Here is a 144179-nt window from a genome sequence, read left to right as displayed (position 1 = left end):
GGAGTAATACACCATGCAAAAAGGCTCCTGAGGTTACAAGCAGTAGTTGAAATAATGGCAAATGAAACCGGAGAAAGTTTAAAAACTCTGGCCAAAGAAACAGGGGCGGTCCGACAGGTGGCCCTTCAAAACCGTCAGGCATTGGACATAGTGCTGGCGGCCAAAGGAGGGACCTGTGCACTCATTGGAAAAGAATGTTGTGTGTATATACCTGACAATACCAATGAGGTAATAGATCGCGCTAGCCACTTAGAACAAATCGCATATCTTCCCCATGAAGAGCCGAGTTCTTTATGGAAGTGGCTAAGCAACCTGTTCAATTTCTCTGGCCTAGGAAACTGGTTGTTTCAGGGAGCCCTGACTATCCTGTTTGGAATCTTAGTGATTTTTGTATGTTTTCAGTTAATCTCCTGTTGTATCCAAAATTGTGTAAAATATGCCACCCAGGTGACTGCCCCAAAACAGAGTGCTAATATGATGATTTTAAATATTGCTGATGAACAAAAAGATAAAGAACGGTTAATATGTGGAACCCAGTCCATCGTTGGTCATGGCGAAGCGTGACCAAAAGGAGGGATTGTGAAAGTAGAATGAATTATGTTACAAAATAGATAGGATTAAAGAAATGCTGTCTGTACCTTTAAGGAAAGTCGCTGGAATGCTGGAGTCCAGGTGTCAGGAAAACAGACATTAACATAAAACAATTGCACCGTTTAAGGGCAATTGGTGAAGCATTAGCCTTAGATCGATAGGAGTTAGTAAGGAAGTAGGATATGCATGCTATGCCCCAGGTGAATTTTGCTGTTTTACTCTTTTGTCCCTTTGTTTGATTTCCGCTCTTTTATCTGTATAAATAAGACTGTTTGGGCCTTGCATGGCCACTCACATTATCTGAATGTTATTGGCGAAGCGCTTTGCTAATAAAAACAGAGTGGTCTGACAAATTGTGAGTCTTGATTTTAACTTTGACACTTTAAAAAGTAATAGCACTTCAGCTCATTCTCTCATAGCTTTACTTCCTCTCTCTCTCACACACCCACCCACCTACCCATGTTTTCCACCTGTCTTGTCTCCTGGCAGCTGCTTCCTTACTGCCTGATCCTGTTTGGATATCCTGGTGACGTTGCCCAGTTAGTTCATGGCTCCTGGACGTTCCTTTTCACCCGTCAGTTCTAGTCATGTTGACAAGGAGTGGCAATGGCTGCAGGTGGCTGGCGAACTCCTGGTGGTGGGAGGGCGGACTACACTATCCCAACCTCCAGTAGGGCAGGGAGTGACTCCCTCTGTGTTGGCAGGGGCATCCTTCTCACAGCACACTCCCCTACTGCTGGAGGGAAGAGAGTGAACACTGCAAATCTTTCTATATTTTTAATCTCAGGGCTCCCTGAAATGGGGGGAAGGGGTATCTTTTAAGAGTGCAGGGGAGGGCACAGAAGCTGATCCTGGCAAGGTAGAGGAAGTCTTGCTGTCACTCTCCCTGGAGAAGAGGTTAGAAATATTGTCATGGATCTGCCTCAATGTGTAAGGTGAATATGTTGGATTTTTTTATTAAAGGGAGGGGGAGCACAAGGGAAACAAGATAAATCATAGATATGGAGGGGGTTGGATTATTTGATCAAAATTTGCCATGACTAAGTTCTGAATTTTGCTACCCTATTAATTATTCCTTGTTCCTTGCACAACCCTAGAGCAGACTTCCCATCACTCTTCTGTGTAGGCTGATTGATAATTAGGGCTGGTTAAAATCATTTATATTTTTAAACAAAAAAATACCTTTTTGAATTATACCAAAAAAAATTGTAAACTTTCCTGATATTTTCATATTTTTTTATTAAACGGCTCTAAAATTTTTCATTTAAATCAGTTGGAATCATTTTGAATAGCTTAGTCAATTCACTGATTTTTGTTTTGTTTTTGTTTGGCATAAAAGATTTCCCCTCTTCTTTATAAGAACATAAAAATGGCCCTACTGAGTCAGACCAAAGGGCCATCTAGCCCAGTATCCTGTCTTCCAAGAGGTATCCAGTGCCAGGTGCCCCAGAGGGAATGATGATTACCTGTTCTGTTCAAGTGATCCATCCTGTCGCTCATTCCCAGCTTCTGGCAAATAGAGACTAGGAACACCATCCCTGCCCATCCTGGCTAATAGCTACTGATTGACCTATCCTCCATGAATTTATCTAGTTCTTTTTTGAACCCTGCTATGGGCTTGGCCTTCACACCTTCCTCTGGCAAGAAGTTCCACAGGTTGACTGTGCATTATGTGAAAAAATATTTCCTTTTGTTTTAAATCCCTCCCCTGCACTTGGTGACCCCTTGTTCTTGTTTTATGAGAAGTAGTAAACACTTCCTTATCTACTTTCTCGACACCAATCATGATTTTATAGACCTCAATCATATCTCCCCCTAGCCGTCTCTTTTCCAAGCTGAAAAGTCCCAGTTTTATTAATCTCTCCTCTCCGCATATGGAAGCCGTTCCATACCCCTAATCATTTTTGTTGCCCTTTTCTGAACTTTTTCCAATTCCAATATATCTTTTTTGGGAGGGGGCAACCACATCTGCACACAGTATTCAAGCTGTGGGCGTATCATGGTTTTATACAGAGGTAACATATTTTCTGTCCTATTATCTATCCCTTTCTTAATTATTCCTAGCATTCTGATTGCTTTTTTGACTGCCACTGCATATTGAGTGGATGTTTTCAGAGTACTAACCACAATGAGTCCAAGATCTCTTTCTTGAGTGGTAACAGCTAATTTAAACCTCATCATTTTATGTGTATAGTTGGGATTATGCTTTCCAGTATGCATTACTTTGCATTTATCAACATTAAATTTCATCTGCCGTTTTGTTGTCCAGTCACCCAGTTTTGAGAGATCTTTTTGTAGCTCTTTGCAGTCTGCCTGGGTCTTAACTATCTTTAGTAATTTTGTATCATCTGCAAATTTTGCCACCTCACTGTTTACCCCTTTTTCCAAATAATTTATGAATACGCTGAATAGGATTGGTCCCAGAACAGACCCCTTGGGGACACCACTATTTACCTTTCTCCATTCTGAAAACTGACCATTTATACCTTTGTTTCCTATCTTTTCACCAGTTACCAATCCATGAGAGCACCTTCTCTCTTATCCCATGACAGCTTACTTTGCAGAAGAGCCTTTGGTGAGGGACCTTGTCAAAGACTTTCTGAAAATCTAAGTGCACTATATCCCCTTGGTCCACGTGCTTGTTGGACCCCCCCACCCCAAAGAATTCTAGTAGATTGGTGAGGCATGATTTCCCATTACTAAAACAATATTGACTCTTCCTCAACAAATTATGTTCATCTATACGTCTGACAATATTGTTCTTTATTATAGTTTCAACCAGTTTGCCCGGTACTGAAGTCAGGGTTACTGACCTGTAATTGCTGGGATCACCTCTGGAGCCCTTTTTAAAAATTGGCGTCACATTAGCTATCCTCTAGTCATCTGGTACAGAAGCCGATTTAAACGATTTTACTACTACAGCTAGTAGTTCTACAATTTCACATTTGTATTCCTTCGAACTCTTGGGTGAATACCATCTGGTCCTGGTGACTTATTGCTGTTTAATTTATCAATTTGTTCCAAAACCACCTCTGATACCTCAGTCTGAGGCAGTTCCTCAGATCTGTCACCTAAAAAGAATGGCTCAGGTTTGGGAATCTCCCTCACATCCTCAGCCACGAAGACCAATGCAAAGAATTCATTTAGTTTCTCCACAGTGGCCTTATGATCCTTGAGTGCTCCTTTAGCACATCGATCTTCCAGTGGCCCCACTGGTTGTTTAGCAGGCTTCCTGCTTCTGATGTACTTTAAAAAAAAATATTGCTATTATTTTGAGTCTTTGGCTAGCTGTTCCTCAAATACTATCACCCCTCTTGTTTTTTCTTCTCTGGATTGATTTATTTAAATATTTATTGTCAAGCCCTTCCAGAAGCATTATGGGTATAGACCTTCACATTTGTGAAAATTAGGTATAAAGCCTCTTTTAAATAGGGGGGACAACAGATGCTGGTGTGTTCTGTCCTGGGGTTTTTGGTTGGTTGGTTGGTTTTGGTTTTTTTGCACATCCCGTTTCTGTTTTTCACTTGAGCGGTCTAGTCAGGATTCAATATGTTATGTAATCTATGCCATGCAATGAGGTGAAACAAGAGCAGGAAACAAAATCAAGGAGATGTTTTACTACCTGAACTCTATAGAGAGGCGATCTGGGTACTTCAACTTCTTGTGAAGGGCACCTTAAAGACTAACAGATTTATTTGGGCATAAGCTTTCGTGGGTAAAAAAACCCACTTCTTCAGATGCATGGAGTGAAAATTACAAATACAGGCATAAATATATATTGGCACATGAAGAGAAGGGAGTTACCTTACAAGTGGAGGAACAATGTTGAAAGCCAATTCAGTCAGGGTGGATGTGGTCCACTCCCAATAACTGATGAGGAGGTGCCATCAAGAGAGGGGAAAATTGCGTTTGTAGTGAGCCAGCCACTCCAGTCCCTATTCAAGCCCAAATTGATGGTGTTAAGTTTGCAAATGAATTGTAGCTCAGCAGTTTCTCTTCCAAGTCTGTTTTTGAAGTTTTTTGTTGTTGAAGAATGGCTACTTTTAAATCTGTAATTGAGTGTCCAGGGAGACTGAAGTGTTCTCCTACTGGCTTTTGTATGTTACCATTCCTGATGTCTGATTTGTGTCCATTTATCCTTTTATGTAGAGACTGTCCAGTTTGGCCAATGTACATGGCAGAGGGGCATTGCTGGCACATGATGGCATATATCACCTTAGTAGATGTGCAGGTGAATGAGCCCCTGATGGTGTGGCTGGTGTGGTTGGGTCCTATGATGGTGTTTCTAGAGTAGATATGGGGACAGAGACGGCAATGGGGTTTGTTACAGGGATTGGTTCCTGGGTTGGTGTAGTGGGTAGTTGCTGGTGAGTATTTGCTTCAGTTTGAGGGGCTGTCTGTAAGCGATGATTGGCCTGCCTTCCAAGGCCTGGGTGTGTGTGTGTCATTTTCCAGGATAGGTTGTAGACTGTTGATGATGTGCTGGAGAGGTTTTAGCTGGGGGCTGTACGTAGTGCCCAGTGGTGGTCTGTTGTTTTCCTTGTTGGGCCTGTCGTTGAGTAGGTGACTTCTGGGTATCCATCTTGCTCTATCAATCTGTTTCCTCATTTCCCCAGGTGGGTATTGTAGTTTTAAGAATGTTTGATAGAGATCTTGTAGGTTGTATCTTAGGGCTTGCTGTAGACAACGGATCATGTGATGTATCCTGGATGAAAGCTGGAGGCATGTAGGTAAGTAAGTATAGCCATCAGTAGATTTCCCATATAGGGTGGTGTTTGTGACCATCATTTATTTGCACTATAGTGTCCAGGAAGTGGCTCTATTGTGTGGACTGGTCCAGGATGAAGTTGATGGTAGGGTGGAAATTGTTGAAATCCAGGTGAAATTCTTCAAGAACCTCCTTCCTGTGGGTCCATATGATGAAGATGTCATCAGTGTAGCGGAAATAGAGGAGGGGCACTAGGGGACGAGAGCTGAGGAAGCGTTGTTCTAAGTCAGCCATAAAAATGTTGGCATGCTGTGGGACCATGCGGGTATCCATAGCAGTGCCACTGACTTGAAGGTATAAATTGTCCCCAAATCTGAAATGATTGTGGGTGAGGACTAAGTCACAGAGCTCAGCCGTGGCTTCATCAGGGATACTCTTCCTGACAACTTGTAGTTCATCCTGATGTGGAATATTGGTGTAAAGAGCCAATGGGGGCCAGGATGGTGTTTTCAGGAAGATCACCAATGCATTGTAGTTGCCTCAGGAAGTCAGTGGTGTCTCGCAGATAACTAGGAGTGCTGGTAGTGTAGAGTCTGAGGAGAGAGTCCAAATAGCCAGATAATCCTGCTGTAAGAGTGCCAATGCCTGAGATGATGGGGCATCCAGGGTTTCCAGGTTTATGGATCTTAAGGAGCAGATAGAATACACCTGGTCAGGGCTCTAGGGGTGTGTCTGTGTAGATTTGTTCCTATGCTGTAGCAGGGAGTTTCTTGAACAGATGGTGTAGTTTCTTTTGGTGGTACTCAGTAGGATTGGAGGATAGGGGCCTGTAGAATGTGGTGTTGGATGTTGTCTTGCACCCACCTGTTCTGTCCTCCAGATGGTCGAAATGACAGACTGGACTTTTACATAGAGTGCTTCTGCAGGCGTGCACAGGCTGAAGTTGTGAACAAACAGCATTACTTTCCCATAACCTCAGCTGTACAGAATGCCATGCCATTCACAGCCCCAGAAACAACTCCGACATTATAATCAAAAGAGCTGACAACAGAGGTGCTGTAGTCATGAACAGGTCGGCTTATGAACAGGAGGCTGCCAGACAACGCTCCTCCACCACATTCCACAGGCCACTCCCCTCCGATCCCACTGAGGGGTACCAAAAGAAACTGCACCATCTGCTCAAGAGACAAGGTGGGTGAGGTAATAGCTTTCATTGGACCAGCTTGTGCGCATGGGCGGCAGGTTATATACTTGTGTGGGGCTCGGGCCCCACCAATATTCAGGGCTGGGCGCCCTGCTCCAGCAATAGTTGGAGCTGGGTCTCTTCCCGCCCACCCCGTCCTGCCTGGATCGGCCCCAGCCACCGCAAGTCTCCCCCCGCCGCCGCGACCCTGCCTGGAGCAGGTCCCAGCCCCCGCCTGCCACCCCCCCTCCGCGTGTTCCCCCCCCCTCCTCCGCCGCGTTGTGTTGCGTCCCTGCCTGACAGAACGCAGCGCGCTGCTGCCGGGAGGGCTCCCAGCAGATTTGCTGTCTGCTGCCGCAGGGTCCTAGTGCCTGCCCTCCGCCAGTACTGGCAAGGCAGGCTGCCCTTACCCTGAGCCTCTCCAACCCCAAACCCTCAGCCCCAGCCAGAGCCCTCATTCCCCCCGCACCCTAATCCTCAGCCCCAGCCCTGAGCGCCCCCACATCATGAACCCCTCATCCCTCCGCATCCTAATCCTCTGCCCCAGCCCAGAGCGCCCCTACATCAGGAACCCCTCCTCCCCACCCCTCACCCACAGCCCAACCCTCTTCCCTAGCCCTGAGCCCCCTCCTGCATCATGTACCCCTCATCCTCAGCCCCACAGTCCTCACCCTGCACTCCCTCCTATCCCCAAACTCCCTCCCCCTTCCCACACACCCCTTCCCAACCCCAAACTCCATCCCAAAGCCTGCACCCTTCACCTCCTCCTGCACACCCACCCCCTGCCCCAGACCAGAGCCTGCACCCAGCACCCTTCCTGCACCCTAATCCCCAGCCCAGGATCTGCACCCCAGACCTCCCCCGCCGAGCCCCCTCCCAGAGCCTTAGGCAGGTGGGGGCGGAGTTGGGGGGGCGGAGTTGGGGGCGGGTTCTGGGCCCCACCAAAATTTTTACAAACTTGCCACCCATGCTTGTGCGGGTGAGTGAGGCAACCTTTTGAACGCTGGTTGAGCCCACGAGGGCAGCCCACAGAGCATTTCCTGCGGGCAAGGGTTGCGTATGTTGTCCAAGTGCAGCAGTTCCTCAGCCTGAAACCGAAAGCGCTGGCAGTGGAGACAAGTGCCGGCAGCGCTGCCAGGGCGGATGCACACGGCCGGGGGGCGGGGAGCGCTGCTATCGCTGCTGCTTCGCCCTACAGCCCAGCCCCCAGGGTGCGCGGCGGCCGAGCGGCCTTTGGCACCGCGATTGCCCAGCGGCCGCTCCCCCCGGGGCAGCGCCGCCTCCTGGCGGCAAACCGGTCCCTGGCCGGGCAGCAAGCCCCGCTCCCAGCCATTACCACGTGTGACTCATCCCGCCCCCGGGGCGTGCCCGCCCGGGCGCCCAGGTGCGGCGAGTTTGCGCTCTCCCTGTTGCCCCCCCCACCCCACCCCAGCCCGGAGCGCGGCTGGGCTCTCGGCGGTGCAGGTGGTGGGGGCCGGCGGGAGCGCTGCGGAGGAGCCCCGCTGCCCGGGAAGATGCGACTGGGCTGGAGCAGTGAGTAGGCGCCGCGCACAGGAGGGAGCGGGAGCTAGCGGGCTGCCCCCCTGCCCTGGGGCCGGGCTGCGGGGAAGGGGGGCCGGGAGCTAGCGGGCTGCCCCCCTGCCCTGGGGCCGGGCTGCGGGGAAGGGGGGGCGGGCGCTGCTCGCTTCTCCCGGGGCTTGGGGGGAGCGGAGCAGTGGGGCGGGCAGCAGCTGGCGGGCAGATCCCCTTTCCCCGCGCGCCCTTGCAAGGGTGTTGGGCGGCCGCCGGAGCTCAGCTTCCTGCTTCGCTCGGGCCGGGCGGGTGTGCTTGGCCGCCCAGCGCTGGACCCGGAGCAGAAGCCTGTTGCTGCTTCCTGATGTTTGTCCCCCGATCGCTTCCGGGAGGCGCTTGGGACGTTAGACGTGTTGGGGCTTCTCGTCCCCTCTCCCATCGGTGCCTCTCTTTGCACTTCTCCTGGGCGGCTCCCCTCTCCCCAGCCACACTGGCGCCGCCTGGGACTCGCTCTCTGCCCCGTCTGGCCACCTCTACACTCCCAAGATTGATTGGCTAGTACAGCCACCCTTTGGCCCATGCCCGGTGTGTCAGCGCTGGTGCGTGTACTCCCAGCGAATGCTTGCACTGGTGTAAAATGTAGTGCCCCACAGATAGGTAACTGCCCCAGTGGGCCCTGCACCCTCTGGCTCACGGCCTTGTGGATCATTTGCACCGGGTTCTGTGGGATACCAGCCATTTGCCAGGGGATTTTGGGGAGCTGGGGATCATGTTCTGGAACCCCACTGAGCTCGGGTGGGGTGATAACACACACACACCTCTCTTCTGGCTCTAATCCACTTTGCCACCCAGTACACCTCTACCTCGATATAACACTGTCTTTGGGAGCCAAAAAATCTTAAATCTTACTGCGTTACAGGTGAAACTGTGTTATATTGAACTTGCTTTGATCCACCGGAGTGCACAGCCTCCTCCCCCCGAGCACTGCTTTACCGTGTTATATCTGAATTCGTTATATCGGGTGGTGTTATATCGAGGTACTGGTGTATATCAAAGGAGAGGGATATTTCTTCACGGTTATATAACTGCTAGTGAATCACTGGTGACCTAAGTCATTGATATCAAGGTAGACTGGTTAGGGAAGGTGCATGATGTTTGCATGTTTAAGAACATGTGATTTTAAAAAAAAAAACTGCAAGAAGGGACATTGTCCCCAACAGGCAGATTACCACAGGTGATATTGAAATGCCAATATTGATCCTGGGGGGATACAGCCTATCCCTTGGTCCTCTGGCTCATGAAGCTGTACACTGGTCACCTTGGCAGCATCAAGGAAAAATTCAACTACTATCTCAACAGGTGCAGAATGACTTTAGCATATGCTTTTGGTACCGATTGAATGGACACTAGCACAGCTTATTCAGTAGGTTGGATCTCAGAGAGGAAAAATAGCCTCCTAGTTCTAGCTACATGTTGTGTAATGCGTAATATCTGTGAGGCAAAGGGGTAAAAGCTGCCATCAGGATGAAGGGGTGAGATGGACAGACTGTCTGCTGAATTTGAACAGCAAGGGCTATTGGAACAGCCAACTGTGGAGCTATGCAGCTGAGGGAGATCTTAAAAGGCCAGTTTAACAGTCAGCCATAGTGGTATTATCTAATGTTGTTGTTGTTGTTACATAAAGTCTCTTGGGTGTTCTTATTATGGGTGGGGCTTTGCTTCCTGCTAGTCACTGTAATTCCTGGTATAAACTAATAAAGATACTGAGTCTCCAAAAAATAGAACTTCATTATGTGCAATGAAGCAGAGAGCAGAGTCAAAGCGCAAACAAACAAATACAAAGTTAAAAATCTTTTACCCACATTGTGACTTTGAAATCCCAAGTGAAAACAGTGGTAGGGCAGGGGAACATTTACGTCCATGTATCTGAAACCTGCAACAATTTGGCAGCATATACACTGCCAGGTGGTTTTCACAGGTACTGATTTATGTGTAGCTATTGTTCTCCTTGTTGTTCAGTGTGGAGTGATACGCATACAGATGTACACCATGATGCCAGGTGGCATAGTGGTGGGGGTGTAGTGAGCAGCGACTAGTCTTAAATGAGGAGGAAGGATTGGGGAAGGGGAGAGAGATGAGCACATATTGGAAAAATTAACAAACGTGCAGTTATTTAAGTAAACAACAAGGATGCGATAACTGAGTCCTTCCTCTATTAACTAATTAGGCCTTCTGCTCTTTTGTATCTTTCTTAGGCATCAATACACTTTTGACTAATTTATTTGCTCTTTCAACACCAAGTCCATTACAGAATTTGACCAAACCAGTCATTAAAAACTAATAATAATAATACCCCCAACTGAACAATAAGGAACACTTGACTGATGCTCAACTGGGTGGACAGGGCTGCAGAGCCTTTGCTATTTTTTTTAAAGTTCTAAAATCAATTCTTTTTTCTATGATATTTAGTTCTAAAAATTTCAACCATTTTGATGCAAAATGCTGTGACTCAACCTCCTTCACAAATATGGACTTGTGGTAGAAACCTGGATCTTTAACTTTTACATTCCATCAGAAACTTTTCACCTTCTTCTTTCTGGCTTGACTTCTGACCTTTTTGTTTTGGCTCAGTAACAGGCTCCCTGAATCATTTTCAATTTGATCCTTGTGTTGTTCCATTTCTTAGTTAATTAGATCAGGCCACGTTTCTACTGAGACTGCAGTGATTTATAATATATTGTGTTTGTCTGGGTAGGTCTGACTTCCATCAGCTCTGTAGACTCCCCCAGCCCAACAGCTTCGGGGTTGCAAGGCTCATGTTAGCACTCTACAAATAGCTGTGTAGACAGTGCTTTGAAGTTGCGACTTTGGCTTTGAAGCCTATGGAGGGCTCCTTTCTGAGGCACAACTTTAAAGCACTGTCTACACAGCTCTTTTAGTTCACTAGCCCAAGTCTGTCGACCTGGACTGGGAGGCTCGCTTCTGCAGCTGTGTAGACATACCCTCTGAAGCCTCTAAGTTTGCTTTTGTAATTCTAGTGCCATGTGAAAAATGTGCTTTTTATATATATATGCAAATTTCAACATTATTTATGGTAGCTGGGTGTGGTTATGGAGAGAGAAACTTTTTGAGATTTTCTCAAATGTCTTGGGGAAACTGGGACATTAAGTTCCCTTTTTTTTCCAAACAAAATGAATTTGACGGTGGTTACAGAAGAAAATTTGAATGCATTTTAGAACGGTTTAGGTATTCCTTTTTACTCAGTGAGGTTCAAATACTGTGGTGAACACTCAGATATCGGAAGCTAAGGATGAATCCACCTGAGACATTCACTCATCTTTTTTTCATTTTATTTTTATTGCCAGAGCCAGTGGCAAAGACTTCCTCTGGATATTTCTCTTTGTATTCTTGGATGGTATCTTCAGCAGCTTGGACACAATGTTCTCCTTTTTTCTATTTAGAAATAAACTCAGTAGCATTAATTAAGGGTGCAGTTTTCCAAGGATGGCTGCTTATAGCTCTTGTAGGGTCATTTTTCATGTTTCATCATCTTTCCTTAATGTCAACGCTGATCCTTTTAGTTCTTCCTTTACTATTTCCTCTATTTCCATTGGACTACTTAACTCTGTTGTGAAGACATAGCCTTAACTAGAGTTATTTAAAATTGCATCTCTTGAGCTAGGCTAACTTGAGAGAATGTGGACACACTTTGGACTTGTCTTCACTGCAAAGTTAACTCAACGTAGAATTTGAGTGTTGTGCCTAACTTGAGTCCCACATCCACACAGACAAACTCTGAACTTGAATGTGGTGGTGCTTTTGTCAGGGACTCTAACCCCGACAGCGAAGTTTGTTGTCTGACCACAGAGAAACAGGCAACACCAGCAAGGTCCGATCAGAAGCTCTTTATTGACAAGTGCACGCGTCAGTAAAGAGCAGCTCGTCTCCAGCGAGAACCAGCCACTCTTTACAACTTAGTATTAGCCTTTATAGACAGTTTTATTACGTCATACATCACTCACTTGAGCAACCCACCCCCTTTGTCTAACAACTTGAAACTAGACACTTTTAATAAACACACATGCCTAGACTTTGTCTACAACTTTAGATTATTAATTATATCTTAACAAACACCAAAAGTTAGAAATACAGGGGAGTTTTAAACAAGCCTATAACTCAACCAGGGAGTTAGAATCTGAACTGTGAGATACTAGAGTTTCTTATCAGTTCTTCTAACACTGTTCTTAACATAACACAGCTGGTACTATGCCAGGAATGCAATCCCTGGTTTTTCTCACTCTTTCCAGTGCTTTGTGAGACAATGCTGCTTTTTCCACTCTGGGTTTACCCAGAAACCTCTGTTAGCCTGACTTCAGTCAGGTTGGTATACCTGTTTTGTCTGCTATATCTTTATTCAGGCCTAACACTTTTAACCCTTGTTGGCTGTCCCATTGGGGGGTATAGGCTAACGCTTGAGTTAGTACAACTCATCAGCTGCTAACTTGTGTCCATGCTACAGAGTGGTCTTGTTATCTCCCTTCAAATGCTGCTAGTCCTCCAGCACTTTCCCACAATTCCTCCCAGGTGCCCAGGAAATATAGAAAAGGCTTCCCACAATTCACTGGGAAAGAATTCATGGGGCAACTCAGCTAACTGCAACACTAAAAACCCTGGGATATGCCCCCAGAAGTCTTAGGCTATATCATTACTGACAAAAATGGTGTGTTTTACCACAGGATAACTAACAAATACGTTAGCTATACTGCTGTAAAATCCTAGTGGAGATAAGGCACTACTTTTATTGAAAAGTCAACTACAGACAGGAATATAGTGCTGGCCTCACCTAGACATCTTGCGATAAACAATATAAGTGCTTTGTCTGTACTTAGGATTTTACAGTGGGATAACTGTTGTCTATTATCTAGCTGTAAACAAACAAAAAAAACCCATCATCCTACACACCTTTGTGTTAGTGAAGACAAAAGTGTAATGCCACATGAGTGAGTGCTGTGCTTGTGTGGACAAATTAGCTCAAGTGTTACGTGTTTGGTGTGTTGCTGCTCCCGCTAGGGCTAGGCTAGCTCAAGAGGAATACTCAAGCATAGAAAACTTGAGTTATTTTTCAATGGAGACAATCACTAAGAGTGGGTCTGTCGGTTGAAATTAGTCTGTCGGAGTATACCCAAAGCTAAGTGCATCAATTATTTCTTTAAAATGCTTATTTTGTACTTCATTGCTGTTAATGTGTAAAGGAAGGTTGCATGTGTTGGGTTTTTTTTAATTTAATTTTTTTTTTAATCAAGTGGAAAATTTTGCTTTTCAGATTTGTTTTAAATGGTATAAACATTGATTGACCTTTGCCTTTCTTTGGATGCTGAAAATGAACAAGACTTCTCTTGAATTAAGCTAATGTTAAAAAGCTAAATAAGCCTGGAACAAGGTTCTTAACAGAACAGAGTGGATATTTTTTATGATCATGAAAATCTCTCACATGATCACCAAACTCATCAAAGTTCTGCTCTTCACTTTTACAGTTATATTCAGTGTCACATTTGATCTACAAAAGGTGAAAGAAACTGAGTTTCTGTACTTTTTTGACGGTGACCATGAATCCTGTCTAGCTTGCTGCTTAGCAACTCTTGACATTGTTCACATTTTACTTTAGAAGAATCCTCTGTTTTCATTACTTAAATCCATTCAATTGTTTGGTTTTTCTACCACTCCCTTCAACTTCAGACATGCTGACTCAGATAAATCATACGCTAGGGTTTAGCAATCAGTGAATGCTAAATCAGAGGTTCTCAGGCTTTTGTACTGGTGACCCCTTTCACACAGCAAGCCTCTGATTGCAGCCCCCCTTATGCATTAAAAACGCTTTTTTATATATTTAACACCATTATAAATGCTGGAGGCAAAGCAGGGTTTAGGGTGGAGGGTGACAGCTCGTGATCTCCCATGTAATAACCTCACGACCCTCTGAGGATCCCCAGTTTGAGAACCCCTGTGCTAAATAGAGCTAGCCAAAATGTACTAAAACTTGACTCAATTTTTCAATACAATTTTTTTATTGGAAAAGTCAAATTTTGACCAAAAAAATGTAATTTTTGACATATTTTGCAAAAATTACGTCCTGTTTTCAACTAGCTCTAATACAAAGCACTCTTTTGCAATAGCTAATTACCTCCATTAGAAATGCCATTTTGTTGCATTCTAAACTCTCAGTAATGTGTCACTGTTGATGAAATTTCATTTTAAAAAAAATCAAAATGAAGCATTCTGTTACGGTCAAAATGTTCTGTTTTGACTTCTGTGGACTGGGACATTTCAATTTTCCATTTTGAAATGATTTTTTCTCCAATTTTTATTTTACGATCTAAATTATAATATAAAAAGTCAAAATGGATACAAAATATTTTGATTTTATTGAAGTATAATGTTTCACCTGACCTGAAATTGATTTTTTTATTTATTTATTTTTTAGCAAATTCCATTTTGCGGGAAATTTAGAAATTTACACTGTGATGGGGCAAGGCTAGATAACTATAGGAAAGTAGAGTGAAACAAGTACGTTAGTCACAGGCTACACCAGGGGTAGGCAACCTATGGCACACGTGCCGAAGGCGGCACGTGAGCTGATTTTCAGTGGCACTCACAGTGCGCGGGTCCTGGCCATCGGTCCGGGGGGGCTCTGCATTTTAATTTAATTTTAAAAGAAGCTTCTTAAACATTTTAAAAACCTTATTTACTTTACATACAGTGGTTTAGTTATATATTATAGACTTATAGAAAGAGACCGTCTAAAAAGGTTAAAATGTGTTACTGGCAGACGAAACCTTAAATTAGAGTGAATATATGAAGACTCCCCACACCACTTCTGAAAGGTTGCTGACCCCTGGACTAAACAAATCCCTGTTACCATGGTAACCAACTGGCAGTTGCTCTAGGGTTAATCAGGATACCTGGGGCCAATTAAGAGCCTTCTAGAAAGCAGTGGAGACAGCTAGGTTGATTGGGACAAATGAAGCCAATTAAGGGCTGGCTGGAACTAGTTAAAAGCCTCCCAGTTAGTGGCATGTGTCAGGAGCTGTAGGAGGAAGCCGCACTGCCTGAGAAACGGGGCAGGAAAAACCCATCAGGCGCAAGGAAGGAGGCCCCAAGGTAAGGGTGAAGTATCATAGACTATCAGGGTTGGAAGGGACCTCAGGAGGTCATCTAGTCCAACCCCCTGCTCAAAGCAGGACCAATCCCAGACAGATTTTTGCCCCAGATCCGTAAATGGCCCCCTCAAGGATTGAACTCTCAACCCTGGGTTTAGCAGGCCAATGCTCAAACCACTGAGCTATCCCCGTTGAAGAAGTGGAGGCTGCTGTGGGGAAGCGGCCCAGGGAATTGTACTCATCCTGTTTCAAAAAGTCAGCTACAGATAGCTGCTACTATTAGGGTCCCTGGGCTGGAGCCCAAAGTAGAGGGCGGGTCTGGGCCTCGCTCCCCCCCCCCTTTCCTTGATTAATTCAGCGAGACTGAGACACAACAGAGACTGTGCGAGGGAGGGTAGCGTCTCCTCACCTCCCTTGCTGGCTTATGATGGAAATGGCTCAGTAGGCTGTGACCCTTGTGCCTAGAGAGAAGAGCTACGTGGAGGTCACAGTGAGCCTCTGAGGCTAGCGTAATCCTCCTGGAAGCGCGGGACCCACTAAGACAAGGTCGGAGCTTTGTCACACCACATAGCAAATCAGAATGAAAAAAATTCAGCATTTCAGAATTTGACGTGAAACAGAAATGATGGTTCCTGTACAGCCCTAGTGTTAGCGTTTTAAAGCAGCATTTAAATAAATCATGTTAGCTTACATCATTTTAAACTCAACGCACCTACCACTCCAGCATAGATGGGACCTAGCTTGCTGGGATTGTGCTAAAGCATAGGGAATTTGTGAACTTCTTGCTCAAGAATTTGATTTGGGAACTACGCATATATCCCATATTTATTCCTGGGACAGGAAACTTAAAAATAAACAGGAGAATCTGTTCAGTCCTGATTTTTCTTGTCTGAACTGCTGAGTATTGTAAAAAAGCTCCCATGTTTTCCCTGGCCCTTCCCCATTTTCCAGCCCCCAAAAAAGACTGCATTTCAGTGATGGTCAAAGTAGTTCCTTAATGAACAGAGTGTACATACTCTCAATGTGAAGCACTTGGGTCATTTTGGGATGAAGATGCAATAGAAATGTGATATTTTATTAACATGGAGGAAGGGGGTCTGACACTTATCTCCAGGTATACATTTTTATTTCTGGGGAAGGGGTAACCAAGTGTCTGGTACAATGTGACTGTATTTATCAGTTTCACTCCCAAAAACATAGCAAATACACACCTGTCTCCTTGCCTATATAGACATTACTATAGCTTCTACAATAGTGGTGGAAATTATAGTATAATTGAGAGTCGCTGGACTTAGTGGCTGCTGTCCACATCTCTCTGCAGGCTTCTGGGCATCCAGATGTGTGCAAATCTAGATATCACATCTCCACCCTCAATCTAAACCCCAGCTCCATTTACATATCTGCCTATTCAGGCCTAGTGTAGTCGTCTCCTGTATTTCAAAGAGGATACGAAGAGCCCACTGTGAGCTATCTGTAGGGTAGGGTTTTAAACTGTCACCTATCACCGTAGCATCTGGGTGCCGCCAATCTAAAATGGATAACAATAGCTAAGTCTCTAGATGATTTCATGGAATCTCTGGCGTGTCTCCTTTTCCAGGATCAAACCTCTGCTTGGGGGTAAAGTGGGGTTTTTTGGGTTAGTTGTGTTTTAAGACTTTTTTTTTTAGGGTGGAAGGGGTTGTCGTTGACTGCTGCGCTCACTCTGTCTGCAGCCCCACCGAAGATGTCCAATAGTGTGGAATGCCTGTGCATCAGGACTGAATTTCACACTCTTACAGTAGTGTATTTGTGTAGCAGAACCATAGAAGATACTAGATTTTTAGTAGCCCTGTGTAGACTTCTTATCACATGCTGCCTTTTTTCGCATTAAATAATGGATTTGTTCTTTCTTATCAGACCTTGTGAAGTTATCAGGACTTATGTTAGCATCGGTGTGTGCTTGGTATTTGGGATACATGTTTGCAGATATCGTACCTGAAGATTCACTATCATCAGCTATCGAAAATCTTCAGAGTATTGGAGAGAAACCAGTACTTAAGGGTATGTGGTCACATGACTTTTTTTCTGCTAATATGCAGTATATTATAAGTGAAGCACAGTGTTTGTAATTTAACCTGCAAATGAGTTGTTAGTTACTGAATAATTGGTTGTGTTGCTCTCCTAAGAGAGCTATCAATTAATCACAGTTAACTCATGTGATTAACTCAAAAAAAAAAAACCAGTTGTGATTAATCACAGTTTTAATTGTGTTCTTAAACAATAGAAATTTATTAAATATTTTTGGATGTTTTCTACATTTTCAAATTTATTTATTTCAGTTGCAACACAGAATACAAAGTGTACAGTGCTGACTTTATTTTTATTACAAATATTTCCACTGGAAAAATGATAAAATAATTTTCATTTCACCTTAAGCAAGTATTGTAGTGCAATCTCTTTATTGTGAAAGTGCAACTTACAAATGTAGATTTGTTTTGTTACATAACTGCACTCAAAAACAAAACCATGTAAAACTTTAGAGTCTACAAGTCTATTCAGTCCTACTTCTTGTTCAGCCAATCACTAAGATAAAAAAGTTTGTTTACATTTATAGGAGGTAATGCTGCCTGCTTCTTATTTACAATGTCACTTGAAAGTGAGAACAGGCGTTCACATGGCACTTTTGTAGCCAGCATTACAAGGTATTTACGTGACAGATATGCTAAACGTTCGTATTCCCCTTCATGCTTTGGCCACCATTCCAGAGGACAAGCTTCCATGCTGAAGACGCTCGTTAAAAATAATGTGTTGATTACATCTGTGACTGAACTTCGGGGGGGGGGAGAATTATATGTCTCCTGGTCTGTTTTACCTGCATTCTGCCATATATTTCATGTTAGAGCAGTCTCAGATGAGGACCCAGCACATGATCATTTTAAGAACATTTTCACTGCAGATTTGACAAAACGCAAAGAAGGTACCAATGTGAGATTGCTAAAGATAGCTATGGCACTCGACTCAAGGTTTAAGAATCCAAAGTGCATTCCAAAATCTGAAAGGGACAAGGTGTGGAGCATGCTTTCCGAAGTCTTAAAAGAGCAACACTTTGATGCAGAAACTGCAGAATGTGAACCACCAAAAAAGAAAATCAACCTTTTGCTGGTGGCATCTGACTCAGATGATGAAAATGAACATGTGTTGGTCTGCACTGCTTTGGATCGTTATCAAGCAGAACCCATCATCAGCATGGTTACATGTCCCCTGGAACAGTGGTTGGGGCACGAAGGGACATATGACTCTTCAGTGCATCTGGCACATAAATACCTTGTGACACTGCCTACGAAAGTGCCATGCGAATGCCTGATTTCCCTTTCAGGCGACGTTGTTGTAAGCAAGAAACGAGCAACATTCTCTCCTGCAAAATTGTAACCAAACTAGTTTGTCTGAGCAATTGTCTATGTTTGTAGTACTCTAGAGCACTGGTCAAAAGATCATCTCAGAGGACTGCTGGGACCCATTCTTCCCAATCAAATTCCTCTTACCTCTTTACCCTCATTTGGCAAGCAGGTGCCAATTTCAAGCTCATATAAATCTGCAGTGTTTTTGATAGGATGTTTGTAGATTGGCAAGGTTTGCCTTTGGAAGTACTTGTGTGACCTTGCTCTTATATACTGAAATTAATTGGTCATTTTGGTATATGAATTATGTTTACACAGTGCTCAAATAAAGCATGTTCTGCTTTCTTATTCACTGCAGCGCCACCCCCCAAAAGACAGAAATGTGACCATTGGTCTCCGTGCTCACCTGGGAGCTATGCTTATCGATTACTCAGTGGTGGTGGCAATGAAAAGTTTGCCAAGATTTGTTTTGAAGATGAGCTGTAAGTACCAGTCTACTTCGAGTTGAAGCAAGGACTACCTGGAGTAGTAGGGACATTTTGGTTTAGCAACAGACTAAACATTTATTATTAAGAGACATTTCTTAGATTAACGCAAACTTCGTGACACAAAACCACCAATCTTGGGGTTTTCCCCTTTCAATACTATTTACCATGCTATGCTCCTTAAGTCCCTCAAGCAAGAAACCACCATCTCGGGTCTCCTCTGTAAAGTATAGCTGCGATTCTAGGACAGTCACACAGCAAATGAGGCACGCTTGGAAATCCAGAGGTGGGATTCATTTAGATGTTGTGGTTTTTAATTTAATGATTCTAAACTTTTTTTTAAATCCTCATCAATTTTTGTTACCTCTGATCCATGTGTTTTCTCCCTTTGGATAGCTCATTGCTTTCTCATCATTGTGTCCAAATGCTGTTTTCATTGAAGTCAGTGCCAAAATTTTCACTGACTTTACTGAGGCAAAAATTTGACTCGGTGTCCTTATTTCTGTTCAGCTGACGCACTCCTGACATTTTAATTTCTCTCTCTTCTGACTACATGATTGGCTTCATTGTGTCAACTCTTGGATCCCTGAATAATTCTGTTCCATCTGTGTAGAGAATAACCCCTCCCTTTTTTTAGCCCATTACCAACACTAAGCCGCACCTAATTTTCTCTGTTCCATTGCATCTTTCCAATCTCCCTCGCTGTATGTATTCTGAAAGTATATTTGTTTCTTTGACACTTAAGATTTTTTCCTGTTAGTCTACTTCATCATTTTGTTTTCTCTGTGCTTGTGTCACTAAAGTAATCTTCCTGTTCTATCTCTAACTTTTTTTTAACCTTGTATCTTGGCTTTTCTCTTTTGTTCATATAAACTGCTTTGGGCCAAGATTTTCAAAAGTGACTAATGGTTGTGGATGTCTCAGGTTTCAGACTGGAAACGGGCCTAATTTTCAGAGATTGGATGCTCAGTGTATTCTGAAAATCAGGACTCTTTACAGTATCTCAAGTTAGGGGCTCAAAAACTGAGGCCCTTAAAATCAATAGTCACTTTGGAAAATCTTGGTGTGGAGCTGCTGTGAAAATACACTGGCCTATACTATAAAGCTGCATGGAATGATGCCACAAAACTAATTATTTTCTCTGGCGTTTTTACTCTGCTTGTGCTGTACTTGTACAGGTTACAGTGTTGAATTAGACTCATTATGGGCTCTCCGGAGGAAACTGTCCAATGCGCCATAGATTTTTTAAGACATGGCTCCATTGCTTTCAGCAGACTCCTCAATTAAACGATTAACCTAAGAACAAGAATACCAGGAATGACTTTGCATAGGTAAATATCACACCCTTCTGGAAGTACAATTCCTGACTGATGGTGTATTTATTTCAATTTCAGGCTCATAAGTGAACAGAAGGGTAATGTTGGAAGAGGTATAAACATTGCCATTGTGAATTGTAAGTAAGAGAAGAATGTTATGGGGACAATGGTAGTACACTAAGAAAAATGATTTTGCATGTCTGAGATGCAATGTAACAGTCTTCCCTCTATATTTTTTAAACTACCATTTCCTCTCTATTGGACACTTACGAAACTAAAGTAACGAAGCACAATAATGGTCTGTCATTCCCAGTCACTTTTAGTGTGGCCTTGCAATGTATGAATGACTGAAAACCACAGCCTTCTCTGTGGCAGTAGTACAGAGAGTGCCGCATTCACATCTTTCACTGCCTTAGAGGAGTTGTGTTTCCTTACACAGCAGCAGCTGGTAACTTTCTAGTTTTATCAGATTCAAATTCATCTTAGCTTTAACAACAATAAAAAGAAGCACTTGAAGAAAAAAAATCTTAGAATAGTGGGTAAACAAAAAAAAAATGTTTTTGTTAAATTTTCAGTGGATGAGAATGGACAACCATGAAAAGTTGTGCAAGTGGCCCTGGATTTTAAATTGGAGAAAGTAGAATTACTTTGCATGTCACATAAAAGAAATTTCTTAGTTCTCTAATAACTAGGATGAGGTGCAATATATTTAATAGTGGCCCCTCCTGTGAGGAATAAGAGCCCCGAGTCTGGAAAACAAGCTCATATGTAGTGTGGTGTTTACTTTGACCTCAAAATGTTGCAATATATATTTAAAAAAAAAATTTTTTTTGTTCTGTTTATGCATCCATTTACCTTCCAAGTGAGTAGGCAAAGAACCAAGTTGTGTACGTTGGTGTGGCTCCAATGAGAAAGGAGATATCCTGTTTATACCAGCTGAGGAGATGGTCCAAAGGTTTCATTTCCTTGTTACCAAACTTATCTTGCATTTTTACTTTCTATTAAAAAAAATCATAAAGGATTTAGTGACCACAGTAGACAACCAACTGAACATGAGTTCTTCGTGTGAGACTGTAGTTAAGAGGATGATCGTGTAGAATGTAAGTAGAGGAATATCAAGTAGAATAGGGAGGTGCTATTACCTCTGTACGTGGTATTAGTGAGACCATTACTGGAATATTGTGTCTAGCTCTGGGGTCTACACTTAAAGAAAATGTTGAAGAATTGGAAAGGGTTCAGCAAAGAGCAACATGAATGATTTGAGAGCAGCAAAACTGTAATAATGAGAAACTACAGAAGCTAAACCTAATTAGTTTATCCAAGAAAAGACTGAGGTGACTTCATTATGGACTTCAAGTACCTACATGGGGAAGAGACAGCTGTTTAATCTAGCAAAAAAAGGCATAACAAGATCCAGTGATTGGAAACTACAAATTCAGACTAGAAATACAGTGCAAATTTTAAACTGTGAAGGTAATTAACCATTGGGGCAACTTACTAATATAGTGAATTCTCTTCAAGTCTTTACATCAAAACTAAATATCTTTCGGAAGGATCTGCTACAACTTAAACAGATATTATGGATTTGATGTTGAAATTATTTGGTGGGGTTCTGTGGCCTATACTATGCAGGAGGTCAGACCAGATAATCACAGTGGTCCTTTGGGCCTTAAAATCTGTGAAAATATTGCAGAATAGAATATCTTCCATCCTTCCACTGAGAGGTAGTTTCTGGCTAAACAAATATTTACATGTACTCCTTAATTATCTTGCTTCTTTTATCCACTGGTTCAGATAGAAAAGTGGACATATCTAACATTGCAATACAGTAAAACATCCTCTGCATATTTTCTAATTAATTAAACCTCTCCACTACAGACTGTATCCAACCCATTGTTTGGTTTTTTTGGTAGCATCACTTTAATATGTTAATTCACATTGCTATCCCCTTTCTGTTCTGAATGAACAGTTTTTGTTGTTAAGGAAGAGAAAATTATAAACCAAGATTAACAACACAGAGAAAAAAGTGATATTCCACATACAAGCACAGTAAAATCCAGGATCCTCAGTTTGGTGTGATCTCTGGTATCTGTGCAGGAGAGGCCCAGGTCTGGAATGTTGTTTCTCTGCTTCAGGAGGAAAATAAACTTTTACAGAGTCCTATGCTTTTAAGATACTTCCCCCTCTGCCATGATCCTGCCAAGGATGAGAGCCAAGATGAGCCAGAAAGAGGGCAGCAATTGCCAGATCTTCTCACTGAGTGGCAGCATGCAGTGCTCCAGAGGAAAGCATCCTCCTCTACCTAGATGTGTGTGTCTTATGTAACTGATCAGTGCCTAACTCAGTGTGGCATTTGAAAGCATAGCATGAAAATTGGTTACTGGTTTTGCAGTTTTCCTACTAGCAAAAAAAGATGTTCCATGAATTTGTCAAAGAATTTTGAAATCTTGAGAATTACCTCCAGTTTTACATCTGTTTCATGAACTAAAAAATAGGCCCATCTGAACAACAATGAAATTAATTATGATTATTGACCAAGATTTTCTAAAATGACTAGTGAGTCTGGGAGCCTAACTTGAGCCACTAGAAAGAGGCCAAATTTTTCAGAAATTTTTCAGAAATTTCACTGAAAATTAGGGCTATTGAAATTGTCTCAATTTGGGCCTCCAAAATCAATAGCCACTTGAAAACCTTAGCCATTGTTAGGAACTAGCATAAAGTATATATGCAAGTACCAAAGTTCATAATACAATTCACTCATTCTTTTAAACATAATGGAATTGGCTTTACTTTTTTACTTTATTTGAAAGAATCTGGGCAGAAATCTTTTCTATCATGCTACAGTTTTGGCGGAGTTCACTTGCACGATAGCTTTAATTGATCACTTCTGTGTGCCATTGGTGGGCAGGAATTAATGCTGTCAAGGACAATCACCATGGTTATAGATTTCCTTCACCAGATTAATTTTCTGAACTTGGAAGGAAATCTGGCACTAATGAAAACTTGAAACTGTAGTAATAACTAAAAATAAGTGCATCTACTATTTTATATTTATCAGAGGGGTAGCTGTGTTAGTCTGTATTCACAAAAACAATGAGGAGTCCGGTGACACCTTTAGATTTTAAATAAATCTGTTAGTCTTTAAGGTGCCACCGGACTCCTCATTGTTTTTATTTTTAGTTGTAACCATTGTTTACTTTCCCCTTACATATCCCTTTCCTTCCCCGTATTTAAAGTGTATCATTCTTTATTGCAGATAAAACAGGAAAAGTTATATCTACAGAGTTTTTTGACATGTGGGAAGGAGGTAAGAGCTAAAGTATCACCAAATAAAAGTGGCAGAGGGTCTCTTGTAGACACTTTTTTTCCCCATACAGAAGAAATTTGGACTAAAAGTATTTTTTTCAATTAAATATTTGACAGTTGCTAAAGAATGATCAGTAATTTAATATAAAACAGATGGCAAAACAAATTTCTCTGCTCATCTGGAGTACTTCACAGTTTAATACTAAAGAAAAAAACTAAAGTGCATCAGGCCTTTGTTTTATTTCTAGATTGCTGTGCTGTAGGCGATCAGACTAGGTGATCACGATGGTCCCTTCTTACCTTAGTCTGAGTCTAATCTGTCTCTTCCTACTTACTCCAGAGCTCCTGAGAGGTGCTGATCATTCTGTACGCTCACTGTCTTCGGGGGGGGGGGCGTTGAACGCACTCAGTATGTTTCAGGATTGGGCCTTCTGCATGGGAATGGGGGAATTACCTGGCTAGAGAAAAATAAGTAACTTACTTCTGTTTTTTGGAGAAGCAAAGTAGCAATAAGATGAGTATAAGGTGTTTTGTGCATCGGCATGGGGGTAATGTGGTAATGAATAATCATTTGTTATATCAACAGACTTCTCGGGACCCATGACTACTTTCATTAAAAATGCACCTAAAGGGTCACTTCTCTTGATGGTGACCCATGATGATGGAAGCACCAGGTAAGCAAGCATTTGTGTACCAGCCCAGTGCTAGAATAATAAATGGCTTACAACTCTTAGAGGAGAGGAAAGTGATCAGGAACAGTCAGCATGGATTCACCAAGGGCAAGTCATGCCTGACTAACCAGATTGCCTTCTATGATTAGAGAACTGGCTCTGTGGATGAGGGGAAAGCAGTGGACGTGTTATTCCTTGACTTTAGCAAAGCTTTTGTTATGGTCTCGCACAGTATTCTTGCCAACAAGTTAAAAGAAGTATGGGCTGGATGAATGGGACTAAGGTGGATAGAAAGCTGGCTAGATCATCAGGCTTAACGGGTGGTGATCAATGACTCCATGTCTAGTTGGCAGCTGGTATCAAGCGGAGTGCCCCAAGGGTCGGTCCTGGGGCCGGTTTTGTTCAATATCTTCATTAATAATCTGAAGGATGGCATGGATTGCACCCTCAGCAGGTTTGCAGATGACATAAACTGGGAGGAGTGGTAGATACGCTGGAGAGTAGGAATAGGATACAGAGAGACCTAGACAAATTAGAGAATTGGGCCAAAAGAAATCTGATGAGGTTCAACAAGGACAAGTGCAGAGTCCTGCACTTAGGACAGAAGAATCCCATGCACTGCTACAGATTAGGGACCGAGTGGCTAGGCAGCAGTTTTGCAGAAAAGGACTTAGGGGTTACAGTGGACGAGAAACTGGTTGACTCGACAGTGTGCCCTTGTTGCCAAGAAGGCTAACGGCATTTTGGGCTGTATAAGTAGGAGCATTGCCAGCAGATTGAGGGATGTGATCGTTCCCCTCTATTCGGCATTGTTGAGGCCTCATCTGGAGTACTGTGTCCAGTTTTGGGGCCCACAGTACAAGAAGGATGTGGAAAAATTGGAGAGAGTCCAGCGGAGGGCAACAAAAATGATTAGGGAGCTGGAGCACATGACTTATGAGGAGAGGCTGAAGGAACTGGGATTATTTAGTCTGCAGAAGAGAAGAATGAAGGGGGATTTGATAGTTGCTTTCAACTACCTGAAAGGGGGTTCCAAAGAGGATGGATCTAGACTGTTCGCAGTGGTACCAGATGACAGAACAAGGAGTAATGGTCTCAAGTTGCAGTGGGGGAGGTCTAGGTTGGATATTAGAAAACACTATTTCACTAGGAGGGTGGTGAAGCACTGGAATGGGTTACCTAGGGAGGTGGTGGAATCTCCTTTCTTAGAGGTTTTTAAGGCCTGGCTTGACTGGGATGATTTAGTTGGGAATTGGTCCTGCTTTGAGCAGGGGGTTGGACTAGATGACCTCCTGAGGTCCCTTCCAACCCTGATATTCTATAAACTCAGGGTGGCAACCTTCTGAGAAGCAAAAGTTGTTACAGCTTGAGCTATGACCAAGTTTAATCACTTACCTCCTCTCAGTCATTTGATGCCGTTCCATTCAACACTTGCCCATATAACATGGCCTGAACCTCTCTCAGACACTGAGATTACATGAAATTTCTTCCAACAATAAAATATACAAAAGAGAGAGAATCCCTCGTAACATAGAATTCTTCTCTCTGCTCCCTTGTGCAAACTCATTGTCTTTTATTAACATTGGTGGAGTTGCACAAGTATAAGTGGGGGTAGAATTTGGTTTCATGAATTTTATGGCACATTACTGGACAGTTCTCCAGTAGAAGATACAGGAAAGTTTTAAAAATTATTCATTAATAGGAAAACAGAAATTACACCATATAATATCAACCGACTATATCCTTTTTTACATAACTTATTTTTAAAGTTCTGAATTTCCAAGTCTCCAATGTTACATTTTTCAACTCTTCTACTAGATTAAACGTTGATGCAAAAAAAGCAATAGCAGAGCTTGGCAGTAAAGAAATATGGAACATGAAGTTCAGGTCAAGCTGGGTCTTTATAGCTGCCAAAGGTTTCAACCTACCAGATAACATTGAAAAAGAAAAGGTAGGGTTTATTTTGTTTTCTGTTTTGTTTTGTTTTTTTAAACTGTAATTTTCACAAAGCCTTCACAACCTTGTGTTTTGTGACTTCTTTCTCGAAACAGGTTTCCAAAAGTGACTAGTCATTTAGGGTGTCTCAATTTTTGAAAGCCCAACTTTTGAGACACCTTTAAGGAGATCTGAATTTCAGAGGGTAGGTGCTCAGCACTTTCTGAAAATCAGGACTCTTTAAGAGTCTCAAGATGGACACCCAGGCAGGGAGATGCCCAAAATCACAAGTCATTTTTTAAAATCTTCGCCTCCTCAGACTTGAGGAAAATGTAACAGGAATCATTTCTGTATCAGAACTTCTCCTCATAGCAGTGTGTTTTAATTTATATACTCAGTGCAGTCATTTTTCTGTGATGCAAGGAGGGGAAAAGAAATCAATATGCTTAGCCCAGCTCAGTTTCCACAGAATTCTCTAACTATTCTATTTTCCGAAGATATACGGAATTATCCCTAGTTTCACGTCTTTTCCAGAATGTTGTTGGGTGTTACTTACTGAAACAAATTACCGTATTTTCCGCACCATAAGGCGCACCGGATTATAAGGCGCAGTCTCAATTACGGAGTCTATTTCTGTACTTAACCCATACATAAGGCGCACCGTATTATAAGGCGCATGCTAAAACATACGGTCTACAAAAAAAGGTAACGGTGTTCATAGTAAAAAAACTTTATTCTACTATTTAACAATACACTCACATTATTTTTTAATCATTCTTCTCCCACAAATCCATCAAAGTCCTCATCTTCTGTGTCTGAATTGAACAGCTGGGCAATTTCGCCATCAAACATGCCGGATTCTCTCTCATCATTGTCGGAGTCAGTCTCGTTGCCAGGTGGCTGTTCAGCAATGATGCCAGCTTTTGCGAAAGCTCGGACAACAGTTAAAGCAGATACCTTAGCCCAGGCATCCACAATCCATTCACATATGGTGGCGTAACTCGCCCGGCGCTGCCTCCCACTGTTAGTAAAGGTGTGTTCGCCGTCTGTCATCCATCGCTCCCACGCCGTTCGTAACTTCACTTTGAACGCCCTGTTTACACCAATGTCCAGCGATTGGAGTTCTTTTGTTAATCCTCCCGGAATGATGGCAAGCTCCGAATTCATTTGCTTCACTTGGTTTTTCACAGTAGTGGTAAGATGGGAACGCATGGAATCGCAGATCAACAGGGACGGTGATGCGTGGAAAAAACCATCCGGTCTCTTTACATACACCTCTCTCAGCCACTCTCTCATTTTCTCCTCGTCCATCCAGCCCTTTTGATTGGCCTTAACGATGATTCCAGCTGGAAACTTTTCTTTTGGCAGCGTCTTCCTCTTAAAAATGACCATAGGTGGTAGTTTCTGTCCATTACCGTGGCAACCAAGAACAACAGTGAAAGCCGACTTCTCATGCCTCGTGGTGCGTATCGATACCGTGCTGGTCCCCTTTTTCTCCACAGTATGGTTCACGGGGATGTCAAAAGCGAGGGGGACCTCGTCCATGTTGGTGATGTGGTTGGGCTGGATCTTTTTGTCGGTAATCTTGTTACTGCAGTAGGTGCGGAAGATGGCCAGCTTTTCTTTGTAATCCGCCGGCAGTTGCTGCGCCACGGTAGTTCTTGCGCGGATGGAGAGATGGTGCTTTCGTTTTATGAAAAGGCGTCAAGACGGACCTCCTTGAAAGTGTTCGATCTTCATGTCTTGTGCTATCGTTGTTGCCTTCAGTCGAATGGTGACTGTAGAGACGCTTCTCCCGGCTGTTCTTTGTTCAATAATCCATTGTTCAAGTTGGTCTTCTAACTGTGGCCACCTCGATTTGTTCCTGTGGAAACTCTGTTTCGTCTTCTTAACTTGGCGCAGTTCATTTTCTTGCTTCCTCCACTTCCGAACCATAGATTCATTGATGTTGAATTCTTTCGCAGCTGCTCTATTCCCATTTACAACCGCGTAACTGATAGCCTGTAGTTTGAATTGTGCCTCGTAAGCATGTCTCTTCACTGGTGCCATTTTCGGGGGTCCTTAGACAAACAAATGTCTAAGGAGGAGTGGAGAAGGTAAACGTACGTACTGTACGCACTGTACGTATTACGTAATGTTCTCTGATTGGTTTATCGCTGCCAGCGTACGTAGTTTACGTATTACATCCCTGTGTCAGCGAAAAATGATCCGACGGTCAATCAAGCAAAGCGCTTACCAAAGATTTTGGAACTCAGTGCACACATAAGGCGCACCAGATTATAAGACGCATGGCCAATTTTTGAGAAAATGTAAGGCTCTTAGGTGCGCCTTATAGTGCGGAAAATACGGTACCTACAGGAAATACTTCAACATCAATGTCCTGTGCTATGAGGTCTTCTGGGCAATAAGGGGTTTGGGTTATAACATTATTATATAATCATTCCTCAAAGATGATGAGATGAGGAGGTGCCAGTTTAAGATAAGCAAAACATGAAGTATATCTGATGATTTCCAAGCCTCTGTCCCCATATCTTTCCCTCTTGCTACACAGGGAGGCATGAAGTTTTCCAGACTAGTGATGACAGCCTATAAATGATAAACTGAAGGGGTTTTTTTGTTTGTGTTTTTTTTTATAACCAGATCAACCATTCTGACAATAGCAAGAACAGATATAACGGCTGGCCAGCTGAAATCCAGATAGAAGGTTGTATCCCAGTAGACCTGATCTGATCTTACATTTTGCTAATAAAGTCATATAAATTATTTTTATATATGGTTGCAGTCATAAAATGGATTAAAATCTAAACAGCTGCTATAAATTAATAAAGTCATATATACAATTTTAACCACTTGTCCTTCAGAGGTGTTATTCTGTAATTGGTCTGAAAGCAAATACCTGTTTCAATGACAGGTGCATATAAAATAATCCATTTTCTGGTCTGTAAGTAGGATGGTATGGTAGATCTGCCAGGATTATCAAAATGGTACTGTATTGTCACTGTAAATGGCAAGCCTAATTTTTTTGTAGGGTGCTTTCTGCTTTTAGGAGGAAACATGATATAAAACCAAATTCTATTTCTTCTATCACAGAATCCCTAGCAGTGAAACAGATTACTCTGATGCAGTGAATTAGTAATTCTTTATCTCCTAAGAAAAGTTTGAATTGCCAATTGTGTACTGATGATTAACCTATTCTAGCAATCACCAGAGTCACTTACAAGAAGTCTGTGCTGATGATCTACACCCTTAAATTTCATGGGTTTGCTCCTCCACCCCCCACCTTTCATTTACTGAAAAAAAAAATTGTGCAAAGTAACTTCATGCAAAAGTCATGGAACCTACAAGATAGATGCCTAGCTTCACTATTCAGTCACTGTTGTGTGTGTTGGTTCTCTTCCATTTCCTTTGTTTGGATGTTGCCTGTTTAGACTGCAAGCTCCTCAGGTCAGATATATTATTGTTATATTTGTCTGTAAACCACCTAGCAGACTGTTGGCACTACAAACCCCCTAGTAAATTCAGATCCAGTGTAGCTCCTGCTGAATGTGGCCTCATTCCTATAATTTGTGTAATGAAGTTTTCATCTAGATATAACGAGGCTGGCTCATACTGTAAGGCAGATGATTTACTGACACTTTTGGGCTGCTTAGGGTATGTCTGCACTGCAATTAAAAACCCATGGCTGGCCCATGTGAGCTGACTCGAGTTCGTGGGGCTCAGGCTAAAGGGCTGTTTAATTGTGGTTGTATCACCTTTGGGGTTTAGAGATCATGGCCCCTTTAAATCTTTGTTCTGAAGAGGAGGAAGTGCTGTTTTGGCAGGAGGGAGCAATGAGAGAGGGAGAGCGACAGGAGGGGGGTGTGTGTGTGTGTGTGGCTCCAAGGGCTACAGCAATTAGGCCTCACAGAGTGAAGCAGCTGAGACCCTGCTCGAAGCCTGGAAGGCACAGAGTGGCGGATCAGGGACAGCCCAGGACAGGAGCCAGGAGGAGCACTGTGCCAGGGAGGAATTACCCGAGAAAGACAAACCGGAGCTGGACCCAGTGTTGCTGCTGCCCAGAGCTGTGTGGGGCCGTGAGCTGTGCTCCCTCTAAGGGCCCATCTAGGGCTGCCCAGCAGGTGTGCACACAGGTGAGTGGGGAGAATGTGGAGGGTGGGGTCAGCGGGGTGAGGTGATGGGGGTTTGGGGGAGCTTAGGGCATGCAGGACTGATTGGGGGGGGGGGGAGGAAGAAGAGAGACACCTCTCTGCCCCAGCCTCAGGGCTGCAGCGGGGACAAGAGATGTGACCCGGGGTGCCTGGGGCAGCCCTCACTGGAAATGCCAAGGTTGGGGCAGGTTGCACAAGGTAGAGCAGATACTCCCAAGACTGGTGGGTAACACTGAAGTTAAACTCCCCAACCAGTCACAAACTGCGCTTCTTATTTTCCTCCCGCCCCCCCCCCCCCACACACACACTGGTTATCAAGAAGCAAAAAAGAAATCACACAGCCCCTTTATTGCATTCCAGTTCTCTGGCTCCCAATCAGCACCTAGGTCCAGTACAGTGAGAAGTTATTTAAAAACTCTGCTCACCTATACAAAGCGTTCTTCTGACCGCAAAGGGTCAGCCACGTCACCAGGTCAGTATAGGTTTGGATGTTACCCAAAATACCACGCTGCCAGCCAATCCTTTAGTGTCTAAAATTAAAGGTTTATTGTAAAGAAAAAAGAACAAGACTAAATGGTAAAACAGTCACATACATACAAAGACTTCAGAGTCCATATATCGGGTTCCTAGCAGTCTTGGTGAATTTGCTGGCTTGAAAGTCCCACTGGAACACATCCACAGCTTGGTTACTCCAGAGGTAAGAAGCAGGACTGAAGACAAAATGGAGAAGATGCAGCTGCCTTTTACAGTCTTTTGCCAGGCGGCTTGTGCTTGTGCTTCCCTTTGTTCCAAACACAAGCTGCCCAGCACATGGCCTGGAAGCCTGAGTTCTGTCCATAAGCCTGTCCCTGCCTGCCTTGCTGAGTCATATGGTGTAGCCCTTGACCTTTTCAATGGGTTCATTGTACAGCCGATGGTCCTTAATGGGCCATCAAGCAGGCTAGGCAGAGCTGATGCCAGATTGTCTGGGGGTGTCACTGTCACCCAGAAGCACAGCACAAGTTTGAAGTACAGACGTATATTATATATCTATAACTCATAATACAAAGGTGATACAAACATATAAACAAGATTATCATACTTGGCAAACTAACATTTTTGCAGATATCTTACACGGCATATCTGGCACAACTCATTGCAATTTTAGAATATTGATATAAGATCCTAAAATGTCCCAGGAGAGACACGCCTCTTCCCCAGCCCCAGCCCCAGTGCCAGCCGGGGCTGTGGCAGCGACGGGAAAGACATCTCTTCCCCAGCCTCTGGTGGGGACAGGAGATGCCTCTCTCCCCTGGCCCCAGCTCCAGCCGGGGCTGCAGCAGCGGGGGAGAAACGTGTGTTTGTCTGTCTCCGTCTCTCTCTCTCACAGTGTGTCCGTGTCTCTGTCTGTGTCTCTCTCACACACACATACTCACCTCCCAACACGTACTTGTAGTGTTGTTACTTGGTACTTCCTGCAATGCATGTATATTCTCTGTAATTTTATTCTTTCAAAGTGCTATTTTAGTTTTTTTACTGGTCTGTGCATTTCATAATTTTTACTTCTCTTATGCTTAAATTTAATTCTTTGAGTAGTGAGTTCTAAAATGCCTAACCTGGAGTAATTATCCCTATAGTAACTTTAAAAAAAAAATCTAGGTTTTTTGTTTCTACTGGTGGTGTACATCCACACATTACCTTGATATAGGTGCACATAACAAAATTCGGTCTGCACATGGGTGGAAAAAATTAGAGGGAACATGGGCCATGAGTACCTGGGCTTGTGACTTTGCATTGGGAATAAGGAGGGAGGCTGTACCTAGCCACGTGGGGAGGTTATCACTCTGTGTGGCTTCTCAGAGAGCGGCAGAAGAGGGCACCAAAGGGGTTTGTTGGGGAAAGTTTTCTATCACTGAAGACAACCAGGAGCCCCCAAGACTCACTGTACTAGAACTTTGCCCAGGACTCCTGAACTCTGAGTGCAGATGCATTGTTCAGTGTCTGCCCTTCCAGACTGTGCTACCACTGGGCCTGTGGGGCCTTGGTTTAAATGTAACCCTGCTTTATCGCTCCCTTTATCTCCCCATCCCCCTGTTTTCTCCTTTCGTCCTTCTGTAAATCAATATTTCTCTTATATTCATTGTACTCTTCTGGGCGGGTGTGAGGGGTGCGTATGCATACACATATGTTCACTCTGGGGGGGTTGGAACAGGTGCCCCTGGGGTGGAAGGGACTTTCCCTGCTGCATTCCTGCGTGTGACTTTTCTTGGCCAGAGCTGCCTGCAGAGCAGACTCCATCTTGGCCATGAGGGCACTAAAGTTACACGGTACAGATATTCAAGCGTGGGATCTGGAGCATTGTGAGGCAGGAATGTCCCAGAGCTCGGGCTGTAGCCTGAGCCCAAATGTCTACACAGCAATGGAATAGCCCATTAGTCTGAGCCCCACGAGCCAGCCATGGGTATTTAATTGCAGTGTAAACAGACCCTTAGCCGTGGACATGTCTTCATGACTGCTCTTTCTTACGCACATTGGATGATGTACCAAGAGAATGGGAAGTTGATCAAACTGTTTTTGTCTTTAATGGGACTTTGTGATGGATGCCGTTTTCTGAAGCTATGAAGATGCACCAGCCGCCAGTGTTCTGGAGGCGATTGTGTAATTTAATGGCTCCAGCAGCTTTGTGCTGTTGTACAAGTGCAAAGCAGCCAGAAAACCAGGGTAGCCAGCTCCCTGCAGCAGCATGGCGGTTCTATGCCACCGGTGAAGGGGGTGTGACCTTTGTGCTCTGGTATTGCCAGTTGCCAGAATGATGCCTTAGAGCAGTGGTCCCCAAACGTTTTACCTCGTGCCCCCCTTGCTCCTGTCCATGCCCCACCCACCCCCACAGCCGGGAGCAGGGCCACAGCTCCAGGAAGGGAGGGACGTGGACACAGGTAAGGGGATGTAATGCAGTAGAGAGCAGGGTGGATTGACCTGGGAATGTCAATAAGTTTTACTAGGACTGTCTGCATGGGGGGGATGAGAGAGCAGGGGTGACTTTAGGTGAGGGACGGTACCTGAGCCAGGAAAGGGGGTGGGGCAAGTTGTCACCTTTGCCTGGGAAACTGGACGAAGGGGGAGAGGGAGAGAAGGAGGGGGAGAGAGCCTGCTGGAGGGGTTTTTGGTTTCAGTTTTGGGCTGGCTGGGAAGAGGCAGGGAACCCCAAGTCTGGGGTCTAAGATCCTTGCCCCCCAGAGGGACCTGGCTGAGAGGGGTCCTGGCTGTACCTACAAGCCCTGCTTGGGACTGTGTTCCTGTCATCTAATAAACCTTCTGTTTTAATGGCTGACAGAGTCACGGTGAATCGCAGGACGTGCGGGGGTGCAGGGCCCTGACTCCCCCATGCTCCGTGATAGGGGACCGAGGCTGGGGCCATAGCTGGGGGCCAGGACCTCAGTCGTGGAGCCAGCAGCCGAGACCCTGGGCCAGGAGTGGAGCTGGATGGCACTCCCGCCCCACCCCCCATGTGGCCCCAGCCATGTCCCCCTGATTGTTCCTCAGCACCACCCTAGGGGCACACCCCACAGATTGGGAACCTCTGCCTTAGAGACATGGGCAGTTAGGTGGGAATTACAACAATCCTCCACCATGTTCATCTTGGATGCAACTCAGAATTGGACCAGTGTTGTTCCTTCAGGCTTGTACCTCATGGAAGTAGGAAAGAACAAATCCCAGAGGACTGGGTTGGTGTAGATATAGAGTTTATGTAACCTTGCTCAAGGACTCTCAGTCTCACTTTACCGAAAGAAAGTGTTAGTGTTTGGAGGAAGAAACTGGCCCACATGACATCATCACTGGACAGGGATGGTGAAGAGAGGGAAAGAATTGGACATTACCAAAAGAAGAATGCACTACAGAACCTTTACTGTTATGTGGCATTGGTGCTCTGTGGTGGTGGAGCCCTCTTTGGTTGGAGGGTGTCCAAGTACAGGGTCTGGAGTGGAGAGGAGTACAAATATCTGCATGTGGACTCCTGGAGGGTAACAAAAAATCCCTAAGCTCATCTAAAGATTGTTTTAATTTACAAGATGGGGCAAACATTTTTGTTTTTGTTTGTTTTTAACTTAAGCACTTATGACTGGAGATGTTCAGTCTAAACACTGCCACATTTTATTTACATTTAACTTTTATGCACAGTAGAACTTGCACAAGTTAGACTAATGATGGCATGTTACTGAATTGGCAGATAAGTGAAAACACTTAAAAGCAAGAGTAAATGCATCATAAAATGTATTTTGTTCATTTAACAAGTGTATTCTAATTTTAAATATTTACCATAACTCATAGTGCACTAGGTAGCTAATCTTATTTCCTTGTTTTCCCATTTGCAGTATTACAGAGCAGATTCAAGTGTCAAGTTGACTGTTCTAAATCATAACTCACTTTTAATTTCATCAGTTTATTTAAAAACTCATTATAGTGCATGTGACTTGGTTTATTATATTTAAAAGCAAAACTGCAAACCAGAAGGCAGCAAAATATTTCCAATTTATGTTGGGTTTTTTTGATAACTATTTTTTTCTCAAAAGTGTTTGTAAATGTACTTGCAGCCCTGATTGGGAGTGTACGTTGATATAAATTGGAAAGTGATACTGTAGTTTTACTTGTAGCTAGTAAACAAGTAGTTTTATCTACAACTTGCTCCATCTCAATTGTTTCTTGCACCTTACTAGTGGCAGACTTTCGTTTTCTCTTTAATTGCCCTGATTAGTTTAGAGGGATAATTATATTTTAGAAAAGATAACATGCTTGATTTAACTGTGGAACTGCTTCCATTTTTTTTAAATTTATGGCTATGTGATGCATGTCTATAAAGTGTCAACCATTTATTCTTTTAGAAATACAGTACATTGTTCTGTAAAACAGGACAATATTTTAAGCAGCAGGACCTATGTTTGGTTTTTGTATAGGTAGCATGCTCATTCTAATTGTCATTGGTGAGCCCCAGCATCCCATCAGTGCAGTAAATGGCAAGGTTTGGCTCTGTATCATCTTAGATTACCTTGTTTACTGGAAGTAATATAGAGCCCGCTCCTAATTCCACTAAGACCAGTGAGAGCAAGGCTGATCCCTCATTAGGACCTTGATTCAGCTAATCATTTAACCACCTGTTTAAGTGCTTTGCTGAGCTTTGGGCCTAACTGGTAGTGTTCGTGTAGTGTATTCTTCTATGAATGTTAATAAAGCTGTAATAAAAATGTATTGTGCAATTTGAGTGGCTTGTCCTTATATGATTTAGCTGGTAAAGAGATTATCAAGCCCACTAGAGCAGTGGTTCTCAGGCTACGCAGAGGTCTTCCAGGGAGTACATCTAGAGATTTGTCTAGTTTTACAACAGGCTATATAAAAAGCACTAGCAAAACCAGTACAAACTAAAATTTCATACAATGACTTGTTTATACTGCTCTATATACTATACACTGAAATGTAAGTACAATATTTATATTCCAATTGGTTTATTTTATGATTAATTTATGAAAAATGAAGTATGCTATTGTCAGTACTAGTGTGCTGTGATACTTGTATTTTTATGTCTGATTTTGTAAGCAAGTAGTACTTTCAGTGAGGTGAAACTTGGAGTTACACAAGACAAATTATAAGCTCAGGAACCAACCCATGCAACAAACCTCGATGCCAACTCTGCCCACATATCTACACCAGCAACACCATCACAGGACCTAACCAGATCAGCCACACCATCACCGGTTCATTCACCTGCACGTCCACCAATGTAATATATGCCAGCAATGCCCCTCTGCTATGTACATCGGCCAAACTGGACAGTCTCTAAGGAAAAGGATAAATGGACACAAATCAGACATTAGGAATGGCAATATACAAAAACCTGTAGGAGAACACTTCAACCTCCCTGGCCACACAATAGCAGATTTTAAGGTGGCCATCCTACAGCAAAAAAACTTTAGGACCAGACTTCAAAGAGAAACTGCTGAGCTCCAGTTCATCTGCAAATTTAACACCATCAGCTCAGGACTAAACAAAGACTGTGAATGGCTTGCCAATTACAGAACCAGTTTCTCCTCCCTTGGTTTTCACACCTCAGTTGCTGGACCAGGGCCTCATCCTCCCTGATTGATCTAACCTCGTTATCTCTAGCTTGCTTCTTGCTTGCTTATATATACACCTGCCCCTGGAAATTTCCACTGCTTGCATCTGAAGAAGTGGGTATTCACCCACGAAAGCTCATGCTGCAAAACGTCTGTTAGTCTATAAGGTGCCACAGGATTCCTTGCTGCTTCTCAAGACAAATTAGACTCCTGAAAGGGGTCCAGTTATTGGGAAAAGGTTGAGAGAACATAAGAACATAAGAGAGGCCGTACCGGGTCAGACCAAAGGTCCATCTAGCCCAGTATCTGTCTACCGACAGTGGCCAATGCCAGGTGCCCCTGAGGGAGTGAATCTAACAGGCAATGATCAAGTGATCTCTCTCCTGCCATCCATCGCCATCCTCTGACGAACAGAGGCTAGGGACACCATTCTTACCCATTCTGGCTAATAGCCATTTATGGACTTAGCCACCATGAATTTATCCAGTCCCCTTTTAAACATTGTTATAGTCCTAGCCTTCACAACCTCCTCAGGTAAGGAGTTCCAAAAGTTGACTGTGCGCTGCGTGAAGAAGAACTTCCTTTTATTTGTTTTAAACCTGCTGCCTATTAATTTCATTTGGTGACCCCTAGTTCTTGTATTATGGGAATAAGTAAATAACTTTTCCTTATCCACTTTCTCAACATCACTCATGATTTTATATACCTCTATCATGTCCCCCCTTAGTCTTCTCTTTTCCAAGCTGAAGAGTCCTAGCCTCTTTAATCTTTCCTCATATGGGACCCTCTCTAAACCCCTAATCATTTTAGTTGCCCTTTTCTGAACCTTTTCTAGTGCTAGAATATCTTTTTTGAGGTGAGGAGACCACATCTGTACACAGTATTCGAGATGTGGGCATACCATGGATTTATATAAGGGCAATAATATATTCTCAGTCTTATTCTCTATCCCCTTTTTAATGATTCCTAACATCCTGTTTGCTTTTTTGACCGCCTCTGCACACTGCGTGGACATCTTCAGAGAACTATCCACGATGACGCCAAGATCTTTTTCCTGACTCGTTGTAGCTAAATTAGCCCCCATCATGTTGTATGTATAGTTGGGGTTATTTTTTCCAATGTGCATTACTTTACATTTATCCACATTAAATTTCATTTGCCATTTTGTTGCCCAATCACTTAGTTTTGTGAGATCTTTTTGAAGTTCTTCACAATCTGCTTTGGTCTTAACTATCTGCTCTAGATCTGTGGCTTGTGTTATATCTACCAGAGTTATACCAGACATGAACTTTTTGCTAGCTACTTAGGACTCATTAGTAGATACAATGAGCCTGATCCTTAGCCGATATAAATCAGCATAGCTCCACTAACTTCAATGAAGCGCTACTGATTTACACTTGGTGAGTATCGGCTCTCTATAGGTGATATCCATACTGCAGAAGTACATAACCTCCCTTCTGCAGGCTACATTGCCCATAAAGCTGTAGAGGCAGCATCCTGACCACATCCTTTTGGGTTCTCACTTGGCTACAAATAAAGGCATTAAGACAACATACAGGTAAATCATGTTATGAGGAACTCCTCTCAACTGGATTTTGATACTTTGCTGGAGCAAGGAATGCTGTTTAGAGAGGTATTTCCACACAAGCCATTATCTACAGGGCCCTGTAGCACATAGGAGTGAAGTGTCTGTTATCCTCATTCTCCACGGTAAAAATCCAAACTTGCTGGTCTTGCTTCACCTTCTGTCACAAGAAGCAGTGGCTTAAGCAGATCATGGCTCACCCTTGACCATTTAAGTAAGTTGCAAGGACAGGAGCTAAATTCTGTCCTATTTCGTGGTAACACAGTGTAGAGAGAGCTGGCACAAATGACTCATTTAAAAATATTGAATCTGCTGCAACTGATTTTCCTCTTTAACTGTGTTGTGTAAGAGAATAAAACGCATTTCAAATCTTGACATGGCTATTAATACTTTTTTATTCTTATGGCTCCTATTGAAGGACCTTCTGATGAAGAGCTATGAGAACAATTAATCAGGTATCGGTGGTGCATAAAACAATATTTACATTGATCAATAACTAATTCTCTGGGTCCTGAATGTAATCTCATGAATTTTATGCTACTAATCTCAAAGTAGGAAGTTTTATTGAGCTATTAGAAGGAACAAAAATACAGGAAAGGAAAAAGATTTAATAACCAAAAGGCACAACCTCATATCCTTACCTAGAACTTACACAGTCTTTGCTCAGGCACAATTGCTCAGGCAAAAATCCCCTTGATTTAAGTCAGATTGAAAGAATAGCAAGTGAAGAAGCACCCTCGGGTATGCATAATGCTTGTTTAGAAATGAACAGGCAGGTTCAAAAGTTCCAGCCATTCTGACTAGCTGCAGCTGAAATGCTGAAAGAGACTAGAAATAAGGGGGTTAAGGTTGGATCTCTTGAATATCATTCCAGTGAGAACAGCTTGTCCATTCCTAGAAACATTGGTTTCATTTCTCCACTTTGATGTAAGACAGCAAAACTGTAGTTATAAGGATACAGTATGAGAAGGCTGTTTTACTGAGGGAGATTCTCAGCAGCAGAAGAAATGGTAGAATCATTTGATTCCCCTGTATTAAATGTTTTCAGTTGTGCTGTCAACAATTCTTTTCACTTAGACAAGTTTTTTTTTAATTATATAAAGAGTAATGGGGTGGACATGGAGGTGCAAGCTCAGGGAATACAGCAGAGTTGAGCTAGTAAAAGTGAAGGTTACAGGTTACTTTATTCTTTGCTATAAAAGTTATCTATGGTATCAGTTCATCCTGTTTGTTCCATCATAGTTTCCACATAGCTCAGTTGCAGTAAGTCTTTCCATTTCTCCTAATGAATTTGTGACAGATTTACCAATCTGCCTGAGCCTTCAGGTGATCAGGCTGAGGCTGCAGGATCTTTAGGGCAGGAGATGAAGGAGCACACCAAGTGACTAAGTTTAAAGCTTTATTAACCAAATAACAGCTGAGGCTGGCCAAGCCTGGGTGTAACAGAAGAAGAAGAAGAGGGGGAAGGGTAGATGGGAGTTCTGCCCTGTGCACAGGTTGTCTAGGGTCCGCTGTAAATCTCTGACTTGCTTCAGCTCTCTGGAGGGTTTTACGCCCTGGGTGTTTTCGTCCAGGGACCCTTGTCCCCCATGCTCTCGGTACCAGTCCAAACCGGCCTTTTGCGGCTCCCTTAGTTTCCCCAAAACACACCGGTCTCAGGGTCGCGAGACGGTTGTTTTTCAACTCACTGACCTTCGCAGTCTTACAAGTTTTGCACCCCTTCAATTCTGTCTGGCTCAGTTCTCCTTTCTCATGGCTAGCTGGGGTGAGCTACAGGCTTCTGGCTGTTTGGCAGCAGAGAGCTTGATTGTGTGCACTGGCCTGGGGCTGCAGTTTCGTTCCTTATCTTTGGGCCTAGCTGGATCGTCGAGTTAACCTGTTCCTTTCTCCTTTCCTCCTCCTCCGGCCTCTTGTAACCTGCAAAGAAATCTTCCATTCCACACTCACACCTTCAGCCCTTCCCAAGATACTTTCTGATGCATACAAAGGCATTAGCAATATACAACGCTGGTGCTTACCCAGGGGAACCCAATGGGGGCGGATATGGTATTGTGACAAATTCATTCTTTTGAGTCACATTTCCATAGAAGGGTATTTGGTTTTGTACCCATAGTATTGAAATACATTTGTCAGCTGTATTTGGGAGATTTCAAATACACCTCTACCCCGATATAACGCTACCCGATATAACACAAATTTGGATATAATGCGGTAAAGCAGTGCTCCAGAGGAGGAGGGGGGGGGCTACACACTCCGGTGGATCAAAGCAAGTTTGATATAACGTGGTTTCACCTATAATGCAGTAAGATATTTTGGCTCCTGAGGACAGCGTTATATCGAGGTAGAGGAGTATATGACCTGTTAGACTGGACTAAGGCAGAAAGATATCTGTGTGGGCCAGTCTGATACTTTTCCATTGGATAGTACCTTACTCTGCAAAAACTCCAAGTCAGATCAATGGAGCTACTTGTGGAGTAAGGTACTACTCAGCATGAGTAAAGGCATCACAATCTGGACCTATACTTGCTATTTTAAAAAAATTAAATTATAAGAACTGTTCCTATGAAGGATAATGATGAAACCACCACTATCCAAACTGATACATTAGCTCCTTATGTTTGACAAAAATTAGCTACTCATTATGTTTCAGCCAGAGCTAATGTGTGTATTTTAAACCATCTGCTTCTGAGTCTGTGGTCACTGCCTTCTCTCCCCGGGTGTTCCTAGCTGACCACTGAGGCAGCACTCTGGAGGGTTTTCCCATCTCAATGATACTGGGAGTGCTGATGCCCTAGGGTATGTGCTACCTGGAAAAGAGAGAACTGGAGCATGAGGATTCAGCAAAATTCCTAAGTGACCTAGAAACCTAAATCCCACTGAAAATCTCATTCCCAATTTTGCTCCCATCCCTTGCTCCTGTAACTTGTTCTGTATTACCTAAGCTGTTCTATTGATGTCACTGGAACTGCTCAACAGCAGCAACAGTGGCATATCTGGGCCCTGAGAAGGCAGGTGTGACGTGGGCAGCTGGAGCAGAATATGCAATACACACTTAAGAGTCTGTCTACACAGTGGCAGGGCGGTGTAATTCCCAGATCACCTTGTGATTGCAGCATCCACATACCTTATCACACACAGGTCGGCTCCTGTGCCCATGAAGAGTCTCATGAACTTGAGTGGAGCTCTGGTAAGTTGCAGGGGACTTCCTATGCATGGTAAATTTGGAGAATTAGGGCCTAGATCAGCCAAATATTAAAAAATAGGCCCACTACTCAGCATCTTCCATCAAAGAGAAATTGACCCTAGTTATTTATCTTTAATATTCTTGGGGGGGGGGGGGGGTTGCCTCATGCTGCCTTAATTGTGTACAGTAAATACAAACTGCAAATCATTTCTGCCCAGTGCAATTTCTGTAGACTTAATAGATTCCAGGGCTGTAAGGGACCTTGAGAGGTCATCAAGTCCAGTTCCCTGCCCTCATTGCAGGACCAAATATTGTCTAGACCATCCTGGATAGACATTTATCTAACCTACTCTTAAATATCTCCAGAGATGGAGATTCCAAAACCTCCCTAGGCAATTTATTCCAGTGTTTAACCACCCTGACAGGAACTTTTTCCTAATGTCCAACCTAAACCTCCCTTGCTGCAGTTTAAGCCCATTGCTTCTTGCTCTATCCTTAGAGGCTAAGAGGAACAAGTTTTCTCCCTCCTCCTTTTAGATAGACACCCTTTTAGATACCTGAAAACTGCTATCGTGTCCCCTCTCAGTCGTCTCTTTTCCAAACTAAACAAACCCAATTCTTTCAGCCTTCCTTCATAGGTCATGTTCTCTAGACCTTTAATCATTCTTGCTGTTCTTCTCTGGACCCTCTCCAATTTCTCCACATTTCTTGAAATGCGGTGCCCAGAACTGGACACAATCCTCCAGTTGAGGCCTAACCAGTGCAGAGTAGAGCGGAAGAATGACTTCTCGTGTCTTGCTCACTACACACCTGTTAATGCATCCCAGAATCATGTTTGCTTTTTTTGCAACAGCATCACACTGTTGACTCATATTTAGCTTGTGGTCCACTATAACCCCTAGATCCCTTTCTGCCGTACTCTTTCCTAGACAGTCTCTTCCCATTCTGTATGTGTGAAACAGATTGTTCCTTCCTAAGTGGAGCACTTTGCATTTGTCTTTATTAAACTTCATCCTGTTTACCTCAGCCCATTTCTCCAATTTGTCCAGATCATTTTGAATTATGACCCTATCCTCCAAAGCAGTTGCAATCCCTCCCAGCTTGGTATCATCTGCAAACTTAATAAATGTACTTTCTATGCCAACATCTAAGTCATTGATGAAGATATTGAACAGAGCCAGTCCCAAAACAGACCCCTATGGAACCCCACTTGTTATACCTTTTCAGCAGGATTGGGATCCATTAATAACTACTCTCTGAGTACGGTTATCCAGCCAGTTATGCACCCACCTTATAGTAGCCTCATCTAAGTTGTATTTGCCTAGTTTATTGATAAGAATATCATTTGAGACTGTATCAAATGCCTTACTAAAGTCTAGGTATACCACAACCACTGCTTCTCCTTTATCCACAAGACTTGTTATCCTATCAAAGAAAGCTATCAGATTGGTTTGACATGATTTGTTCTTTGCAAATCCATGTTGGCTATTCCCTGTCACCTTACCACCTTCCAAGTGTTTGCAGATGATTTCCTTAATTACTTGCTCCATTATCTTCCCTGGCACGGAAGCAAACTAACTGGTCTGTAGTTTCCTGGGTTGTTTTTATTTCCCCTTTTTATAGATGGGCATTATATTTGCCCTTTTCCAGTCTTCTGAAATCTCTCCTGTCTCCCGTGATTTTCCAAAGATAATAGCACTACCTTGTAAGATTCTTTCACAGAGAAGCTCCTGTGGTTTGTTTCATTTCTCCTGAACTGTGTCACAGAAGTTGGGTGGAGCTAATGAGCACTGTATAGCCAAAAGCATCAAGAGTATTAGCAGTTCCCTCTCAGGTTAACATCTGAAACAGGTAAGAACCTTTCTCCTATGTTCCTTCTCAATTAATCACTTACCCCTGCAGTGTGGACATCTGTGCTTTTTCTGTTGCAAGAGAGAGGAATTACTTTTGGTAGCCAGATGTGGGTAACACAAAGAGCCGCTACTAGGGAGCCTGAAACAAAGTGATATAACTGCGAACAAACGTTTTTTCTCTCACTAGACAAAAACAAATGACTCTGTATTGTAAAATCTCTACTACTAGCATAACGTTGCAGGGGGAAATGCCGTTTCTATCTTAAGAGGATGTTTGTGGGAGGAATCGCTAATGATTGTTAATTAGATTTTTAAAACAGGAGATTGTAATGGTATTTGATGGAGTTGATATCCAGTGTTTTACATAGCCTTACAGCATAGGTAACCTCGCGGCTAGCGAGAGAGAGTGTATCACATTGTGAGACAAACGATAGCACTATGTACATTGCCTTAACTTAGTTTCATTTTCAGCTGCAGTCTCTCGGGGATTCAGGGAAACCAGATGAATACCTCTGAAAGCTCAAATAAACAGAGGAGAGAAAACATTACTGTGATTACAAGGAATTGCCCTCTGCTATTGGGAGCATTACAGCATTATGTCACAGGTGTAGGAGACAGTGAGGGCGCTGCACTGTGATGCTGAGATCACGCCTCCTGGTTAGTTTCGTTTCTGCTATTTGCTGTGGAGGAAGCTGCGGAGAGTTAGTGACGTAGAGGCTGCTGTTGCTAACACTAGTGAAAATCAGGAGAAACACAGCTGAGTTCAGTAGAATTACACCCGATTTCCACCAGTGTAACGGATATCAGAATTTGGCCAACCAAGCACACGCCAAAAAAGAGCTTGGATTGGAGCTACCAAATTTCTGACAGTTTCTGAAATAAGTAAGATGTAAGTAGGAGAGTTTTTATTTTCTACCACAGCTCTCTTTGTACCTCTCCTCACTTGTATGATGATCTAAAAGTTTGTATAAATAATTATACTGTTAGGAGAGAGTGTATTTTACATATGTAGCCCTTTGGCAGTGGTACAGGAGCCACTGCCTAGGATTCTGCAGCGAGAGTTTGAATAAATTGTTATGCATAGAGGTTGTTTCACTGGAATAATATAAAAATTTCTGTTTTGCTTTCAATACTACCCGGTCTGCTAGTAGCCTAAAAATACAGGGCAAAAGATAATGACTGGTCCTTAACTATATAGGTAAAATTCTTGGGAGCCAAAGATTTTGGTTATTCTAGCGCTCAGAGGTTACCTTAGTTTCCCTAAGTTCTGTCAAAGAGAAGGATGGAGATGTGTAAGACAGATAGGGTTGCCAACTGTCTAATCGCACAAACTGAACACCCCCTGACCCACCCCTGCTCTGCCCCTTCTGAGGCCCCACCCCCACTCGCACCATCTCCCCTCACTCCATTGCTCGCTCTCCCCCACCCTCCCTCACTCTCACCAGGCTGGGGCAGGGAGTCGGGGTGGGGGTGAGGGCTCTGGGGTGGGGTCAGGGATGAGGAGTTTGGGGTGCAGGAGGGAGGGGTGGGCTCTGGGAGAGAGTTTGGGTGTGGGAGGGGACTCCGTGCTGTGGGAGGGGGTTCAGAGTGCAGGCTCCTGGTGGTGCTTACCACAGCTCCCAGAAAGTGGCCCCTAGGCCAGGGGTTTTCATAACAAAATTTTTCGTGGCCACTCCCAACAAATTTTCCTAAAATTCTTAATTAGCATTAGGAAAAACTTATAAATATGCACATCTACATGTCCAAATCATTGTAATTTATTTATGTTGAGTTTTTTTGTGGACTCAATAATAAAAATAATATACAGTTGTATTTTGGTGCTCCTTGTCCCCGCTGCCTTCCCTGGGCCTCCACTGATCCCCCGGGCCTCCACTGCCTCCCCCAGCCCCCCATCACCCCAACTCCCTTCCATGGCCTCTGACCTCTCTCTTTGCCTCTTGACCACAGCACCAGATAAGGCCTGTACTGCTGAAGCCCCATCAACCTGTGCTGAAGCCCACATCCAGAGCCATATGCAGGGGCGGCTTTAGCCATTTCGCCGCCCCAAGCATGGCGGCAAGCCGCAGGGGGGCACTCTGCCAGTCGCTGGTCCCACGGCTCCGGTGGCCCTCCTGCAGGCACGCCTGCGAATGCTCCACCGAAGCCATGGGACCAGCGGACCCTCCACAGGCACGTCTGTGGGAGGTCCACCGGAGCCGCCTGCCGCCCTCCCGGCGACCGGCAGAGCGCCCCCCATGGCATGCCGCCCCAAGCATGCGCTTGGCGTGCTGGGGCCTGGAGCCGTCCCTGGCCATATGGCTGGAGCAGGGGTGGGGGGCTGAAGCCCAGAAACTGCTGCCAGAGTCCCAGGGCTCTTGAGGGGGATGGGGCTGAAGCCTGCCCCCAGAGCCCCTCAGCACTTCAGGAAGAGGCTGCTGCTTTGTCCCCTCCCACATCTCTGCCGAGGAGGCTGTCGTGGCCACAGAAAAACCCCTTGGTGGCCACAGCCACGGTGACTACATTTGAGAAACACTGCCCTAGGCGCATGAATGGCCAGGGATGCTCTGTCACGGTCCTGGCCAATGGGAGCTGCGGAGCTGGCACTCGGAGCGGGGTGGGAGGGAGGAGTGCACGGAGCTTCCCTGGCCACCAATGTACCTGGCGGCCGCAGGGCCCTGACAGCCACTTCCGGGAGCCATGTGGAGCCAGGGCAGGTAGGGAGCCTGCCTTAGCCCGAGCCCTAGTCCCCCGCTGTGCTGCCGACCGGACTTTTAATGTCCCAATAAGCGATGCCGACCAGAGCTGCCAGGGTCCCTTTTTGACTGGTCATTCTGGTTTAAAAACAAAACAAAACACGGATGCCTGGCAACCGTGGCAATACTCCTAGCATGTGCCAGGTAAAGGTCCTCTTTCTCTTTAAGTAATTACTTGTTAGCAGGTGTTACTGTATGAGAACCCAAATGACTTATCTGACAGAAATCTGGATTATAGGGAAATAGCACAGAATCCACTGCAAACAACTCTGAGAATCTAGATGAAATGAGCAGGCGACACGATGTATATTAAGGATGTTTTGAAAAACACTCTTTACAAAATGTATTTCTATATGGTTAGTAAGCTTCCTTAAAAAAAAGAGCGGGGGGGGGGGGCAGATCCTCAACTGCTATAAATCAGTGTAGCTAAGAATTTTAGATTTATTAGTCCTCATTGGATCAAGTGATGGTTTATGTGTGTGATTATATTTTGTCAAAAGAAACTGAGATTTGTTAATAGGAATGTTATGGTATTTCCAGCTTTTTAAAAAAACCCTGTTTGCAGCTGCAAAGTAAATGTTTTATTTCTTATGATGACCATGATAGCTGGTGCTGTTAACTTTATCTGGGTGGACCATAAATCTTGATATATGGATTCTTACTACAGGTCCTAATTTTGGCCTAGTTTACTGTATCTTATGGGGAGGAAACAATAAAAGTACCCAAGATCTTCCCAAGACACTGCTGATAATGGCTAGAGTTGTTCACTGTTGTTCAGTGGTTACGTATGATAATTCTGGGGGACTCAGATCGTGCAGTAGGCCCAAACAACTTGTTTATAAAATGAAGTATGCTGTGTAACAACAGTTTATGAAGAACTAATTAGAACTTAAATATTTACTCCACTTCTGTTCTTTTAGTCCAGTAAGGTTGGAGATAATGGGCTAGATCCACCACCAGCTGATGTAAATTTAGTGTTTTGATTTCAGTGGAGCTTCCTAATTTACAGTAGCTGAGCATCTGGCCTAATAAGATTTTAGCAGATTGGTATATGAGCTAAATTAACAATGCTCTTTTGATTATGAAATGTGGCCATATTTTTCGTAAGGCCTAATGACTTGATTTTTATCCTAGGAAAACATCCTGAAGACTCCAGTGTAGCATGATGTCTGGGAAGAATGTCAAGGGAGAGAAAAAAAACCCATCTCCCATGGTGAATAACAAAGCACAGGTGAGTGACAAATATGTATTTGGAGGACCATACACTGAAATTTGCAAGGACTATACAGCCATCATTTTGATGAAATACAAGGCCAGATATTTGGCTGGTGTATGGTGGGCATAGCTCCACTGAAATCTGCTGTATTAACTACGCACGTAGTATTGGACATTGGTTTCATCGTCAGTCAACAAGGTTTGTGAGAATGGTGTATATGCGTACATCCTCCTCTCTGGAGAGCTTAGGAGGTGGAAGCAGAGCTGTGCCTCCAAGCAGAGAAGCTCTGGGATGTTCTGTTTGTGCAGAGCTGATGCAAGCCGAATGCCTCAGGTAGCGCTAGGGAAAGGCGTATGCTGAGTAGCATTCCTAGCATGTGCTAGCGTAAGGTGCAATGGACTTGCTACCAGAAGCTCTTGGGCAAATAGTGAAGGTAGAGCCCTGGCCATCTCACCAATTGGTCTGGTCACAATCCCTTGCATTGTGCCAGTTGTGCTAGTGAACCCTCTTCTCTTACTGCTCTTCCCAGGAGCACTAATCTCAGCGTTCTGCCGGGGTCCCAAGTGGATGCTCTGGAAGGGGGAGGGACTGACAAGGCCCTCCGTCCCTGCACATCCCCAGCACACCTGCACTGGGCAAGCCCAGATTTAGCCCTAACTGTTAATAGTCTCAGTGCATGTTATTTAAGAACTTTTGCTAGTTTCCTGCTGTGTAGGAGAAATGCGATTAATTATACATAGAAAATGCTTGAGTCTTCAGGCTCACTTTGGGTATCTGCTTTTAAAAAAAATCTCCGTTTTGGAATGTGTAGTAACTGCACGGTATTGTCAGTTCTTGTTAGTGCTCGTGGAAGGTGCTGGAATGACAGCCCTAGTGACTGAAATGCTTTTAGCCACAGAACAGTTACCCTGTGGGCACTAGCAGCAGCAGCATATGTTTCCCCAGAAGGCCTTGCCAATGTATCCCAACCCTTTTCTGCAGGGACTGCCTCTCAGGGTAAAAGTGTCATTCAGTTTCTGTGGCCATTCCGACTTAGGCCCCTCCAGTGAGAGTGCTAACCAGAGAACCGATCCGTGCCAGTCGTGGTGTTTGCTTTTGTGGGGTGGACACCAGTTGGGGACTGGACGGCAATGCCCAGCTCATTTCACTCGGGCAGCTGAATAGTTAGTAGATGACAATAACTGTGGGCACTTCTGAAGGCTGCTTAACGGTCTTCGAACCTCTCAGTGTTGATCTAACTGTGCAGCATAATGCACTAGACTGAGTGTGTGCCCCCTTTCTATCATATCCCTCGTCAGTTAGGAAAGCTCATCAGAGAAGGGTGGAGAAAAAGCCACCAAATAATCTCCATATGAGCCTTCAAAGTTGGAGCTGTTTTGAAATTGAAATACCTTAAAATAATTATTGGGGTACAAGCAGGGAGGCTTTCAGGCAAGGGATTGTGTGAGGCTGGTAAGTGCGGGGTCTATTACAAGAGTGGGTGGGGCAGGCTCTGGCCTGCAATGTGCAGGAGGTCAGACTAGATGATCATGATGATCCCTTCTGACTTTAAAGTCTTAAGTCTATGAATGGGATGGGCAGAGCCATGTTAGAGCTTTGGGGGCAGAGAAATGTGAGTGCCCTTTATAAAGCACTATTGGTTGGTATTTGACTTGTTTATCTGTACAGAAATGCCACGCTGTCCTTGTGTCAGAGATGTGTGGTTATACAGAGCTATTTTATGTATCTGGGTCTACAAATTGACAAGAGGTGCCTAGCTGATACATTAGGCATCTCCAACGGCAATTCAAAACACTAGTACCGATGGAATCAATACAAAGAGAAACCACAGACAAGAATGATGAAACAGATTAAAAGGACTCCCCCCATTTTCCCCATGCCTCACCCACCCCTTGAGTAATCTTCCCAGCCTCACCAGCCCTCTTAAGAAGATGTGTCTTCCAAGGTGCTCTGAATATCAACAGATCAGACTGTTCTGAACCAAATAGCTGGGAGGATCTGGGTGCATTCCAAAGGGAAGGGGTCCTTATGGAAAAGGCCCTGCCAGCTGTCCCACTGTCTCATCCTGAGGTGGACGGGGTCTAGCTGAAGCACCTCCTTACATTTCAACTGCAGCAGGGATGGCACGAGAAGGGACGTAGTCTCCCAACCTGACACATTGAGATATGTGGGTTTTGTTATTCGCAATATATATGGAATACACAGTTTTTCCCAATATTATGTATTTTAGTGTCTCAGGGAGTATCCGTCACTGTAGCAATCACTCTTTTTACTACAGAGCTGTTTATAGCACACTGCTGCAAAAAAACTCCTGGCATAATGCTGTGTACCTGTGATGTTCCCCAGGGTACAATCTGGACCATTGGACAGCTGTCTCCTCCCCCCTCAGCTCTCTAGCCTGGGATGACTTTTACACTGCTTAGCTTCCACCCCTTGGTGCTGCTCTCACACAGCTTTTAGCATACAAAATCATTCCACTGGATTATAGGAATGTTTCTAGCAAGCCACTCCTGAATTATGTACAGGGTGACACCAGCAAATTCTTAGTCCTAGCCTTGCTGCCCAGAAATGTGCATCTTCTACTGTTCAGTACCCTCCTGGACAGTACAAGCTCATACATAGTCCGTCATTTCAACAAAGGAAAATGATTATGCCCCAGTCTTGTTTTCTCAAGTAGAGGTTCCCAAACACTTCAATCCTAATGTACACTGGTGTTGTGGAAAATTGACTACACGGTTGATTTTAGATCAGACAGCCTGAGGCACCTTTATTTCATACAAGCATATATGCAGGGAGAGTCAGCATGGCCCCACGCTGCTCTACCCTTTACAAATTTCATCAAGCTTATAAAGGCTAAAACCGCAAACTATAATTCGATACATTGCCTTATTTGGAATTAATATTTTGCAAACAAGCAAGCCACCTCACTATTTTCCATTTTAGGTTTTTCCTGTTATTGTTCTTTGGCAGTCAAGTTGGTGATCTGACTGTCTTAACGACCCCTACCTTGCGGTTACATTGTGCAAAGGCTCTTGCCACATTCTAATTGTCACAAGCTGAGCTGGCACATATGGGGTCCTCTTTTGTCCCTCTCCCTAGTTCCCCTTTTCCTGGCTTCTTGCTTTCCCAGTGCCCCTTGTACAGATAAACAAGTTTAGCAGAAGTTTAAACCTTTTGCTCTTATATAGCAATTGTTCTAGCTACAGGCCTTGGGCCTGCGAGCCAAGGGGGGTTAAGGTACGCTCAAAATTCTGGGCCTATAAGCGGGTTGGAGGGGATATTTTCCCTATCACTGGTTTAGATAAAACAAAATAAAACGAGTTTATCAACTCTAGAAAGATGGATTTTAAGTGATGAGGCAGAAAAGTCAAATTGGTTAAAAAAGAAATAAAAAGATAAAAATGCAAGCTAATTCCTAACTTTACCAAGTTAATACTATAAAAGCAAAACGGTCTGTGTCACCATAAGCTGCAGTAAATTTCACAGGCTGGGTCTCCTTCCAGCCTGAGACCCCTCACCCTGTTCAATGTCCTTCAGGAATTTGTTGATGCTGTGAGCAGAGAGATAGGAGGAGGACAGGTGATGTGGTGGTCACTGTCTCTCAGTTTTATACTCCTCTCGCCTCTTTGAGGATCCCCCCCTCGCTGGGGTGCAGACATACAGCCTTCTGTATAGGTGAGGTTTGAACCATCTCTGAGATAAAATGTAAATTTCTTGTTTATACCTTCTCCTGTGCTGGAGAATGACTGCTTAAGCTGGTGATAGCTTTTTAACACCTTGTTGGTGTGCCAGTTTGTCTTTGTCTCTGAGTAACTTGTTTGTGGGTGTTACCCAGAATTACAGCGTATTTCAGTAAGGAATCATACAGTAGAAACTTATACATTTACACATAATGTTGCTACACATTTCAACAGGATAATATTCAGTAGATTATGAATTTTCAAATTATACCTCAAGGCATACTTTGCACAAAATATATCATAACCTTTATAAAAGTGGTGAACATGGGGTACTGGGTGTCACAGTATCTCATCACTTATGCTGTGTCTATATTTGTAGAGACCTTTTATTGAAACTGGAGGTCAAGGTCCTTCTTCCATTTATAAGCAATTTTTTTTTTATCAGAAAGCAGAACTCACCTTGTGCAGTCAATATGAGGAGAAGGTTCGTCCCTGTATTGATCTCATTGACTCCCTGAGAGCCCTCGGAGTAGAAAAGGATCTGGGTTTGCCAGCAATTGCAGTGATTGGAGACCAGAGTTCTGGAAAAAGCTCAGTTCTAGAAGCCCTGTCCGGAGTTGCTCTTCCTAGAGGCAGTGGTAAGAATTTACCTCTCAGCTTTTCATGTCAGAAATCTGACATTTCCCTGGGTCACAGTGGTGTGTTGTTCTGTAAGGGTGCTGGAGGACTGCTTTGAAATGCGGGGGAGAGGGGAGCCTGTGATCTGGGAGACTGAGCGTGGGGCTGCAAGGCAGGAGACCTGGGCTATGTTGTCAGCTCTGCCAGGGACTTCTCATGTGACCTTGTACAACTCACTTCACTTCCCTGATCTTCAGGTACCCCTTTCTGCAAAATGAGGAAAGCTGCAATATATTAACACACCTATGTAATGAACTTTGAGTTCTTCAGATGAAGCGCACACAGAGCCTACTCTAGAGGTTCTTCAACTCCAGTGGAAAGACTATTACTGCAATGAATATTACATTTGAGCCCTACTATTGTGTAATGGCAAAGTCGTAGTAGTACCTTTTGAATACGATACATGTGGGGAAAAAAGCTAAAGACAATATGCTGGTACTGTATTTCAATGGCTTCCAAAGAGGAGGGAAACATGTTTCATTCTTCATACATGACTGGTGCTTTGTTTGTTTAATTTGATAGGTATTGTTACCAGATGTCCTTTAGAGCTCAAACTGAAGAAAGTGCATTACACGCAGGAATGGAAAGGAAAAATTACTTACTTGGAGATAAAGCAAGAACTGAATGGTCCTTCAGAAGTGGAAAAAGAAATAAGGAAAGGTAAATGTAACCTGGGACGTAAATAACATGCTTTGAATCTTGTATTTCCTTGTGGCCCTGATTCTGCAATGATGTCTGTGTGGACACAGGAGCTTCTTGCAGCATTGAGGCCTGCGTTTGCAATGACATCATAAAAAGTGGGGATTTTTCACTCTTCTGTTCTGGATGTTTGTGCCTAGTTAAGACATTATCACTTACGCTTTTCTATAGCTCCATAAGAGTGCATAGTGCTTACAATAAGTAACATTTGCAAGTGAGCTCCCTGCTGAGCTGGCCAAATAACAGATTTATTGGTTCACTGGTGAATTTTTGGGGAGGGGGAAAATCTTGTTTTGGGTCAAACTGAAAATGGTCAGTGAATTGGGAAAAAAAATTGTTTCGGGTCAAATAGAACATTTCCTTTCAACCAACTCGAAACTTGTTTATTTGATATCAGCCATTTGAATGGTTTTGAAATAAAATGGAGTTGTTTTGTTTTGAAATTTGTTTTACGTATTTTTAACTGAAACCATTTTTGCGAAATTGACATGAATTTGTGAAATGTTTTGGTATCGCCAAATCTACATTTCTCGCTCAAAAAAATGTGCGAAAAATTTCACCCAGCTCTACTCTGTGCTTCAAACCAGACATACACTTATGCTGGATGCTGACAGATTAGCAGCAAGCTTATGGTTTAGCACTCCACTGTTCTTTGAGCTGATATTTGCTATTCCCTTCCCTGGGCCAAGTCTTGGATATTGTCCTTTACAGTATAAAAAATGAAGACTGATCTTTATTATTTTATACTATATTTATAAATCTTCTTTCAAAGCTAAAATGAAGGGATAACTTTTCTGAGACCACATTTTATATAGAAATAAATTTAGCAATAGTTTTTTTTCTTAATCTACATCATTTTCTAGTCTAAATTCCATGACGAGCGTCTAATCGTTGCTTTTGTGTCTCCTTCCTCTAGCCCAGGATGCAATGGCTGGTGAAGGAGTGGGCATTAGCCAAGAATTAATTTCCCTAGAAATCAGCTCCCCAAATGTTCCAGATCTGACACTGATTGATCTGCCAGGGATTGCTAGGGTGGCTGTGGGAAATCAGCCAAAAGACATTGGAAATCAGGTAAAGTATGAAGCAATTCTAGACTGGGAAACTGATCAATGATGGCAAAAGAAATAAGTGTCTTAATCTGCATAATCTTCTGCTTAATGATGGTACAGAACAGACAGATACGTAATTTACCAAGAAGAATTAAGATATAACAAAACAGGGTTTTAGTGGAGGAAGTGCTAGCATTGAGAAGGATGTGCCATATACAAAAGAGGGGAAAACTCTAGGTTCTGTAGACAAGAATATTTGTTTGGAAATGTCTTTGTGCTCTAATGGAACCGTGTGTGTGTGTGCGTTCATTCACCTTGCAGAGGTTTCAGCAGAGCTGGTTACAGGGATTTTTGGCCCCCAGGAAGGTCATTTTTCCAGGCACCCATCCTGCTATCTTTCCTGTCCATCCCCATTAATTCTCCTCAATCTTTCCTTTTTATTTTCCATCCTTCCTTTTCCCTACTCTATTCTAATTGAAGGAGAAGGTGGTTGTTAGATTTTCTGTCCATTCAAAATCTCCCTTGGACTTAACCAGAACTGAGGGCATCTGATTTTTACAGCCTCAGTGGTGTCCCAAAAGCTGACTCTGCATTTTGGGGGGAAGAAAGAAGAATGGTCTAGAAAGCTTTTCTCATTCAAACACCGATGAGGATGATAGTCAACCCGCAGAAATTACTTTCTGTGGCTTCACTGAAATTTTTGATCTAGTGTTTTTATTTTAGTAATGACCCTCTGACATTTACACTGAGGCAAATGACTTCTCATTGTCTCTTTCAAAACAGTATTTTAAATGCATGGGAAGAGAAGGTGAACATCTGAAAATGGCATGCTCAGGGCTTCCTTATGCCCCAGCAACCCCTAAGAGTCATGGTCCTTTGAGGCCATGGGCATCTGGTATAAAATAGAGCAACTCTGAGGCTACCCTAATTTATGCTCAGTATCAGTCTACTGACTACCAGCCCCAAGATTGAGGGGAGACACAAGTGTTTTAAACTCATTTGCACTCATCCATCTCCTGAGCTGCCTCTCAGGATCTGGGCCTAAATGTTAAATTGTGAGACTTATCTTCAAGTTTTCAATAGCATCACAAAAAGCTAAAATTTGCTGTTGCTTAATCATTTCTAATTTAGTTCTAAGTATACCTGCTTGGACTTGTAAACCTATTACAGTAAAGACCATCATAATGCTAAATTCCTTCGAAAGCTATGAACTCTGGAAGAACCAAACCTACCACTTGTAATAGGACTTACTTCACATAGGCTGTGGTGGGTAATACTTTTATTACATTTCTTATTTCATTACAGATCATAAATCTAATTAAAAAGTATATTTGTAAGCAACAAACTATAAATCTGGTAGTGGTACCAAGTAATGTGGATATTGCAACTACAGAGGCCCTAAGAATGGCTAAAGAGGTGGACCCTAAGGGGGAAAGAACTCTAGGTAAGTAAAGATACATATATTTAAAAAGAAAATGGGATTGGGTTGTGCAAAAAGTCATTGTACTTGCAAAGAATGTTCAGTAATAAACACTGGAGAGGTTGAGCATTTTCTGCCAGTTACCCAGGTTGCTAAAAGAGTCATAGGAAAGCAGCAAAGGAACACAAGATTTGTATTTTGATGATGGACTTGCTATGATTTGAAATCCATGCAGGATTTTCCTATCAATGCTTCGTTTCAGAATCTGAATTTCAGATACAAAAACCACAAATGCTTTAGGGGAAAATGGCTAAAGGAGCGACAACCTTTGCCCCCGAATTTATGAGTGTTATCCTGTTTTGTAAAATGTTCCTGCAAATGTCTGTTCTGATACTTTGTAAGCCTAGAATCATTTGGGAGTTTCTTTTAATGACTCTCCAGAGAGAATATATTCTTGCGTGAAAGTCCTTTCCTGGGCACTCCATGGCACTTAGCCCTCACAAGTTCTTTTAAAATATATAGTGTAGTATGTAGAAATCTATGGAAAGAGGACATAGGTGCAAGTGTGCTACATTCATAGTGCATTAATAAGGTAGTAACATCAAGTATTCAAAAAGAAGTATATTTGACAGTGGGTCAGATCCTCCGTTTCAGTGGAGCTACTCCAATTTATACCAGTTGAGGATCTGGCCCTGTGTGTGGATAATGATATATACACACACATAAAACTATGTTAAGATGGAGTTCAGGTTGGGCGAATAGATCAGTAATTTACAGTAAGTAAAGATTACACTGATGTAATTATCCAAAAAATAGCCAAGCATTATAAACCAAGGAAATTCAGAGATAAGGTTAAACTTAGAAGAAATAAAAATGTTAGGATGTGGAAATCCACAGGTAAGGCACCCAAACAACCTTAAGTCTGACCTGTAGTGACGCCATGGAAAAGCTGTATGGTTATGACTGAGGCACTTTAGTGTCCCCAAGTTAAATTAAACTGATTTTTAAAGACACATTAGAATTTGTCTTTTTTCTTTCATGGTGAAAACTCTGTTTTGTTCCTTTACTGAGATTATTTAGGATATCAGATAATATGACACTAAGTGTTAAATTTCTTAAGGGCCTGTTTTAAAATAATTTTAATTCATCAACTAACCAATTTACTTGTAAATTCTTTAAAAAAAGAGAGTAAATGCTGTGATTTTTGGGGGGGGAGGGGAAAGGGGGGAGATTGGATCCCTGCTTTAAGTGCAAAAGTCAACTAAGTCCTAACTGTGGAAGCATGAGTGGTGCTTCCATCTATATATAATCTCTAAATACAATTATTCTTTTGTCACTTCACAGGGATTCTCACAAAACCTGATTTGGTCGACAGGGGAACTGAGAGCAATGTAGTTGACATCGTCCGAAATCTCAGCATCCCCCTGAGGAAGGGCTACATGATTGTTAAATGTCGTGGGCAGCAAGACATCCATGACAACTTGACACTGGCCTCTGCAATTCAGAAAGAGAGAGAATTCTTTGAGGAGCATGAATATTTTAGGTAGCTTTAAAATCAATACACACTGAATATTGGACAGGTTTTTCCCTATTAAGAGTTTTTAAAAAAATCAGACAATTGAGTAAATGCATGCCCTTATACATCTATGCAATGGTTAAAACCAGTCATCGGGACACATTATGAGTTGGACTATGCACACACAAAGGGAAGTAGATGGAGTAAGTATATGCCTCTACATGAGCTCTTCAGGCTTTGGGTGCAAACACACAGGAGTAAGTAGAGGTACTTGCTTGCTTACATCCCAACTGGAGCAGGTGAGTGGTGCCTTGGCTTTATCATCTTACTTGCCAGGATAGTCAGGAGTTCGCTTGTGGTTATGGCCATCAGTAAATTACCACCCGCTGAGGAGAAGGCGGAAGCAGGGGAGGAATTGTGACTCAGCGGTGTGTCTCTGTGTTATAGTGCCTCCTGGGGAGGTGCAGCTTACACACAACCTCTAGTTTAGCATTGTGCCTGAAGTCACAGTCTAGCCGTGTGGTGTTGTGCATATAGAACAGAGTAAATTCACTCATTCAGGAATAGAAGTAGTTCACTGACAATGGCATAGAGACTTTTGATACACTTGTAATTGGAGTAGTTTAGGGGGTAGCCTTTGGGATGAAAGGGAATTCTTTGGGAAGATATTATTTATTGTATTCTTTAATCTCTTTCAGTATTCTTTTGGAAGAAAGAAAAGCTACTATCCCACTTTTGGCAGAGAAACTTACGCAGGAACTGATAGAGCACATTAATGTAAGTTAGCAAACTTGGACTACTGGCTCTTTAAACTATTTGGTGAACACACAAAAGAGCAAATGTTGTTTGGCTCCTTTGCCAAGGTATTTATTTAAGCAGTGTAGTAGCAGGTCAGACCTTTCTGAAACCTTAACTAGCTTGTAGAAAATAAATATAAAGGAGACCTTTTCTCCTAAATTCATATCTTTGGCTAATGGTTTAGCACAGGGGTCGGCAACCTTTGGCACATGGCTCGCCAGGGTAAGCACCCTGGCAGGCCAGGCCGGTTTGTTTACCTGCCGCATCTGCAGATTCAGCTGATCACGGCTCCCACTGGCCGCGGTTCGCCGCTCCTGGCCAATGGGAGCGGCGGGAAGTGGCACAGGCCGAGGGATGTGCTGGCCGCGGCTTCATGCAGCCCCCATTGGCCTGGAGCAGCGAACCGCGGCCGAACCTGCAGACGTGGTAGGTAAACAAACCGGCCCGGCCTGCCAGGGTGCTTACCCTGGCGAGCCGCGTGCCAAAGGTTGCCAACCCCTGGTTTACCATAAAGCAATTTACAGATCTTTAAGAAGCATTAGGTACATTTTTTATATGTATCCCCTGATTTAAACCAGGGAGTAGGAGATCCATACCAGCTTTATGTCAATGCCTTATATATGGATAAAATAGTCTTGGCTAATCAGAAGTTTTGCACACTATTCTCTTAGAACGGGTTGCGGATAAAAACATTTTTGCCTCACCTTGTTAATACCAAGTGACAATTCACACTTTCAGTTGTAGGATAGTGATGACCCAGAATTCACTTCAGAAAATCGCTAGTAGAAAATTATAATTGTTCCATGCCGTATTATACATTTAAAACTTTTTTTAAATGTAAGTCGTCCCCCACCCCCCCAACAAAAATCAAACCTTTTACTTGGGACCATCTTACCAGTTGTTTTATTTCTTTTCAATGTGTAAGCACCTGGAGGATAATAGGGTTATCAGGAATAGTCAGCATGGATTTGTCAAGAAAAAATCATGCCACACCTACCTAATTTCCTTCTTTGACAATGTTACTGGCATAGTGGATAGGGGAGAAGCAGTAGCTGTTGTATATCTTGATTTTAGTAAGTCTTTTGACACAGTCCCACATGACATTCTCATAAACAAACTAGGGAAATGTGGTCTTAATGAAATTACTATAAGGTGGGTGCACAATTGGTTGGAAGACCATAGTCAGAGTAGTTATCAATGGATTGCTGTCAAACTGGAAAGGCATATCTAGTGGGGCCACATGGGTCAGTCTTGAGTCCAGTACTATTCAATATTTTTGTTAATGACTTGGGCAATGGAGTGGAAAGTGTGCTTATAAAATCTGTGGATGACAACAAGCTGGAAGGGGTTGCGAGTACTTTGGAGGACAGCATTAGAATTTAAAATGACCTTGACAAATTAGAGAATTGGTCTGAAATCAACAAAATGAAATTCAATAAAGACAAGTGAAAAGTATTTTGTTTAAGAAGGAAAAAACAAATGCATATGTGCAAAATGGGAATCACCGGCTAGGTTGTAGTACTGCTGTAAAGGATCTGGGGTTATAGTGAATCACAAACTGAATATGAGTCAACAACGTGATGCAGTTGCAAAAAAAAGTCTTAAATCCTTCGTGTATTAACAAGAGTGTCATATTTAAGACATGGGAGGTAATTGTCCTTCTCTACTTGGCACTGGTGAGGCTTCAGCTGGAGTACTGTGTCCAGTTCAGAGCACCAAACTTTAGGAAAGATTTGGGCAAACTGGAGACAGTCCAGAACAGAGCAACAAAAATGATAAAAGGTTTAGAAAACCTGACCTATCAGGAAAGGTTTAAAAAAAACTGGCTATGTTTAGTCTTGAGAAAATAACAGTGAGGAGGGACCTGGTAAGTCATCAAATCCAGGGCTGCCCAGAGTGGGGGGGCAAGTGGGGCAATTTGCCCCGGGCTCCACAGGGGCCCCCACAAGAATGGCTGAGGCTCCCTCCCCGGCCCCACCCGACCCCGCCTCCGCCCCTCTCCCGGAGCCTCAGCCCATCCAGGAGCGTCCCTGAACAGCGCTGCATGGTGACTCCGGCGGGGCTCCTGAGCTCTGCTCTGCTCAGAGCCGCGTGGTAAGGGGGCGGGGCTGGGAGCTCCAGTGGGGCCTGAGCTCCCTCTGCTCAGCCTGGAGCTCGCAGCCCCACCTCCTTATCACGCGTCTCTGAGCAGGAGGAGCTCAGGAGCCCCGCTGGAGCCATGCTGCAGCTGTTGAGGGTCGCTGCTGGATGTGCTGAGGCTCCGGGTGAGGAGAGCTGGGGGTAAGGGGCCGGGGTTGGGGGGGCGGGGGTTGGCTTAAGGGGCAGGAAGTCCCGGGGATAGTCAGAGGATAGAGAGGGGTCAGAGATTGGGGGCGGAGGGCGGTCAGGGGACAGGGAATGGGGCAGGTTGGATTGTGGGCGTTCCAGGGGTCTGTCAGGACTCAGTGAGGGGGGGGGGTGGATAGGGGTCGGGGCAGTCAGAGGACAGGGAACAGGGGTGGGGTCCCGGGGTGGTGGTTGAGGGTGGGGTCTCTGGGGGACAGTGAGGGGACAAGGAGCAGGATGGGGCGGGGATTCTGAGGGGGGGCAGTCGAGGGGCAGGAAGTGGGTGGGGGTCAGATAGGGGGCAGGGCCAGGCTGTTTGGGAGGCACAGCCTTCCCTACCCTAAAGCTCATTCAGCAGTTTGAGGCTTGCAGAAGAGCCAAGCTGTTAGCCCTAATGGAAAAGCTACCATCCCTTTCACTTCTCAAATGCCAAATTATAGTCTATATTTAATTTCAGTGCCATAGGGAGATTCATGTCAGGGGAGGGTAGCTTCATTTAAAATTAGCCACTGGGGGAGGGATCACATGAGAAGAGCAATATCCTTCCCAACCCTACCAAGGGAGGCCCCCCTCCCCCTACATTCCCTGAGGCTCCAGACAAACCCACAGTGACCGTCTCCAGTTTGTGAGGGATCCCATGGAGCCAGCCTCTAGGAAGCAGATAAATGCATGGAGGTTAAGTCCATTAATGGCTATTAGCCAGGATGGGTAAGGAATGGTGTCCCTAGTCTCTGTCAGAGGGTGGAGATGGATGGCAGGAGCGAGATCACTTGATCATTACCTGTTAGGTTCACCCCCTCTGGGGCACTTGGCATTGGCCATTGTTGGTAGACAGGATACTGGGCTGGATGGACCTTTGGTTTGACCCAGTATGGCTGTTCTTATGTTCTAACCTAAATGAACCCAAAGTTATGGAGACAGATATGAGTCAAGGAAGCCAGCAGAGTATCAGAAACCTGGAAAAATCTCTGACTGGATGGGCTCAGGCGTTTGGTCACAAGCTGAGGTGGTTCAAAAGTTTTGGATTTTTTTTAAGTAGAATTTTTTTATTGTTTCTTTAAACAATCAAACACAGCAAGCAGCAAATATTTGGCCACACACTTCTGAAACCCCAAACCATATTCAGGTTTTGGCAGACTAATTTCAGCTTTTCATTTAAAAAAAAAACACAACAAATTTTGAAGGAACGCGGACATTGTCCGTGATTTTTTTCTGCTTTTTAAAAACCCCTAGATTTCGATCCAGAAAAAGTTTTGACGGAAAATATTTGTCCAACCCTTTTAATGAGCTTCAGTGCCTTTTAGCACTAGCTGATGCTGAGAACCAGTGATACCTTGTAAAGAAGTTTTCTCAAAACTGGGTTTGTGCCGAGATGCAGAAGGTTTATTTTTCCCAGGGCCGCCCATGGGGGGGAGCAAGTGGGGCAATTTGTGCCAGGCCCCGCAGGGCCCCCCACGAGAATATAGTATTCTATAGTATTGCATTTTTTTATGGAAGGGGCCCCCGAAATTGCTTTGCCCCAGGCCCCCTGAATTCTCTGGGCGGCCCTGATCAAATCTGTTAAGGACTGTTATCAATTGTTCTCCATGTCCAATGTAGGTAGGACAGGAAGCAATGGGCTCAGTCTGCAGCCATGGAGATTTAGGTTAGATATTAGGAAAAACTTTCTAATTATAATAATAGTCAAGTTCTGGAACAGGTTTCCAATGGAAATTGTGGAATTACTATCACTGGAGGTTTTTAACAACAGGTTAAACAAACACTGGTCTGGGTTGGTCTAGGTTTACTTGGTCCTGCCTCAGCACAGAGGGCTGGACTTAATGGCTTCGCAAAGTCCCTTCCAGCCCTCCATTTCTATGATTCTATTATTTTTCCCCCACAGAAATCACTTCCAACTTTAGAAAATCAGATAAAGGACAAACTCCGGGTGGCAAACAACAAGCTACAAAAATATGGCCAAGGTGTGCCAGAATCAGTACAAGAGCAGATGCTCTTCCTAGTAGATGTGAGTATAAATATGGATCTGGTAACTCATTTGAATAAAAACCATTGGTTAGCATTGGAATTGTGTGGATATTGCAAGTTGGTCTCTCTTTCTAGGCTGTGTACTCAGTGTGTTGCTTCATGAAATCACTAACTACAGACACATCCATATGCACTTTTCTTAACATAGGAGAACTAGGCCATGAGTATTATTCTCAATTCCTGATCTTCATAAATCCAGACTATATACTCACAAATAAAATAAACCAGATTAAAAATAAGATTGTTCCTGTTTTATCAATGTTAGCTTTGATAATACAATGGGTGAATTACATTTGGTTGTATTAACTATATCAATTCACTGAAAGTTGCTGGTAATAGAAGATGCTGTATTAGGCAAAAGTGTAATAGAAATCAAGAATAAGTAGTCATATTCCATATTTACAAGGCCATAATATTTTGCACAAAATTCCAGTGATTTTTAAAAGCAACATTATTTTCCACCTGTATTCTAACCAGCCCAGGTAATCCCATACTACCCCTTCACAGCCACTACTCAATCCCAGCAGTATGCAGTGAGTAGGGATCGGGGATGTGCGCTGAAATAGCCTCTCAAACTTTAAATCTGGAGTGGCCATATTTTAATACAGAAACTGCCTTGTGCATCACCTCCACTCACATTCAGAATAACACAGCATTCTGCTACAGCAATTGCTTACATGGAAAAACAATATTCGGGAAGTATTCAATATATTTTTAGTTTCTTTTGATGAAATTTAGCTGCTGGAAACCAGGAGTATTGTTGTTATTCATTTGTATTACTGGAGCATCTAGAACAGTCCAAATTGAGATCAAGACCTCATAAGGCTAAGCACTGTACATACACAGACTAAAAGATACTTGCTTCCCAAAACAGCTTGCAACCTAAATAGACAAAGCAAAGAAAGGATGAGAGGGAAACAGACCCTGAGAAATGAAGTGACCTTCCCAAGACCACACAGCAAGTCAGTGGCAGAGCTGGGAATAGAACCCTAGGCCTCCTCCTGAGTCTTTACCCTAAACACTGAACCTCAATGTCCTCAGACCAGCAGCAGGTCACAGGCCACGCAGTCTGAGCACTACTGTGCTGAAATACACAGCCTATGAGCTCTGACAGCATATCAGAATGTCACTTCCACAGCTGGAGCTACAACCTGCAGAGTGTGAATTCCATAGTTTTGCAGGGAGCAGTGTGTAACATTTGCTCCAGCATTTCCCCTCCCTGCTGCAAAGTTTGGGTTATATATCCTTGCAAACAGCTCAGGGTCTGAATTTAGTCCCCTGAGTTTTGTTTAACTGGCAATTTCCTGTTTCTCTTTACAGAAACTCAAACTCTTTAACCAGGACATCATGAATTCAGTGCAAGGAGAAGAAATTGTAACTGATAAAACAAAACAAAGACTATTCACAAAAGTTCGCAAGTACTTTAATGAATGGGAAGCCCATGTTAATAACAGTACACTGAAAGGTAAGCACCAAACGTTGGCATTTGGCCTGAAAGTTGTTCTGTGCTGACAGCAGGGCTGTCCCTAGCTATTCTGGGGCCTTACACAGCCTCCCCACGGGGTGGGAGAGCAGGCCTCCATGGGTGGGGCAGGGCTGGCCTCAGGGACAGAGGGAACCACCCCCCAGTACTCACCAGCAGCGCCGCTGGGGCCAGGCCGTTGCATTTCCTGCCGCCAGTGAGTGCAGGCCCAGTCCTGCCCGCACTCCTCAGGGGAGTGGGTGGGGGTGGGGTTGGGGCAGAGCAGGGGCAGGAAGAGGCGGGGCAAGGGTGGGGAAGCGGTGGAGCAGGGCAGGGGCTTTGGGGAAGGGGTGGGAATAGGCAGGGCAGGGGCAGAGCAGTACACAGCTGCGCAGGGCACCAGGAAATGTGGTGCCCCAAATTTCCTGGTGCCTACGCAGCCGCATACTTTGCGTATGGGTAAGTGTTGCGTTGCAGGCGGGCCGGATAAAGCACAACAACCAATATGATTGCAAGCTGAATCATTTATTATTTACAATGCATCATATTATATAGGCTTCTCCATATTAGCAAACGTCAGACACACCAACATTACATTGCTGCTGATTGGTTCTTTGTCTGATACACACACTTTTCACATGCATGGCCCTTTGCTTACTGGTTTCCCATTTCCCATGCAACTTATCTGATTCCAATTAGGCCACCTGGCATCTGCCTCGCTCTGGCAGTTCCCTACTTTCTCATAACAACTTTATCTAACTCCTCTATTCTTGTTGTCCTGCTGCTGTAACTTTCCACCAAGGCAGCATAGGGATGATATAACCCGACATCTCCCCCTCTTTTCTTAAAAAAAAGAAAAACATCCAATAAACCTCTTCAAACTTCATTGCAAAGGGCGTACAAAACAGGGAAATCACTTATATACCCTTAGCCTAATACAATTACAATTACATAGCACAATATACAATCTTCAATTAATGCAACAAAATTATTTATGGCCAAACAATTACAAACTAATTTCTTTGCCTACATGTATTTACAAAAATTTCAAAACACCAAAAACTTTTCTCTCTCAGCATTTTTACAAAATTCAGCTATTATTCCCTTTAGCAACCACAGAGTTAACTTTTTACTCTGCCTAACATTACTCACTTGTAGTTAATTACCTTTTCTATCAACTACACCCTCAAGGTTATCAACCAGTTTTCCAAGCTTGTTGTCTGTTGCCCGCCGCCTGGGCCCGATCCTTTTTTCCTCTTGCTAAACCGTTCCTACATAAACACCAACTTATTTCACTATCAATTAGCTAGGAGGGTGTACTTCTTAACTAGCCCCCACCCTTCTAATCTCTACTGCAAGCAATTATCTATACTTTCCCACCATGGGGGCTACATTTTATGCATAAAACTTTAATTACAACATCTGCAATCAGCCTATCTATTTTAAATATAGGCTACATCTAGTATCAAGCAATCTACAACAACCAATAATCAGCACATAACACAAAATTAACAAAATCTAATAAGGCTAACAAAAGCACTTTACATAAAGGTACTTTGGGTCACATAAATTCAAAGCCATTCTCCCAAATTACCTAAATACATGCCTAATAACACCATAAACTCCCCCCCCCCCCCTTGAGAATACTCAACAAAGCTTTTGGCTGAGTTTTCTCAAACTTTAAAAACAAAAAACAATTAAACTCTAAAAAACCGGGGTTAGTAATGGGGGGGGGTAATATCATTACAATCCAATTAGGGAGGGCAATATATGCTAAAAATTTTATCCAAAACACAGGGCGCAGCCTGTAGAATAAGTCCCAAAATCCAATTAACATCACATTTCTCAGCAGGAGTCCCAAATTTCTTCCTGCCAGTGTACAATTCTTTATTTCTTCACCAGGGTCAGTTCTCAATGTCTTTTTAGTCAGGAATTTCTGGTCTTTGGCAATATCAACAACGTGAGTGTTTTTTCTTCTTTTCCACCACCGTCATGGTTCAGCTTCTACGGGGGAAATAATCAGGACGTGGCGGCTGCAGCGAACGAGGGAGAGATTAGCCAGCACGTTACCTTGTCCTTTTCTTTCCCTGCTTGGCTTCTTTTAAACTGTAAATCCTGTGTCAGAACACCCAGCTGTTGCTGCTCATACCGGAGAAGCATAACGGTATTCCCGGCACTGTCCCCGTACGAGCCTCTGCCTGCGCCATGCACTCCAAAGTTTTCCCGTCCAGGGCTCGCTTGCAGCGGAGCACCTCCTCACGTGCCTCTGCCTGCTCACGAGCCTCTGCCTGTGCCATGCACTCCAAAACTTTCCCGTCCAGGGCTCGCTTCCAGCGGAGCACCTCCTCACGAGCCTTTGCCTGCTCACGAGCCTCTGCCTGCGCCATGCACTCCAACGTCTTCCCGTCCAGGGCTTGCTTCCAACGGAGCACCTCCTCGTCCTGTGCCCGAAGGCCGGTCAGGAGGAGCCTCCCCAACTCCCCCTCTCTTCTTAATGAGTAAATCAGTACAGCAGGGGAAATCTTTTCCCCCTGTCGGTTCATAATGTGCAAATAAAGCTTCTGTGTTATCTTTTCTTCAGCTGATACAGCGGTACTCACGTTAGCTGCTCTGCCCTTCTCCTCCGCGGCTTATAGCCGCTCTCCTCAGGGCTCAGGTGCGTCTCTCTTTTCGGACGCCCGGGGGCTTCTCCAGCACTCCCCGCTGCAGCTCCTCCGCTCGCCTCTGGGCTCAGGCTCCTGGCCGTTCGCCTCTGGGTTCAGGCTCCCGACACTATCATCATTCGATACGAGTCACGTCGGGGTCTGGGGGCTTCTCAAGCACTCCCCGCTGCGGCTCCCAGCCGCCCGCCTCTGGGCTCAGGCTCCTGGCCGTTCGCCTCTGGGCTCAGGCTCCCGACACTATCATCACTCGATACGAGTCACATCGGATAAGCACTCCCCGCCTCTGGGCTCAGGCTCCTCCGCCTGGGTCAGGCCACCGACACTTTCATTCGATACGAATCACGTCGGGGTCACCATTTGTTGCGTTGCAGGCGGGCCGGATAAAGCACAACAACCAATATGATTGCAAGCTGAATCATTTATTATTTACAATGCATCATATTATATAGGCTTCTCCATATTAGCAAACGTCAGACACACCAACATTACATTGCTGCTGATTGGTTCTTTGTCTGATACACACACTTTTCACATGCATGGCCCTTTGCTTACTGGTTTCCCATTTCCCATGCAACTTATCTGATTCCAATTAGGCCACCTGGCATTTGCCTCGCTCTGGCAGTTCCCTACTTTCTCATAACAACTTTATCTAACTCCTCTATTCTTGTTGTCCTGCTGCTGTAACTTTCCGCCAAGGCAGCATAGGGATGATGTAACCCGACAGGTAAGGACGGCCCTGCAGCTTGCTAAAGGTAACACAGCCTGTCAATTACGCTAAAACTGATTGTCAAGCTCTCTGCATGCTAAACAACAACATTATTGTAATGTTAAATTTGAGATAAGCTGTGTTTTCAAAATGGTCAAATGGAGATAGATACCCAAGTGCCTTAGGCCCCTTTGATAACTCAGCCTGTTACACACAACTCAGACATCCTTCCTGCAGTGACTTTAACTCTGCCCCCTCAAATATCTACAGCACTACATGCTTCAAAACTTTATATCTACAATCTTATTCCTTAAGCTAACCTGAGTTGTGCTGTAGCTGTTCTGCATCCAAATACACATGAGAACTAAGAAATAGTTTTGACCCCTTATTAAATCCAGGCCTTTTCACATAGATGTTTAGTATAAAAACAAACACATCTGGAATTATTAGAAATAACAGTGCTGTTTTAACTGCTGTAGTAAAAGAAATTATGAAAGAAGAAGTGTGGGGCTTTGAAAATCACTATCGTGGAAGAGAGCTCCCAGGGTTTGTCAATTACAAGACATTTGAGACCATTGTGAAACAACAAATTGTGCTGCTGAAATCACCAGCTATCATGATACTGAAGACAGTGACTGGTGAGTTTCATTCACTGAGTTTGCCATAAACTTTGACTATATTCACCTAGCTGCTTTTATAACCGCTTAGCTTTAATTCATATAGCAAGTTTTTACGGAGCAGATGAGTTTTGGGGCTGGAATCAGAATGATGGTAATTACAACTTGTGGAGTGTAGCTAACTGGTAAAATATTGAAATATTCAGTCCTTCACGTACTGCTTCAGATCAAATATATAAATGCAAATGTTTTCACTGAGACCATAAATACCAAATGACATTTTTAAATGTAAGTAGGAGAATAGTATAGATTAGAGAGTTATCACTAAAATTATATCAAATTTAAAGTAGCAATATATTACTACAAACTTTGGAAGTATGATAGAGATAATTTTGGTGGAAGTGTCAAATTCATTTTACTCTGTTTCGTGCAAGTGCCATTACAATCTCCACAGGACCCCTGGACTCAATATGATTTTAGTGGCAGTGCTACAAGTTTTCCATACCCAGGCTCCAAATCCCCAAATGGATGGAATTATTCAAGTCTTTAAAGATAAGAATGTGTTTACAGAGTTTTGCTAGACTAGGGCCTCAAAGGGGAATGAACTGAAATTACTTAATTATAAACTTTAAGTTTAAATATTTTTATTCAACTTATTTGCAAGTGAAAACACAAAATAATGCACATCACAAAACCACCACCCACACAGAACAGAAATACACAAACCAAGAAGCTTTCAAATTAAAACATTATTTAAGCTACAGCTGAACCCAATTTGTTAATGACTCATACAGTTCTTACATTTATGCTGGGAACATTAAATTATAGTTATTCCTCCCTCTCTTTTTAGAGCTTGTACGAGAAACTTTTACTGAAATTGCCATGCAACACTTTGAGAACTTTTTCTATCTTTTCAGAGAAGCTAAGGTAAGGGGCTATTTATGTCAGTGGTTCTCATCCAGGGGTATGCAGAGGTCTTCCTGAGGGTACATCAGCTCATCTAGATATTTGCCTAGTTTTACAACAGGTTACATAAAAAGCACTAGCAAAATCAGAAAAACTAAAATGTCATTCAGACAATAACTTGTTTATACTGCTCTATATACACTGAAATACTCTTCACACAATGCACTGTCAACCTGTGGAACTCTTTGCCAGAGGATGTTGTGAAGGCCAAGACTAGAACAGGGTTCAAAAAAGAACTAGGTAAGTTCATGGAGGATAGGTCCATCAATGGCTATTAGCCAGGATGGGCAGGGATGGTTTCCCTACCTTCTGTTTGACAGAAGCTGGGAATGGACGACAGGGGATGAATCACTTGATGATTGCCTGTTCTGTTCATTCCCTCTGGGGCACTTGGCACTGGCCACTGTTGGAAGACAGGATACTGGGTTAGATGGACCTTTGGTCTGACCCAGTATGGCCATTCTTATGTTCTTAAATATAAGCACAATATTTATATTCCGGTTGATTTTATAATTATATGGTAAAAATGAGAGAGCAATTTTTCAGTATTAGTGTACTCTGACACTTTGTGTGTGTGTGTGTGTGTGTATGTATATATATGTGTGTGTGTGTGTATATATGTGTGTGTGTGTATATGTATATATGAGAGAGAGAGAGAGAGACTGGTTTTGTAAGCAAATAGTTTTTAAATGAGGTGAAACTTGGGGGTACACAAGACAAATCAGACTCTTGAAAGGGGCACAGTAGTCTGGAAAGATTGAGAGCCACTGATTTATGGTATCTTATACCTAAATCATCATTAATGGCATGTGCTTAGAACTATCTTTACTCTTTGGTCAATCTATTGTCTAGCTGTATAACTTCCCACTGATTGGTAAAATGTCTACCACTGTATTCAGTGAATGGTGTAAAGTTACATAGTGAAGCAATAGAGCTATAAAAGTGAGGGTGCTGAACAATAGTGCTATGAGCTTGATGGCGTGGGGCCTGATTCTGATCTCACTTAACTGGTTTTACACCAGTGTAACTTCACAGGCCTCTATAGAGTTACTCCAGAATTATGCTGAGACCAGAATCATGGTTAAACTCATGAAGTCCCACTGGGTGCATAGTTTGTAGGACTTTAGTTCCCTGATTGTCCCACCAGTTCTCCCTTTGACAGCAATCTTCACATGTATCTATTGGGTTTCCGGAAAACTGGGCGGGCGGAAGCCCGCCCAATGCTAAAGGATCCCCCCCCCCAGCCTACGGGGAGGATCTACAGGACCTCAGAAACCCACTAATTTTGGGGGACAACTAATAAAAGAACAGGGACAGGAGTGCGGTCAAAGGGTCATAAGAAGGGAGCCTGACGGGGACACCGAGCAGAGAACCCCGGACAGCGCCCACTGCTCGTCGAAGGCGTCAAGGGGGCCAGTGGACGCCGCTCAGAGGAACTCCGCCCGGATACGTGAACAGACTAAGGACTTCACATGTAGGCTGGCACTTAGTCTGTCCTGTGAGGTCTTGCCTCAGGTATACAGAGCACAATTAGCGGAGACCTTGACTTTCATTTAGTTTCCTTTAATGCAAGATTGTTTGTTAGTAGATAGGTTAATTTGGTCAATAAACTGATCCATAATTTAACCATGGAGGAGATTCCTGACTCTGAAGGTGTCACAAAGACTTGGGTGGAGGGTGCAGCTGCTGCTTTGCTAGTACACTCCATCTGCATTCTCAGTATGGTCTGAAAGGCTCAGGGTGGTGGTATAGAAGCGAAGACTTAAGCTGACTTCAAAAGTGGGAATCTCCCTGCAGCTTGCCTGTGGGAGGTCTCCGGTCCCGTGGATTCGGCAGCTTGCCTGTGGGAGGTCCGCCGGTCCCGCAGCTTCAGCGTACCCGCTGCCGAATCCATGGGCCTGGGAACCTCCCACAGGCAAGCCGCCGAAAGCAGCCTGACAGCCGCCCTCACAGAGACCGGCAGGGCGCCCTCCGTGGCTTGCCACCCCAGGCACACACTTGGAGTGCTGGTGCCTGGAGCCACCGCTGGTGGGGGGTTCAGATTAGTCTATTGCCCCTCTGCATTCCAGCCAAGCTGACTACAGCTTTGTGCAGCCTGCGAATGAAATCACTGAGGCTTGTTGTTCTGGGTGGCTTTGATGTCTACGCAGAGGAAAGCTGTATTGAGTCAGATTGGTATCTCATGTCTGCCTTGACAATCGTTCTCTAATAAACTTTAAATCTGTTTCTGGATCTGTGCTTAGAGTGGAAAGTGCTCTACAGCTGTTTTTGAGCAAGGGTTGATGATTTAGTGAGTGTCTAATAACACCTTTGTCATGATTGGACCCTTTGCCTCTACAGACTGAGGTCAGTGCTGAATGTTGCTTCTTTTGGGGAAGTAGATACATTTAGATGGATGTTTAAGAGTCATGAGTCGCTTTATAAATTGTTGGGTGGAATTGGGTCTGCTCTATTGATTCTTCTTCTATTTTTAAATCACAGACTAGAATTGAAGACCTAAAACAAAAACAAGAGGAGGAAGCTGAAACTGTAATTGCCAATCAGTTCAAAATGGAACGTATCGTTTACTGTCAGGACAGTCTTTACAGTGAGGATTTACAGGAAATTAGAAAAACTACTGGAGTCGTCTCTTTTGGAGTTGCTGTTACTCATGTTAAGTCTATTGCATCTCAAAAACAGTATTCCATTGATGAAATGGCTTATCACTTGAATGCCTATTTCAAGGTGAGTTTCTTGTCTGTGTATTTCCCCCCCATCGGTCCTACTTTGTAGAACATAATTACCTGGGGGGAAATGTACAGCTGAAATTTAAGGAGAGGGATGATTCCTTTACTCGTAGCATTTTTTGTAAATAAAATAGTAGTGCTTCGAGTAAATACTGGATTAACAGTACTGGACACAGAAGATCTTTATGGACAACAAATGTTCAAATATCCCTAGTTGTAGTCATTGCTTTTTGGCACTTGTTCCCATTACTGTTCACGATTTGCAGTAAGCTATAAAATAACCACTTGCTGCCAGGTGTAATAGTGTGCCCTATTGCTAGGAGTGTTGTAACATTGAGAAGTCATAACCTCACCATGAAAGGGAGTTAATTAACTATACTTTTATATTCCCAGCCTAATAGTTAGAAAGCCTGTAAGTGGAATGATCACTTGTAAAATTGTAGAATCCTATTTTCTGTATTTCCCTCATACATCCTTGACTATTGATACATCATCCTATTGATAATCTTCTTTTCTCTTAGGGTGCAGGCAATCGTCTCTCCACTCAAATTCCTTTGATTATTCAGTCCTACGTCCTCCAGGACTACACTGAAAAGTTACAGAATGCAATGTTGCAACTTTTGCAAGATAAAGATCGATTCAGCATTCTTCTTCTTGAGAAGAAAGATGCTGCCACTGAAAGGAAAAATTTGAAAGAAAGAATTAAACGTCTGACACAAGCTCGACAACGATTAGCAAAGTTCCCAGGTTAAAGCAGATGTGCTAAGCACCAGTACTTTTCTTTATTTCTCTTTTGTGTGAGTTAGTTAACTGAGACCTAAATATTCAGTGGGAAGTGTTGGGTACTCAGGACTTTTGAAAATCAGGCCACTTATTACATGTCTAAATATGGATTTTGGTGCCTAACTTTAGGTTCCTGTTTTTGAAAATCCTGTTTTGTGACCCATTCACCTCTAATTGGGAATAGCCTGCATAGGGTAGAGGGGTACCTTTCAGTGTGTGTAGAGTTCCTTGTGGATTCTCCTGTCTTCAGGGGAGAGTTCCTTTGTAACACTAGCCATCCTGGATCCCTGACCCAGTTCTTACAACTGGGGCAAGGAAATAAAGTCTCAATTTCCTGCCAGAATTCCTCTGTCTGTGCCAGACCCGTATTACGTTCCCATCCCACAATATCTGAGACACCCATGCAGAGGCACCTTCCAGCTGCACTGCTGTCCAGCTCTCATGATCCCCTGATAGCCTGTCTCCTCACATGTCTGCTGCCTCTAGTCTAGAACCCCTCTTCAAAGGGATTTTTCCAGTAATGGAGAGGGACAACAGCCTAATTTACTGCAGTAGTTAGTTTTGCTTAAGCCCTGTACATTTCTGAAGGGAGGGAGAGGATTCCGCAGAGCTGACCTACTCCTCTAGCAGCCGTCTCCAAATACATAGAACCGGGAGCACATGGAACTCCTGTTGTGGGCCTTCATACAAAACTCTCCCTCATGAGGATAAGGGGTTTCCTTACCATGCTGGGAGAGAGGCCCTTCTCCCACCTTTCCATAAGGGAGGGATCTACCAATAGGGGAGTTTAGGTTTGTGGTTAGTGCTTTTGCCTCCTTGTGATGCTTCCAGCTAGTGCTTTTGCCAAGGTTTTTAACATATTCTGCTTTAAATAATGCTTTGATAATGATGTGATATGTTATTTAAAGCATATTCCTATATATTGCATAGTGTCCTCTGGAATTTGAGCTGAGTGACACATGTGAGTGTAGGTTGGTACTGTGTGTGTATTTTTGCTCTGGGGACTCAGTGGAGACTCCCATTCAATGAAGAATTATTCTGAGTTGGTAAATAAATAGTTGAAAGTAGCAGAATGTGTGTTTTTGTCTTGCATGGTATTTCACAACTCCATCCATTCTTCAATTTATTCTAGAAGCATACAATATATTTTGGAAGTCAGCTGGGGATTTTAATTAAAACTCTTTTATATAAGCAAGATGAAATCTCTGACTCTTTTCAGCACATTGCCTCGTTCTATAATATTGCATCCTTGAGTGCAACATGCTTCTCTAAGGCATCATGTTAATGTGAGATGTTCTGAGATAGCCTTTCCATGCATGATACACAGACATCTGCACCTACTAGGGACATTGGAATTTGGTTCCCAGGGTGAAACTACTGAGGTCAAGATGTTTTGGGTAGAGAGTCCTTGACAGTGATCCCACAGAAGAAATCAGAATATTTCCAAATCTGACAATGGTCAGAACATGTCGCAAAACTCTTCATCTTCCAAAAGCCTTCTTGCATGAGAAGAAACTAGGCATTCAGGCCGGATAGTGTAAACTGGCAGCTTGGGATTGTTGTGCGCGATTACAATGTGGCGAATTCAACTCCCACTTGTCCTTTATTTTATTATGCACTCTGTGTCTATGGTTACAAACTAGTACAGTTACCTGGCTTGATGAGAGCCCCACTGGACTTGTGATTATAAGTCCTTTTCCTACTTTGGGCTGTGTCTTTAGTTGTACTGAGAGCAAATTTACAGGTTGTCTTCAGCCTGTCATGGTGACCTTTGACCCAGTCATCCAAACTGGTCACGTCGTCGTCTTCAGGGCCTTCTCTGTCTAGAATATCTAATGGCAACCTGGGATCTCTCCTGAACATGAGATAAAAAGGACCATAACCCGTTGACGAATGGAAATGGCTATTCTAGGTCAACAGCAGCTCAGGGAGATGTTCTTGCCAGGTTCGCTTCTTTTTTGGGTGGGAGTGAACTTAGCATGTCATGCAGTGTCCAGTTAAACCTTTCACACTGAGCATTTTCTTGCATATGATAGGGTGGTGGTCAGCTTTTGCCTATGCTGTACAGTTTGCACAATTCAGACATCACCTCTGACTCAAAATTCCTCCCCTGATCTGCAAACCAGTGTTTCATGAGGACTTCGGCCGTTGTCCACACTGTATAGTTTCTAGTTGGAACTGTGACATTGAATTGGGTAAACATGTCCATGAGAACCATTATGTTCTCATACTCCCTCTGAAGATCTCTCTAGCTGTGTGTAGTCCATTGCTAAGACCGCCATTGGGACAGTCACATTAGTACAGGTTAAAGGGGCTCGGGTGGGAGGAAACACCATTTGCACTGATGGATCCCTGATTGTACTTCGCTACCCATTGTGGTCCAGTAATAGTTTCTCCTCAGCACCTCGAGTGCTTCTGTCTCCAAAATGCCCCCCATGATCATGTCTGGCTTCATAAACTCGCCAGTGTAGCGATATAGACACCACTAACTGCCACACTTTTTCGCCATCTCGGGGGATGGTAGATCATCTGGAGCAGCACTCTGCGGTGTATTCTAAGTCGTTCCTACTATCTGGCCCCAAATGTGCAGTCTGGCCTCATTTGGCTTGTGACTGCCACTAAGACAGGTCAGACGTCGCCTTCTCGTTGCAGAGTTTGGATCTCTTCCCATGAGTACTCCAAGATTATGGCACTCCCCTTTTACCAGGTTTTGTATTGCATTCTTTACTATCTCTTCATCCTCGGGCTTTGGATTCTCTAGCCACAAACAGATCTGCACAACATCTGCAGGAATGACCAGCAAGTCTTTTTCCAGATCTTTGCCCTCTTCTGATTCCTCCTGTAGAGGCAGTCTAGATAGGGTGTCTGCACTGATGTTCTGCCTTCCAGGTTTATACCATCTTTACATATATATACTGCTTATTGTATTTTTCACTCCATGCATCTGATTAAATGGATTTTAGCCCATGAAAGCTTATGCCCAAATAAATTTGTTAGTCTCTAAGGTGCCACAAGGACTCCTCGTTGTTTTTGCAGGTTTATACTGTAATTCAGAAGTGAATTCAGCAAGTTGGGCCACCCACCACTGTTCAATTGTACCTAAGTTAGCCATTGCGAGGTATCAGAGTGGATTGTGGTCTGAGATCATTGTGACCTTAGAGTATGCTAAATAATCCTTAAATATTTCAGCCCACTTCAAAGGCCAGCAGTTTAGTTTAAAACCACTGTCTTTCTAACCTCTTCAGCCCTTGGCTTACATATGTGATCATGCACTTGGCCCCCTCTGGCTGAGCACTGCCCCCAGGTCATGCAGGCTTCCATCAGTTGTCACTATAAAGGGCAGGCTAAAGTCAGGAGATGCAAGCACCATGGACGCCAGGTTTGTATAATTTTTGGTGGTGCCCAAGCAGAGCATGGACAGACGGGGCAACCGCCCCGGGCCTCTCACTGCGGGGGTGTGACGGAGCGATTCTGGCGGGACCCAACTGAGAGTGCCAAATCAGGACCAATTGCTCAAACAGGGCAGTTACAGCCCTAGGCTGGGGTTTTTCCACCTCTAAGGCAAACCAAACCAGCCAGACAAAAAGGACTTTCGTCTCACCCCACTGGCTAACCACAAGTCACACAAGCAATTTCCTTAGACACTCCAGTCTCCCAGCATCACCACCAGTGCACTCGTCCTGGGGATGAATGGTTATGAAAACCAACACCCCAATAAAAGAAAAAGGTTCTCTCAATCCCAAAGGACCAAGCCCCAGACCCAGGTCAATATACACATCAGATCTTACCCACAAATCACGCTGTTGCCAATCCTTTAGAATCTAAAATCTAAAGGTTTATTTACAAAGGGAAAAAGGTAGAGAAGAGAGGTAGAATTGGTTAAATGGAATCAATTACATACAGTGATGGCAAAGTTCTTAGTTCAGGCTTGCAGCAGTGATGGAGTAAACTGCAGGTTCAATTTAAGTCTCTGGAATGCATCCCCCGCTGGGATGGGTCCTCAGTCCCTGGTGTAGAGCTTCAGTTTGTAGCAAAGTTCCTCCAGAGGTCAGAAGCAGGATTGAAGACAAGATGGAGATGAGTCATTAGCCTTATATAGACTTTTCCAGGTGTAAGAATCCCTTTGTCTTCACTGTGGAAATTTACAGCAAAAATAAAATGGAGTCTGGAGTCACATGGGCCAGTCCCTGCATACTTTGCTGAGTCACAAGGCGTGTCTGCCTTCTCTCCATGGGTCAATTGTGTAGCTGATGGCCCTTTAACGGGCCATCAAGCCAGCTATGCCGGGCTAACATCAGCTTTGTCTGGGACACTTCCCAGAGGCAGAGCATAATACAAAATTACAGACATTACAGAGCCAATACTTATAACTTAAACTACAAAATAATACACAGACATACAGACAGCATAATCATAACCAGCAACCCAGAACCTGGTCTTAGACACCTTATATGACCCCCTTTACTTAGGATTTGGTGCCACTACAGGACCTTGGTTGCAACCCATGTTCTATATGGTCCCCATTTATATCAATAACGTCACACCCCCAACGCAAAATTGATGCAGGAAGGGATGACAAAACATCACTGACTGCATCCCAAGAGCCCCCTTTCCTTGGGTCTGTCTCACTACAGCTAGTGTTGGGCTAGAGGCCGTACCAGTGTATAACCGAAATGGTTTATCAAAGTCATGTTCAATAACATGAATGAATCTCTTTACAAACTCAAGGTATAACTTGATTAGCTTTTGCAGCATGGTTCCTATATGTTTCATGTGATCTTGCCAAGAGCTAAAGAAAACAGCTACTTTATCCATACCAGCTCTGGCCAATGTTTTGAACCCAATTAACATTAAACCCATGTAGATATTGATGTTGTTCATAGTACAGGACTCTTGGCATTTAGCCATGAAAGCAATATGGTAGTGTGCCTCAGTTTCCCCTTTCATACAGCACCTTAGGTCTGGAATGTATTTTTCCCTGTGAAAAGTTCCAATACCGTTTACAGGCATTAACTGTGAAACATCAGTATAGCAAGGCCCTTCAACATAAAGTGTGTTTTCATGTATTCCTTCCAACATGTTCAAGGGATTTTCCAAAAGATTAGGCCCATTGTACATTGTTACAGTTCTTGGCAATAGCAACACATTAGTTACAAAAATTAGCATTAGCAATAACAACAAATTCATTGCAAGTGTCCATTTACAATCATGTTTGTCATGCCACACCCTTGGCTCAATACCATTGGAGTTTGGGCATTTTAGGGTTAACCTGTGGCTTCCCTTTGCAAAATTCAGTCTTCTCTTTCCTTTTGGATCAAACCCTGATTTCTCTTGCTTAACAGAATTCACTGGCTGGTGGGGTGGGCCCTCTGTGCTAACAGCTATTAGCAAGTCTTTCTTCTCCCTGCCAGCCAAGTAATTTGCACTAACACAGACACTAGCTTTTAACTCTTCAGCTGCTATGGATTTCAAGGCTGGACTTTGTCTTACAGAGACATTACACCAATTTAAAGGGTCTGAGGGTGAGAGCTGGCTTGCTCTCCCCTGCCTCCTTAAGCATTCAGCCATAAAACTGTTTTGCTTTGAAACACCAGTAACTGAATCTGTCCTCAGATTCTGAAGCACAGACTGCTCACTTACAGATTCATCCTGGAGACATTCCTGTCCCAACAGCATTGTCTCCCCAACAAGCTGGCCACACACAGCCAGGTGGTTATAGGGCTGCTCAACTTCCTTAACAGCTGCTACTCCTCCTGAGACCTTTTCAAAGCTGCCCACACTGGATCTTTCAAAAGGAAAGTCAGTGGATCCATTCACAACCGAAAATTTCTGGCTGTTAGGAACTGAAACTTTCTTGATTAAATCACTTTTACACCCTTCAGTTGCAGTAAACTGCTTGCACAGGCTACCTTGAGGATCCCTTTCCCTAGGAGCTTCTCTAAGCAGCAATTCACCCCTCACAGAAATTCTGCCTTTCCCCTCTTCACCTAGGGCTTGCTCTAAAGGAACACTTCCCTGAGCAACCCCAGATGCTTTCTGGGTCTCACTTACATTCAGAACCACCTTAGGCCCAACAGGCGGATTTCTACACAATCCCCTTTTAGGCACACCTACAAACTTTCTAGATAACAGGTTAGAAGCAATCTCCTTCCCTTGGCCATGAACAAGTTCAGGAATCTTTTCCTTCTTGCTACAAGTTGTCAAACTGTCAGTAGGTAACACAATTAAATCACCTTCATGCTCTCCTTGTGCCCTGGCTAGGGTATCACCCTGATCAGACAGAGTTGCTACACCCTTTTCCAACCACACATTAGCAACTGGCAAACTACAAGCACCAGAACTGTCTGGTCTTTGGGATTTTGCTAAGACACTAACTGGATGCAACCTAGTCACAGTGCCATTCTCCCCAGCAGACGCAAACTCAGGACCATTCCCTTCCTGGGCTTTAGCTGTATTTACAACCAACTCCGAGACAACTGAATCACCCTCAACCATCACAGGCTGAAAGGCCCCTTCTGTCTGCTCCACATACACAGAAGAGCCGGAGACACATTCTCCTTCACCAGACACACAGCTTGGGATTTCACTTCCCTTGTCCCAGCACACAGGGCTGTTCACAGACAACTGCTTGGAGACCGAGGTAGCTCCCTTCATAGGCAAGTCAATACCCCTGACAGAGACAGGCACATTCCCTCCACTGTCACATTTCTCCACACAGGACACAGGTAAGGGATAGGGACACTCCTCTTCCACTATCCCTGTCTTCCCAAACTGCTGATTAGACAAAGCCATTAGCTCACAAGGCTGCCTAGGCCCCTCCAAACTTTCCCTACCAGGCACATTGCCTCTCCCAACAGATAAGCTGCTGCTCTTTTCACTACACTGAGCTACTTTTAGCAAATCACAGTTACCCATTTCAGGTTTACTTCTACAAGCTGCACTAGCCAACAATTCATTACCCATTACAAATTTACCCTTTCCTTCCTCAGTTAGGGATTTAACCTGACCATCTACTTTAATCTGCTCCTGAGAAACATTTTCCTCACCAATGAGATCTTTCTGCTCTTGATCTAACTCCAGATTCACTTCTGAGACATCAGACAGACATTCAGAAACTCCACTCACAGACACACTGCTTCTTGGCACAGACAAACCTTTGGAGCAACCCACCTCAGGCAAATCATTGCCCACAATAGACACAGGTTTAAGATCATTCCTCTCCTGTGACTGGCTACCTGGACTGAACAAATCTTTAACATTTTCCCCAATTAAAAGATCTTTAGGCAATAACTTCCTGACGCCAGCTATCACTTCATGCTGAGCCCCATTCCACTCAAGGTGGATTCTGGCTAAAGGCACAAGGACAGTAAACTCACAGAGGATCACAACATTCACACTCTGATTTGGTAAATAATCTTCCTCTTTGACCAGATCTGCTTTAACAAGAGTGATGTTAGAAGCCATAGTTTGCCCTAAACAGCTTTTACCATTGACTTTTACACTCTCATACATAGCACTGGCACCATTTATGGGGCCACCCCCTACTGAACACACAGTAACAGCATTGACATAAAAGGTGGCATTGTTGGGGTACATTTGGTTACCCCCAGACAACTGCTCAGAGTTATACAACATACCAACATTGTTACAAACTGGACTTTCAAGAGGATACTGTCTCTGCTGTTCTTCCATTGCTTTTTTGACTTGGAGTTGGAGTCTAGCTGTCTCTTGCTGCATCTGTCGAGTTTTCTCCTCAGCAGCCAGCAGCTCCAGACGCCTCTTACGAGCTTTTTCTTCTCTCTTAGCAACTTCTTTCTTTCTCTCATCAGCCTCTTTCTCCATTCGAATTTCTGCCAGTTCTTGCTCATAATCAAACTGCAGGCTGTCTCTCAAGGCTTGCAGTTTCCTTGCTTTTCCTGATGCTTTCTGTCTCATGGTCACTGATCTTTAACCAACCAAACTCTCAATCCCACAGTTAAAATTTGGATAGCGTGGGGTTCTGACCCAAAGCTTAATTGACCTGGTTCTGTGGATCCAAGCACGACTACGCCACTGTGACGGAGCGATTCTGGCGGGACCCAACTGAGAGTGCCAAATCAAGACCAATTGCTCAAACAGGGCAGTTACAGCCCTAGGTGGGGGTTTTTCCACCTCTAAGGCAAACCAAACCAGCCAGACAAGAAGGACTTTGGTCTCACCCCACTGGCTAACCACAAGTCACACAAGCAATTTCCTTAGACACTCCAGTCTCCCAGCATCACCACCAGTGCACTCGTCCTGGGGATGAATGGTTATGAAAACCAACACCCCAATAAAAGAAAAAGGTTCTCTCAATCCCAAAGGACCAAGCCCCAGACCCAGGACAATATACACATCAGATCTTACCCACAAATCACGCTGTTGCCAATCCTTTAGAATCTAAAATCTAAAGGTTTATTTACAAAGGGAAAAAGGTAGAGAAGAGAGGTAGAATTGGTTAAATGGAATCAATTACATACAGTGATGGCAAAGTTCTTAGTTCAGGCTTGCAGCAGTGATGGAGTAAACTGCAGGTTCAATTTAAGTCTCTGGAATGCATCCCCCGCTGGGATGGGTCCTCAGTCCCTGGTGTAGAGCTTCAGTTTGTAGCAAAGTTCCTCCAGAGGTCAGAAGCAGGATTGAAGACAAGATGGAGATGAGTCATTAGCCTTATATAGATTTTTCCAGGTGTAAGAATCCCTTTGTCTTCACTGTGGAAATTTACAGCAAAAATAAAATGGAGTCTGGAGTCACATGGGCCAGTCCCTGCATACTTTGCTGAGTCACAAGGCGTGTCTGCCTTCTCTCCATGGGTCAAGCTGATGGCCCCATCAAGCCAGCTATGCCTAACATCAGCTTTGTCTGGGACACTTCCCAGAGGCAGAGCATAATACAAAATTACAGACATTACAGAGCCAATACTTATAACTTCAACTACAAAATAATACACAGACATACAGACAGCATAATCATAACCAGCAACCCAGAACCTGGTCTTAGACACCTTATAAGACCCCCTTTACTTAGGATTTGGTGCCACTACAGGACCTGGGTTGCAACCCATGTTCTATATGGTCCCCATTTATATCAATAACGTCACAGGGGGGCCCTGCGCTTCAGGGGGATGTGGGGTCCAGGGTGGCCTAGAGGGTTAGCGGGGGGGCTGGCGCCGGAAGCAGCAAGCAACCTGCCCCCAGACCACCTTGCCCCACCTCTTTCCCCCCCCGCCCCCGTCCTCCAAGCCCTCAACCCTGAGCAATGCTGGAGTGGGCTGGGGCCAGGTCACTTGCTGCAGCCAGTGCTATGCCCTCCCACACTAACCCCCCAGGCCACCCTGGACCCTGCGTCCCCCTGAAGCGCAGGGCAGGGGTAGGCACCACCATGCTGTGTGACGGACACTTGACAAAATGACTGGACTTAGTGATGGACACTGGGGAAGGGGGGGTGTAATTATGTCATTCACTAATTCAACTTGTAAAATAGCACACAATTTTCCACACTGGAAAAAAACAGTAACCTAGCTAATAATAATAACAACAACAATAATAATAAATTCAACTCATATAATTAATGAAAAATGTGCGTATACTGTATATGAGATTATTACATGAGAAATGAAAGTGAGCTTGCTTTGGGATTTTACAAGTCACCTGTATCATTTAAACACATTTGGTACCCTGAGTAGTAGTAACACTTCTTGCAAATCACATAAATAGGGAACTCTTGGTTCCCTTCCTTCACCCCATTGCAAAGGTACAGGGGTTATTGTTGGCTGCCCTAGGGCTGCAAAAAACCCTATGGAAAGAAAGAGATCAATTTATACAGAGGGCTGATGGGGGACTCCCATAGTGCATTAATTAACATTTAATAAATACATCAAAATTAAATACAATACAGAGATAAGAACCTGTCATGACAGACTTTACTTCATGAGAAGCTCCAGAGAAAGACGACGTAGAGGGAGCAGTGGTAGGGGCAATCCTAGGGAGACCAAAGGCGCTGGTAGAGGGAGCAGACAGAGAATAAGGGTAGAAGCAGAGTTACTGCAGGGTTGGCCCAGTCTTCTGCCTCTCCCCTGTGGGTGGAAACATGGATCACTATCCCTGTAGGAGGGACCAGTAGAATGGAATGCCCAGAAGAATGAATGAGCTGAGGACAATTTCCAGAAGGGACACTTACCCTTGCAGAGCTTTTCTAGCTCTGACATTTACATTTCTTCACAGGGTGGTTTGGCCCACAGAAATAAAAATCTGCACATCTTCCATGTGTTTCTGGACCAATGGAAAAAACTAGGTACAATCCAAGTGACTTTTAAAATTGCCTATGAAACTGAGCTAACAAAATAAATGAGCTTATGAACAACCAGAAAATATACTGTACTTCTCAAGTGAAAAACTATAAATGGACTTCTTGGCAAAGAAACTGTAAGTTTTCTTACAGGAAAAGCCACAACCTGCCTGGAAAGGAAGAGTAGATTGAATTACTTGCCTCAGTGAAATTAAATAGCCAGAGAAATGATGATGACCAGGGCTTGCTCACCTGTGACTCCCCTTCCCGATGCTGTGGAAGCACAGTCAGGCAGGTTTGCATCTGTAAGCAGGCGCCTTGCCTCAGGTGAGGCTCCCATTGGCAGTAGTGGCCAATATGGGGAGCCTCCCGGCCAATGGACTGGGAGGGGGAGGGGGAAGGCAAAGGGGGAGATTGTGGGGAGCTTGGGAGCAGGGGGGAGGGGAGCTGTCTGGATGCACAAAGGGGGGGTTCTCTGGAGAGGGGTGCTGGGGACATGGGGCAGGTGGGGGTCTTTCAGGGGGGCAGAGGGGGAAATGATGGATGGAGCCAGCTGCAGCCCAGGTCTGCTCTGGGGGAGGGGTTGCTATAGCCCCCTAGGAAGCACCCTCTGTACTCATCGTTGCTCTTACCTTGTCCCTCCACTGGCTCCATTTTTCTGTCCCCACAACCCCGCTCCCCCCAGCTGTGTCTGTGTCTGACAGTGACAGACTCCTGCTACTCTCTGCCCAGGGCTGAGAGCTGCTGCCTGCAGCTATCTCCCCCTCCCTGCTGTGGAGGTGCAGCCAGGCAGCTCTGGGACTGGGGCCAGCTGGCTGGGAGCCGGGTCAGCGCTGTGGGGGAGGGGGACGGAAGCAGCATGTGGAGCTGCCCTGTCTCTGCCAAGACTCTCCATGGCACTCGGGGACGGGGGGAGCTGCCCCCAAGGTGAGAGTACCCCATGTTGCCGACCCATGGAGCGGGACCCCCCCAAAGTGTGGGGCCTGGGGCCCAAACATTGGTGGAGCTGGGCCCACCTTCATGAATATTGATAGAGCCTGGGCACCTCGGGCAGATATAACTCACGGCCTAAAGCACAGGTGGTGACTTAGCTGGTGTCTTAATTTGTCAAAAGCTGTCTGACAGGCGTCATCCCACACAAAGCATTGGTCCTTTCCCTTTCTTTGAGCCAGCTGGCCCTCTTGACTATAGGGGTGAAGCAATGTGCGCAAACTTTGGGATCAATCGTCTGTAATAGCTCATGAAACCTAGAGCCTGCTGCACTTGCTTGGCATTCTTGGGTATTGGCCATTTTCCAGTGCCCTGGTCGTCTTCTCATCTACCTGGATTCCATCCTTCAAAATCTCATGGCTCAAGAATTTGACTTTTTCACATAGGAGGCAGCACTTGCTCAGCTTCAGCTTCAATCTATGTTCCTTCAATCGTGTGAAAACCAAGTCCAATTTTTCCATATGACTCTTGAAATCTTTGAAAACACAAATGACATTACCCAGGTATATCAGCAAGGTGTCAAGGGTATGTCTACACTGGAAACTTCAAAGCGCTGCCACGAAGTGCGAGTGTGGTCGTGCGCGCTCCTGGTAATCCACCTCCACAAGAGGATTAGCTCCGAGTGCTGGGAGTGCGGCTCCTGTCTACACTAGCGCTTTAAAGCGCTCAGACTTGCTGCACTCAGGGGGGTGATTTTTCACCCTCCTGAGCCAGCAAGTTAGAGCACTATAAAACGTAAGTGTAGACAAGCCCTAAGAGAGTCTCCTAACACTCCCGCTCCATTAGTCTCTGGAATGTAGCGGGTGCAATGGACAAGCCGAATGGCACATGGATCCATTTGAACAGCCCAAACAGAGTTGTCACTACCATCTTTTCCTGGTCTTGTTTTTCCACCGCAACCTGGAAGTAAGCAGAGGTTAGATCGAGGGTTGAAAACACTCTTGCACCTCCTAATGCATCCATGATAGCGGGTAAGCATTCTTGCTCCTACTAATACAGCCCAATATGCTGTTGCCCTTCTTGGCAACAAGGGCATACTATTGACTCGTATCCAGCTTCTCGTCCACTGTAATCCCCAGGTCCTTTTCTGTAGAACTGCTGCTTAGCCCGTTGGTCCCCAGCCTGTAGCAGTGCATGGGATTCTTCCATTCTAAGTGCAGGACTCTGCACTTGTCCTTGTTGAACCTCATCAGATTTCAAGTTGCCGGCCTCTCAGGTTGGGAGGGGATGGGAACTAAAACCGCAGGGTAAAGAAGAGACCAGTAAGTTTTAAGGGGTCCTGAGCCTGTGCCTCAGCTCCCAGCCCCTGGGAGACTCCTCTCTGTGTCCCCATCTCCCAGCTCTCCCCAGATCCCAGGGGCCCCTTTCCTGTTCCCCCTGCTCCCTCCCCAGACCCATCTCTATGCCCCCAGTGCCCAGCCTTTCCAGCTTCCAGGGGCCCTCCATGTGCCTCTAGATCCCAGCCCACCCAGCTCTCAGGGGGGGCCCTCTCTGTGCCCTCATCTCCTGAGGGACCCCTGCCTGTGCCCTAGCTCCTGGGGAACCCCTCCCTGTGCCCCCAGCTCCCTTCTGTGCCCACACAGTTCCCAGGAGGCCTCTCCCTCTGCCCCACAGGTCCCAGCCTCCCAGTTCTCAGGATGTTCCTCACATCTTCAAGGTCCCCCTTCTGCATGCCATACTCTGAACTCCCAGTTCCCCATGCTCCCCAGCTCTCAGCTTACTCATCCTAAAGGGAGGTGTTAGTGTAGGAGGCTGGGGATATTTCAGGAGCCAGTCTTCCACCATCACCACCTACCTACTTTCAGGGTGCAGGAGCATTTTAATCTCCCTCTCCCCCAATAACCCACCTTCCCTGGTACTGGTGAGGGGCACTTGAATATTGGAAATGTTCAGTATTGGGGTGGGGAAAGATCTGGGGAGCCCCCATGTCACTGCCCTCTTCCCCCCCCCCTCCCCGGTATCCTCACACCAATGTGATTCTAGCTAGCTATTGTGACAGACCCAGGCCAGTGGGGTACAGGAGTCTGGTAGAGGGCAAATATACTGGTCACTGCGTGAGTAGTTTTCTGTTCCCTGAGTGACCAGAGCAAGGGCTGCACTAGAGTAATCAAGAACCTGCTAGAACCAATTAAGGCAGACAGGCTAATTAGAACACCTGCAGCCAATCAAGGCAAGCTAATCAGGGCACCTGGGTTTAAAAAGGAGCTCACTCCAGTCAGGCATGGGGGAGCCAGAGGAGAGGAAGTGCGTGTGAGGAGCTGGGAGCAAGAGGTGCAAGGAGCTGAGAGTGAGAGGGTGTGCTACTGGAGGACTGAGGAGCACAAGCGTTATCAGACACCAGGAGGAAGGTCCTGTGGTGAGGATAAAGAAGGTGTTTGGAGGATGCCATGGGGAAGTACCCAGGGAGTTGTAGCTGTCATGCAGCTGTTACAGGAGGCACTATAGACAGCTGCAATCCACAGGGCCCTGGGCTAGAACCCAGAGTAGAGGGTGGGCCCAGGTTCCCCCCAAACCTCCCAACTCCTGATCAGACACAGGAGAAGTTGACCCAGACTGTGGGGTAGATCACTGAGGTAAGCAAATCTGCCAAATAAGCGCAGGACCCACCAAGGTAGAGGAGGAATTGTCAGGTAAATGTAACACTGTGCGATAAATTCATAAGTGCATGCCACCATTGTGTATTCGAATTTGCATAATCGTGCGGCTCTGACTTATTATAATTAAACATAGGCAGTCGCCCCCCCCCTCCCCAGCCCTGATCATAGTGTTGCACTCCTCGGTGGCTATCCGGGGCAAATCCATAGTTGGTGCGATTCCCCCGCCCCTCTCCCCCTCCCTCCCTCCCCCAGTGCCTCCCGGGCCAAAATCATTCCCCTCCTTTGCTTTGAGGGCCAGCAGACAACTCCTTCCGCGCAGCAAGTGGAGATACCAGCAGCCACCATACGCAAGCTTGCATGGACCCAACACTCAAGCACAGCAAGCATGCGGGGTGTCAACCTCACAACGCCGCTCGTGTGGCCGTAAGAGCGCCAAGCGTGCTGCGTCAGAGACGCAGGAGACGACATAGACTGCGACGGCGCGAAACGAGGTGGATGGACCTGCAGACGGAGGCCCTTGGGCGGTACTCCCTCCATGCGCCCGGGCTGAATGAGGATGCATGAGGGGCGACCATTGGGCGCAATTTTGGCCCGGGAAACGTGCACTTTGTGTGGGAACCGCGAAGCGACTGGTGGGGATTGCTGTGGCTTGCTTGTGCTCAGATGGGTGCAGCTACCTGTGCTGGAACTTGCCATTCTGCCCCAGCCCCTGCCCTGCACTCGCCGAGTTGCACCTCACAGCGATAGACAAACTTGCAGCTGAAGAGAACAGGAAACACCATACACAAGTGAGTCAGTCGCTACAAAGTAGGCAAAGCCAAAGGAAAGCTGCTGCACCACTGTTGGAATCTGCCAAAGCTAAACTAAGTGACTTGGTCAAAAGGCTAGTACTGGGGGGAAATGTGCAGGCTCTAGTGGATGGTTTGCCATAGTGGGATTCCCTAACTGCGGGGGGGAGGCACGACTGCACACATACAAGAGGCTGCACAAATGCAGGCACTATCTTGCCACGCTGCACTGCGCTGCAAGGGGTATCTTGCAAGCTGGGTTCATATAACTGCAAGCAAGCATCAGGTACATCACTGTTTAAACGGGGGGGGCAGCCAGGATGGTTCTGACGAAGAGGCACTACTCTGTTTAAACGCTGTTTCGCGGGTTCCGTGGGGGGGCCAGTGAGCCGCTGCATGGCGATGGGGGAACCCAGCTGTGGTGTTTGGAAAGGCAGCCCATCCTCCACACAGGGCAGCCAGACATCATGAGGGATCTGAAGTTGTACAGGCTGCCAGCCTGGAATGGTGTCAGGCAGAGCAAGCAGGGAATGAATGTGGCATGATGGTGCATGTGGGAAATGCTTGCTCACTTTAAATTTGCACTGGCCCAGATGACATGCAGTTGACTGATGTTGCTGCTTGCTGTATTTTGGTTGCTGTAGGCTTGCTAATCTCTGAGGCAGGAGGGGAGACTTATAGGAGGGAGGCTGAGGGCCTTGATGCTGCAGCCCGCTGATTAAAAGAGGCTTACACGAGCACCAGGAGATATCAGAGGCCAGAAGAAGCATGAAGCCATCAGAGAAATAGGATTCATCAATCTTGAACCAGACCAGACCCTGTGTGTGTAACCCCCCTTGATTGACTCCCCTTACCTGAACACCTCCCCCCTGTAGCCACTCCCTCCTCCCCTCAAACACTAAGACAATAATTTTCAAAACATAAATTCTAAATTTATTCATTATAAAAATGAAAAAGATTCATAAAAAAAAAAAGGGAGGAGAGAGCGGGATAGGAAAAGGGGAGGAGAGAGAGAAGCCATGGAGAAAAATTGGAAAAAAAAACGCGGAGAGTGGGGCCGGGGGTGGATGGGTGGAGTGGGCTTTCCACGGGGCTGTTGAGGACAGGCACGAGAGGAGGGGAGGTGATGGGGAGGGGAGGGAGGGGGAGGGTGGTTAGGGTGGGGCTGCAGAGGCACCTGGTGCTCCAGCCCCTCCTCCTGAAGCGCACAAGACGCCGGGAGATCCTGCTTTGACCCCCCAGAGTTGCATCCGCCACCGCTGATCTTTTTCCCGCCTCATCCGCTTCCACGCCCTGCCTCTCTGCCCGCCCTCCTGCCTCCACTGTCGTCTCCCTCGTCCCACGTTCACTTGCCCTCCCCTCTCTTTGAACCTGCCTCTTCCACTCATTCAGATGAGCTTCACTTATCTCAATTCCTTCTTTTCCTCTTCCTATCTCATCATTCCTTCTCCTCTCACCTCCGCTCCTTCTTTGGTTGAATCGCCTGGGATGGAATGATGTTGAAATTTTTGGGATGGAGGAATCTGATTTATAGAGGATAGATTAATAGAACATAGAATAATATTGTTTCTGCATCACAGTGAACATCACACCACACATACATCATTTCATTTCTACAAGGTTTTCATTTCACACATTTAGTCATCTCACACTTTACACTTTACAGATCTCAGTCAGGACACATCAGTCCAGTCAGCTTGTCAGCTTGCATCATCAGGTGGGCCCTCTCCACCAGCTGCCACCGTCCCCCTCCCAGCGCGCAGCTAATATCCAACCACGCTCCCCTTTCCCCACCAAACTGGCCCCCCCCCCCGCTTGTCCGGCCGCCCTCAAACATCGCCGCCGCGCGCTCCAAACAGAAGACAGCTCGCGCAGCTCCTCCTCCTTCCTCGCTCCGGCATTTCACCTCCTCCCTTTTGCTTTTGCTCCAAAGGAACGTGTTTTTTGCAAAAATGGCCACCCCTTACTTTAATTTGGTTATTTTGACTGATGAATCCTGAATGATGATACTTTGCTGAGATATCACTTTGCTGAGGATAACAGAATGCCACCATACACCATACGCTATGCTACGCGCCATTGCCATATGCTGAATGCATGCATGCTACACATGCATGCACATGCATGTAAGGCGTGGCACCATGGTGATGGAAAACCCAGCCAAAGGAAGAACAAGATGCCTTACAGGAGCGCTTCTGGAGCGCTTCCTGGGGATGTCTCCCTCCGCTTCTCTCGAGGATGTTAACTCAATCCTCGGACTTTTAGTATCAACTTGTTCACGTCTAAATCATCCGCATACACCGTCTGCCAATGCATAAAAAAAAAAAAAAAAAAAACAAAAATTTAAAAAAAAATAAGCAAAGGTACCAGAGCTCCCTTCCTCCAGAGCTTCTCTGGAATTGTTGTCATTCTCTGGAGAGAGGGGTAATCTGCTGGGGGTGATAAAAAGCTCCAGGCTGCTGGCTGCTGGGCGCTGCTGTGTGCCTGCTGCTGTGTGCTCTTCTTCTGCTCTTCTTCCTCTCTCTCTTCATCCTTCACATTCCTCAGACATGGCAGAATCCTCAACCCCACGGTCCCAGGGGGGAGGGTACGGGTAGGGTGGGGGTGCAATTGCATGCAGCAGCATGCAGAGCATGCAGCTCAGCATGCCTGACGACCTTTTTTTGCTTCTTTTTTTTTTTGTTTTCTTTGTTTCTTCTCTTTTCTTTCTGACTGCACTTGCACTGCACCTGCTCTGGCCTCTGGCCTTGCTCAGTCTTTCTGGCCAGTTTCTTTTCTTTTCTTTTTTTTTTTTTTTTTTTCTGTTATTTTCCTGAATCCTCTCATCCTCTCTATCCCATCTCCTATCATATAGCGTCTCCATGCATGTCCATGCTGGGCTCTCTTTTTCGATTCTCAGGAGACTGCATTGTGCTGTTGTGTGAGTGCTGTGGTGTGATGTGATGATGATGAGATGACGCTGGCCAAACAGGAAAAAATGAATTTCAAAAGTTCGCGGGCTTTTCCTGTCTACCTGGCCAGTGTGCATCGAGTTGCTGATGCTGTCCAGAGTGGTGGTGTGTGGGATAGGATATAGCCCCCCGAGGCCACACCACGATGCGGCCACACATCCCTATTCGATATGTTAATAATACCGAGAGGCGCTACTCCCTCGTCGGGGGCAGCACAGAAAAAAATTTAAAGAAAAGAAAAAAAAATCGATATATAAGGTAGTAGTGTGGATTTTTTTATGCTAAATCGGTTTTTACGCTAAAAAAACATTTAAACGCCTAGTGTAGACCAGGCCTCACATTATATACTTCTAGTCCGTTTCCCCCCTTCCCCCACCCTTAACTACTACAGCACAGCATTAGTGGAAAATGTAAGCTCTGCAGAGGAGAGGTGCCCCTGGGGCAGTGAGTCAGTATTTTGTTTACAGAGATGGGTGATTAAAATGAGAAAGGGCTGGTGATTAAATTAAGGATCTGGAAATCAAGCCTGTAAAACAGGACCCTTGGACAGGGGAGGGGGAGTTGTTTTTGAGAGAACACAAGGGACTCAGATGAAATACAGCCAAGCCCTCTAAGCCAAGGTTATTCGGGAAAAGAGAGATTTGAGGGGTGTTGGTGAAAAGGGGCTAAAACCAAGGGAAGGGATGGCAGTGGTATAGAGAGGTTCCCACTCTACTTGTGGTACTTATGTGGCCCCTCACATGGTCCAACCTATTTCTCCTCGCACCCCCTCAGTGAGGTAGAGCAGTGCTGTTATCCCCAGTGTACAGATGTTCTAAATGGAAAAGCCCCAGAAGATGGATTCCGGTTCAGGTGACGTGATCATATGTCACTGTAAGACTTCGTTACCCACTTGCCAGCACACATGTATACAGGAAGACTTACAGGTAAACAGAGCCATTTACAACCAATTGTCCTGGTTGCTGGGAGCCATCAAGTTTCCAAGCCACCATTAATGGCCCACACTTTGCATAATTACAATAGGCCCTCAGAGTTATATTTCATATTTCTAGTTTCAGATACAAAAGTGATGCATTTACACACATAAGATGACCACCCTCAGTAGATTATAAGCTTTGTAATGATACCTTACAGGAGACCTTTTGCATGAAACTTATTCCAGTTACATAATAGTCACACTCATTAGCATATTTTCATAACATCATATGGCGTGCAATGTCACACCCTCCTCCTGAACTTACTGCCAGAGACTTGGATACTGTCCATGGCGGAGGCAGTACATGTAAAATCCCGGTTTGTCTCTGGTCACACCCCCTTTCAGTACCTTTAAACCGTATGATGTCATTCATAGGTGTTCTAGCAAGTTTTGGGGTTCCTGGTCCCTGGGTGCCTGAAAACAGGTTGGGGTGTAGTATTGCTAACAGAATGCAGACATCAATATCTATTAAAGTGTAGGTGTTTTGGCAGTTAGCCACCAATGCCATGAAGCTGTGTGCCTCAGTTTCCCCTTCCACACAGCAGCATAGGCCTGTTATGCTTTTGCTGCTGTGCCAAACTTCCAGTCTGTTTACGGGTATAAGCTGAAAAGCAACATGCTTGTGGGACTGTCTTGTCACTATCCCTAGCATGTACAACAGTTTTTCCACAAATCAGGTGTGTCCCACATCTTTAAAGGGTTTACCACTAGTATTAATTCCTTTGTTTTGACCCATAGATGAAGTAGCAAAAGACACAAGATTAACAGCAAATCTACAGTGGACAGGCTTTATTCACGCAATTTAGCTTGTTTAGTGTCTATTGCATTTCCCAGTTCCTTTGTGTACCTTGGCAGGTGCTCTGATGCAGATTCTTCTGCCTCTTTGGAGAAGGCTTTTAATTCAGGTCTGTATTTGGGGCTTTGGCATGGAAAAGGTGCACTGCAACCATGCCTGCCCTCAGCCTCTCCCTCTGGAATTTCTTTGGGTTGGCCCCACCCCTTTCAAAGCCCTCCAAGTGCAGATTCCCCCCACCCCCCAGCCTTGAAGAGACAGTGTTATTTGTTACAAGGGTAGCAGGAATAATATTCTTTAATGGAGTGCTTTGGATTATCCCCTCAGTTACTCCACATTCTGCCCCCAACACGTCAGCTGGGTGGGCGCTCCCCTCCAGATCTGACCCCCAGTAAGACCTGATTCACAGGAGAGGGGTCTGGCATTTTAAATGCAGATTTTTCATCCTCCTCCTGGGGAAAAGCCTCGCTACAAAAGGTGGGCAGACCTTCTGGTCTCCCCTCATCAGCTGTCTGGACTTCCCTCTCTGGGCTCCCCACTGGTCAGACACTCCTGTGTCCCCCAAAAGGGAAGGTGACCCTGGTCCAGCTGTGGGCTCACAGCTACAACAGACCCTTCACTGGCCAGCAAAATTCCCCCCTCCCCCGCCACACACCTTACTCAGGTTGGGCTTGCTTCCAGCTACAGAGTCCTTGGAATCTGTTCCCACCACAGCGGTCACCAGAATCCCAACTTCCACCTTCAGGATACATGTCTCTGTGCACCCCTGGGCAGGACCTGTCCCCTGCTGACTTGCAACTTCCTGGCAGTCAGCAGCTGGGACAGCCTCCCTGCAGGGGCAGCTCTAGGAATTTGGCCGCCCCAAGCAGTCATGCCTGCGGGAGGTGCACCGGAGCCGCGGGTCCACCGGACCTCCCGCAGACATGACTGCGGAGGGTCTGCTGGTCCCGCGGCGCCAGTGGAGCATCCGCAGTCATGCCTGCGGGAGGTCTGGTGAACCCGCGGCTCCGGTGCACCTCCCGCAGGCATGACTGCGGAAGGTCCGCCGGACCCGCCTGCCGCCCTGCCGGCAAAATGCCGCCCCAAGAGCGCGCTTGGCGCGCTGGGGTCTGGAGCCGACCCTGCCTCCCTGTTACAAGGTGGAATATTCCCCTCACTCCGGGAGATAACAGGACAGGAGCTGTGTTGGGAATATTTTGCTAGCTTGGCAGCTGGTAGTGTGGGAAGCCTGAGATGTTTAGGTTTTCAGGTTGGGTTAATTAGGCTGTGAGTTTTGTTATGAGAAGTTGGCCTTGGCTAACTTCTCTCTAGCAGGCAATAATAGGATAATGAATTAGAAGTTGTCTAGGATGATGTTACCCTATGAAGTTATAGCAGTGCTTGTGTGTATTTTGTTAACCAATTAGCAATTGCTTGCTTGCCTGCTTCAAGAGTATAAAGATGTATGCTGGAGAGAAATAAATGACTCTGTTACCAATCATATTGACTGTTGAATATGTGTCCACGCCCGCATGAGGCGTCTGAGGTGCAACAAATGGTGACCCTGACGTGATTCGTATCGAATGAGGATAGTGTTGGTGGCCTGAACTGAAAAGAAGAAAAGGAGGCACACCTGAGTCTCAGTGTCGAGCGGCTAGGAGCCGCAGGGCGTCCGAAAAGAGGGGCGCACCTGAGCTCAGTGTCGAGCGGCAAGCCGCAGGGCGTCTGAAAAGGGAGGCACACCCCAGCCCAGAGGTGAGCAGCTAACATGGGAACCGCTGCATCAGCGGAAGAAAGGACGGTGCATGAATATTTGATGCGCATCGCGGAGCGGCAGGGAGAGAAGCTCCCCTCTAATACGTTATCCTGTCTGCTGCGGTGGGAACGGAGAAGGGGACTTTCTGTTCAACCAAGTACAACTTTTGATAAAACTGTTTGGGATCGGCTAGGCTCCGAGCTTTGGAAGTCGGTGGCTCAGGGCGATAAGGAGGCCTTCTCCCTGAGTCCAGTATGGAATAAGGCGAAGGAGATAGTAGAAACTCTCGCGGCCGAGGCAGGAGTGCAGGCGGCCCTTTCTGAGCTTTGCGAATGCCTTCTGTGTTGCCGGTTGGAGCCAGAGAGTTTTTCGGTGGTGAGGACACGGTGATACCTTTGGCTTCCGACCCCTTCCCCATGGATGATGTTGCCCTGCGCCCCACTACCCTCCAATGTGGCTATCGGCCCCGACATGATTGATCCTGCTATGGTCCCCCGAGCCTATGGAGACAGCCTTGCCGTATGCACCCCCTCCAAAGCCATGCCGTGTCCACGGGGCCTGGGGGTGCCACGATTGCGGGGGGACAGAGGAGGCTCGGGTGGAACATGTGCCATCAAACCCATATCCCAATTTGACTACGTTTACTCAGTTTACTCAGTCTGATGCCTTCTATAAGGAGATGGAGCGCCAGGGTCGACAGCTGCAGCATATATGTGACAAGTTGGACCAATTGGAAGGTTTTCCACCTGGATCATCGCGATCGCATCTTCACAAGTGCTTTCATTCGACTCGCCCCCCCGCCCCGCCTGGCCCCGGGGACCCTCCAACTGGGGACCCTCCGGATCCGCTACAGCGCTGGCATGGGGTTTTAAGAGAAGCCATCCTTGAAGGTCTAACACCTGAGGCCTTTCCGGTGATTACGCCAGACCCTCAACACCCTAATCATAGACGGTGGGCCCCTTTGGACTGGAAGTTGATCCGTGAGGCACAGAAATCGATCATGGCTTATGGACTAGATAATCCGTATGTACAGTCTATCATTGAACAGGTATTTGCTGGCCAAGCAATGTGTCCGTACGATGCGATTAAGCTAGCTGACATGCTTCTTACACCTACACAGAAACTGTTGTGGAAAGATGATTGGGCTAAGAGAGTTGACTTGGCTCTTGTCCGCAATTTGGATTTACGGATGATGATCCTCGGCGTGGCCACTGCTGATATGTTTTTGGGAGCCGGTCGCTTTGTTGACCCGCATTTGCAAGCCCGCCTCGATCCCCGGATCCTGCAGCAGTCGCAGGAACTGGCTTTGGCTGCCTTTAAAGCGGTGCCCCAGATGGGGAAGCCGACCCCTCCCTATGCTAAAATTACACAAGGCCCATCGGAACCGTATTCCACCTTTTTGGATCACCTTCGAGAGGCTATTGATAGATCTCCTAATCTGACGCCAGAGGCCAGAACTGCAGTTGGACTTGATCTTGCAACCCAGAATGCAAATCCCACTTGCCGCCGTATATTAGCCACCTTGCCCAAGACTGCGACCCTGATGGAAATGATTGAGGCATGTGGTAGGGCCGCTATGCTTGAGGAGACGGATAAGGCGGCAATTCATGCTAAGGCACAGGCCTCTGCACTGGCCATGGCATTACAACCCCTGCTCGGGCGACAGCGGGGGGCTAGAAGACCGACCCGGCCAGCCGGCCCCTGTTTTGGTTGTGGAAAATCCGGGCATTTCCGGCGGGACTGCCCTATGCAAAATGGGCAGCGGGCCTCTGATGTGTTACCTGAAGCTGCAACTGGCGCTTGCACACGATGTGATAAGTTTGGACATCGCGCCGCCGACTGTTGGGCGCGTTACAAGAAGGATGGAACACCGCTGCTGGGAAACGGATCATGAAGCGCCCCTTGGAGGAGCGCGACGACACAAGTGCCTCCACCCACCAACCCGGCTGCCCGGAACACCTCACCGGAGCAACCCGTGGCAGTGCCGGAGTGGACTTGGCCACAGCGACAGATGTAGTTTTAGAGACTGACGAGGTTCAAGTTCTTCCTTCCAACACCGATGGTCCATTAGGATTTGGCCTGAGTGCCCTTTTGATTGGCCGTTCGTCAACATCGAAACAAGGTATTTTTGTTTTGCCTGGCCTTATTGATGCCGACTATATGGGGAATATTGGGATAATGGTACGTGCCCTCTGTCCCCCTGTGACTATAACTGCTGGTACATGTCTTGCTCAATTAATACCTTTCAAAGGATGTGTGCCCCGATTGACCGGGGGTCTCGAGGGTTTGGATCCACTGGCCCTCCCCAAACTGCCTTTGCTATGGACATCACTTTGCGCAAGCCCACCCGAACTGCTCGGCTTCAGGGATCTGATGGGCGGCAGATCACTCAGGGAGCTTTTATTGGAGATGCAATGCAGAGTGGGGTAACTGAGGCACCTGTGACGACAGAGGTAGAAGATCCTGTGTTTACCTTGGAATCAGAGCCCACTGAAGCGGTTGCAGCTGAGGCCCCCATGCAGAATGATGTAGGAGATGCGCCATCTAACCTAGTATCAGAATGCCCAGGGGTAGTTGTAAATGGGGCCCCTCTACAGAGCGACATGTGTCCTCAAGAACTGCCTGTGTGTGGAAAGGGAGACGAAGAGGAGCAAGAGAGTTTAGCTGTGCAGCTGGCAGATACTGGCTCACCCATTTTTAGTATTGAAAGCTCTGGGGCTCAAAAAACATTTGTGCCTGTTACAGCTGCAGCAATTGAAGAACAAATCATTGCAGAAACTGTAACATCTATGGAAACCTCAGCTGAAACTTTAAAGCCTTTAGAAGCAGTGCCTGGAAAACTATTTCCTGAACTAGTCCAAGATATTACCACTGCTCATTCGGGATTTGAGGCTGCAAACAGTAGGACTGAAGAAACTGCAACAGTGTCAGTATTAGAGATGACTGCTGCAATGGTGGATGGAATGACTGAGAAAGCAACAAGATTTACACAACCTGAGCCCCTGGAGGACAACTGCTTGTTAGCTGTGCCAGGATCCTTTTTGTTTGATCCTCCCTGAATGATTTAATTGATTGAGATAATTCTTGCTTTGCCTGAATGTATAGGATGATGTCCTGATAATTTCCCCCATAGAAGTTGAACCACAACGGTGGTGGAAAAGAAGAAAAAACACTTACCTCATTGATATTGCCAATGTCTAGAAATTCCTGACTAAAAGGACATTGAGAACTGACCCTGGTAAAGAAGCAAAGAATTGCACACTGGCAGGAAGGAATTTGGGACTCCTGCTGAGAAGTGTGGTATTAATTGGATTTTGGGGTTTATTTTACAGGCTGCGCCCTGTGTTGTGGAATTTTTTTTTAGCATGTATTGCCCTCCCTAATTGGATTGGAAATGATATTACCCCCCCCCCCCCATTACTAACCCCTGTTTTTTAGAGCCTATTTGTTTTTTGTTTCTAAAGTTTGAGAAAACTCAGCCTAAAGGTTTGTTGAGTATTCTCAAAGGGGGGAGTTGTAGGCATAAATCTAGGTAATTTGGGAGAATGGCTTTGAATTTATGTGACCCAAAATACCTTTATGTAAAGTGCTTTTGTTAGCCTTTTTAGATTTTTGTAAATTTTGTATTATGTACTGATTATTGGCAGTTGTATGATTATTTGATGTAGCCCCCACGGTGGGAAAGTATAGATAGTTGTTCACAGAAGATACCAGAAGGGTAGGGGCTAGTTAAGAAGTATACCCTCCTAGCTAAATTGATAGTGGGATAAGTTGGTGTCCATAAAAGGAACGGTTTAGCAAGAGGAAATATGGATCGGGCCCAGGCAGGCACGCAATAGATAGAGAACTTGAAGAGGAAAAAAGGATCGGGCCCAGGCGGCGGGCAACAGACAACAAGCTTGGAAAACTGGTTGATAACCTTGAGGGTGTAGTTGATAGAAAAGGTAATTAACTACAAGCGAGTAATGTTAGGCAGAGTACAAAGTTAACTCTGTGGTTGCTGGAGGGAATAGCAGTTGAATTTTGTAAGGATGCTAAAGAGAAAAGTTTTTGGTGTTTTTGAAATGTTTGTAAACAAATTTAGGCAAAGAAATTAGTTTGCAATTGTTTGGCCATAAATAATTTTGTTGCATTAGTTGAAGATTGTATATTGTGCTATGTAATTGTACCGGTAATTGTATTAGGCTAAGGGTATATAAGTGGTGATTTTTTTGTGTGTGTTTAAAAGTAGAAGTTAATAGTAAGAACCCTTAAGCTGTGAATAGCTTTGGATTTAGAAGTAAGCCAGGATGCAATTGTATTACTGTAAATGATTTAATTGATGATGTAATTTTCCTTTTTTGCCTGATGGTACTAAGGGTATTTGTATATTGTATGTAATGATTGCTTGCCCAGTAGGGGTAGTTTTGTTTTGTTTTTTAGATATTAAGAAAATTGGTGTTAGCTGCATAGCATTTTATGTACCATGCATTTATTTATAGAGTGAAATTTATGTTATGTGTTTTCTGTTTTGTTTTGTGGTGTTTGTTTGTTTTCTGGCCAGAATTGTTTTTGCGTTTTATGTGGTTTATGTTGTGTTTTTTTCTAGGACCCCCCCCCCACCCTCCCTCAGTGTCAGTTTGATCGCCTGTCATCTGAGGGATGATTTGGTAATAGAAGTTTGCCACAAGTTGGTGTGCTATAGAGAAAGGGGGAATCCTGTAGAATTTACACCATTTATTTGTTGTGCTTTGTTTTTGTTTGGTGTTGTTGGGGTTATGTTAAGAATTGCATGGTTATATAGGTTGGCTTTATAAAGTTTTAATTTTGGCTATTGATAGATTGTGGTGTTATGTTGTTATAAGTTGGAAATGTTTTGCGAATGTTTTTATCCCTTTTTTCTTTCCCTTCTTGTTTTGATTTTGAGTTAAGGGGGGAGGTGTTGGGAATATTTTGCTAGCGTGGCAGCTGGTAGTGTGGGAAGCCTGAGATGTTTAGGTTTTCAGGTTGGGTTAATTAGGCTGTGAGTTTTGTTATGAGAAGTTGGCCTTGGCTAACTTCTCTCTAGCAGGCAATAATAGGATAATGAATTAGAAGTTGTCTAGGATGATGTTACCCTATGAAGTTATAGCAGTGCTTGTGTGTATTTTGTTAACCAATTAGCAATTGCTTGCTTGCCTGCTTCAAGAGTATAAAGATGTATGCTGGAGAGAAATAAATGACTCTGTTACCAATCATATTGACTGTTGAATATGTGTCCACGCCCGCATGAGGCGTCTGAGGTGCAACAGAGCTGGCTTTGTCCAACCCCTCCCACAGAGACTTGCCTTGAGCCCCGGGCTACAGGAACTGGTTACGACCAGTCCTGCCCCAAAAGCTGCATTCTTCACTGCTGCAGAGGAATTCAAGAGAGACACTCCTATTCCCCCAGAAGCCCATGTGAACACACACACACCGGGGCTTTTAGCAGAAGATTCCTTCTTGCTGCTAACCAACCCTGGGACAGATTTTGCCACATCAAAAAAATCATTCCCCAGTAGAAACAGTGCAAAATTGTGTGCCACTGTTGAAACAGTCAGCTCAGTCTGCAAATCACCAGTTTCCATGTGTACCTTAGCTAAAGGTGTAAGGACTTTGTAACCTCCCACCAGCTCTAATTCTGCCATTTTCCCTGGCAACGAATCCTTCTCCTGAATCAGGTCCCTCCTGACCACAGAAATCTCTGCCCCCGTGTCTCTCCATCCTAGGAGTGCTTTCCCATTAAGTTTAACAGCATGCATATGCTCACTGCTTGGTTGTGTAAAAGCAGGCTTTACAAATCCTACGTAGAAAGAGGCAGTAGCCTGGCTCTGAGAAGCAGCAGCTTCATGTGTTACCTGCTGCCTGTTCCCTCTCAGCCAAGGACATTTACTTCCTAGATGCCCAGTGGACTTACAATTATAGCACCTCTTGGGCTCCTCTGCCTGTACAGGAGATTTGGGATGAGTAACAGAGGAATGGGGAGGTGAACGCCCAGCCTCCTTTTTCCCAGGGATATAATGGTGATTCTGCTTTCCACCAACCCTGTACCCCTCTGCCAATGAGTTATGTTTAATTGCAGCTTGTGACTGCTCAAAAGAGTCTGCAACCTCAGCCAATTCACCCACTGCATCCACCTTTTTGTCCCACAAATACTGTTTTACATCATCACTGCACATATTCAGGAATTGTTCCTGAGTAACCAAATCACACGTTCCTTCAAAGCTTATAATGCCTTTTCCCCTCACCCACTTATCTAACAAGTCTCTCATTTCATTTACATAAGCCACATTACTCAATCCAGATACCCTCTTAAGACTCCTGAATTTAACCCTGTAGGTTTCAGGTGTAATCTGAAACTGTTTCAAAACCAGTTCCTTAAATTTACCATAGTTTGAAGCATCATCAATAGGCATCTTATTGAATATGTCCAGAGCTCCGCCAGTCAATTTTGCTACTAATATGGTCATATTTTGATCTTCAGGGATTGCATGGAGGGTGCATAGTCTCTCAAAGGTGATGAAATATTTGGGAATATCACTGAATTCATCATGCTGCGGACATAGTTGCTTCCATTTGTGGATTTTTCAGGAAGTGGAGCCAGCTGCTGAACGGTTTTGTCTCTTCCACTCCATAACAGCCAGTTCATGCTTCTGGGCTCCATCTGGGCCTGTATTTCTCTCTGTCTCTTAACCCCCGGGCTCTTTTGTGAGCAGCTTCCTCCCTGGCTGCCTCTGCCTCCATAGCCCTTTTGTGAGCAGCTTCCTCCCTGGCTGCCTCTTCTTCTTTGAGCTTCAATTGAAACTCACAGTCCTTTGCCTTCTCTTCTGCTTCCAGTCTGGCCTGCTCTAGTTTTGTAGCTGCCTCACTAGTAGTCATTTTCCTGCTTTCTTGTGCTTATTTCCCTCACCTGAAATAAACAAACAGAAAATAACAAACCAGTAACCACTTTGTCTGTTCTGGGTGCCACCACACCACACCCAAAACTCACTTAAAATCACTACTGGTAGCTCAAAGAAATCAGCTGCGCACAGAGCCTGCCGACTACGCCGCTGTGATGGGCTGGGTCACAGAAACCCCCTTGGCACTGCCACCTGATGTGCCTCGACTACCTCTGAGCCCGTTTTCCCTGCCAGCTTGGGACTTCAGTACCCTGCCTTGTTTGAGCCAGACACACTTGCCTGCTGCAAACACAGATCCAAGTCAAAACCCCCCCCCCAACAGCCGGCTTAAAAAAAAACTTAAGAAGAGCTCCTGTCTCCAGCGCTCAGATACCCAGCTCCCAATAGGGTCCAAACCCCACATAAATCTGTTTTACCCTGTATAAATCTTATACAGGGTAAGCTCATAAATTGTTTGCCTTCTATAACATTGATAGAGAGAGATGCACAGCTGTTCCCCCCCGCCCCCAGGTATTAATGCATACTCTGGGTTAATTAGTAAGTAAAAAGTGACTTTATTAAATACAAAAAGTAGGATTTAAGTGGTTCTATGTAATAACAGACAGAACAAGGTAAATTACCAAACAAAATAAAACACACAAGTCTATGCCTAATACAGTAGGAAACTAAATGCAGGTAAATCTCACCCTCAGAGATGTTCCAATAAGCTCTTTGACAGACTAGCCTCCTCCGAGTCTGGGTCCAATCCTTTCCCCTGGTACAGTCCTTGTTCCAGCTCAGGTGGTAGCTAGGGGATTTCTCATGACTGCAGTCCTCTTTGTTCTGTTCCATCCCTTGTATATCTTTTGCACAAGGCGGGAATCCTTTGTCCCTCTCTGGGTTCCCACCCCTCCTTGTAAATGGAAAAGCCCCAGGTTAAAAATGGATTCCAGTTCAGGTGACATGATCACATGTCATTGCAAGACTTCATTACCCACTTGCCAGCACACAGGTATACAGACAACTTCCAAGTAAACAGATCCATTTACAACCAATTGTCCTGGTTAATGGGAGCCATCAAGATTCCAAACCACCATTAATGGTCCACACTTTTTATAATTACAGTAGGACCTCAGAGTTATACTTCATATTTCTAGTTTCAGATACAAGAATGATACATTTGTACAAATAGGATGAACACACTCAGTAGATTATAAGCTTTGTAATGACACCTTACAAGAGACCTTTTGCATGAAGCATATTGCAGTTATGTTATATTCATACTCATTAGCATATTTTCATAACCTCATATGAAGTGCACTGTCACACTTCTAACTTCCTTTCAAGAGGAAGAGCTGCCCAGAATTTTTTTGCCTGTTTATTTTCCTTTTCTGCCTGAAGTGGCTCTGATATACCTCAGAAGACTCCATTTTTTTCTCAGCTTTAAAATGTGTTTGGTTGTAAATATTCTCTTGGGAGAACTACAATTCAGTCACTGTAGTGTTGTGTTTAAGAGCCGGCATTCCAAAGGTGCCTAAATGTTTAAAGTGGGTTAAAAATTTCATTTTTTACAGAAAATATGAAGGTCAGCTTTAGGCAGAGGGGCGCTGAAGATGTTGTGCCTAGGGAGAGCATAAGGGATCAATCTGGCCCTGCCTCCAGCAGTTCAGTGTTACTTTCCTCATCCTTCAGGTGTTGTTGATGCCATGGGCAGAGAGAAATGAAGAAGTATTTTGTGGCATCAGTTCTCCTTTCTTACAGTTCCCTTTTTCTTTGAAAATCATTTCCAGCTGAGGTTCCGAAGACAGGAAGTCTGGTGACAGGAACCTCCAGCTGTTTCTTTGCCAAGATGTAGATTACTCATTCACACCCTTTTGTCTGCCAAAGCTTGGCCACTTATACCGGCGATAGTCCATTTGATTTTGTTGACTCCTGGGTTGTGACTATTTTTGCAGACTTGGAACATGTCTTAGTAATATCATAGAGTAGATTCTCATAACTTTACGTACAGTGTTGCCCCACACATTTTACCAGGACAATAATGATCAGCAAATTGAGTTTTCAAATGACACTTCACAAGGCATAGTTCATACAGAATTTATCATAGTCCTATAAAAAGGGTGAACATAGGGGTTCAGACTGTCACAAGAGTGACGCAACAGGACAAAAGAATCTGGAAGCTGAGAGACAATGGACTGGGGAGTAGGCTTGAGTTTGTGTGTTTGGGGAGATTGACTAGGATTGTTGAGGAAACTGATTTTTGAATGTGCAGGGGGGGCACTAAAACTGATTTTTTTGAATGGATCAGAAATTGATCTTAGGTGTGGATTCCTTTTGCTTTGGGTTGTTGTCCATGTCTTAGCCTTATTACAGCCTTACTCCAACACCTACAAAGTAAGAGACTTTTATACCATATGAGTTTGGCTACACTTGCAGGTGTGCGGCGCTGGGAGTTAAAGCTGTCTTTGTACAGATGTGTAGGGAAAGCGCTGCAGTGTGGCCACACTGACAGCTACCAGCGCTGCAGTGTGGCCACATTTGCAGCATTTGCAGCGGTGTTGGGAGTGGTGCATTATGGGCAGCTATCCCACAGAGCACCTCTTCCCATTCTGGCACCGTGGGTTGTGGGAAGGGGGCGGAGGGGGCGGGTCATTCAGCTTCCTGTCCCAACGCCCCGTGATGCATCGCTTCACATCCCAGCAATCCCTTTTTTCCCGTCCAGGTTTGGCGCCATCTTGCCTCTTTCAATGGTTTCTGTGCAGCGCGATTTCTGTGGGAAATGGAGCCCGAACTGCTGAGGAGTATGCTGACAAGTCTCGCCAGCACATCATGTTTGGCAGTTGAGCTATTCCTTAAGATCCAAAGTGACAGTGAGGAGTCCGACGATGATAGAGAGTTGCATAATGCGTGCAACATGAAAATTGCTTGTGTCATTCACGGACATGCTCAGCACCGTGGAACGCCGCTTTTGGGCTCGGGAAACAAGCACTGAGTGGTGGGATCACATCGTCATGGAAGTCTGGGATGACGAGCAGTGGCTGCAGAACTTTCAGATGAGAAAAGCCGCTTTCATGGGACTGTGTGCTGAGCTCGCCCCCACCCTGCAGTGTAAGGACACGAGATTGAGAGCTGCCCTGCCAGTGGAGAAGCAGGTGGCTATTGCAATCTGGAAGCTGGCAACTCCAGACAGCTACCGATCGGTCGCAAACCAGTTTGGAGTGGGAAAGTTGACCGTTGGAATCGTGTTGATGCAAGTTTGCGGGGCCATTAATCGCATCCTGCTAAGAAGAACCGTGACTCTGGGGAACGTGCAGGACATTGTGGATGGCTTTGCACAAATGGGTTTCTCTAATTGTGGAGGGGCGATAGATGGAACACATATTCCTATTGTGGCACCACTCCACCTAGCATCCGAGTATGTTAATCGGACGGGGTATTTCTCCATGGTTCTCCAGGCGCTTGTGGATCACCATGGGCGTTTCACTGACATTAACACAGGCTGGCCTGGAAAGGTGCATGATGCACGCATCTTTTGGAACACTGGCCTGTTCAGGAAGCTGCAGGCTGGGACTTTTTTCCCAGACTGGAAGATCACAGTAGGGGACATCAAAATGCCCATTGTGATCCTTGGAGACCCCACTTACCCATTAATGCCGTGGCTCATGAAACCGTACACAGGGAGCCTTGACAGCAGCAAGGAACGGTTCAACTACAGGCTGAGCCGGTGCTGAATGACTGTGGAGTGTGCTTTTGGCCGTTTAAAGGGGCGCTGGCGATCTCTGTATGGGAAGCTGGACTTGGGGGAAAGCAGCATCCCCACAGTTATATCCGCGTGCTGTACCCTCCATAATATCTGTGAAGGGAAGGGTGAAAGATTCAGTCAGGCATGGACCTCTGAGGTTCAACGCCTGGATGCTGAATTTGCACAGCCAGAGAGCAGAGCTACTAGAGAGGCCCAGCACAGGGCTACAAGGATTAGGGATGCCTTGAGGAAGGAATTTGAGGCTGAAAACCAACAGTACTGTTTGTTGCCTTGCACGGGAGTGAAGTGCAGTGGTTTCAATGTTAGTAGGAATCTGTGTTTGCTAAGCTGATTTGCAGTGCCTGTTTCTTTCCTGGGCTAAGGTATCTTTGACTTTCTGCAATAATAATAAAGACTCTTTCAAAAGAATAAATAAAAACTTTATTGACAGACAGAATTTTTTGGAACCTAAAAGGGGGGGGGAAAGGGCAGGGGGGTGGGTGGGATCTGTACAGTCACAGGTTTGAATATGTCTTGTCTGGAGTGACTGCTGCACTTCAGGCTGCACAGCTGGTGCATATGGGGGTTGAGTGGGGGTTGAGTGCAGAGGGGGAGGGGTAGGGGTCAGGGGTGTGTGGTGACAGGGTGTGGAGGGCAGCTGGTGGTGGTGGTGGAACCTGGATGCTGGGGGGGGGGTTTGAGCTGACAGGGGACAGGACACAAGAGCTTGGGGGGAGGAGGAGGGGGGGGGGGGGCGCAGTAGTGCTCTACCTGCATGGCTACGAGTGACTGGATAGAGTCTGCTTGGCGCTCCAGGATGCTTATCAACTGCTTTGTGCTTTTCTTCCTGTCCGCTGCATTTCTCTGGCGGATCCTGCTTTCCCTTTCCCTCCAGTCCTGCACTTTTTGATTCTCTGTGACAGAGTGCTGCATAACTGCTTGCAGCAGGTATTCTTTGCCTTTTTGCAGCTTCTTCCGGAGGTTTTGTAATCTCTCAGCCGTTAATAACACGGGCAGTCGAGATCTCAAGGTTGCATCTGTAAGGGCAAAAATGCAACACTTAACAGAGGCAGCATTGTTTATACCAGACAGTTATTTCCCCGCAGTTAAGGAGGGTAACAGTCTTCACAATAGCATCCCAAAGAGAGCCCACATAACCCACGGGAGCCCCGAAATGGTGAGTAAGGGGGACTGATTATTTCAGGGCTGTACTGTCCTCGGGCTTTCTGTGCATTGAGGAAAGCAAACAGCTGCAGCAGGCACCTACGCTGAACACTATCCCAACATTTTCCACAAGAGTTTATCCTGGAAGATATCTCACTGCTGCGGGTCACCTGGGAAGAGCGGGAGGCTCTTCTACTGCAATGTGGATTCCGCCCTGGCCCCTATGCAGCTTGCCTGTGTGCAGCAATGGTCCCCCCACCCCTCGCGGCACAGTGGCACGGATGCGTTAGCCTGACTGGGACAAGGACCACAGTGGCTCTCCCAAGAAACCTGCGCAAGTGCATTGCCCATGCTCTGGCTGAGACTTTTGAAGAGATTACCGAGGCAGATTACCGCGACGTGATAGACCACATCAATGCGCTGTTCCGCATCTAGGCATGCATGCATGCAGCCCTAACCCTCCCTCCTCTCCCGAATAATTTCAGTCCTGAAAATAAAAGCCGCTTACTGGGAACCCGCTCCTCTGTTTGTCCTCCACCAAGTACCGGCTGCTGCGACTGGCTACCTTCCTCCTGGCTTGAGAAGAGCTCCTGGCTGCATGCCCCCTGGGACTCCGGGGTGTCTCCCCCCACCCCAGTACCCTCACTCTCGCTTTCCTTCTCCTCCTCCTCCTCCCCCCTGCTCTGAAGTGTCCATCGTGGTCCTTGGAGTGGAGGTGGGGTCACTCCCAAGTATCGCGTCCAGCTCTTTGTAAAAATGGCAGGTCGTGGGGGCAGCGCCAGAGTGGCGGTTTCCCTCACGGGCTTTGCAATAGGCACTCCGCAGCTCCTTCACTTTAACCCTGCACTGCAGTGTGTCCTGGTCATGGCCCCTTTCCAGCATGGCCCTTGATATCTGCCCATAGGTATCGTAATTCCTACAGCTGGAGCACAGCTGAGACTGCACAGCTTCCTCCCCCCAAACAGGGTCCAGCAACTTGCCATTGCTCCATGCTGGGTCTCGTTTGCCACATGGAGCCATGGTCACCTGGAAAGATTCACTGATTGCACGCCACACCTGGCTGAGCAAACAGGAAGGGGATTTTTAAAATTCCTGGGGCATTTAAAGGGCGGGTCACCTGAGGCAAGGGCAGTAGAGTTTGAACTGATGAGCAGAGTGGCTGAACAGGCATTCTGGGATACCTCCAAATACCTCTGGAGGCCAATAACAGCGCTTTGGTGGCCACACTGGTGGAGCAGCGCTGCATCAGCAGCGCTATAGTCGTTATTCCCCAGTTCGAGGTGGCGTACAGCCAGCGCTGTAGCCAGGGAGATACAGCGCTGTATGTGCCTTGCAAGTGTGGACGGTGAGTGAGTTGCAGCGCTGTAAAGCCACCGCCAGCACTGCAACTCTCCAGTGTAGCCAAGCCCTGAGTCTCCATGATATTTGTTGTTTTTCTCAGAGCCCCAGCTCCTGGAGTCAGGTGTCTCGAATTCATTTAAAGTTGGTTTCTAGTCCTTATGGTTGCAAAGAAAAGTGTGTATGCATGAAATCTAAAGGCTCAAAAACCACAAAGGCAAAAAAACAAACAAAAAAAACAACCCAACATTTATTATTTTTTAAAATCTCAAGATTTTTAAGCCAATCTTTTGATTTTGGGGGACTTGATTCATCATTTTTGAATTCTTGGTGGTGGAGAGACTGCAAGGCAGTACATACTACTGTAAAGTTTTGGATCCCCTGCACTAGATCCTGCCACCTTGTAGTTACTGATTTTAATGCAACCTTCTATAAATATAAGTTGCAATAACCATATCTGAATACAACATGTGAGAGTAAATGCAACACTGATTCTGGAAACTTGAATCACTTGTCTGTTGAAAGATCTCACAGCCTGACATAAGCAGGGGCGGCTCTAGGAATTTTGCCGCCCCAAGCATGGCAGGCAGGCTGCCTTCTGCGGCTTGCCTGCGGACGGTCCGCTGGTTCGTCAAAGCCGCGGGACCAGCAGACCCCCGGGAGGTCCGTCGAAGCTGCAGGACCAGCGGACCCTCCGCAGGCAAGCCGCCGAGGGCAGCCTGCCTGCCACCCTCGCGGCGCCGGCAGAGCGCCCCCCGCGGCTTGCCATCCCAAGCACGCGCTTGGCGTGCTGGGGCCTGGAGCCGCCCCTGGACATAAGGCATAGGAGAGAAGGATGATGCATTCCATTGTGAAGCCAATTTAAGGTGATGCTAAGGGAACTCTTTCAGCTTAGTTTCATTTCCCCTGATTTTGTCTGAGAATCTGGGTGGAGTCAGTGACAAAAGAAATTGTATTGTATTGTTAAATCAATTCATAGTAATGCTAGTGGAATGCTTTTGAGTTAGTTTCATTTCTTCTGTTTTCTGTCTGGTATCTTGGGTGGGGCTTCTGATCAAGAAAAGAAGAAAGTCTATATTGGGTTATACAGTACTTTCCTGTTGGGCTGAGTACAAGGCAGGTAGGAATTTTTCTCCTTCTCTTTTCAGTAACTATTTAAAAGTTTGTGTGTATCTTTAATTCATCTCTTTTCATAGCTAAATGTGGGTAGGCTGGTAGACACTGTAAGGATATCTGAAATAAGAGAGAAGAATAAATGAGTTTTTGGGCACAGGCTTTCTCCCTATAAAATTATCAGTATCTCTACCAGCATATAGATACAGGTTACAAAATAAATATGATTGTTTCCTCTTTATAAGGATGTATTTGGGAGCCAAAGTTTTAAATTGCTGAAGTGTGATGCATTTTTAGGTGTTTGTGTGTTGAGAAGGCTGGAGTTGTTACAGGAATTCAGCCTAATAGCCTGGATAACCATCTAATTGTTTTCAGTGCTGTGAACACTGTGTCCGCTCAGATTTTCGTTCCTGTGGGAAGCTGCATGGAATTAAAGTATAACAAAGAGGATGGGGTTTAGAGCCAGTAATTCTGAGGAAATCACAATATCATCTGTGCCACTTTTCATATGTTTGGGAAAGGCGGTGTGTGAAAATGGCACCTTCTTACTAAACAGTCAGGCCCCCTATGCATTTAGTGTCAATAGTTGCTTGATTTAGTGACTAAGTAAGTTTTGGCTATTTCTTTTAGCACCACAGCTCCAAGACAGCTATGGAAAAGTGAGCAGGATTCTAGTCAGGTTCACATATTAAAATAATTGTGCAAATTAATGCATAATTTTCATTACTAACAAAATCAATGGGTAAAATTTAATGTATATTTAGGAATGGATTAATGACACATTGGGAGATAAACACATGAAAGCAAGGGAAAAATTAATCCACCATTATATTGATGAATGGGGTACAGGTTGCTCTGGAGGAAAATAATATGTGTGACTTTATTACCGGACAGCCTATGAACAACAACAAAAAGAGGGTGGGAAAAAGGAGGAGAGAATTGTGGAATACTTTTGGAAAATATAATTTTTTCACAAAATTTGAAAAAAAAAATTCATCCAGCTCTATAGCTAGTTAAAAAATGACAATTTTTTTCAAAAAATTGCTCTATTTTTTGTTTATTTTTCTCATTTCTAAATATTGTCCCTATTTCAACCATGTATTTTTCCTTGGCTGAGATGTCTCCACTGACCAACAGGGGTTTTCAGGAGCATTTTGGGACTGATTGCTATCCAGTCTAGCTCAGCTGCCTCAGGGCCAGGACTGAAGGCCTGCAAAGTGTTGATTTAAGGTGACTTTAAAAACAAAATTGGACACATACCATTTTTTTCTTGTTCATAAAGTATAAAGAAACCCTAAATGGTTGGGTTTTTTTGTTTGTTTGTTTTTAAAGTCTGTTGTTTTGTTTTCCCTGCTGCCCCTTTTATCCATTAGAACTGTAACTAATGTCAAGTCTAGTCTTCCCCATTTTGCTATAGGCTTGTTTTAGAAGAGCTGGAAGTCTGGATCAGCCATTAATTAAAGGGACGAAGGTTATGATACTTCCACAAAAGAATTTTTTCTTCTTCTTCTTTTTTCAAGCATCTCACTTAAGTAGGGTTTTAATAAAACAAACGTCCCCTCCATTTTTAAGCCAACTGCATTAAAGAAAAAAAAAATCACTGCCTCTCTGTCAGTCTAGTAACTGTGAGATCATGAACCTCCTATTTCTCCAGACGTTCTTCCAGGACAAAGAGGGGAGACAAGACCTGAATTTTTACTACATTAAAACTAAACAGGAAAAGAGAAAAAGAGTAAACTTCCAATACTTCTTTTCACAATATAATGCAGCAAAAAGGCCACAACCCCTTTTTTGTTCTTTTACAGGCCACTTTTAAGCAAAGGGAGTGGCCCACTTGTAAAGAGCCAGCCACCAGTTGGCCAGATTTGCCTTTTTGAAAAATGAAATGTCATTTTTCTAAATCCACAGGTTCATGGAAACTCTCCACAAAAAGAATGGCTGGAGTGTGGAGTGTTGGTTTGTGCTTCTTACCTCTGTTTGCCAACTGTCCATTTGGGCCCCATTCCGGTAGATCAGGGGTGGGCAAACTACGGCCGCTGGCTGGATCCGGCCCCTCAGGGCTTTGGATCTGGCCTGTGGCACCACCGGCACCACGTACCTGCGGCCCCTGGGTGGGAGGCAGAGGGCTCTGTGTGTTGCCCTTGCCTCCAGGCACCGCCCCCCGCAGCTCCCACTGGCCAGGAATGGGGAACCATGGCCAATAAGAGCTTTGGGGGAGGTACCTGGAGGCACGGCAACGGCAGCGCGTGCAGAACCCTCTGCCTCCCGCCCCGTTCCCCAGGGGCCGCAGCGCTTCCGGGAGCGGCGCGGGGCCGGGGACAGGGCGGACAGGGAGCCTGCCCTGGCCTTGGTGCACACCGCTGCCACCCTGGAGCTGCTAGAGGTAAGCGGCACCGGGCCAGAGCCCAAACCCCTTCTGCACCTCGCTCCTCAACTCCCTGCCCTAAGCCCCCTGCCTGCACCTCGCACCCCTCCTGCACCCCAACCCCCTTCCCTGAGCTCCCTGCTGCACCCTGCACCCCTGTGCACCCCAACCCCCTGCCCTGAGCTCCCTGATGCACCCCTGTGGACCCCAACCCCCTGCCCTGAGCCCCCTGCCACACCCCGCACTCCCTCTTGCACCCTAATCCCCTGCCCTGGCCCTGCATACAATTTCCCCACCCATATATGGCCCTCAGCCCAAAAAGTTTGCCCACCCCTGCTGTAGACACACACGTGCTAAACTCCCAACTCATGCAAGTAAATTTAAGTGTGAGGGTGAATATTTGCAGGATCTGGGCTTTAAATAGGACACTCATGAGGCAGAAGCATTCTGCTTATACCCTCTATCACACTGCTAGAGCTGCTCACAATTTTTTCCATCAAAGCATTTTATTGATGAAAAAATGTTTTTTCAAATATAATGGTGGTGGGGGGAACAATTTTTTTTAACTTTGGTCAAAATGTTCTGATTTTTTTAAAATGAAAAAGAAAAATGATTGAAAATCATTTTTTGAGACCTGATCATTGTTAAAAAGGCATTTTTGAGGGAAATTTGGGAAAATGTTAAAATGTTTCAAAATCTCCCATTAAAAGTAATTGGCATTTTTTTGGACCAACTCAGCACAGTGATGCAGTACAAATAAGGGGTCAGAACCTCAGCTGGTACAAACCAACACAGATCCATTGGTTTGAAAAGAATTACACCAGCTGGTTCCAGCAAAGATCTGGCCCAAGCAATAACAATATGGTTTTGATTTTCTCCCTAGTTATTACTATTGCAGAGCTGAATCCATTCAAGCCCACGTATTGTTTTCAGAGCAATACAGAAGAGTTGCTGGACTAGACATTTGCTTTTCAGTGACAGTTAATGAACAAGTCCCAGAGCTGCTGGGCATCTTCATCTGGCAAGCAAAGAAGCAGACAAGTAATGTATAAACCATCACTGCATAGGATGACGGCACAGTCAAGGCCTGAAACTTACTTGATGGCCAAAGAAGCACAAGTATTCCATGGAGGAAGACACCCCCCACAGTCAAATGCAGCTTTTGCAGCATCGCTGTCAACACGGACTCAAACAGTTTTTGCGGGATCATTCCCAACTCAGTCAGAAGACGGTTTTGCAGTACCTCTCCCGCCAGAGTCAGATGACAATTTTGTAACATCGCCCGCACCGGCACAGACTAACACAGGTTTTACAGGATTGCTCTCAACGCAGTCAAATGCAATGTTTGCAGGATCACACCCGGCCCAATCAAAAGGAGCTTTCCCAGGATATTTCCCGGCCCAGACTAAAGCAGTTTTTCCAGGATCACTCCCAACACAGTCAAAAGAAGCTTTAACAAGACTGCAACCAACAGAGTCAAAAGGAGCTACTGCAGTGCCATACCCTTGCGTGCAGAATGCACATCCGGAGTGGAATGAGATGATTCAGAGACACATAGCAGCAGCCCAGCGGGCTGAGTCATCTTCTCTTGATGATATTTCTCAGAAACAGCAAGGGGGAATATATCATTTCCAAGAGCAAAAGAATAAGGCAAGTCACATATTTGGCATTTGAGTGAAAACTGATGACTCTGAGATTAATGTTCAGCTGCTGTCAGGGCTGAATTTTCAGTGGTCTGGGCTCACTTCTGCATACACAGTCTGCAGACACAGATCAAAACAGTTCTGTCTCTGTGTGTGATTGTGTAAGTCTGGGCACCAATCCTGCAAACGAACACTTACGCACATGTTTAACTTCATGCACATGTGTAAATCCCTTTGACTCGTATAGTACTTTGTAAATCACATGCGTAACTATTTCCAGGATTAGGGGCCAGGTGCTTAGTTGTGTAATTACTAAGATTTGCCCCTCCATTTCATTTGCAGGTGTAAAAAAATGTAGGCATAGAAAATAGAAGGGCCACAACCTAACTCCAACTTTCCCCTTGAATGTATATCTTAATGAATAGTCACATTAAGAAACTTTAAACAGATATTATGGGATTTGAGTTTTTGGTTGTTTTGTTTTTTTTTACATGAGGCTCCAGTGCTTTCAATAGAAATTGATAGAAGTACGAAGACTCTTATTTAATATTCTATGTTTAACACTGAGAAAATCAGAATAGACATAAGAAAAGTTTATATTAAAGCAGTCAAATAATATTATTAGATAATAAGCATTGCAGTTATGATCAGGGGGTACAAAAATATTTTCCCCATGGTGATAAGTATTGTCTTACTTATCACTAAATTCAGCTATTCTGTATTTTGTTTCAATATATATCTATTTCTTGAAATAGTGTTCTTAATTCAGAGTGGAAGATAAGAATTTAGCTTTTTATCTCCATACACAGATAACAGATTTTAGATTAAGATGGGAAGCTGCCTGACCTGTTAAATCATAAAATACTAGTTTTCTCAAAGTGACATGGGTACCTTAAGTGCAGCAACCTGCTTGAAACCTGGAGAGCAGGGACGGCTCCAGGCACCAGTGCACCAAGCGCGTGCCTGGGGCGGCAAACTGTGGAGGGTGGCCTGGCGGTCGCCATGAGGGCGGCTGTCAGGCTGCCTTTGGCGGCATGCCTGCGGGAGGTCCTCTGGTACCATGGCTTCAGCGTCAATTTGGCAGCGGGTACGCCAAAGGTGCGGGACTGGCAGACCTCCCGCAGGTGTGCCGCCAAAAGCCGCCTGACTGCTGTGCTTGGGGCAGCAAAATACACAGAGCCGTCCCTGCTGAAGAGAGGTTGCCTGCGGGAAGAATTTGGAGGAGGCAGCAGGAAGTCAGACTGTATGCACAGTCAGGGACGCTAAAATATAGTTGGAACAGCACTGTAAATAACTGCTCTAATAAACAGCCAGTTTTGTTTAATAAAAGTGGAGTCCTCATGTGTTGTCTCACATACCACCTGCTGTGTAATAAGCGACATCAAAGTAATCACCTTTTTTTTAAAAAAGGTGATTTATTCTTTCCCAGGGCACAATATCCTTCCATGGAAGGGAGGAGGTACGGGAAGGATCAACATAATAATCGAAAAGATACTGACCAGCTGTTAGCCCATAAAGAAATTACAGCAGAACCTCACTTATCTCTGCACACTCTGACTCACATACAAACTGTACATTTCTCCAGAGCGCACAGCAGTGATTTAATAGGGATAATGTACTGAGGTTTCTTATTACTAAGACCTTCATTATTTTACTATATCTACATGAACTAGCACATTATGATGCATTATAAATAAATAAAAGAAAAAAATGCAGTTACCAAAAATAACTGAACAAAGGACATTTGATGGGGTGTTGTTCTTGCTTTTCTTATTGTGTATTCACTTGCTAATTTATAAAATTCAGTAATTTGCAATAGATATTGGTGCAAATTAGATAAATTTTGCTGAATTTACAGAAATGTGTTTACCTTGTCAAGAATACTGCAGAAGGCTTGTAGCTCACAGTACAAAGCGAGTGGTATGGTGGGGTGAAGTACAGTTTGCTGCTGATGTACATCATTTATGGCATAGACATGTTTAACTATGCCTGATTCTGTGAAACAAGCTCAAATGAAATGTAATGTTATTCTTACAGAATGCAGAACACACCTTGTACAACCAATATGAGGAGAGAGTCCGTCCCTGTATTGATCTCATTGACTCCCTGAGAGCGCTCGGAGTAGAAAAGGACCTGGCTTTGCCAGCAATTGCAGTGATTGGAGACCAGAGTTCTGGAAAAAGCTCAGTTCTAGAAGCCCTGTCCGGAGTCGCTCTTCCTAGAAGCAGTGGTAAGAATTTACCTCTTAGCTTTTCATGTCAGAAATCTGACTCTTCCCCGAGTTGCAGTGGTGTGTTTCTATCTGATATTCTGTAATTCATGTCAGTTTGGGGACACTGAAAGTTGGGTTAAGATTCGTCCCTGGCACAACCCAAAAGAATTTGTATTTTCCCAATCCCATCATACAGAAAACACTGTTATGATGAGAACTGTGCGGCAACTGGAATATCCCTTTTGTGGGAAATTCCACTATTTTGAAATTTGCTTTCGTTCCCTAAGGGAATAAAACCTTGTATTCCAGACTTAATTGTGAAACAACTTTTGGAAACATTATTTTGAGTCAGTTGAAGCATTTAGATTCAATAACATCAAAATGTTTTGTTTCGATGTTGACTTTATATTCAGAAGAGGTAATTGTGTGGAGGGAATCAACTGCTCCTTAGCCAGATAATAGTAACCTTTGTGCCAGAGACGCCTGTGCTGGCACAGGAGGACACCTGACTGCAGCTCTCATGACCCAAGCAGAGGCAGCAGTATGGGCACTCAAAAGACCATCTGACAGCATATGCTGAAGCTAGTGTCTAAACAGGAGACACACGCATTGTGCTCCAGGTATTTACGAAAGACACTATGTTAAAGCTCTGCAAAAGGTGGTGTTATTCTGAACCATTTTACTCTGTCTAACAATAGAAGAACTGCCAGGGACACGGCAGGTAAACCACACTACTTCCAGAGCATTCTTCCGCATCTTTGCTTCATCTTCACACCTTCTGGGTGTGAGGCTGGCCAGAGTGGAAGTCTCCTCCTTTTTTGTATCTGTCAAGTTTGGCTGCTATTCCCGAAGGGAAAGTGCCATGGAGATTAATAGAGTTGAAACCAATAGGGGTCTATGAAAATGAAAATCAGGACTGGATGTTTTTCTAAAAGATATTCACTAGCATGACAGGAAGATATTGGCCTGATGCAGGAATCACTGGGTGCAATTCTATGGCCTGTGTTATGTAGACTAATGGTCATAATGATCCTTTCTGGCCTTAAAATCTATTAAAATTAAACAGGGTTTGTTAGAGGGCTTTCCCTTCACCCTCTCCCCTGGTTCTTGTCACGCAGACAGGAAACAGAAGACTAGAAGTCCAAAGTGCAGGCAATGTGATGTTTATTGGGTTAGTTTCCAGCAAGTGTGTATACCATAACTCTGATGCTGCAGAGCATGTTTCACAGTGTCTCGTCCCCCACTCCTCCGCAGGCATAATTATACCTGAAATGCATGCCCACCGCTTACAATTTATGGTCATGTTCTGTTGGGGGGTGGGGGGTGTCCATGGGTCTGGAGTCTTCGTCCAACCTCTTTTGTACCCCAAGGGAGGGGTAAGGAATGAGAATGTGCTACGGTCAAGGGCAGGCGTTTCTCTGGCCTTTTATTGTTTTATTTTTCCCAACCCGCCCTTGCCCGACCCGACTGGTTGCTTGATCTTGCCTTGAGATAAGAGTTGCTTGCTTGTATATTATACTCCCACCATCCCAGTAACACTTTAACTGCTCTTATCAGTTCCCATTATACTAACAAACCCATCTAGCTAGGCAGAAGCAACATACACAGTGTCTTTATCCTTTGTTCACACATATTAGTAAGAATGTATGTGTATCAAAAAATTAAACAGCAAGCAAAACCCAAAATACTATCTCAAGTGAAAATACAAGCCTGAATCCTACATTGTCACTAGCACTCTTAACAGGGTTCTATAGAAAGTACTCTTAAAAATCTATGGAAATTAATACATCTACAGAATATTTAAACAAGCCTATGCAATATAAAATGATCTCCCTACTATAGAACCGGATCAGGGTACAATTCTATAGTAGGGATATGATACTAAACAGCTATTTTTAAAAGTATAAAACATCTAGCAATACGCACACCTTTAAAGTTTCCTCTCTCTCCAGATATATATTACTGGTTTCCATTACCCACTTTAAGTATATGAAATAGCTTTCAAACAAATGTGAAATCTTTCAAAACAGAACTTTTAAAATATGGTCACTGCACAGTGCTACATACAAATGGGATGATAGTTTTCCTCACTGCCCTAGGGGGGAGGGATAGCTCAGTGGTTTGAGTATCAGCCTGCTAAACCCACGGTTGTGAGTTCAATCCTTGAGAAGGCCACTTAGGGATCTGGGGCAAAAAATTGGTCCTGCTAGTGAAGGCAGGGGGCTGGACTTGATGACCTTTCAAGGTCCCTTCCAGTTCTAGGAGATTGGTATATCTCCTATTATTACCTATTACCCATGCCCAGCCTGCTTTCCCAACTCTCAGATATTCCAGTGTGTGAGCTGTGTGAACACACTGAAGCGCTTTGGGCATTCTTCTGCATACTATGGGAAAAGCTACATTCTGTGGGGTGCTCTGCACCCATTCAAAGTAACAAGGATGATCGTTAACAGAATTAACTCTCTTTATGGACAACTGCAGGTATTACCACCAGATGTCCCTTAGTGCTCAGACTGAAAAAACTGGCTCCTCAGCAGGAATGGAAAGGGAGAATTAGTTACCTGGATATAGATGAAGAACTCCACCATCCCTCAGTGGTGGATAAGGAAATAAGAAAAGGTAAGTGCTATTTATTGCATTCTGATTTAATTCATCAGATCCTCCTTTTCATCCTTTATTTCCTTCTGTTAGGCAGCATAACATTTCCCAAATTAACACCTTGATTATGACTGCTGAGAATGCAAAGAACACAGGGAGCCACATTCACAGCTGGAATAAAGCGGCACAACTCAGCTGATCTTAGTGGCATTGCAGCATTTTACATGATGGGAGAAAACACCTCTCCTACCCCAAGGGCTATCAGCTTATGCCTGAAGCTTAAGGTTTGACTGACCTTGGCTTAGCTTGTGTAGTTACCTACATTGTTATTGGTCATAACATTGTTTGTTTTTACATATATATTTATTCTCTGAGGTTTTCAAGAAATAATTAAAAAAAACCCGGTATGGTAGCAAGGTAAGTGACATAAAAGTCAAATAAGCTAATTATGCGACTGAAGGTTTCTCATGAGAAATTATTTATTTTGATATCAAGAAATAGCAGAAATACACAGCTATAAAAATGATAAAAGCAGCAAAGAATCCTGTGGCACCTTATAGACTAACAGACGTTTTGGAGCATGAGCTTTCGTGGGTGAATACCCACTTCGTTGGATGCATGCACGAAAGCTCATGCTCCAAAACGTCTGTTAGTCTATAAGGTGCCACAGGATTCTTTGCTGCTTTTACAGATCCAGACTAACACGGCTACCCCTCTGATATAAAAATGATGTTATTTTGAATTAACAAATCAGTTGTATGTACTTCTACACTTCTGTGAGGTGGTGTTTGATGGTTAAAACAGAGTACTGGCACTCAATATCCTTCTATTCTGTTCATGGCTCTGCCAGTGATTTGCTATATGATCTTGGACAAGTCACTTAATCTCTGTGCCTCACTGCATCCGTTTATAGAATGTGTATAATAATACTTTGCTACCTGGCAAGGTTGTCAAGGATTAACTAATGCATGTCCAGCATTTTGGAGATGAGGAACCACTTATGTAAATGTTAAGTATTTTATTGTATCACTATATTATTATTTTTATAAAAACAGCTCCATGTATTTGATTTTTGTACATTGAGATTTCTGAAAGTTTAATTCGTAGACAGTGTATTCTTCAATTTTTATTAAGGCTCAAATCCTGAAAAGGAGTCCAATCATATCTCATTGATTTCCATGGGATTTTGTGTGGGCAGGATTGGATTCCAAAATGCCTTTCTTTAAAATAATAATAATAATAATAATAAAATAAAGAAAATCCCAGGGGGCAACAGGAGCTTTCCAGTTCTGATATGTTCTAATCTGAAATTCCCACGAGGAGTTTCTTAAATTTGCTTTTCTTGTCTTTCCCTTTCCTCCTTTGTAGCCCAGAATGCAATAGCTGGTGAAGGAGTGGGCATTAGCCAAGAAATAATTTCCCTCGAAATTAGCTCCCCGAATGTTCCAGATCTGACACTGATTGATCTTCCAGGGATTGCTAGGGTGGCTGTAGGGAATCAGCCACAAGACATTGGAGAACAGGTAATGCACATACATGTTCTGAGCTAGGAAACAGCTAAGTTACATTAGAAGAGATCAAATGCACAAATTATCTTAAACAGAAGATTTTGCTGGAGGATCTAGACCAGTGGTGGGCAACCTGCATCCTACGGACCACACATGGCCCGTCAGGGTCTTCGGGGCACTTCGGCAGCGGGTCCCGGAGCAGAAGGACCCCCCTGGCTGCCGAATTACCGCCGAAGTGGGGGCCCCCCGCTGCCGAAGACCCCAGGCCCCCTGAATCCTCTGGGCAGCCCTGCTTCCCACAGCTCCCATTGGTTGGGAACGGTGAACCGTGGCCCCTGGGAGCTATGGACAGTCAATATACACAAACTGTCTCGCAGCCCGCCACTGATCTAGACCATAGTATTGTGTACAGTTAACTTGCCTCACAACCAGCATTAAAGATGTTGCAGACAACACACAGGACAGTTATTGGTGGAGGAAGTGCTGAAAATAAGAGTGATGGTCACTTAGAATGAAACACATGCTGGTCAGCCCTACAGACAAAATTTAGCAAAAGGAAGGCTCATAATTAAAGAAATCTCTGTCTAGTGTATTCTTCTACAACGGAGGACTATGGTGTATAGTAAGGAAAAGACAAACTGGCTCCATTAATTTTACTGTCTCTCAGTGCAGTAAGACTTTATTTTGTGATGAAATTACTATAGTAATTTGTACAACTCTACTAATTTTATCCACAATAAAATGATTGGTGTGACACCAGCTGCACATGTCAATTGTCCTGAATGGCCCACATTCTCCAGTTGCAAAATAAGTGAGATAAAGCATCTTACTTTTTGAATGTGACAGAAAATGGTGTTGAAGGGAAATATAGAAGACAAGGGAAGATTTATGGAAACTCAGGATACGTCTATACTACCCGTGGGATCGGCGGGTAGTGTTCGATGTATCAGGGACTGATTTATCGCGTCTCATCTGGATACTCCACCTCAGCAGGAGGAGTAAGCAAATAATAGTTACATGAATTCAATATAAGTAGAGCTGTGTGAACATTTGGCAAAACAACACAAAACCATGAGAAACTCTGATCGTTGGGATTCAAATATGGGGGGAAACACAGCCAAATTTCATGTCAGTTTTATTTACTTTTTACCAATCTCTCACTGAAAGGCAAAGACAAGACATTTTGTTTTCTTTTGATAGGTACACTTTTGAGATGGATGTATTTAGCTCTACATTTTATCTGATCTTGACGTGTCAATATAATCCAACTTGATTTTTTTTTCTTAGCTGTGCATTTAGACAATAGAATTTGGTTGTCTCTAATGCAGGTAAAATATCATTAGCATATTCATCATCAAATAGATTGTGCACCTGGTCTAGTACATTTTTATGATAATTTCCCAAGGCCGATATAATAGCAGTCTGTTCTGGACCATGTTACACATTTGGATTACCTTTAGATAATCAGGCTGAATTCAGCCGCTGAAATTTGCACCCTAGCTTCTATTGTATGATTGTATCCATTATGTGTATGACATTCCACCTAGTCAGATGATGAGGAGCCTGGCATCCAATGGCATTTGTCACATCAAACTTTACTGTATTTCTTTCTTACCATACTTTATTACAGATCAAAAACCTAATTAAAAAATTTATTGCGAAGCAAGAGACTATAAATTTGGTAGTGGTGCCAAGTAATGTGGATATCGCAACAACAGAGGCACTGAAAATGGCTCAAGAGGTAGACCCTGATGGGGAGAGAACTCTAGGTGAGACATACTTTTAAAAAACTGCAAATGTGGGGAAAGTAGATCATTTTTCATGGCATTCTAATATTCTTCCGACCCTGCCCTAACCCTGGAAAGAATTACCCGCTATGAGGAAAAGACAACCAGTATGAAATAACATGAATTTTGCACACCGATAAAAGGGAACCAATATCTAAAGGGATAGCTTAATTTGGGGACCTACTGCCATTGATACTATGCCTATAAATATCTTGAAAACTGAAAAGATTAAAAGTTAATATTGTAAAAGTTCTGCTATTAATTTGATATCCCTGAGGTGTTCCTGAAAAAGGTGGGGGGAAGAGAGAGGTTGTGGGGAGGGGAGGGAACTTACAGCACCGCTGGAGAAATCTCTTTAGCATATGCTGTCAGGAACAATGCTGCATTGGGTAACTAGATACTCACTTTCCCATCATTCATTTCTGTGCATGTCTAATCTTCTCATCATATTACTTCTCAGGGATCCTAACAAAACCAGATTTGGTGGACAGAGGAACTGAGTCATTGGTTGTTGATATCGTACAAAACCTTGTCATCCACCTAAGGAAGGGTTATATGATTGTTAAATGTCGTGGGCAGCAAGATATTCGTGACAAGCTCACCCTGACCTCTGCAATCCAGAAGGAGAGAGCTTTCTTTGAGCAGCATGAACATTTTAGGTAGTTTTCAAACAGTTAAAGGGCCTGATCCAAAGTCCATTGAGATCAATGGAAAGATTCCTGCCGACTCCTGTCGGATTTAGCTTAGGCCCACGATGAGAATTATCCTCAAACTTAGCTTGAGGTGGGGCTTTTGTTTGTTTGCATTGTCTGTGTGGTTGAGGTTTCCAAAATGTAAGGAAGAATTTACATGTCAAATTACTTCTCATAAACTCAACTTCTTTTCAGATTCTAGTTTGATTTAAGCCCTGATTCAGAAAACCATTTAAAAACATGGTGACCATTAAACTCTGAAGTAGTCCCAAAGGAGTCAAGTTAAGCACAGGCTTTAAAATGCTTTGTTGGCTCAGGTATTAATGGTTATCGTTCTATCCACTGGAAAGAATGGGGAAACTCGCAGGAAAGATATGGTCTGTGTCAGGAGAACACTGTCCTCCTCCACAAACTATTGCTCTTCTGCATTTCATGTATAAAGAGAATTTTTGAACCCGGAAGTGGTTCTGAATGAGTATCTCTACCATATATAGCAGTACATACATTCTTATAATACAGCATCTAAAGGTGGATATTTTTATCTCATGATCTTTTTCTGAAGTTACAGTTCTGAACCTTTTTCTGTTCTCAGTCTGTTCAGCAAACTGCTCATCATTTCAGATCTAATCTTGCACAAAAGCAGATTTGGCAGGATGTAGTGAGGCTACGGCTTCACCTTAACTAGCATTCCCCTGCTTGATCAGAAGAAACTGTACACCTCTACCCCGATATAACACTGTCCTTGGGAGCTAACAAATCTTACCGAGTTATAGGTGAAACCGCATTATACTGAACTTGCTTTGATCCGCTGGAGCACGCAGCCCCACCTTCTCGGAGCGCTGCTTTACCACGCTTGTTATATCGGGTCACGTTATATTGGTGTAGAGGTGTATTTACCTGCTTTGTGTGGCAGAACTAGGGAAGACACTGCTCTCTTGTTTGGCAAATGCGAGTCGTCTCTATTCATATTCCTTATTCTGTTTCAGAGTTCTTCTGGATGAAAACAAGGCTACTATCCCCATTTTGGCAGAGAAGCTTACAGCTGAGCTTGTGGAACACATTAATGTAAGCTACCAAAGAAACACTTTACATGAGTAACCATTTTTTTTTAAAATAGGACCCGATCCTGCAGTTTTGGAGGACTGGGCCTGTAGAAATTACTTCTATGAATAGCCTTTAATTACCCTGCCTGATGGCAATCTGGAAGTACATGGTCCACTATACTGAGCCTTGGCTTGGCAGTCAGGTGTCAAGCTGGGCAGATAATGGATTTTTCAGTTCAGATGCCAGCCAGGGGAATTACTTGGTTTGGTTCCAATAACGTTTGGAATTTGTCAGTAAATTTAAAAAGTCCAGCTCTTCCCCAGCTGAAACTATTGGGTGGAGTGAAACTTAATTTTTCAGGTGAATAAATTATTCATTGAAAAATTTTACCCAGCGATAGTCAGCTGACCAGTATTCTGTTCTCAGCTTCGCTGCTGACCTACAGTTTAACCATGGGCAAATCACGTAATCTCTCTGTGACTCAGTGTTCCTGTCTTTAAAATAAAAAGGAGTCCAGTGGCACCTTAAAGACTAACATTTATTTGGACATAAGCTTTCGTGGGTAAAAAAACAGACAGTCCCTACGTAAAAGAATAAATGGACACAAAGTGGACATCAGGAATGGTAACATACAAAAGCCAGTAGGAGAACACTTCAGCCTCCCTGGAGACTCTATAACAGATTTAAAAGTAACTATTCTTGAACAAAAAAACTTCAGGAACAGACTTCAAAGAGAAACAGCAGAGCTAAAATTCATTTGCAAATTTAACACCATTAATTTGGGCTTGAATAGGGACTGGGAGTGGCTGGCTCATTACAGAAGCAGCTTTGCCTCTCCTAGAATTGACACTTCCTCATCTATTATTGGGAGTGGACTACATCCACTCTGATCGAATTGGCCCTGTCAACACTGGTTCTCCACTTGTGAGGTAACTCCCTTCTCTTCATGTGTAACTTTCACTCCATACATCTGAAGAAGTGAGGTTTTTTACCCACGAAAGCTTATGCCCAAATAAATCTGTTAGGGCTGCAATTTTGCAGCAGCGCAGCAGGGTGGTGTGACACACCTGCTCTGCAGCTGCAAAGCCTAAGCGCCGCCAGCAGTCAAAGCCCAGCCCAGCCCAGCAGCGGCTCCCAGCGCTGTCCGTATCCCCACACAGGGAGGAGCTGCTGGGACACGGACAGCTTTTCTCCCAGCGCTGGCTGGGCTGGGACTACTTACGCGCTCAAAGCGCGCGCGCGGAGGCGCTGCGCGGCAGCGCTTTGAAATGCAAGTGTAGCCAAAGCCTTAGACTTTAAGGGGCCACCAGACTCCTTGTTGTTTTTGTGGATACAGACTAACACGGCTACACCCTGATACCGGGTACTTGTTTTTAAAATAGGGATTCTGATACTTGCTTTCCTTTGTACAGCGCTTGGAGATCTATGGATGAATAGTGCTAACAAGAGGAAACTATTATCATAATTGTCAACTTTTGGAATCCTGAATAATTTATATACAGTAAATATGATATATTTTAGATACTATGTGTGCTTTTTATAAACAACTGTTTAATAATAATGAAAAGGTTGCTGAGCTGCACTGGTTCTCTAAATAGGATGCTGTACTAGACCAGCAAAGCAACACTGCTTTTTTTATGTAAGAAAATCACTGAAGAACACCGCACTTTAAACCTTCCCCATTCTTTTCTCAGTCCAGGCAGTGTTGGTTTAGACTACAGAGCATACCTGGACTTTTAAGGGCAGTGCAAGATTCATAGATCTCTCTGTCACACTCTGAAATGGTCTATTTCTTTCAAAGAATGGAATTGTCCAAACTGTACAAGTATTGTTGTTTTTTCTCCCCTAGAAATCTTTGCCTGCTTTAGAAGAGCAAATAAACATTCAACTCCAAAAAACAACTGAAGAGTTACTCAAATATGGCAAAGGCACACCAAAAGCAGAAGACGAGAAGATGTTTTTCCTAGTAGATGTAAGTATAAATATGTATTTGGTTGTGTGGCACAGCAAAGAGAGCTGAACAATTACTAAACTTTCCCGATTTTGATAAGCTCAGGAATTTCAAAGGAAACAAATTCATTTCTGCCATCAACAGTTTGTAGGACTTTCATTGCTTACAACACACATAAACCTAAGTGCATCCCTGAATTTAAACCATGGATGTGCTTGGCTCATGGTGTCCAGTGTGATGATGCTCTTCCACCTATCTCTTTACTATAAACCCTATGCAGAGGTTATGGGTCTATTACTGGTGTGGGTGGGTGAGATTTGGTGGTCTGCGGTGTCTAGGAAGTCAGACTAGATGATCACGATGATTCTTTCTGGCCTTAAACTTTATGAGACCTACTGTGGTGAATGGCTGTTCACACAGTCCCTGGGTAGGCTGCTCCCACAGAGACCACCTTCCAGTCCCCCAAGTGCACCCCCATCAGGACACAGGCCCGTGCCTCTACTTCTCTTTGGGGTGGGATGCTGTGATCCAATCACTCTCTGACTGGGTCTCCAGGTTACACCTCCCTGGCTGCCAACCGTACTATTTAGCAGGTCCAGCTGATCTTGGGCCCTGCCAAAGTTCTCCTCTGGGATTACGTGTTACCCTGTGTTTGCAGGGAGACAGCAGAGACCATCCATAAGTGCTGATAGTGGGAGGGGGCACAATTTAAAGGTTCGGCCACCCCCAGAACAGCTCAAGTCATGCCTCTTTCCCCTGCCCCCCGAGGAAGGCTCCCCCATTTACCCTCAGTCTCTCCTCCCCACCCCATCCCAGAAAGCAGTGGTCCCCTCCCTGCAGCTCCCAGGTGTTGCTGCTGCCTTTCCCTGTGGGGTGCAGCTCAAGCTCCAGCAGCACCATGTGACCAAGCAGGGCTGGCAAACCCTGGCAGACATCTGGAGGGCGACATGGCCCCACATGCCTCTCCTCTCACACACACACACCCCACCACCACCATGCATTGCCTCTGGAAGAGAGAAACACTTCAAAACAAAGCGGGATGTATTTTACCCAAAAGGTTCACAGGACTTAGAGATGTGGACAGGGCCTGCTCTGGCTTTTTTGTCACCCCAAGCAAAAAAAAAAAAAAAGGGGGGGGGGGAGGCGGCAAAGCGGGGGGGGAACCCTGCGGCACAGCCGGAGCGGCAAAGCGGGGGAGGGGGGACAAAACACGGCGCAGCCAGAGCGGCAAAGTGGGGGCGGGGGAACAAAACAAAAAAAGGCGCGGCTGGAGCGGCAAAGCAGGGGTGGGGGGGAACCTGTGGCACTGCTGGAGCGGCAAAGTAGGGGGGAAAAACCCCCCAAAAAACAGTACAGCTGGAGCGGCAAATGGGGGGGGGCACAGAGTGGCATGGATGGCAAAGGAGGTTAAAAAACAAAACCAAACCCCTACAGGGCGGCCAGAGCCAGGGTCCAGGGGGCCTCCCTGTGCTGCAGAGTGCATGCCTGGTCTAATAGGGGGGAGGGGGAGGGAGTGGGGGGGGAGAGAGAGAAGGGGGGCGGCCAGGGCTTCAGCGGGGCACTCGCCACGCAGCCCCTCCCGCCGCACCACCTGCTGGGAGGGCTCTCCGCTCCAGTTGGCTGGGAGGGAAGGACGCAGGCTGCCCTGCCGAGTTTGCTGCAGGGCGCTCCCCTCCTCCGCGCCCTACAGGGCGGCTGGATCAGAGAACCAACCAAAAAAAAAAACCTGCCGTGCTGCCCTAGGATGGGCTGGAATGCCGCCCTGTAGAATCTGCCGCCCCAAGCATGAGCTTGCTCGGCTGGTGCCTGGAGCCGGCCCTGGAAGTGGATATAAAATAACAGACTTACACGCATATTCCCTTACCCAAGCTTAACCTCTCTGTCCACAGCTCAGGCAGATCTAACTTTTTCCCTATCCCTGAGTTGGGAGAACCAGTCTACACTGCTTGCAACAAGCTTCCTCTGCCTCTGGATGAGACCTCTCAGCCTGTCAGCTGTTTTACAGACACTCTCAGGGCCACCCCTCCCCTGTCACTTGAAGTTCCCTCCCTTTGATATAGTCTGTGAGGTTGCAGCTTTGGCAAAACAAAACTTCATTGCCGTTCTCCAGTGCCTAAAAAAATCCAACTCCCACAGAAGTAGCTGGAGACCCAGAATTCAGTCTCTATGGATTTTCAGCAAGGATTGCACAGGGTCAACCACCCCACGTTCAAGTCCCGAAAGAAATTAATTTAAGTAACAACTTTATAAACTCTTATGATAAAGAAACAAATAACAGTAATTTAATTTTACAGCCTAATATGGCTATTTTATAATCCACAGGCATTATCTTCACAGTCGTACATTAACATAAATAATGAAAACAAATTAAAATCTGAACAGTTCAGTCCCCACAGAAACAGTGAGAAGAAACTGAGAGTTCCCAAAAGCTTAGGTTGAGTTCACCCGAATCTCAGTTAGAGTCTTTGATCAACAAATCTATTCAGTTTGCTGAGTCAAAAACAACATCTTCCCTCCGCTTGCTTGTTGGAATCCATGTAGATTCTTCCTCTGCTGAAATCAATGTTAGCCAGTCAGCTAACTGATTAACCAACCCCAGGGGCGGCTCTAGGAATTGTGCCGCCCCAAGCAGGGCGGCACGCTGCAGGGGGCGCTCTGCCGGTCGCCGGTCCCGTGGCTCCGGTGGACCTCCTGCAGACGTGCCAGCGGAGGGTCGGCTGGTCCTGCGGCTTCAGTGGACCTCCCGCAGGCACGCCTGCGGATGCTCCACTGAAGCTGCGGGACCAGCGGACCGTCCGGAGCCGCCTGCCGCCCTCCCGTGGCACGCCGCCCCAAGCGCGTGCTTGGCGCACTGGGGTCTGGAGCCGGCTCTGACCAACCATTAAGTTAAGCATAGGCACTGACTTCCTCTCTAGGGGAGGGGTGGGGGTGCTCAATCCCACCCCCTCTGCCCTAGGTCCAGCCTCCACTTCATCCCTTTCCCCCAAACCCTCACCCCCACCCCACCTCTTCCCGCCCTCACTCCGCCCTTGGCCCTGTCCCGCTCCGCCCTGCTCCCAAGGCCACACCCACCCCGCCTCTTCTCACCTCCAGCCCACCTCTTTGCTGCCTCTTTCTGCTCCCTCCCCTGAGCACCCCCCATCGCCGCTCTTCCCTCTCCCTCCCAGCTCCTCCTGCACACCATGGAACAGCTGATCCACGGCGGGTGGGAGGCACTGGGAGGGAGAGGGAGAAGTTGATCAGCAGGGCTACCGATGGCTGGAGTGGGGAGGGGGGTGCTAAGCACCCACTAATTTTTTTCATGGGTGCTCCAGCCCTAGAGCACCCACAGAGTCAGCACCTATGCAGGTAAGTATATAGATATTTTTTAAAAACACCGTTACAAGAAAATATAAAACTGAGAATAGCAAAACACAAATGACTCCTTCCCCATTATCACATTGAAAGAAAAGTTGGTGCATTGCACTACTTGAGACAATTTAACTAAAACAGTCTGGCTAAAATCAAACAATATTCAAAGTATAAAACGAAAATAGGATACATTATTTTTCCCTCCCAAGTTCCCCTGTCCATAATTAACATTGCCTGTTGGAGGGTTGACAGTATCACTGACCTGCTGCAAAATGCTTCAGAGTTAAGGAAAACAACCTGCTGTCTGCTCCTGGGCTCAGCTTCTCCCAACCCCCCCAGGGCACATGACCCTTCATCAAGCAGCTGCCCTGACTGCTTGCCCTCAAGCAGTCTGACCCCAGCAACAGGGAACCTATTGGAGCGGACCCAAAACTACCACACCTAATTCCAGAAGCTTCTGGATGTGGAGTGCTAAATCTGCCGAGCAACAATGACCCAAACACACAACATACCTCCCCCTATGGGTCTCTTAAAGAGATAGCTCCCTATTAGGCAAATGGGTTACATCAGCGGTTCTCAAACTGTGGGTCGGGACCCCAAAGTGGGTCATGACCATAGGCGCCAACTTTTCCCGGTGGTGGTGGGTGCTCGTGACCTCCAGGCCCTGCTCCACCCCACCTTTTCCCCGCCCCCATTCCAACCCCTTCCCCAAAGTCTCCACCTCCTACCTGCCCCTATTGGACGCCTTCCCCAGATCCCCGCCACGGCCCTGCCTCTTCCCCAAGCGTGCCGCGTTCCCCCTCCTCCCCCCTCCCTCCCAGCGCTTGCCGCGTGAATCAGCTGTTTTGCAGTGCAAGCACTGGGAGCCAGGGGGAAAAAGCAGGCACGAGGTGCACCCAGGGGAGGAGGCGGAGCAGAAGCGGAGGTGAGCTGGGACGGGGAGGGAGGGAGCTGCTGGTGGGTGCTAAGCACCCACCAATTTTTCCCTGTGGGTGCTCCAGCCCCAGAGCACCCACGGAGTTGGCGCCTATGGTCATGACCCTATTGTAATGAGGTTGCCAGGGCTGGCGTTAGACTTGCTGGGGTCTGGGGCTGAAGCCCGAGCCCCACTGCCTGGGACTAAAGCCCAAGGGCTTCAGTCCTGGGTGTCAGGGCTCAGGTTATAGGCCCTCTGCCCGGGGCTGAAGTCCTTTGGCTTTGGCCTCCCAACTCGGGGCGGCGGAGCTTCAGCGGGCTCAGACTTCTATACGATCCGCCTGGGGTTGTATAGTAATTGTTGCTGTCAGAAAGGAGTCATGGTGCAATCGAGTTTGAGAATCCTTGGATTACATTAATTTCACTGGCGCCTAGAAGCAACATCTCCCAGTAATGGCCCCATGGCTCTCTTAGCTGCTGTGAAGGTGGGTACCTGAAACTGCCCGATCAGTTAATCCTAGTTTGTTTTCTGCCTAGGCTAGTCCCCAACTCCAGACTGATGTAACCCTTTGAGTTCAAGTAGGAAGCAATACAAAATGGAACAGGGAAACCAGATGACATAATTTCCAGAAGAAATAATACAGACCATGAGCTCCTGAGACAGCCAAAGGCTTTGGTCACACAATATAAATTTCAGGGCAACTCAGGATAGGGGAAGCTGAGATTAGTATATTAACTCAAAGGTTTTAATCTTCATATCCACATATCTAGCTGTCCCCCAATAAAAGCACATCTCCCAGTAAGAAAAATGAAACTAACAAAAGTAGGATAACGTATGGCAGCTTCTACTCAGCCTCGCTATTGCTGGCTCTATTGCTCACTCTGCAAAATTGTTACTGCTAATTGCTATGATGGCTGCTCAGTGGTCTGTATGAAATGAGTTGGTGGTCTCAGCAGTTCTCAGTGGACAAGTGTCCACAGTGAGGAAAAAAGAAACCTCACAATCTGATATGCCAGCTCTCTCAGCAAAGAAACCAAGGACTAAATGAACATTGAGAATGAACTACCCCTCCAGAACAGGACTGAGGCACATGGACAGAATGCTGGTGGAGAAGCACGTACATCTACTGTCCTGGCTGATAACTAGACAACTTCAGACTCAAAGGCTGTCAGGAGCAGTAAATTTAAAAAAAAAAAACCCACAAGTTTTTCAAAAGTAGGTGTTTAAACTTGGATACCTCAAGCCACATATAGGCACTCAAACAAATGATCTGATTTTCAAAAATGCTGGGCACCCACCCAGTGCCACGAAAGTCAGGCCACTTGTATAGGTGCCTGAATCTGGATTAAGGAGCCTAGTTATAGGCACCATTTCTGAAAATCTTGGCTGCTGTTAGATCAGCTTTTAGGGTAAAGAGAAAGGGAAAAAGGAGGTGAATTAAGATTTAGGTTGGGATTTTCAAAAGCACCAAAATGAGGTAGCAGGGCAAATCCCATTTACTTGTAGAGCAGTTCAACGCTGGACAGAACTTGGTTAATATGACATTATAGCGTTCCGTGGTTACGTCTCAATGATTTCCATAACACACGTCCTCAGTTTACAAATATAAGATGGTGGTTGTTTTTTCTAACTGCAATCTCAACCTGGGATCTGCAAGTCAGTCTGGATACTGTTCTTTTTGAATGTCCTCCCAGTAATAGAAGTTCTGCAGGAAAAGAATAGGCCCTCAGCATTGATAGCTGTGTAACTCCACCAATCTTGATTGGCTTTGCATAAATCTAACTGATTGGAATTTAATAAAAGATTGCCTTGATCCACAAGGAAAATAGAATCAAGTTCACTCTTGCTTAGCTATGCTGCCTTTACAGAATTCAGAGTGTTTTTTTTAAATCTCATTACAGAAAATCAAAATGTTTAATCAAGACATTGTGGATACAGTGGCGGGAGAAGAAAAGTTGTTTGAAAATGAAATTAGACTGTTTACAAAAATCCGCACAGAGTTTCAAAAATGGGGGAAGATACTTGATGACAGCGCATTGACTGGTAAGTACAGGGGCTTGCCTGTGAAGCTGCTATGAAATACTCAACTTCACTTCTTTTGACTGAAGTTGTAAGACAGCTAATAGATCATGTTAATGAAATTAAAAACTTGAAGTGATGAGAATTTATCTACCAAGATCCCCAACTGGTGTGAACTCACATAGCTCCATTGAAATCGATGGATTCCCTCCATTTCCATTGAAGTCAATGATGCAAGGACAATTTCACCGGCTGACAATATGCCCTTGATTCTTTGAATAACTTATGTTAAAAAGATTTTTAAAAGTCTATGGTTTAAAGTCTAGCAAGTTGTGAGTAATAAAATAACCACCTAAAGAACACCCATGTTTCACAGATAACCCAGTCTGCTAATTGCTTACTGAATCCAGATCTAAAAGAAGACTGTCTCACAGAAATTTAACTTTAACAACAGCTCAAAACATTTCTAAACCACTCAGAATACCCATTAATTCTTCCTTTTGGTGAACATGAAGCAGGTATTTCTGTCGAGCAGCACCTATTGCTATATGTTTTTAGCTGTCCCTGAATGTCGACATAAACATTAAGTGTAATTTTAAATGAATAGTTACAAAATGTATGTAGGGTACATGTCACTGAGGGGCAACTACATTCAGACAAAGGTGTTTTCTATTGTCTAATCTGTCCTATCCCACCACATACCCAGAGCCAGTTAATCTACAGGTATTAGGTGAGTGAAAAAAGTAGGAAAACAGGTGGAAAGAGGAGATAGCTGGTGAACAAAACCACAGGAAAAATAGAAGAGAGAGTCAGTAAAAACTAGCTTCTTTATGATGTTACTTATTCCCTTTTGGAATCAGTTGAAGCACTTATGTGTGTGAATGGGAGGTGCACCTGCATTGCATGTAAAATGGAGATAATGATATTTCTGCCTTCCTTTAGAAAATAATTTGAGATCTACCCCCGAAAAGAACTGTGTATGAGGCAGGTATTATTGTTTATATAAACTGAAGTCGTTGCAAGGTAAGTTCATCTAACAGTTCTAGTTGCAGATCATTAGAGAGCTGGAATAAATATTAAAAATAGCAGATAAATGGAACTGTCAGTACTTTTACTAAATTATGCAGGATTTGGGGCTTTCTATTGTAAAGTACATTGGAAGATGTTTTTCTGGTTGACTGATTAATTTTACAAACCCCTTGTCATAGGTCTTCTCCCCCACTTGGAGCTGTTGGGTTCCAAGATGGGGACCTGCATGGACTCCTCTAAACTAAAATCCTAGTTTAGATCTGGTTCTCGCTGCCACCAGTCAGTTTTCTAAGTGTCTGACACACTGCCTGTTCCCCCAAAAACTTCCCCTGGGAACACAGATTCAATCTCCCTGAATCTCAACACAAAGGGAAGCAGCCCACTTCCCCTCTCCCTCTTTCTCCTAGCCTACTCCGGAGAGATACACACCGATTCAACTCCGTGAATCAAACCCAGGAGGAACTCACTCTTCCCCCCTCCCCTTCCCCTGAATTTCCACAAGAGAAGGAATTAACCAAGTCCAAAGAAAAGAAAAGAATTTATTAAAAGAACAAAAAGAAAGTACACTATCTCTGTAATACCAGGATGGAACAATACACAGAGTCTAACCCATAAACCTGGAGAGAATTCCCCCTCCCCCTTTCTTTCTCAGTAAAAGCAAAGTAGCAACAACAGAAATAAAGATATTCCTTGAGCAAAACACACAATTGCAAATGTAGAAATAAACTTATAATACTAGTACGCCTTTCTAATACTCACTAGACTGAATAGATGAAAAGTACTGCAGAAACCTGGGAGGACTTGATTAAGATGTCTGGACTCTCTTAGATCCCAAAGAGAACTCAACTCAAAAACAAAGAACACAGGGGAAAAAAACTTCCCTCCACGGAGATTTGAAATTATCTTGTCCCTGATTGGTCCTCTGGTCAGGTGTTCCTCAGGTACTGCTTGTTAACCCTTTACAGGTGAAAGAGACCTTAACCCTTAACTAACTGTTTATGACACCCCTATACACCATCCTTCTAAAGTTTTGCCTCTCAAACTCCAATCTATTTGACACAAACTAGACTGCAATTTTTTTTGTAGTGTTTGACTATAAGCTCATAGGTAGAACTGAATGCAGCATTACCTGTGTACTTCCTGCCTCCAGTTGTGCATGATTATGCTATAATTCCTATATTTATCCACAATAAGTCAAGATTGGACACCTTTAAAGCACTAGTAAATGTGGATGTGACGTACGCATGTATCAGTCAAAGAGGAACAAATATTATTTAGGATGGCAAATTTCTCCAATGTTAACGATGTTTTAGTGACAATGTTGTTTGAGTGTTCCAGGAAGTTTAGACTAGACTTCCTTATATATGGCTGTAAAATTATTTTACATCTTCCTCTAAAGCATCATGTATTACCCTTTCAGCAGTGGCTATCAGACTGATAGGAATTGCTGTACTGGATCAGAATACTGGCCCATGTTCCTGTTTCCGTTAGTTTATATGGTCATCTCAATGAGTGAAACGGTTCATTCTTAGAAGTAGTAATGGCATATTTTGGCTCAATTCTACAAAAATGAACTTGCTTAAATTTATGAGCTGTGTATTAGTTCTTCCAGTCAAAAGTGTCTTCAGAACAAAGAACTAAGCTTCCACTTTAAATCCATAATTGTCTTTATAAATTCATTAGATTTGTTATATTAAAATAGTGCTGTTGTTTTAATGTTATAGATAGAAAAACTATACAACATGAAGTGTGGCGATTTGAAGAACAGTATCGTGGAAGAGAGCTCCCAGGGTTTACCAGTTACAAGACATTTGAGGCCATTGTAAGACAGAGAATCATGGTATTAGAAAAACCAGCTATTGAGATGCTGAAGAAAGTAATTGGTGAGTTTCATTTACAAAGTTTATCCCAAGCTTCAGAAATACTGGTTTGTCTAGATTTTGGTTGACATGGCAAGAGCTGTATCTTGGCTGCTTCAGGCAGGGGAAAATGAATCTGAATCAAACCAGTTTCAAGCCATGAGACTGATCATTAGACCTCAAACTTCTATGCCTAGTCTTCAGACTCTGACAGTACAAAATTCCTAAATTGACAGTATTTCTGAAAAAGTTAGAAATGGACCATGATAGGAAAATAAAAAATCATCATAGATATGACAAGGAGGGATTAAAAATTGAATAGATGAGGCAGTGTCCTTTGGATAGATATGGAGACTGACAACTTTTCACAAATCTTGTACTACCAGTAGCTCAGTCCTTTATTTTATGTCTCTTTTCTCCCCTCAGAAATTGTCCGAAAATCTTTCACAGAGATTGCCAAAGATCATTTTGAGGATTTTCAAAATCTTAACAGAGCTACTAAGGTGAGACACCACATGCAGTCCAGAGAAGAGCAACAAAAATGATTAAAAGTCTGGAAAACATGACCTATGAGGGAAGGTTGATAAAATTGGGTTTGTTTAGTTTGGAGGAGAGAAGACTGAGGGAGGACATCAGAAGTTTTCAAGTACATAAAAGGTTGTTACAAGGGCAAAGATTAAAAATTGTTCTCCTTAGCCTCCCAGGATAGGGCAGGAAGCAATGGGCTTTAATTGCAGCAAGGGAGATTTAGGTTGAACATGAGGAAAAACTTCCTAACTGTCAAGGTAGTTAAGTACTGGAAAATATTGTCAAGGGAAGCTGTGGAATCTCCATCATCTGAAGTTTTTAGAACAGGTTACACAAACATCTGTTAAGAATAGTCTAATTATTGTGTAGTCCTGCCTTGAGTGAAGAGGACTGGACTAGATGACCTCTTGAGGTCCCTTCTAATCTGACACTTCTATGGTTTTATGGAACCTGATATAAGACAAGCAATACTGAATGGCATAACGTATTGTATACAGAACTACATGTTACTCATTCACTCTTGATAAGTCACTTATTTAATTGTTGTACCTTTAAGCAACTTGTGGAGATTCCTGCACCTTTATGAATATGTTGTGCAATAAGGTAACAGAGAAACTGTAAATAAATGGAAATTTTTATACACAGGAGAAATTAAGGTTTGTTACATCATCCAGTAACATTGTCATTGCTATAAACTGTACATTTCCCAGTTTCTTGAATGGATTGCACTATACTTTACACTATATATGTGCTATGGATTGAGTCCCTGTCCCAAAGTGTTTATAATCTCAGATTTCATTCCTGCAGGGATTTAAGCATGTAATTACTCCCAGATTGTTAAATGGAACTACTTAAAGTCAAGCATGCGTAAGTCTTTGCAGTGCCTGTGTTAAGCCAAGAACAGAAAACAACACCACAGGGAGTGGAAAGGCCAAAGACAATATGATGATGGGGCTGCTTAGGAGATTTATATATATAATGTGGGGGAACTCTTTTGTTTGTTTGTTTTTCCTTTTTAATGTGACTGTGGTCACTGAAGAACTAAGATTTGAGAAAAGGCTTTGAGAGAGAGATTGGAAGCCATAAATGGACAGTCAGGAAAGGGCTGCCACTCACAAGGAACTGCCTGAAAGAAGGCCCAGAGGCATACACAAGATAGAGACATTTATGGCCTAATTTTCAAAAGTCATTTTGAAATCTCTGGGAGATGCAGGGGCTCAGAAGCTTTGAAAAATCAGGCAGCAATCAGGTAAGGGACCTAGGGGTTACAGCGGACAAGAACCTGGACATGAGTCAACAGTGTGCCCTTGTTGCCAAGAAGGCTAATGGCATTTTGGGCTGTATAAGTAGGGGCATTGCCAGCAGATCGACGGATGTGATCATTCCCTCTATTTGACATTGGTGAGACCTCATCTGGAGTAGTGTGTTCAGTTTTGGGCCCCACACTACAAGAAGGATGTAGGAAAATTGGAAAGAGTCCAGCGGAGGGCAACAAAAATGATTAGGGGGCTGGAGCACATGACTTATGAGGAGAGGCTGAGGGAACTGGGATTGTTTAGTCTGCAGAAGAGAAGAAAGAGGGGGGATTTGATAGCTGCTTTCAACTACCTGAAAGGAGGTTCCAAAGAGGATGGATCTAGACTGTTCTCAGTGGTAGCAGAGGACAGAACAAGGAGTAATAGTCTCAAGTTGCAGCGGGGGAGGTTTAGGTTGGATATTAGGAAAAACTTTTTCACTCAGAGAGCGGTGAAGCACTGGAATGGGTTACCTAGAGAGGTCATGGAATCTCCTTCCTTAGAGGTTTTTAAGGTCAGGCTTGACAAAGCCCTGGCTGGGATGATTTAGTTGGGGATTGGTCCTGCTTTGAGCAGAGGGTTGGACTAGATGACCTCCTGAGGTCCCTTCCAACCCTGAGATTCTATGATTCTATTCTATGAAGTGAGCAAAGAAGAGGGCAGGGAGATTAAAGGGAGACAAGAGCAGATGGGGAGGAAGGAAGGCACCGCCTTGTGGAAGCCCTTGAAGCTGAGAACAAGGCTGAATTTGGCTTGGGAGGCAATGTGAATCCTGTGAAAGGATTTTAAGAAGGTTTGAATGTAATTGTAGCACTGAGGAGAGGTAGATGATTTTCCCACTAAAGCTTTGGGTGGATTGAAAGGGTAAGGAATCTGGAAGGCCAGAGAGGAGGGGTTGCTATAGCTCAGGGTTCAGCAACCTATGGCAGGCAGCAGTGTGCTATTAAAAATCCTGCCCAGCCTGGCCTGGCCCGCTCTTCTCCGCCCTCCGCCCCACCCCCGCCCCCACGGGGGCAGGGGGCAGAAGCTTGGTCCTGCCCCTCCTCCGCCTCTCCATCCCTCCCTCCCTCCCTGCCGGCTGATCAGCTGATGGTCCTTGCAAGGGAGGGGGTCAGGAAGGAGCAGAGTCAGCATGCTCGCTGCTCCCTGCAGAGGCAGAGAAGAAGCAGGGGCAGGACCTTGGGGAAGGAGGGTGGTGGAATAGGGGAATATTCCCTCCAGCCCCCTGCCCTGATCCCCATCACACACACCCAGCCCTCTGCCCTGAGCCCTGTACCCCTCTCATACACACCCAGCCCTCTGCTTGGTTCCTTCACCCCCACACACACAATCCCGACTCTGACTCTGGCACCCACACACATACCCAGCCCCCCCTGCCCTGACACCTGCACCTCCCTCACATGCCCACAGCCCTCTGCCCTGACTCTTGCACCCCCCACATACCCAGCCCCCCCACACCCCATGCACCCCACACATCCTGACTCGTGCACCCCCTACATCCCTACCCTCACCCTGAGCTCCAAACGGGAGCTCCTGCACCCCACCCCCACACTCCCACCTGCACCCCTTGCACCAAATAGGAGTTGCCCAGGTAAGTGCCCCACATCCAAACCTCCTGCCCCAACCCTGAGCCCCTTCCCTCATTCTAGCTCCTGGCCAGACCCTGCACCCCAACCCCCAGCCCTGTGCTCAGTGCACCCCCACCCTCAGCTCAGCGCAGCGAGAGGAAGAGAATGGGCCAGAACCAGGGAGAAGGTAGGTACCCACTGTATGTGGGCAAGGCCGGGACCCCAGACCGGCAGCGGGGTGAGCGGGTCTGGCAGCCGGGATCCCAGCTGGCAGGAGCCAGCAGATGGAACCCCTGAGCGGCAGTGAGCTGAGTGGCTCAGCCCACTGCTGGTCTGGGGTCCCGGCCGCAGGCCCCGCTCAGCCCACTGCCGGGTGAACAGAACCCCAGACCAGCAGAGGGCTGAGTGGGCCAGCGGTGTAAGATCAACATTTTAATTTAATTTTAAATGAAGCTTCTTAAACATTTTGAAAACGTTTATTTTACAATACAACAATAGTTTAGTTATATAATATATAGACTTATAGAGAGAGATCTTTTAAAAAACATTAAAATGTATTACCGACACGTGAAACCTTAAATTAAAGTGAATAAATGAAGACTTGGCACACTGCTTCTGAAAGGTTGCCGACACCTGCTATAGCTGCACAGTGCCTAGCTGAAGGTCGGTTGGTTGGGCGTGGCCAAAGGTGTGGATTTTGTTTGTACTCAGGGAACTCTAGTGGGCAGGCTTTTGGCTTTTCCTGTCCACAAGTGTAATGGGGGCACAAGGCAATGTGGCCTCTCCTGCCCCCTTGCACCAGGTGACAGAGAGCCAGAATCTAGCTCTTACCGTGTGCTCTTGGGAACCCTGTGACACCATGTCACATGTTACCTGTCATATGGGGCTGGTCCTGTACTCACCTGTACCACCTGTTGCTTAGTGGATTTTGATAGTTTTCTTCCCCCTCACTCTCCCTTCACAGGACAGAATTGAAGACATTACCAAGAAACAATCAGAGGAAGCCGAAACAATTATCAGAATCCATTTTAAAATGGAGCAGATTGTATACTGCCAGGACAATGTTTACAGAGAAGACTTAAAAGTTATCAGGGAAGAAACACCAAAGGAAGCAGCCAATGGTCTGAACCCGGCCGCCTTGAGTTTCAGTTTTGGAACTGTCCAGAACCACCCTGCCATTAAGGATATGACTTATCACCTGGAGGCATACTTCAGTGTGAGTTTATGGATTCCTACCACAGCAGTTTTTATTCCATTCCAAATCCTGCAGCATGTACTAATCCCGTTCCCTTTGCAGTCAATAGAAAGAGTCTCTCTTTGTTTTTAATTTAAGAAAACACTGGAAACATTTATAAGGCATATAACCCCCCCCCCCCTTGATGTCCATGGATAAGATCTTTTTGTAGTAACTGGAATTTTGAACAGCCGATGCAAAATGTCTATGGGCAAATGTAGACGTGATGTGAAAGGCATGTACAGTATCAATGTACAGAATTGTTATGTAGGTATAGTTACAGGTTGAGTGTATAACAGAGGCTTGCTTCATCATGCTGCCATAGGCGCTGACTCTGTGGGTGCTCCAGGGTTCGAGCAACCACAGGGAAAAATTAGTGGGTGCTCTGTACCCACTGGCAGCCAAGCTCCCCTTACCCCCCCCCGCCCCACCACCTCCTGCTCCGCCCCTGATTGGGCTGCGTCCCTGCTCCTCCACTTACCTCCCAGTGCTTCACACCCAGCCGCCGCCAAACAGCTGTCTGGTGGCATCAGCAAGCTCCAGGAGGGAGGGGGAGAAATGGGAACATGGCACACTCAGGGGAAGAGGTGGTGTCAGGGCAGGGATTTGGGGAAGGAGTTGGAATGGGGGCGGAATTGGGGCAGGGACTTTGGGGAAGGGGTTGAATTGGGGGCAGGGCAGGGGTGGGAAGAGGTGGGGCAGGGCCTCATGGAAGGGCTGGAGTGTGGGGGTAGGGCCAGGGGCAGAGGGGGGATCGAGCACCCACAGGAAAGCAGGGAAGTTGGCATGCTATGCATGCTGCATCTGCCTTTTGATTGCTTTTCCTGCTCTAAGGTACACCAACTTTCGCCAACTTAATGACAAAACTTCTGCCACCTCTGAATTTTGCCCTATGTCCATCAACTGAGAAATTAAGGCTCTGATCTTTAGCCTCAGCCTGGTCTACAGCAATGCACCACCACCAAAATGCAGGTGCAATGGCACCAAATGGATGCATCTGGAGATACAAATCAGTACATCCATAAAACTAGAGGCAGCTATTGAACAAGCAGGCTTCACTTTCCAGTTTGTTCTCATGGAGAGAATAAACATATTATCAGGGGTGACTCCAGGCACCAGAGCAGCAACCGTGTGTCTGGGGCACCAAGCCGCCGGGGGCAGCCTGCCGGTCGCCGTGAGGGCAGCAGTCTCAGGCAGCCTTTGACAGCATGCCTACGGAAGATCCGCCGGTCCCGCAGCTTTGGCGGCAATTCGGCGGCCGGTAGGCGCATGACCGGCAGATCACCTGCAGAAACGCCGACGAATCCACGTGCCTCGTCACCGAAGGCTGCCTGACTGCCGTGCTTGGGGCGGCAAAAAACATAGAGCCACCTCTGCATATTATGTCAGTTATTAGAAGTGGTTATTTTATCAGTAGATGTTATGAGGTAGGGTGAAAAAGCAAAAGAGAACTTGCTTTTATACCATCTCACACAGACTTGTGGTGTCCTAAAGTGCTTCACTTGGCAATAGGTTAAATAACACCAGAGCAGTGAATCTGCAGCAAAGAGCCATTAGACATTCAGCAAAATTTTCGAGACCCCATGCAGTTAAGTGCCATTGATTTTATATGAGAATTAGGTTCCTAGGTGTGTCGCTTCTTAAAAGGGGATTTTAATACTAAATACTCTTGAGAATTTTACCCTCAGCTTGATGATTTGAAAGGAGAAGTGTTGGGCAATAGACTGAGATTTCTCACAAAAGTGTCCTTCATATAAGTTTCCTCTGCTAGTCAATCATCTTGAATAGCTTGTGTGAATAATAAATTGCTGCCTCTGTTGTACTCTGATTTGTTAGTTAGATTAAGAGGGAACTAGCTCAGGAAAATGCAGTGAGCTTTCATGGTTCTAAATAAGTGATCAAATCCCCACGATGACATCCTTTAAGGCTAGGGCATAGCACTAAGGCAGCCCTGTACTTCACAGGACTAATAAGTTCTGGATACTGGGAGTTGACTTTGGGCTGTGTCAATTTGACTGCTTGTGCCAGATGGGTTGATAATGTTAAAGGAGTTCAAACTAAAATCCTAAGATTTGAAATTTAGGATAGTACATTAGGTTTTTGTCAGTCCTACGTAATTACCTATGAGCCACTCCATTACTACCCCCAGCAGTTTGTGGAAGCAGGTCAGCCACACGCTGTGGCTTCTGTGGAAGGAGTTTCTGAGCTTGTACTTTACAATAGTAAGTATTATTTAGTGGATGGCCCTCTGCTGGCAAATGTCAGCATTAATTAGGTTATACAGGTAGTCAGCAGTGACTGGTCTGCTTTGTGTTTATGCCTCTGAGAATACTTATGGTTGAAATTAGCAGTGCGTCTCATTCATGTTTTCAAATGGGATTTTAAAGGAAAAGTTGCATCTCAGCTGTCTGAACCATTTACAGACTAATTCATGAAGATGCTGGAACAATCACTTGACACAGAATGTTGTAGCTTCTTACTGACTTTCACTAGAGAGCCCTTCCCATGTCCTTTCTTTGATAGTAATGTTTTATAACCATCTTCTGTTTTCAGAGTGCAGGTAAACGTCTCTCCAACCAAATTCCTCTGATCATCCAGTTCTACGTCCTTCAGGACTTTGGAGATAAATTACAGAATTCAATGCTGCAACTTTTACAAGAAAAAGAAAAATTGAGCTTCTTTCTTCAGGAACGGAAAGATGCTGCCGATAAGAGGCATTTTCTGAGTGGACGAATTGATCGTCTGACACAAGCTTACTTTCGCTTAATGAAATCTTCTGTGCTGTAGCCTCTCTGCTTTAAATGGTCTGTTTCAAATGTCAGTTCTTGGTACTGGAAAGATCTATAATCAGAGCTTTATATAACCCTTTAGAAATTGTACATCTGTCTACATTGGCCTTAAAAACTGAATTAACTAAGTCAGAGTTTAGCTAAATCACATAATTGCTTTAACATCATCAGTTATGTATATGCCACATGTTCATCTGTGAACCATGTCATAATTTCATTTTTAAAGTCTTGTTTTAGCTAGTTTAATGTATAGCATTATGAATTTCCTATGCTTCCTTGTAATTATGTTGCTACTGGGAAACATTCTGAATGTCTTCATTTTAACAAGGGAGGGCATGAGCTCTCTGGTACAGACCATACAACCTTCAGTAGGCAAATGAATTAAACCATATTGCAGTGAGAGACTGAACAAAAAGTGTAAGTATATTTTAAATGTGTGCTTTCCTACTCACTTTCTTTGTTGTGTTCTTCCACATGCTTTATTTTAGCCATGGAAACTAATTAGTCTATTTTAACATTTTGGAAGTATGGTACATATTAAAAAAACCAAAGGTAAATGTCACTTTGAAAGTATGAGGATATAAAGTTATTAGATGCTGGACTGAGATCCTGTGTATATGTTTGATACCTGATGTCCTGGCCCAATCAGTGGCAAAGAAACTAATCTTAATGTGGCTCAATAAATAATGAGTTGAGACTAAGTTGTTTCTGTGAGTGTGTACTGTAATTATGCTTCTATGAAACTCTACAAGTACAGTATGAGTTTTAATAAAGCAACTGAGGTTGATACTATCAGACAGTTCAATGGCCCACCCAAAAGGGTGGTAGAGAAGTATACATAGCTCAGGTGGACCTGTGTTTGTTAGCCACCATGGAAGAGCTGCGGAGCAAATGGGCATAGACTGACCTATCTTTAGTGTTGGTGACAGCCCAGTGGTGTGGAAGCTTTCTTGGCCCGACTTAGCTCCAGAAAGAGAAGTCTTATGTTACCACTGGGGGAATTCTGCATCACTGCACATGCACAGAATTCATGTCCCCCACAGAATTTTTTTCTCTGTACAAAATATATTTGGCTGGAGAGGCACTGCAGTTACACCTTTTGCCCATGAGGTGGCACCAGAACAGAGCAGCTGGCTCACCAGCAGTAGCAGCCAACAGCTGGCTGCATTCCTCACAGCACCCTGCCGTGGAGCTAGGTGAGGAAGCATGGGACATGTAGGTGGACGATGCACGCATGGCTGCTGGGGGGGTCTCCGACTGAGGTTCAAAAGGGCTAGTGGGGGGGGACTGACTGGGACAGGGGCTAAATGGAAATGTGGAGCAACATCGTATAGGGCTGGGGAGTGAGGGGTGGCTGAGTGGGGATACAGAGACATATAGGGATGAGGGGGGGGAGGAGGGTGCAGGGACACATGGGGACTGGGGCAGATGTGCCTGACTGAATGGGAGAAGCTAGAGGGGAGGCTCCCCAACTCCCTAACAATCCCTCCCCCTCCAAAAAAACTCCTTTTCCTTATTTCTCCCACCCACACCCAAGAACCCTCCAGTTTCACTCTCAGGCTCCTTCCCACAATTACTTCCCTTTCCCTCAGCTCCTCTGTTACACCGACTCCCCCAAGCCTTTGCACTGCTTCTGAGGGATGTGGGAAATATGGTTCTGTAGTGTAGTTTAAATGAATTATTAGGCAAAGTTCTGTATTAATTTGCCTAGTAAGGAATCTATTTGTCAAAAAACATTTCCTGTATTGTTACAGACATATTTGCTGACAGGCATTTTGAAATAAATTACCAAAATAATTGAGTGGCATGATTATATTGTGTTATTTTGACAAATAAAATATACAGAATTTTTCAAAATTTTAAAATATTCATGCCCAGAATTTTTAATTTTTTGGTGCTGAATGACAGGAGTAACACTTCAGAACTCTGCCTCCAGAGGCTGCAAGGAAGGGACTCATGCGTTTATCAGAGAAGAAAAACTGAGGGGTAAGTCCAACATTTCCCCTTTTAGAAATATGGTAGCAGAATCAGATGAGTTGTTTGTGAATTTTGAGTACTAGGAAAACACACTTTAAGCTCTCTGGTCTTAGCAGCTAGCTACATTGAGCTGAAAAATGGCAGAAGCTAGAAACTTAGCTTATTTGTATGTGGGGACTTCAGTGAGGCTTAAGTGCAGTCCTGAATAGAGATGAATGTAAAGATTTGCTTAAGAGCTTTCCTGAATTGGGGCCTTAGGAACAGCTCTCAGAGTTGCTATGGCCAGTACCCTGCAATGTTTATAAATTCTACAGAGGAGACCATTGTTGAGCCAAGGAGCCTTTAGCATAAACTCAGGCCCAAAGAGCTACAAACTCCATTGGTGAAGCCAAAACCCCTCAGTTTTCTTTTTAACCCATTCAAATACTAGTGCAATGAAATAATAGTAATAAACAATGTTAAGGCTGAAATATTCAAGCACTCTGGTGTCATTATGAAATTCCTGAAGTTAAGGTTGCTCCACCAAAGTTAACTCAGCTACTTTGAACAGATGTATGTTTTCTATTCTTGTTTTCCTTTTTAAATGTTAACTTCAATATATTGTTGTTTATAAAAATGTATTTATATAAAAAGATGCAGATCATAGCCATGTTAAAGAGGTAGTGGCAGCCTCTAGCTTTTAATTTGTCCTGGCCTTTGAAAACATGATATTCCAACTTTGTTTCCATTAATGCTATTTTTTTTTCAAGCATATATAATCCCCTTATCAAGGGTCTCAGGTCTTTGCAGAGCAATTCCAAAGGGAGTGGCTTAATCATGCAAATTACAGCTGTCTCTTTTATGATCAGTGCCTAAGTGTCTCTCTGATAGTTATGAACATGTTAGGTCTCAGGTGGAAATGACAAGCTACCTTCCTGGCCTGCTGCTACTCCTTAGGCTCTAAAATGAAGGGTGCACTACTTCATTTGTATGAAACTATTTCCCCGCAGAAGCTTTTCCTACGGTCCTTTATAGAGTCACTTCCAAGCAGGGCCGGCTCCAGACCCCAGCGCGCCAAGTGCGCACTTGGGGCAGCCTTTTGCCGGGAGGGCGGCAGGCGGGTCCGGCGGCCCTTCTGCAGTCATGCCTGCGGGAGGTGCACTGGAGCCGCGGGACCAGCGGACCTCCTGCAGGCATGACTGAGGACGGTTCGCTGGTCCCGCGGCTCGGGTGGACCCTCTGCAGTCATGCCTGTGGGAGGTCTGCTGGTCCCGCGGCTCCGGTGCACCTCCCGCAGGCATGACTGCTTGGGGCGGCCAAATTCCTAGAGCCGCCCCTGCTTCCAAGATGTGCCAACCTTCTCAGCTTCCCCTCTAAACACCAACACCAGGCTCCGACCATTCCTAGCCCAGCTACTACCCTTCATACTTCAAGTCTGGGAAAGGCATGAAAGCTTAAGAGCAGATTCTTTACTGAGTTGGGAGACCCTCCTGGACCAGTCAATAAAAGACACTGCTGGAACAGGCCGTTTAGGGGGACAGATGTGTACCTTATTCTTGGCAATGAACCTGGGAGCGCAGCACATTGCATCCCAGCAATGTCTGCAGCTGCCTCTCTATACTAGGAGCACTGGAATAAATGCCCCAGAACTCATCTTCGACAGCAACAAGCCCAACCATCTAGCATTGGGGAATAGCAGCACTTCCCCTTCCATTTCCTTCCTCTCTCCTTCAGGGATTATAACTTCCCCTCCCTGTTCTTAGTCTTGCCCTCCCGTTTTCCTCTTTCTTTCCCTTATCTTTGTCTATCACATTTCCCTCTCTTTCCAGTCTCCCTCCTTTCTCTCCACCTCTTTTTCTATCACTCCCTTCACCCACTTTTTTCCCCCTCTTCTCATCTCCCCCATCACTGTCTTCTTACTTCTGTTTTCTTCTGCTCTGCTAAATTTAAGTTTCAGTTCTTGGGTCTGAAGCACGGAAACTGAAACTAATGTAGGCAAAGAGGAAACACTCCCATGAATGACCGAATGTGCATGAGCCCCAGAGAAGTTTGCATCCATGTCATTTTGAGGTGATTAAAAGGGAAGAATGGATAAAATTATAAGCTGCCAAAAGAGAATTCTTGTGAAATTGCTGTTAAAGGGAGCAATCCAACAGCAGAAAAAGAGAATGTCTGAGGAGCTTCTCATTAAATTGCAACACACAGGGTAATTTTTGTTTACTCACTGCTAGCTGTCACATCCTTTTTTCCTCATCTTTGCTCCTGTAATGCAGCTATACCAGTTGCTACATAAAGGTGCTGCTGAGTTTTCATGATAAGTCTGAGTCCCCCCCACCCTTTTAAATAATAATAATAATAATAATAATAATAAAAAGAGAAAGACAGCTTAGCCTCCAAATTGATGATAGGTTAAGTCTTGGGCTGCCATTGAATTCTTCTGGAAAATGTAAAGTGATTTGGACATGGGCTTGCTGTTTTATAATGCCATAACAATAGAGGAGTTTTTCAGTTTCTAAATTTTTTGGGGTTTTTTTTGGTAATTTTGTAGTGGAAAAGAAAAAGAGTAGAGAAATAAAATTAATGTCACTGGATGGATTCCCCTAGATGATATCTGGTGCACAGTACCAAAATATAGTTGTATGAAGCTAATCATCAACATTACTATTAATTATTTTTAGCACCTAGAGGTTCCAAAAGGTATAGGACCCCCATTGTGCTATGCACTGTGTAAACACATAATGAGAGACAGTTCTTGCTCCAAAAAGCTTACAATTGAACTATCAAGTATCAGAGGGGTAGCCATGTTAGTCTACATGCCACTACATGCATCCGACGAATGGGTATTCACCCACGAAAGCTTATGCTCCAAAACGTCTGTTAGTCTATAAGGTGCCACTGGATTCTTTGCTGCTTTTACAATTGAACTGGAGAAGACAGCAAATATGGGTGGGGAGTTGGAAGACACAAGGCAGTGAAGTGACTTGCCTAAGGTTACACAAGCTTATTGGCATAGCTGGGACTAGAACTTAGATTTTTTTGTGTCCTATTCTGGTTTCCTAGCTACTGGGCCATACAGCCTGGGAGAATGCTGTAGTTCTTCATATCTGGTATGCTTAGGAATGCTTGTCAGGCACAGTCGGAACAATACGCTTTCTTTAAACAAAAAGTAGTTCTCTTGCCTTTTTCACGGCAGAGATAGAGCCCAAAGTGTAACTTGATCCCAAACCCAGTCACTGGAGAAACAGATGTTTTTTTCCCCCAGCCAAAGACTTGTGAATAGGGGAGCAAATCTTCCCAATTGGAGGAG

At 44.8% G+C, this 144179-nt stretch overlaps 3 protein-coding genes across 6 annotated transcripts; all 3 read left to right on the top strand.

Moving 5' to 3' along the window:
* Positions 1–7885: 7885 nt before the first annotated feature.
* FAM3B (FAM3 metabolism regulating signaling molecule B) lies at positions 7886–29087 on the top strand. 2 transcript variants are annotated; one of them, XM_039520454.1, is made up of 8 exons: positions 7886–8015; positions 17048–17191; positions 18887–19010; positions 20408–20466; positions 23586–23636; positions 24222–24309; positions 26125–26257; positions 28882–29087. In XM_039520454.1, exons 1-8 carry the CDS (start codon positions 7997–7999, stop codon positions 28969–28971), a joined length of 708 nt encoding a protein of 235 aa, XP_039376388.1. In that variant the 5' UTR covers positions 7886–7996; the 3' UTR covers positions 28972–29087. The 2 variants fall into 2 exon arrangements, with proteins under 2 accessions (XP_039376388.1, XP_039376387.1); XM_039520453.1 differs by lacking the exon at positions 7886–8015 and adding an exon at positions 14964–15152.
* A 13812-nt stretch (positions 29088–42899) lies between these two features.
* Positions 42900–72225, top strand: LOC120409601 (interferon-induced GTP-binding protein Mx1-like). Of its 3 annotated transcripts, none has more exons than XM_039548111.1 (14): positions 42900–43095; positions 46964–47060; positions 51171–51363; positions 51926–52063; positions 53019–53173; positions 54457–54595; positions 55916–56114; positions 56786–56864; positions 61093–61215; positions 62556–62700; positions 66546–66704; positions 67534–67610; positions 70131–70373; positions 70897–72225. In XM_039548111.1, exons 2-14 carry the CDS (start codon positions 46992–46994, stop codon positions 71125–71127), a joined length of 1950 nt encoding a protein of 649 aa, XP_039404045.1. In that variant the 5' UTR covers positions 42900–43095; positions 46964–46991; the 3' UTR covers positions 71128–72225. The 3 variants fall into 3 exon arrangements, with proteins under 3 accessions (XP_039404045.1, XP_039404034.1, XP_039404023.1); XM_039548100.1 differs by lacking the exon at positions 42900–43095 and adding an exon at positions 43115–43754; XM_039548089.1 differs by lacking the exon at positions 42900–43095 and adding an exon at positions 43791–43986.
* Positions 72226–106481: 34256 nt separating this feature from the next.
* LOC120395663 (interferon-induced GTP-binding protein Mx2-like) lies at positions 106482–139540 on the top strand. Its single transcript, XM_039520272.1, has 14 exons — positions 106482–106535; positions 109777–110543; positions 112574–112766; positions 115230–115367; positions 116715–116869; positions 118485–118623; positions 119102–119300; positions 120320–120398; positions 122227–122349; positions 128497–128638; positions 131368–131526; positions 131929–132005; positions 135858–136109; positions 138681–139540. Exons 2-14 carry the CDS (start codon positions 109878–109880, stop codon positions 138912–138914), a joined length of 2556 nt encoding a protein of 851 aa, XP_039376206.1. The 5' UTR covers positions 106482–106535; positions 109777–109877; the 3' UTR covers positions 138915–139540.
* The last annotated feature ends 4639 nt before the right edge of the window (positions 139541–144179 follow it).

Source organism: Mauremys reevesii, linkage group 1 (assembly GCF_016161935.1).
Source record: "Mauremys reevesii isolate NIE-2019 linkage group 1, ASM1616193v1, whole genome shotgun sequence".
NCBI lineage: Eukaryota > Metazoa > Chordata > Testudines > Geoemydidae > Mauremys > Mauremys reevesii.
This window is presented reverse-complemented; position numbering and strand designations above follow the sequence as displayed.

Excerpts from the sequence above, each read along its gene's own strand:
- LOC120395663 (XM_039520272.1), top strand. The coding sequence starts at position 109,878 with ATGAACAAGTCCCAGAGCTGCTGGGCATCTTCATCTGGCAAGCAAAGA. Across the intron at positions 115,368-116,714 it reads GGATAAGGAAATAAGAAAAG|CCCAGAATGCAATAGCTGGT; the intron begins GTAAGTGCTATT and ends CCTCCTTTGTAG. Across the intron at positions 118,624-119,101 it reads TGATGGGGAGAGAACTCTAG|GGATCCTAACAAAACCAGAT; the intron begins GTGAGACATACT and ends ATTACTTCTCAG.
- FAM3B (XM_039520454.1), top strand. Across the intron at positions 19,011-20,407 it reads ATTTGTTTTGAAGATGAGCT|GCTCATAAGTGAACAGAAGG; the intron begins GTAAGTACCAGT and ends TTTCAATTTCAG. Across the intron at positions 20,467-23,585 it reads AAACATTGCCATTGTGAATT|ATAAAACAGGAAAAGTTATA; the intron begins GTAAGTAAGAGA and ends TCTTTATTGCAG.
- LOC120409601 (XM_039548111.1), top strand. The coding sequence starts at position 46,992 with ATGATGTCTGGGAAGAATGTCAAGGGAGAGAAAAAAAACCCATCTCCC. Across the intron at positions 54,596-55,915 it reads TAAGGGGGAAAGAACTCTAG|GGATTCTCACAAAACCTGAT; the intron begins GTAAGTAAAGAT and ends GTCACTTCACAG. Across the intron at positions 62,701-66,545 it reads TAATAACAGTACACTGAAAG|TAAAAGAAATTATGAAAGAA; the intron begins GTAAGCACCAAA and ends TAACTGCTGTAG.